Source organism: Apium graveolens, chromosome 1, assembly GCF_009905375.1.
Source record: "Apium graveolens cultivar Ventura chromosome 1, ASM990537v1, whole genome shotgun sequence".
Lineage (NCBI taxonomy): Eukaryota > Viridiplantae > Streptophyta > Magnoliopsida > Apiales > Apiaceae > Apium > Apium graveolens.
The window spans coordinates 191,692,826-191,835,521 of record NC_133647.1 but is presented as its reverse complement, the minus strand read 5'-3'; the positions used below and the strand labels follow the sequence as shown (position 1 = coordinate 191,835,521).

The 142,696-nt window shown below is 34.5% G+C and overlaps 17 protein-coding genes and 1 long non-coding RNA gene across 26 annotated transcripts; 8 read left to right on the top strand and 10 right to left on the bottom strand.

Moving 5' to 3' along the window:
- Window positions 1-2,041: 2,041 nt before the first annotated feature.
- On the bottom strand, window positions 2,042-5,294 carry LOC141674308 (uncharacterized). 2 transcript variants are annotated; one of them, XM_074481035.1, is made up of 4 exons: window positions 5,164-5,294; window positions 4,550-4,644; window positions 3,073-3,341; window positions 2,042-2,967 (listed from the first exon to the last, which is right to left on the bottom strand). In XM_074481035.1, the coding sequence occupies exons 1-4, from the start codon at window positions 5,191-5,193 to the stop codon at window positions 2,156-2,158; spliced, it is 1,206 nt and encodes a 401-aa protein (XP_074337136.1). In that variant the 5' UTR covers window positions 5,194-5,294; the 3' UTR covers window positions 2,042-2,155. The 2 variants fall into 2 exon arrangements, with proteins under 2 accessions (XP_074337136.1, XP_074337141.1); XM_074481040.1 differs by lacking the exons at window positions 4,550-4,644; window positions 5,164-5,294 and adding an exon at window positions 3,462-4,528.
- Window positions 5,295-8,353: 3,059 nt separating this feature from the next.
- Window positions 8,354-12,669, top strand: LOC141674303 (beta-glucuronosyltransferase GlcAT14A-like). Its single transcript, XM_074481029.1, has 4 exons — window positions 8,354-9,176; window positions 11,398-11,473; window positions 11,563-11,678; window positions 11,795-12,669. Exons 1-4 carry the CDS (start codon window positions 8,684-8,686, stop codon window positions 12,307-12,309), a joined length of 1,200 nt encoding a protein of 399 aa, XP_074337130.1. The 5' UTR covers window positions 8,354-8,683; the 3' UTR covers window positions 12,310-12,669.
- Window positions 12,670-22,216: 9,547 nt separating this feature from the next.
- Window positions 22,217-22,699, bottom strand: LOC141714129 (uncharacterized). The gene has a single exon (XM_074517669.1). The coding sequence runs from the start codon at window positions 22,697-22,699 to the stop codon at window positions 22,217-22,219; it is 483 nt and encodes a 160-aa protein (XP_074373770.1).
- An 8,939-nt stretch (window positions 22,700-31,638) lies between these two features.
- On the top strand, window positions 31,639-36,784 carry LOC141674269 (uncharacterized). Of its 3 annotated transcripts, XM_074480992.1 has the most exons (9): window positions 31,645-31,941; window positions 32,389-32,576; window positions 33,415-33,593; window positions 34,312-34,596; window positions 34,679-34,737; window positions 34,848-34,884; window positions 34,990-35,061; window positions 35,411-35,738; window positions 36,115-36,784. In XM_074480992.1, the coding sequence occupies exons 1-9, from the start codon at window positions 31,803-31,805 to the stop codon at window positions 36,544-36,546; spliced, it is 1,719 nt and encodes a 572-aa protein (XP_074337093.1). In that variant the 5' UTR covers window positions 31,645-31,802; the 3' UTR covers window positions 36,547-36,784. The 3 variants fall into 3 exon arrangements, with proteins under 3 accessions (XP_074337099.1, XP_074337093.1, XP_074337095.1); XM_074480998.1 differs by lacking the exon at window positions 35,411-35,738 and having other exon boundaries at window positions 31,639-31,941; window positions 36,115-36,325; XM_074480994.1 differs by lacking the exon at window positions 31,645-31,941 and having other exon boundaries at window positions 32,413-32,576; window positions 33,431-33,593.
- A 2,576-nt stretch (window positions 36,785-39,360) lies between these two features.
- On the top strand, window positions 39,361-47,336 carry LOC141674280 (sulfhydryl oxidase 2-like). Its single transcript, XM_074481002.1, has 12 exons — window positions 39,361-39,704; window positions 41,658-41,682; window positions 41,762-41,854; window positions 42,674-42,855; window positions 44,004-44,070; window positions 44,201-44,269; window positions 44,345-44,418; window positions 44,503-44,659; window positions 45,223-45,263; window positions 46,032-46,178; window positions 46,251-46,694; window positions 46,939-47,336. Exons 1-12 carry the CDS (start codon window positions 39,466-39,468, stop codon window positions 46,958-46,960), a joined length of 1,560 nt encoding a protein of 519 aa, XP_074337103.1. The 5' UTR covers window positions 39,361-39,465; the 3' UTR covers window positions 46,961-47,336.
- A 4-nt stretch (window positions 47,337-47,340) lies between these two features.
- On the bottom strand, window positions 47,341-50,115 carry LOC141674286 (uncharacterized). 4 transcript variants are annotated; one of them, XM_074481014.1, is made up of 8 exons: window positions 49,992-50,115; window positions 49,505-49,875; window positions 49,360-49,431; window positions 49,179-49,249; window positions 48,953-49,094; window positions 48,336-48,416; window positions 48,159-48,248; window positions 47,341-47,831 (listed from the first exon to the last, which is right to left on the bottom strand). In XM_074481014.1, exons 2-7 carry the CDS (start codon window positions 49,754-49,756, stop codon window positions 48,165-48,167), a joined length of 702 nt encoding a protein of 233 aa, XP_074337115.1. In that variant the 5' UTR covers window positions 49,757-49,875; window positions 49,992-50,115; the 3' UTR covers window positions 47,341-47,831; window positions 48,159-48,164. The 4 variants fall into 4 exon arrangements, with proteins under 4 accessions (XP_074337115.1, XP_074337109.1, XP_074337121.1 ...); XM_074481008.1 differs by having other exon boundaries at window positions 49,505-49,948; window positions 50,040-50,089; XM_074481020.1 differs by lacking the exon at window positions 49,992-50,115 and having other exon boundaries at window positions 47,341-47,743; window positions 49,505-49,981.
- Window positions 50,116-67,920: 17,805 nt separating this feature from the next.
- LOC141674257 (uncharacterized) lies at window positions 67,921-71,708 on the top strand. Of its 2 annotated transcripts, none has more exons than XM_074480979.1 (11): window positions 67,921-68,075; window positions 69,231-69,322; window positions 69,430-69,536; window positions 69,626-69,675; window positions 69,940-70,013; window positions 70,091-70,153; window positions 70,471-70,558; window positions 70,868-70,930; window positions 71,004-71,083; window positions 71,162-71,233; window positions 71,310-71,708. In XM_074480979.1, the coding sequence occupies exons 2-11, from the start codon at window positions 69,291-69,293 to the stop codon at window positions 71,392-71,394; spliced, it is 714 nt and encodes a 237-aa protein (XP_074337080.1). In that variant the 5' UTR covers window positions 67,921-68,075; window positions 69,231-69,290; the 3' UTR covers window positions 71,395-71,708. The 2 variants fall into 2 exon arrangements, with proteins under 2 accessions (XP_074337080.1, XP_074337086.1); XM_074480985.1 differs by having other exon boundaries at window positions 67,922-68,075; window positions 69,466-69,536.
- An 847-nt stretch (window positions 71,709-72,555) lies between these two features.
- On the bottom strand, window positions 72,556-73,131 carry LOC141714116 (uncharacterized). The gene has a single exon (XM_074517655.1). The coding sequence runs from the start codon at window positions 73,129-73,131 to the stop codon at window positions 72,556-72,558; it is 576 nt and encodes a 191-aa protein (XP_074373756.1).
- Window positions 73,132-76,283: 3,152 nt separating this feature from the next.
- LOC141714107 (uncharacterized) lies at window positions 76,284-76,889 on the top strand. The gene has a single exon (XM_074517647.1). The coding sequence runs from the start codon at window positions 76,284-76,286 to the stop codon at window positions 76,887-76,889; it is 606 nt and encodes a 201-aa protein (XP_074373748.1).
- A 7,084-nt stretch (window positions 76,890-83,973) lies between these two features.
- Window positions 83,974-85,377, top strand: LOC141714095 (malonyl-coenzyme A:anthocyanin 3-O-glucoside-6''-O-malonyltransferase-like). Its single transcript, XM_074517637.1, has one exon. It carries the CDS (start codon window positions 83,974-83,976, stop codon window positions 85,375-85,377), a length of 1,404 nt encoding a protein of 467 aa, XP_074373738.1.
- A 5,243-nt stretch (window positions 85,378-90,620) lies between these two features.
- On the bottom strand, window positions 90,621-91,265 carry LOC141714090 (uncharacterized). The gene is made up of 2 exons (XM_074517632.1): window positions 91,189-91,265; window positions 90,621-91,110 (listed from the first exon to the last, which is right to left on the bottom strand). Exons 1-2 carry the CDS (start codon window positions 91,263-91,265, stop codon window positions 90,621-90,623), a joined length of 567 nt encoding a protein of 188 aa, XP_074373733.1.
- Window positions 91,266-99,878: 8,613 nt separating this feature from the next.
- On the top strand, window positions 99,879-103,084 carry LOC141674244 (uncharacterized). 2 transcript variants are annotated; one of them, XM_074480972.1, is made up of 3 exons: window positions 99,879-100,033; window positions 100,338-100,405; window positions 101,924-103,084. In XM_074480972.1, exon 3 carries the CDS (start codon window positions 101,949-101,951, stop codon window positions 102,855-102,857), a length of 909 nt encoding a protein of 302 aa, XP_074337073.1. In that variant the 5' UTR covers window positions 99,879-100,033; window positions 100,338-100,405; window positions 101,924-101,948; the 3' UTR covers window positions 102,858-103,084. The 2 variants fall into 2 exon arrangements, with proteins under 2 accessions (XP_074337073.1, XP_074337066.1); XM_074480965.1 differs by having other exon boundaries at window positions 101,890-103,084.
- Window positions 103,085-103,969: 885 nt separating this feature from the next.
- On the bottom strand, window positions 103,970-110,158 carry LOC141674240 (fruit protein pKIWI502-like). Its single transcript, XM_074480959.1, has 5 exons — window positions 109,619-110,158; window positions 105,551-105,650; window positions 105,336-105,431; window positions 105,150-105,230; window positions 103,970-104,556 (listed from the first exon to the last, which is right to left on the bottom strand). Exons 1-5 carry the CDS (start codon window positions 110,041-110,043, stop codon window positions 104,494-104,496), a joined length of 765 nt encoding a protein of 254 aa, XP_074337060.1. The 5' UTR covers window positions 110,044-110,158; the 3' UTR covers window positions 103,970-104,493.
- A 3,213-nt stretch (window positions 110,159-113,371) lies between these two features.
- Window positions 113,372-117,359, bottom strand: LOC141674235 (ATP synthase subunit beta, mitochondrial). Its single transcript, XM_074480954.1, has 9 exons — window positions 116,764-117,359; window positions 116,013-116,088; window positions 115,836-115,924; window positions 115,436-115,553; window positions 115,249-115,352; window positions 114,994-115,152; window positions 114,674-114,898; window positions 114,264-114,575; window positions 113,372-113,769 (listed from the first exon to the last, which is right to left on the bottom strand). Exons 1-9 carry the CDS (start codon window positions 117,223-117,225, stop codon window positions 113,647-113,649), a joined length of 1,668 nt encoding a protein of 555 aa, XP_074337055.1. The 5' UTR covers window positions 117,226-117,359; the 3' UTR covers window positions 113,372-113,646.
- A 1,203-nt stretch (window positions 117,360-118,562) lies between these two features.
- LOC141674229 (sec-independent protein translocase protein TATC, chloroplastic-like) lies at window positions 118,563-124,153 on the bottom strand. The gene is made up of 4 exons (XM_074480949.1): window positions 123,851-124,153; window positions 120,695-120,993; window positions 119,152-119,442; window positions 118,563-118,916 (listed from the first exon to the last, which is right to left on the bottom strand). The coding sequence occupies exons 1-4, from the start codon at window positions 124,089-124,091 to the stop codon at window positions 118,707-118,709; spliced, it is 1,041 nt and encodes a 346-aa protein (XP_074337050.1). The 5' UTR covers window positions 124,092-124,153; the 3' UTR covers window positions 118,563-118,706.
- A 690-nt stretch (window positions 124,154-124,843) lies between these two features.
- Window positions 124,844-131,366, top strand: LOC141674224 (uncharacterized). Its single transcript, XR_012555838.1, has 3 exons — window positions 124,844-125,036; window positions 126,311-126,485; window positions 131,067-131,366. It is a non-coding gene; the product is annotated as an uncharacterized LOC141674224 (long non-coding RNA).
- A 267-nt stretch (window positions 131,367-131,633) lies between these two features.
- On the bottom strand, window positions 131,634-133,185 carry LOC141674216 (peptidyl-prolyl cis-trans isomerase 2-like). Its single transcript, XM_074480940.1, has one exon. It carries the CDS (start codon window positions 132,746-132,748, stop codon window positions 131,846-131,848), a length of 903 nt encoding a protein of 300 aa, XP_074337041.1. The 5' UTR covers window positions 132,749-133,185; the 3' UTR covers window positions 131,634-131,845.
- A 7,331-nt stretch (window positions 133,186-140,516) lies between these two features.
- Window positions 140,517-141,487, bottom strand: LOC141723401 (peptidyl-prolyl cis-trans isomerase-like). The gene has a single exon (XM_074525192.1). The coding sequence runs from the start codon at window positions 141,402-141,404 to the stop codon at window positions 140,589-140,591; it is 816 nt and encodes a 271-aa protein (XP_074381293.1). The 5' UTR covers window positions 141,405-141,487; the 3' UTR covers window positions 140,517-140,588.
- Window positions 141,488-142,696: the final 1,209 nt, after the last annotated feature.

The window sequence follows — 142,696 nt, the reverse complement described above, 5'->3', positions numbered from 1 at the left end:
GGATCATTACTAATCCTTAAAATTATGTTGGAGTCTTGGTCCATAAATTCCCTTGCATCTTCCTCTTGGCCCACTTGTATTTCTTTATCTATATTCCCCTCCGTATCTGCATTCGGCCCATATCCAGTCTTTCTTTTTTTGTTATTGTCAACAACTGTGATCCCTTCAATTTCGGTCTCTACTATATCTTCCCTGATTGATAGAGCGTTTGAATTTGAATAAACAAAATTAGCGCCCTTTTTACCAGCTTCCTGATTTTGATATAGGACCATCCCCTGATATACTCCTTTGTTTGGATATGCATTATCTTGTTTCATACTGCAATTTCCAACAACTTCTCCCTCCTTATCACCCATATTACGCTGCATATCCCTGTAATCATGGATCTTACCACCTGTCACGCCTGTCATTCTATCGTCTTCGTTTACCTCCGTCTTCTTCGCTAACAGATTCCCTCCATTAGCATTTCGAATCCATTGATTCTCCCTTGCAGCAACTTGGTTCTTCATTGGTGCTCTTAGAGATGCATCGTATTTCCTATCCCCAACCTTACCTTTATCATCAAAAAGGATTTCACAGAACTTTTCAGAATGGCCTATCAATCCACAGTAAAAACAGAAGGATGGAAGACGCTCGTATTTGAATTTTATCCTCATCCAATCTCCTCTTGGCTTCTTAATACACATTTGATTTTTTAATGGCTTATGAACATTAATAGCCACCTTGATACGTAAGAATTGTTTCCATATCCCTTGAAAGTTTTTTGGATCTGACTGTAAGAACTTCCCTACATAATTTCCTATGGACTTTAGGATGGACTCCGAATTGAACCCAACTGGTAAATCATAGACTTGAATCCACATGTACAGTTCCTGTAACTTAATATCAGATAATTGTTCTCCCACCTCCATTCTTTTGACTAACAGAGCTTGATTATTAAACGTCCATGGGCCATCATCTAATACTCTCTGCATATCCATTTCATGGAAAAACTTGAACAAAAAGATGTTGGGAATGATTGTCTCCTCCATGAACACTCCTTTCACAGGTCTCCAAACAGATGACAGAGTATCCTGCATAGCTACAAAATTGATCTTTCGATTCGTTAAGAAACTACCCACCAGACATAGAGCCAAATCTGATTTTGGACCCTCTTCTTCATCCTCTTCCAGAACCAGACCTTCCTCATCATTATCCTCAATTGATAGATTAGCATACCGCTCCTCAATATTTTGTTTAGATGAACTTGCCATTCGAAAGAAAAACTCAAGAGAAAAGCTGAATAAAAATGTCAATAAGAATGAAACATAACGACACGTCAAAAGACGAGACCTCAAAAACTCATCATAAGACGAGACTCACTATGTTTGATAAACAGCGACCTGGAACTTCCCATCAAATATTTATTGATTCATCACTCTCTCCCTCAATTTTCAATGGATATGCTGATGACCATCAATTAGTGTGGCCTGCTTATTTAAATTATTTTTATTTGCTTTAATGATGCTTTTGTTACTGTTTTAGTTCAATTCAGATTCACTTCTAGCATAAATTTATAAAAATATGTGTTATTTATAAAAAAAATCAATTTATAAATTTAAATCAAGACACGTGTCAGGATATGATTCAATAAAAATCTATACGAAAATCTAAAATTATTAACAATTTTATTAAGAAAATCTGATTATCCACAGTAAATTATTACTTTCAAGAATATTATTTACGAGACCATTACATAATAGATATTTAATCTATTTTATTAAATAAGATAGCTAATATTATGTATTTTTTATTTGAGAAATAGTAATTGGTGAATTGATGGAGTTTTATGGGTATATAAAATTTATGGAAAAAAGTTAATCTTGGATGAATAGTAACCAACGTCATCGATTCAATTCATCAATCTTGGATGAATAGTAACCAACGCCATCGATTCAATTGATGGAGTAAACGGGTGCATATGCTTTTAATCCCTAGGCGAGCTTTAGTGTGAGCTAAAGATTATGCGGGGGTGCAAAATTTGGTTGTAAATAGTACAGGGGGAACAAATAAATCTACAAATAGCATATGCTGAAATGTTCTACAGGTCCCTGAATTTTCTCAAACATGATCTTAAATGGTTGAAACATGGAGACTGTGCACCCTTAGGTTCAACTTAGCTCCATCTCCTCCGATCCTCTTCCTCGTCTACAGGAGTGTACCAGGACGGTCGCTTCTTTGCATTGCTTAGCCTGTAATTCAATAGCACTTCCTCATCACTAAGAGCCCGAGTAGCTACAAGAACAAGAGTCTTCAGAATAGAATAAGATGATGCATTGCTGCCAGAACTTCCGGTTTTGAACCAAAAACTGCCAATTTTTTTCATCTTTACATCTTCACCTTGCCCAATTACTATATTTGGAATGTACATCCTCATGTCTTTCTCAACCAGCGGAAAATCATAGGAACATACCATGACATTTGGGTCCATCCCCTTTGCCGGGTGGTTGGCAAAATGAGCAAGAGCTAGTGGGTTTCTTCGCTCTAGTACCTCTCCATAACCCCCCAGCTGTTTTCCTTCCAAAGGTTTACTGAGCATCTTCCAGACACGGTCTGAGCCCGTCTCAGAACCTTGTACAGCTTGTTTAATATCAGGAACACTTGATCCGTCCCATAGTTCAAGGGTTTCACCCCCAACACCCCAAGGCTGTGCATTTATAACAGTTCCATCATACCTTGTAATCAAGTAAGGATTTTGTGCATCAACCCTGGGATATCCAGGTATATAACGATAATATGCTGGAGAGTATATCACACCAGGATAAAATGCTATAATGGAACCAACATCTGCTTCACCGTCAATGAATAAACCTTGACCTGCCTCCTCGTGAGGAATTTGAGATGGTTTGAGCTTGAGGGTGTAGCCGCTCAGATCCTTAAACATTTGTGATACCTCGGAAAGCTTTAACGGCTTTGTCTCAGGTACACCTGTGCTGAAAATTCACAATCATCAGATTCGAAGTTCAATTGCCACAGAAGATCCTGTACCTCACTCAATAGCACATGAAAGAAGAAAAACTATCAGCAACTCACCAGGACTAGTCTTGGTTTGTGCACTCCTACCAATAGCAAGACTAAGGCCACTACGACGTGGACTAGCGTTTTGTTCAGTAGATATAGACTTGCTGGTGCTCCTGAAATCAGGACGGAGAATATCATCCATCGAAGTGCAGAATGCTTTAATTTGAGAGTAAATGTTCTCTTGGACCTGCTCCTGTTGATCGGCCAGTGGAGCCTTACTTCCCATGTCTATGATCTCCTCTATCTCTGCATCACTTGCATCTCTTCCCACACGATTGTAGCTGAAAATCAAATACCGTAGGAAGTAATTAAGGAGTGATATGACATGTAAAAGAAGCTGTTCATAATTTACATGATTCTATTTACTAAATTTTAGCATTATTTGTTTATCTATTACTTACTTATTTGTTCTGCGTTGAAAGGAATTTCAATCCTGTGTTTCAAACTTCAACCAGTAGCCCACTAGGTAACTCTGAATCACTTGAAAAGAACTAAATAGCACAAAAGCTACCATCGAGTATGCAAGTAAATGTATTACTATTACACAAGTATTTTTTTCCCAATAACTAAACTAGGCTCAGAGGCAAATAAAAGCTACCTGTTTTACAGTATACAGGCTGTTAGAATTGGAATGCAAACTATATTGATCTGATCAGTATTTAAAAGTGTGGATAGATGAGACCTACTGGTTAAGGTTCCCATTTCAGGAATAGCCATGTGGCGGCAAAAGACATTTTTTCTGTGACCGAACAGCTTAAAAAGTGTTATTAGATACTTTTGACTTGTATATGTAAACACCATAATTAATTTGTGATTTATCAAAAGCACAATAAAAGCTGCCAGTCAGGATTGCTCTGCGGCCTCATCGACACTGAAATAGTCACTTCTTTAAAAGACGGAGTACGTAACCAACTAATTAGACAAGGCATCAGCAATTCAGCGCTCTTTTACCAACAAATTAAAGGTTGGCCTGACTTGAAGATAATCCATACATATCGTTCAAATCCTTACTTCCCAGTTCCCGTTTCCCCGCACACTAAGACTCTTGCTCAATGAAGAATATACAACATACCAAAAAAGCCATCCAAAATGACAAAATTATATTCTTTTATAATTTCTTTAATTATCTTTCTCTAAATTTACATGGCTAGCAAATCATATTTCAAGTATCCTAATTTTTAATAATGACTGGAAATATTATAAACAGTGACAAAAGAAAAAGTTATCAGTAGACAGTTTCCATATAAATCTATTTCTAAAGTATGAACGATATAGTCAAAGGAACATAATAATTTCTTTGAATCTGTCTATCAAGACTTACACAGCTTAATTTATACATATTCCAAGATAGATCAATCTAAACCTAAAACTTTTAAACGTAGCTTGAGAACTAAACAAACAATATCCTGCTGGTATGTTACAAATCATGTGGAGATTTCTCCAAATAACAAGTGACGAAATCTACTTCAATGTTTCAAACAGCACTGACCTGGTATAGAGGAAGAGGCGATTTATATCCGCTTCAAATTGAAGGTGCCTTGGATCGTTAGCAAAGGTAGGGCTTCTAGCTAGTTTTCCTACAGCCTAAGAACAAAAAAGACACAAGTGTCACATAAACAAACACAATAGGTCATCACTCATTTGCAATGCACTGGAAACATTTTAACCCGGAAAATTAAACAGCAGAAACCGAATAGTAGACCAAAGAGTCCATTTACAAATTCAATTGCAAATCAATAATGTCGAATTATAGTGATAAGTAAACATCGAAACCTGTTAATTAACTGCTAAATTCCCTAAAAAAACACCAAAAAAGTCAAAATTTCACCTTTAAGCATATTAACATTCCATTATCCGTACCATACAAATCTATAGCAATATACCAAAACTTACAAGTCAATTATCAAGATTTTCAGATGGGCTTATGACTAAAGCTAAAGAAACAATTTTTATGATTCTAACACATACCCAAATCACAATAATAAATATTACATCATATAGTTTCATATTAATATCAAGAAATGACTAATTCAATAATTAAAAAAAAAGTAGTATAATTAAGCAATTGAATATGTAAAAGATAGATATGGGATTAAAGGGTACCTCTTGAAATTTCTGAAAGAGAGATGCCATTGAAGAAAAGCTATAGAATTTGATCAAGCTCAGTACCTAGGGTAGTGAAGATGAAAATTTGATATTTGGGTTTGGGCTCAAAGAGCTCGTATTGGGTGGTTTAAGATAAAAATCGGAATCGGCCAAGATAAAGATTTAATATTAAATTGAAACGATTAATGTGACAAAATATTGATTTATTGATTATTATACATTTACCATAATATATATTTCCTAATTATGTAATATTAATTGAAATTTTATTCTATAACTAATTATTTATTCATAATATGTGAATCAAGAGTAATTTATATCAATTAATTGAATTTAAAATATAATATTATTCATAAATCTAGTACAAAAAATAATCCGTAAAATCAGGAAATTTTAGAATCATACTGTTTACCTGGAGCGGACAATTTGGTATACGACACGTGAACACGACACGAAATAACACGAAAAATGCAGATATGAGTTTTAATTTTTGGTACACGAAACACGAATGTACACGAACGCGAAATTACACGATAGAATTAGTGTCGGATATGAGTTTCAATTTAGGTACACGAAATTACACGAGATAAATATATTTATAAAGTAATATATATAATACATGCATATATTTATGTATATGATATAAATATAATATAAATATTTATAAGTTTTTATAGAATACTATGTAAAAGTATATATATTTATATATGTACTCTCCATATTTCATTAAATTATACATTAAAATAAATTTTTTATATATTATATGTATATATATATTATATTAATTTTTTATTTAATATACACGAAAAATACACGGAAAATACACGACACGATTCGAATCGGATATGGATTCACATTTGGGTATATGAAATTATTTCGGATCGGATACGAGTTTCGTGTAAATTACACGAAACACGAAATTACACGACACGATCAGACGACCTTTACCTAAAACATTGCTATCGAAGTACTGACGAACCAAAATGTATAAAATGACGGTCGTTCTAGAAATCCTTGACACGGCTACTTTGTTCATAAATTAATGTTATTATTATGGTGGTCCCATTATCGATTATTGAGGTACATTTATATTTCTACTGCTGGTTGGCTGGGCCCTTGGCGAGGTGGCGGCTGATCAGCCTAATTTAACAACAGGATAATTAAGTTGATCAATAGTTTGTTAGTTATATTTGATGTCGGTTTGGAAAATATTAAAATAAATAATATTTTTAAAAATAAATAAATAATTTATAAATAATAAATGATTAAATATTTAAAAGTATATAAGTATTTAAATAAAATTCATAAATTGTTTAAAAGAGATCTGAAAATTTAAAATATTATAATCATTTATCACATATTATGCCTATAAATTAAACATGACATTACTTCTTAAATATCATTTATCTGTATTTAATAGTTATCAAAATTTTATTATTGGAAATTTTTGTACAAACAATTTCATAATGATTAATAAACTTTTCATTAATAAAATTTTGACAAGGTACTGCTAAATATTTAGCACATAAGATTGGACATAGTACGGAGAATAAAAAGCGTACTTCTTAATATATCGAGTACAGAAGTTTATAGTTTGTGATGATCATGATACTGAAACCCACCGCCACCGTTAGTCCGTGATAAATTGTCATATTTTAAGTTATTTCACATGTTCCTCACTGTTTTCACGTGAACCATGTTCACCCCCAAGCTTGCGCTGTTTTAGACCCAAACCCAGCAGCATTATATTTATACGGCCTGTTTGGCTGCTATATAAAATGTGTTTTATTCACTTATAAGTCCGTAATATTTATCCACAATTTATCCACAAGTGTTTGTCAACCCAACCTGTAAATTTAACTTATAAACTTACTTTTTCTCAATTTATTTTTAATTTTCATTTTTTTATCAACTTTAGTTTTAAAATATATATTTTTAAATGTTAATCTAATTTAAAATTACGGATTAAGATAATTATATTTATAAATTATTTATTTTTATTTATTTAAGAAAAAAAATTCTGACTTATAAGTAAAATTATCCAAATACTCATATAAATTATAAGTGTTCATCTACTTACCACTTATTAGTCAATTGTTTATTTTAAGTTATAAGTTACTTATTTTAAGATTTACTAAACGGGCATATAATCACACTCTCTTTGATAAAATGGGTCCAAAATTATTAATTTCCACGATTGTCATGAATATGTAATAAAAAAATCGTTAATATTAGGTGTTAAACCAACCTGTACCTCTAATTCTGCAATGTACTGTTATTTAATAACGTCTAGTCGAATTTTACATATTTTGGGATCATTTCAACCTGCTAACATTTTTGTCGGAAAGATTTAAAATTGATTGTATTTAATTTGACTCGGTTAATTTTAACTCTGAATAGAATTTTCACAAACTACAATATTTACAATTATTTTAAAAAATGCGTAAAATAATAATGTAGAATTGTAATTAATAAAATTTCAGGAAAAAATTCTGACCATCCACCAAAGTAATAATTTCGAAGTCTGAAGGGTTTTAAAAATAGGAGTCTTCCCTTTCGAAATTAATAGAATATGTTGACTTCGTTATCACTTATCACTGTCTTTTTTTTGAGTAAATCGATGTCTTTGCACATATAGACTTTAATTTAATGGTTTCACGTAACGAGTTACTTCGTGTCCGAATAGTGGCTTTTTGGAAATCTGGAAACCTTAAAATAAGTAATTTATGATTTGAAATGAATAAGTGTTAAATAAGTAATAAATTGATAAATACTTATAAATTATATAAGTGTTTGGATAAATTTATTTATAAGTCAAATTTTTTTATTTAAATAGATTAAAATAAATAATTATTAAATATAATTATCTTAATTCATGAATTTTAAATTAAAAAATATTTTAAAATTTTATTTTAAACTCAAAAATTTTTAAAAAAAATGAAAAAATACAAATGAGTTGAAAAAAAGTACGTAACCGCTAACATTCAACTTATCAGCTTATAAGTTATAAATTTAACTTATTATAAAAGTCAACAAACACCCGTTGATAAATTGTTACGGATTTATAAGTAAGTAAGTTGGTTTATTAGAATTGTTCGGGCCCTTAGTATACAGAAATGGGTCCTATTCTATCAGCACTCCACGTACACATACGTATTTATTTTTTGCTTTTAAAAAAACAATTCCGACAGGGAAAGAAAACTAAACTCCAAGTCATTCATCTCTCTCTCCCTCCCTCTCTCAGCTCTCTCCCTCTCTCTCCCTCTTCCTCATCCCTCTCTCTCTCCCCCCCTCATCTCTCTCTCTCTATCTCTCTTCCTCTCCCTCATCTCTCTCCCTCTTCCTCATCCCTTTCTCTCTCTCCCTCACCTCTCTCTCTCTCTCTACACTTATGACTTTCCAGACAACATACACACACAAAAAAACACATATTATCTAACATTGACTAACTGAATTGAACACTTCAAACTTCAAACCCAACCCCAATTCTCTTCTTCTCAGCTCCAACAACTCATCAATGGGAGGAGCTAAGAAGAAATGGCTCTTCACTCTCTTCTCTCTAGCCTTTCTCTCTCTCCTCATCTTTCTCTCCTCAATCTACAACTTCTCCTCCACTTCTCCCCACAAACCCTTCTCCTCAACTCCTCTCCACACCCTCACTTCCCCTCCCTCTTTCGCTTACTACATCTCGGGCTCTCAAGGAGATGTTGATCGCATTTTTCGATTACTTTTAGCTGTTTATCATCCCAGAAATTTCTACTTGTTGCACATTAATGCTGGTGGATCAGATGATGAGAGGAGAAAGTTGAGTAGTTTGGTTAGAAGTGTGAGTGTGATGAGGGCTTTTGGGAATGTTGAGGTTATAGGGAAAGCGGATGCGAATACGTATATGGGAGCTTCGAATATTGCTGCCATTTTGAGAGGAGGTGCTATTTTGTTGAAGATGGATAAAGGGTGGGATTGGTTTGTTACTTTGAGTGCTTTGGATTATCCTTTGATTACTCAAGATGGTATGATCATTGACCCTCTCCCTATTTTCTTGCTTTTCGGATTGCGTTTTATTTATATTTTTGTTTTAAATTGTTAAAATTTATTGTTTTGTCGAAATTAAGGGGTTTGTTGAATTGCCTAAATTGTTAGATTTGATTGAATCGGGAAGTTGATATATTAGGCGGTTTAAAGGTTAGTTCAATTAAGCGTTTGAGGTGGTGTTAAAGTCGAGATCTTTAAGAAACTTAGGAGGTAGATACAATGGAAATTGTTTGATTTGGGTTTTAATGATGTTGAGATTTCATTTTTAAGGATCTTGATTACCCTGTGATGAAGAATTTTGACTTGATTTTGGGGCTTAATAAGTTGTGAATGAAAATCTAGAGGGGTATGAATAGATCCAACATGGAAATGTAACGAACAAGCCGCGAATTATAGATTGCTTTGATGGTTATACTTCATTAAAGTTTTATTCTTGAGTGTTTGTTCGGTAAGTATCTTATATGAATTGTTATAACTACCTTGCATAAACTTCTCTTATTGTGTACTGAGACGAACAATATAACATGGGAATACATTTTTTAAGGGTAGGTCATCCAATTTTCTGATGAAACACTCTATGTTTATTAGTATATTTTAACCGCCTTATCATCTAGTTAAAAACTTTTTGCTACATGGTAGTGTTATGAGGCGTTGTGCTGCAACCAAAAAATGACAATGACTATGAATTCAGTTATATTCTTAAAAGGTTGATTTTAAAAAGAAACTATATTTATGCTTATATATTAAAAATTGGAGATAGAATGTTTCAGTGTGTTAAATTTGCCACAGAATAGGGCTATTTTACCGATACCTGAAGAGCGGTTAGTGTGTCGGAGAGTGAACTCTGTGTTTCTCCACTCTTGTTTCATTCACTCCTCTCCTCTTTTAGCATACAGGGCCTCTTATGATACACTCAAACCTTTTGTGAAATATTTTATATGAGACATGTTTTTTTACTATGCAGCATTCTAAACATCTGTTTCAATATGAAACAATTCGCACACTGTTTAGTATCATTACTAACTATTATTCTTATAGAAGTCCTTCACTTGCAATTTGGGAGGGGTTATGTGTTTTCTATATATGTTCACAGTTTAATTGTATAATTGTAATTGGAATAAAATTAACTGACCATATATATTTAAGTTCTTTCATACACGTAATTGTTATAAACATATAACAATAGAAATCTTTAACATAGATCTTTACCGAGTTAATAATATTCTAAAAGTCCACTTCAGTGCTCGTCAGAATGAAACGAAAAATGAATTTAGAAGGAACTATCTCTGTTTCTGTTTAGCTGAATTGCTCAGTAATGGCAGGAAGTAGATAAGCTTGTATAGTGAAAAAAGATAATATTGTAGTTTAAAAAACGGATACTATTGGACAGAAGGATCTTTCTACCTTGTTGGTCTGTTCATCCAGCACGTCCTACTTAGATCTTTTGGAAGAGAACAATGTTTTACTAATGTAAAATATAACAAAGGACATTCAAATCTTAATTGAAGCCATTTTCATAGAAAACCTACTTGTCTGCATTTCAAGGAAATTCAAGTGCTGGAGTCTGGACTAATGTCGGTCCAAATATTTGGCATATACTTATTTCCCTACTTTGACTCTAGAATTTTTTATTAATAGCTAAATATAACTCGACTATGAGACCGGATAATGCCTCCGTGATTTCATGCTTTGCTTAAGAAATAAAATTGACAGAATCATCTGAATTATAAAGCTGATACACAGCTGTACAAAGAAACTGTTGGGTAAATTTGGTTGAAATTACGAGATGTGTATGGGTTAGGGGCCTAATGGTTAATAGTGGTGCCCAGTGCCCACCTCCTTTCTTTGGCAGTTAACCTGATGCATTTGTGTTATTAAAATTATGGGGTCTTGATACTTTGTCATTGATTTGCTATTGTCTGTGTTCTTCCCTTCTATACTTCTGGCCTACGGCAATAGGACATGTGACTTGATTGTGCATGGCAATATTAGGGAATGGAAGGGGTATGTTTCAAACCATGTTTTTTTGTGGTAATTATTACCATGATATTTTAACTGTGTTGGTTAAAATTTAGGGGTTCTGTCACTTAAAATCTTAATGATGACACGTGGTTGAAAGGTCTTTAACTGTTTGCTGTTAACTCTGAGGCCTTAAGTTGAGCTGCTTCTTCACTTAACTGTTTTGCTCCCTGTTTTCAGACCTATCCCATGTGTTCTCCTCTGTCAGTAGAGATCTCAATTTTATTGATCATACCAGTGATCTTGGATGGAAAGAGTAAGAATACCATCCATTTATCTCTTTTTCTTGCTTTGTGTAAGCAATCCAGCTTATGCTGAATAATGATCTTTATGATATTGTTGTAGGGGGGCAAGGGTCCTTCCAGTTGTGGTTGATCCAGGCATTTACTTGGCCAGGAGAGCTCAAATCTTTCATGGCACAGAAAAGAGAAAACTACCAGACGCTTTCAAAGTTTTTACCGGCAAGATCCTTCCCATGTTTAATTTGTTGATTTTCATTAACTATTATGGTGTTTACATGATTGAATCATCACATATATTCTAAAATTTGCCTTGACTGTATATATTTTTTTCTCAGGTTCTCCGTGGGTCACCTTGAGCCGATCATTTCTTGAATTTTGTGTTCTTGGCTGGGATAACCTTCCACGAACTCTTTTAATGTACAGTACAAATGTAGTTTTAGCCCAAGAAGTGTACTTCCACTCGGTTATTTGCAATTCACCTCAATTTAAAAATAGAACTGTCAATAGTGATTTAAGATATATGGTGTGGGATGATCCCCCAAAAATGGAGCCCCGCTTCCTTAAAACCTCGGATTACGAAGTCATGGTTCAGAGTGGAGCTGCATTTGCAAGACTATTCCAAAAGGATGAGGCAGTACTAGACATGGTTGACGAGAGAATTCTCAAGCGTGGTAAGCATAAAGCTGTACCAGGAGCATGGTGCAATGGCCGAAAAAGCTGGTTTACGGATCCATGCTCACAATGGGGTGATGTTAATGTTTTGAAGCCAGGGCGCCATGCAAAGAAGATTGAAGAGACTATAAACAATCTACTTGTTGACTTAAAATTACAGTCCAACCAGTGCTTATGAGGACACAGCGTAATCAGGGAACACTCTAAGGTACCATGCCTGTTCTCTCCATCTTGTTACAAAGTAGGAGTATATGATTACAATGCATTCTTTGGTCTTCAGCCCCATTTTTGTTTGAGGTGCTATTTTTGTGACATAGCAATGTTAATATTGTCAGCTTGATACTAAGGGGGCAATGTAGAATGGTTAGGACATATTTTCCCTGTTTTATGACTCGGGGTTAAATATTTATGGATAAGACTTCGCCAAAAAGAAAATTACAATGTGGTATACGTATTTCCTCGGTCCTCTGCAATACATACTTTCTTCGGCTTGTAGCATGACCGGTTTTTTTTTCAGTTATACATTTCTGTTGGTTAACATGATTTTCCCCGGTCCAGTCCAAGTAAAAAAAGAGTTTTAGAAAACGGAATCAAGATAAAAATATGTGAAACGAGACTGAAACTAGGATATATGTAAATGTATATATGATCTGGTAAGAAAACAGATGCAATGAAGTTGACGACACACTGAAGCAATAGCAAGGATCTGATTGGAGCTTCTACTTTGATGTATAGTAGGATCTTTTGCCCGCTACATGGTGCGTGCGAGATTTTTTAAAAATAATCAAATATCTATGTTAGTGAAAGATAAAGTTACGAGACTATAGTTTTTTTCAGAATTCAATGTGGCAATAGTTTTAAAAATCGGTATGAAGCGTGTTTTTAATAATTAAGTAAAGTTCATAATTCTGCAAAATAAAATATTGTTTTTGTTTGTTTTAAAAAGAAAAATGTAATTTTAAATTATTGGTTCTACTATCGAATATTGGCGCATAAAGACATGTAAATTATCTGGATCATCATTTTTAGGTAGGGGAAGAAATATTCGCGAGGTTATGTCATGTGTCATAATCGCGTATAATAGTTCCTATTCTTTTTGGACAATGCCCTTTATGTTTTTTTTTTTTTTTACTAATTTGACTTGTATGCCTTACAATTGAATATATGTCGTGGGGGTGAGCGAGAATCGAACTCGTATCCTAGGACGACAAGAGATAAGCTTTTAATCATTTAAGATATCTCATCGTGCTCATGCCCTTTATGTTTTAAATCTTCATTGTTAATATAATCTTATCAAGGTAAAGTCAGGAACTTCAATAAAAAAACAAAATTATACGCAACTTTTAAAAAGATCTGATTTACAAAAAGTTGATTATCCTTATTTCCTTAGGTTATGAAATGAGTCCAAGCTGGGCAAGATCAGTAGACAAGAACCTGCGTACACGGAAAATGTTTATTTTATGGCCGACGTCAAGCCCATTTGCTTCTTTTAAGTTTACTTAAAAACTAAGCAAAATAACGGCAAAAATAGCCTAGGAAAAGGCCCCAAAACGGCATAGATCTATATTTTCACACATTTCCCAGTTTGTTCAATATGAAACACGTGTTGGATATATTTTGAGACTATTAAACAAATTGTGTCTCATTCGTTAATTAAAAATCAATGAAATTAATTTATGCTGCCCTTTGTTAATCGAATTTGACGGTTTCGGCAAAAGTGTGATAAGAAATGCATTTTCTATCTATTTGTAACATATAAAATAAAAAAATTATATGATAATTTATATTTATTTAATTATTTAAAGTTCCGGATAATTATTTATACATTTAATTTTTTTTTAAACAAATATGAGTTGTAATCCGTGTTTTCATACATTTTCACGATGAACGAGGATCAATAAATTAAATTTTTAATCACTTGAACTATCCAAGTAACGGGTAACAAGGCTGTAATTCGATTCTTTGAATAATTTAAGTGCTAAAATGCTAAAATACATACAATTATACGGAAAGAAACAGACCCCCAGGCCCCAAGTAAGCCCCCTTGAAAGCCTCAGGTGGCCACTTCGTAATTGCATCCCTGGTGCACCAAACATGCAAATATCCTATAGCCAAAGTCGACGCGGCTAATCCAACACGCTCTATTTCCCAATATACATCACTCGTACTTCTCTATAAATACATCTCCCATCTCCATTTTTGCTATCACGTTCCTCCTTACAAACTAAATCATACTGGTACTATTCTTACAATGCATTCATCTGCTCTTCGTCCCGTATCGTCTTTAGGTTCATTTTCGCGCAATCTGTCTAGTCGAAAAATAAATCTTAATCCGCGATCAAGGCATTCAAACTTGTTGATTACCTCTGCTTATGACAAGAACCAGAATGGGAGGGTGGTGAACGAGAACATGATTGTTCTTCGAATGCGAATTCGTGATATAAAGATGGCTGAGTCGAACGAAGATCAAGATGTCTCCGAAAATTGGATGGAGTGGGAGAAAACATATTATCGTCAGAAGTATAGTTCTGATATAACAAAAGGAGTTGGGATGTTGCAGGTAATGCTAATGGAGACTAGACCCAGCTTGGTTTTGGGAATGCTTGCACTTGTTTTATTTGGTCTCTCATATTCCATGGTTGTGGCTGTTTGCATGTTGATAGACATGGCTCAGTTTGTTATTCATATCATCCTGTGAGATACTTACTGAGATGCTTGATTTATTATATAAGATATGGTTTTTCCTAACATTTTATGTTTCTTTGATGACTAATTGCTAAGGTTATATTTGCGGCATGTTCCATTAACTTTTTCCGTAGATAAGAGAAAAAAATGTAGAACGTTAGAATTCTTCGACTTGTTCCTGCGTAATTGTTATAAAAGAAACAAAAGAAGAATTTCTTTATTTTTATGTCCAACATTTTCTAACTACTTTTGATACTACAAGAAAACAGGCTAAATACAATTGATCCAAAACTGATCACATTTAGCTAAATACGACCGCTAATGATTGTATTTAGCTAAATAATTTATTTGGTGGGAAACTTTTCTCCATTTTTTAGTGAGATCAAATTCAACCGTACAAAAAAATGGTCGCATTTATTACTAAATACAACTGCATAATTTTAACAAGATTTCAATTCGATCGCTGGCAGTTGTATTTAGCCGTGTCCAATTAAACAATTGAAATCGGTTGAATTTACTTCGGTTGAGTTTGTACGGTTGAATCTAGTCTTAATTTATTGTAGTGTGAAAAGATTAGAAAAGAAAAAGAATTAAGTCATTATATATATATATATATCTATATATATATATATTTTTCATTTTATCCCATATTCATGAACATAGTGTTAAGAATTTTCTTTACGTTGATAGAGTTATCATTTATGTATAAAAATTATTTATCCGACTTTGTGAAAATCATACATTTGGGATCTAATATGCTTTGACTTTGTGTATAGTTTCGTCCCGAGTTTATTGGCAAAAAAAAAATAAAATTGTCCCGCTTTGTACATTGAACCTTTCAAATAGCAACTGATGCTTATAATTTTGGCAACAAAGATTAGATCAAGTGACAACAAATAACTCCGTACACGAAAAATGTTTACAGCAGAAGTACTGCAAGAAAGACGGCCGTGTAAGTGCATCATATTCTAGGATTACTACTTAAAATAGTAATATAGTGCTCAAATGTTCTTTTGACAAACACATTTCTGTTACATGTGATTGGTTTCTTATTAAGCACGTGCTAAATTCGATTATTATAAAAACAGATTTAAAATGTAGTAAACGTAAAAGGCTATCGACCTATATTTACTGCTTCAAATAAATAAAAATACAACATGATGCGTCCTCATCATTTTCTTGCACTTTTTTTACACACATTTCCATGTTATTATAAACTATAATTTCATAATATTTTATAAAATTTCTTTTTATGCATAAAATATTTTAATATTATAATTTTATTTAAAAAAAAATTAAAAATAATAAAATATTTCTTTTTATAAAAGTATTAAAATGCAACCACGCCTCCAAGGAAAAGTAGTTAAGTACATATTTCAAGCCCGCAATGGTTGACTCAGTTACTTAGTTAAAAAGGGATAATTATCATCTTGTTCACAGGTTCGAATCCTGAAAATTTATAATTATGTCTTCTAAATCGAAGAATGTCATTTAAGTACGGTTTATTTTGATTCACGTGATTTGTAGGTTATTGCGTGAACTCGTAGGATTTATCTGGTATGCCCCGAAAATAGCGGTCGTGAGTGGCTTACAATCAAAAAAACATATTTTAATAGAAATGTAAATCATCGTCATTATTTTAGTTTATATAAAGCAACCCATTTTCACAGCAAAAACATGAAAATTTGTTGTAAAATGTTTAAAATGTAGTTTTGTTCAACTGAAACTGATCCTATCTTTATTTCTGTCTTTTTTCTCACAATTTGAGAATGGTTCAGAGTTAGTGTACGTGTTTTTAGTTATCCTTTAAATCTTTACAATAAGTTACGTTATTCAGTAATTTATATTATATTATAAATCTTCTTTTTTGTACTATTTTTTTTTTAATTTATAATTATAAATCTTGCTAAAGGAGAATCATCCCCTAAAAGTTTCAGGTGTCACGTACGTTCCGCATTTAACACTGCTTATTCAACAAATATCATTCACGTACTTTAATATATATGCATGGATTATTATAATGCAGAAATCTTTTTAGCGAAAAATATAATTTATCTGTACAAAAACCTGATTAAGACCCTAGTTTTCATACCACTGCAACAACGTTGTCAATCTGCCTTGATTCTCCAGTTCATACATTTTGAGAAAATATGTTTAGTCCAAAAACTAATTTTAAGCAGATTTCTAGCCAGCCCTTCAAACTGGTTTCTTACCTCTTCATCCAACAGAAATCAAAACGATAACGTTTAATGTCCTATTTTTTTTTAACCACTGTCCTTTTTTATTGTCCTAAAAAATTAATCTCATATTAAAAAAACTTGCTTAGCAAACGGAACGGAGAAATGTACGCTAGAAATATGTATTTGCTTCCTATTAGCGGTGACTATTAAATTTGCACTAATAAATAAAGGGATGTACCCTAAGTACGCCGCACAAAGGTCAAAAATCGGACCGGACCGTACCGGACCGAATACCGGATTTTTTCAAAATTGAGGACCGAGGACCGGATCGATTTGAACCAGTTTAATTATGGGTGGTGCTAAATGCAGTAAAAATTTGCTTCATGTAGTAATCAGTAATTACTAGTATGTCCCTCATCTCTAACCTTGCAAGCGTTAAATAGCGGTCAAACATTCAATAGCAGTCTTGTAATCTTACAAACATTAAATAGCATGATAATCATAACAAATCTTGTAATCTTGTGTCAATCAAAACTAATCAAATTGTATCAATTTGTTAATCAAAATGGTCTTATTAACTAATATTTTTTATAAAGTAATTATTAACATGTAATAACATTACTTGAAAAAAATAAGGAAATACTATTCTTGAATTAAAAAATATTTATACTTAATTTAAATAATAATAATTATTGTAAAACAAAAAGTAAACATATAAAATGTCAAAAAACTTAGTAAACTATGTTTGTAATCGGAATAAAATTATAGAATTTTTTTTTATAGAAACTAAAAATATATACTTACAAAAAAGAGAAAATATGTAAAAAACATTGAACTATCTTGGGTAGATAAAATTCTTTAATTCCAACTGAACATTTTTGTTTTTTATATGAAGTTTTGATTTTTGCATGTATTTAATATATTTTGATTAAATAATTAGAAATATTATTAGTAATTTTTTTTGTAAATCAAAATTTACTAATAAAAATATAAATGTGATAACTAAAAAGTGACGGACGGAGTACTACTTTAATGTATTTCGATTTATCTGCTTTCCTCGTACTTTTTGAAGTATACTTCCTCCGTCCTTTTTTATCCCTTTTACTTATCATATTTCTTTTCAATGGTAAACTTACCTATTTTTTTACCAATAATTAATCACTACTCTTATATTATTTACAAAAACCTAAAATTATTTATTGATGTATATTAAATATACTTTCCAATGATATATATTTTTAATTTGGTTCAATTATAAAATATTTATTTCATAGTAAACATTTAATTGTGTTTATTTTTTATTATTAAATGAGAACTCAAAACAAAAATAATTTCTAATTCATCACACTTTAACGCCTAAATAATATAAAATTTACATTATTGTTAAACTCAACTCGAATATAATCAGATTAAATTTTACGTAGACAAATTCTTGTATAGATCATTTTCGTAAAAATATAATTTTGAAATTGGATAAGAGATGATCTAATTATCAATAAATATGTATATATGTCATAATATTTTATAACAAAAATGGTATTATTCACTTAATGATCAACTAAAAAAATTGTAATTACAAAATTGTTTTTGGAACAATTGAAATTTTGTTCGGATTTTTTTTTTATCTATTTCACATGATTAACCATGAAACATTAAAAAGTACCGGAGAAATTTGAAGTTGTTTTGAATGGAAAAAAATTAAGGACTCTCAAAAATTAATACATACATGATCGCCACTTAAGAAGGACATACAAAGTAATTTAAGATAATACCGGTTAATTTATTAAGTATATTCATTTATGAGAAAAATAATTTTTTTGAATCACTTAATATGGTGTTAAATGCATTCATTTGCATGAAATACAAGGGAAGACATTCATTTACACAAAATACAAATGAAGGTTAAACTTGTAATATCGAGGAGTAAAAGTTGACTGCATTTAGAAATCATGTTAATTAATATTTATATAAAAAAAAATATTTATATAATTTTTTAATTTTTTTCCAAATTTATATACATTAAAAATTTTGTTATTTGTTACGTCAAAAAAAAATTAAAAGTAAGTACATATTTTATTATTTTAAAAGTAAATATAAAATCTTAAGAGTATGAATATCAATATTGTATTACATGAAGTGCGAAATTTAGTAATTTAAAGTGTAGTATCGATCTATTTTATTATATGAATTTATTATCTATTAACTTGAATCAATAAAATATAATATGGGTGAATATTTAATATTTATATATGATCTTATAAGACATAAACTAAAGGTAAAACAATTATATATATGAATTCAGATCCATTCAGGTCCGGACTGGATTTTTTTAGGTCCTGGACCGGATCAGACCGAAAACCGAATTTTTTCAATTATAATGACCGGGGACCGGACTGGGTATGTCCGGACCCAATCCGGTCCGTGTTACAGGTCCAACCGGAATTCTAGTATATCAGTATTCATTGTCCTGCTCCTCCAGCAAGAATATTAGTTTCCGCAATATTTTAATTAGGAGGTCCTTTCTAAATAAAATAATCTTTGAAAACCGACAAATTTATGTTGCCCCACTAGTCGCAGCCGCATCCATGTGGTTGCTTCTTTAACTTGCTTACTCCAAAGATTATCTTATTTAAAAACATTACACCTATTTTAATATAATATACATTTTATTGTACCGAATGTTGCAAGTCCAATGAATCTTGCACAATGATGCACCGTCCCTCGTAAAATTCTAAAAGTCAAGACAGTTAATTATTGCCACGTCTGCAACTTAGCATCTAGATTTGTGTTTGTGGCACCCACATGCTTTATCGATCATATATTCATATCTTATTAAATAATTCTAAAATCTTAGCATGATGTTTCTTAATTACATAATGTTATTTTAGATCTAATCACCTAATTAGGTTGGAAATATTATCTTATTTTCACATTTATGTTAAAGTTTTAATTTCATAAGATTCAAATTTATTAATGTACACAAGTGTAATTAAAAATAATTTAATTTAATAGTTTAGAAAATTAAAAAATACAAACCTTTTTAATTATTTTTACGATTATACTACTTTCTAAAAATATTTGTAAAAATAAGATTAAATTAAAATTAACTAGATATTATACTAGTTCCATGGAATTTTTTTGTTATGTTTTGAGGTTACATGGAGTATTAGTTTTGCCAAAACTCGTCAAGATTGCATTTATTTGTATTGAGTTACAAAAAATCATAATTTTACAAAAATAAATTGAAAAATGTATACTTATACAAACTTTTTTGAAGAGGGACAGTATTTTAAATAATTTTTTTAAAAAATTTGAATAATTTTTTAGAAGCCCCATAATTTAAAACACTTATTGACGCGCAAAAAAAGCCGTTAACACGGTTCACCCAAACTCCAAAACTAGTCGGTCAGCACATGATATGGACCCACAGTGGACCCACAACCCCCCAATGCTTATATAAACCAACTTAGCAACAATCAACTTAATCCCAATTTTATTACACAACTCTTCCCTCCGACTCACAAATCTCAAATAACAATGGCATTATCATCATCAACAACTTCAACATCCGTATTTCTTCAATATCCTACCCCTTCTTTATATCCTACAAAAATATCAAAAAAGCCTACACAAATTTGTTGCTTAAAACGATCGTCATCGGGAGCGTACGAGAATCGAAGTCACAAAAATCACCTAATGGTGGACGAGAATTTGATTGTGTTGCGAAAGCGAATACATGAAATGAAGATGATAGAGAGAAATTACGAGCCACCAGCTGAATGGATGGACTGGGAAAAGAAATATTATGCAAGTTATGATACGTATGTATGTGAAGCAATGGGGTTTTTGCAATCTTATTTGATGAATACAAGACCAAGTTTTGCTTTTGGGATGATGGCTTTGATTGCTCTTAGTGTGCCTACATCTAATGTTGTTATTTTGTCTCATTTTTTTGACATTATCAATGCTAGTGTAGCTGGAATTTCAAGTCATATGTGATGGATTATAAACATCATTCCTCCATTTATTTGATTTAATAGAAATTTAAATACTCGCGTATTCTTAAATTACTCAAACTCTAAAGGATATCTTAGCTTGCACGAATGCCTAAATACCTCCGTTTTAAATACATGCCTATTATAAATTTTGATCGGTCAAATTGACTTAATTTTGAATGAAATTTACGCATATCTTATAATTTGAAAAACTAATAAGAAAATATATCATTGAAAAATAATTTTAATATATTAAAAAATATAATTTTAGATTTTAAAAATTATTAATCAATTATTTTTAACGTTAAGTTAAAAAATGGTGAATTTAACTACTAAAAAATCAAATTGGCATGTAATCGGGGAGGGATGGAATATCTTGTTACTTCCTTATAGATTAATATGATCAAAGAAAAATATATAAAGGAGAAAAATCATGCTTCGAACGTTGAACTTGTTCCATAATATATGTACAGGACACAAAGATATCATGAAGGTGACAATATGAACTTTCATCATTTATCTCTATGCAAAAGATCAGCAAGATTGTGAAAGTCTAGAAATATGTTACAAAAGTATTTATGAATAATTTTTTTAAAAATAAATTAAATATTGGAGCAAACCTAAAAAATTTATAGGCAGGGGAAAGAAGTTCGAATGTCAGTGTAACGTTGAGCAACATAAATATTTTGAATGATTAACGTGATAATTTAAATGTAGTTATTGAAACATGTAGTTGTCTATATAGAGTATGGTGCCGAATATCTGTTTTCTATATGTATAAAATGATAATTTGAGACGGATAAGATCAACGTTGGAAAGCTAAAGAAATGAACATTAGTATAGATTTATGAATTTCAAATAGAAAAGACAATAATATCTCCTTTGGATAAATTTAGGCAATTTACTTATGAATAATTTCTTTTTATAATTAAGTGAAAAATAAAATTTTGAGTTTTTTTTATGAAAAGGATTTCATTAATTCAAAAAATCATCCGACACAAGGGTCTCCAACAATGACGATGGAGGAAACTAGAAAACAATAAAGCTATTGAGCTTCAAGGGATTCTAACTAAATAATGAGCTATCTTGTTTGCCTGCTTTTTAATATGGCTAAGAACTATTCTACCATTGCAATCTTAATATCTCACCACATTGGCACAACACATCACCAAGCTCCAAAATGTTGCTTTGAGATCGATTAATTGCGTTGACGCTAAGAAGAGAATCACTTTCTATCATGAGGAGCCTCTGACACTTCTCGAGCCCATGCCAATGCCTCCAAAATGCCAATTAACTCGGCCTCCATAACTGAAACACCACCTGCAATCTTCAACGTCTTCCCTGCAATGAATTGACCATGATGATCTCTTAAAGCCATGCCCACCGAGAAAAAATTCCGACCTTCGACAACAGCACCATCAACATTTACTTTGAGCTGGCCTTCCCTTAATTTTTTCCATTTCTTGTCGCTGTTATCCAACATATCATCATGAGCACGAGTGCTAACAGACCTCTTATTAGCTTGTTGCCATTCCTCCACTTGTTTCAAACACCAGGTCCTAACTACTGCAGGAGGCACGTTCTGATCATCAAAAATACGCTTATTACGTGTGTACCATATACCCCATAAAATTGCAGACATTGTAACAAGGTCCTTTAATGGCTCAGATGCAAGAAACGTGACCAACCAATCCGGCGCATACTCCATATTTTACAGCTCAAAATCCAGACCCACCAGTCGCCGACAATCTTTAGCAAACTTACATTCAAAGAACAGATGCCGTAAATGTTCTACTTCACCAGTACACATAGGACAACTTATTGTAACTGGAACCCCCTTGCCACGCAACCTAATACGAACCGAAATAGTGTTACGACACAGCCTCCACATGAACACTCTTATTTTGTGCGGAATTGGCAGCTGCCACAATCGTTTCCAACCCATTGAACTAGATCTCCCCACCTCCTGCTACGATTATTGGACCATTGAAAATACGCTGATTTCACTGTGTATTCTCCATCTTTAGTATAGACCCAGGCAATCCTGTCTTTAGTACACCCTTGTGGAACATGTGTATTCACTATAGCCATTGCATCCTCAACACTAAAGTGGAGATTTATTTTCTCTACATCCCACTCTTTTTTATTCTCCTTAAAGAAAGCAACACTTTCGACTGCTTCGCCATATCACTCGTAATAGTAGGATCCACACAAAAATTGTTCAAAGACCTCAACCATCTATCAGCCCCGATATTGATCGACTCACCATCCCCCAAAACCCACCTCGACCCCTTCTTCATCTCTTCGTTGGCCTCCCAAATACCTGACCATGTATAACTAACTCCCCCAGGTCTTTTAGCATCTAGCAAGTGACAAGATGGATAATATCTTGCCTTCAACACTCTCGACATTAGAGCATTAAGCCTCTTAATCAAGCTCCAACACTGCTTTCCAAGAAGGGCTAAATTAAACTCATAGATATCCCTAAATCCCAAGCCACCACTATTCTTCGCTATACACATTTTATCCCAAGCCAGCCAACGAATACTATTACTAGTCGTAGCATTAAATTACCACCAGAATGCATTCATAATTTTTTGAATTTCCTGACCCAGTGACTTAGGCAATAAAAAACATGACATAGCATAAGTCGGAATAGCTTGTACCACATTCTTCAAAAGAACTAACTTACCAGCACGGGACAATAACTTAGCACTCCAGCCTTTAATACGATGAATCACCTTGTCCTTCAAGTACTTAAAGACTAACTTTTTCGATCTGCCAACCAACGATGGCAAACCAAGATATTTGCTTTCCCCTATATCATTGTACACACCAAGCACCTGTTTAATATCTTGCTGCTTGTCCATTCTCACATTGGAACTGAAGAAAATGGTTGACTTTTGGTAGTTAACGGCTTGCCCTGACCAAATTTCGTATGTATCCAGCAAACATTTAACTACTTGGGCCTCATTCACAGTAGCTTTAAAGAACAAAAAGCTGTCATCAGCAAATAAAAGATGGGTCACTGAAGGAGCAGCTGTACATACTCGACATCCATTCATTTGACTTTGCTCAGCAGCTGTTTTAAGAGCATTTGATAACCCTTCAACACACAACAAGAATAAGTACGGGGAGAGAGGGTCTCCTTGACGGAGTCCTCGAGAAGGAGTTATAGGCCCAATTAACGATCCTTGGAACGAGATGGAGTACGACACCGTAGTGACACATAGCATAACCCACTTTATCCATTTCTCCGAAAAAACCATGTTAACCATTCTGCTTCTCAAATAGTTCCAATTTACTCGGTCGTATGCTTTACTGATGTCAAGCTTTAAAGCAACCTCACCTTCCGCCCCACTATTCTTTCGCTTCATATAATGCAAAATTTCAAATGCCACAAGCATATTCTCTGATATATTTCGCCCCGGAACGAATGCTGATTGTTCTTTAGAAATAATGTCAGGGAGGATTTGTTGAAGTTGATTAGCCAACACTTTCGCCATAATTTTGTAGAGGACATTGCACAACGCTATTGGCCTTAGGTCCCTGGGGTCATCGATATTACCTTTTTTCGGGATCAACACTAACGTTGTTTCATTAACCTCAGATGAAAAAACTCCCTCTACCAACCACTGCTTACAACAATTAAATACCTCAGTCCCGAGAAAGTTCCAAAAATGCTGAAAGAATGCAGGATTTAACCCATCTGGGCCGCTCGCTTTGTCTGGATGCATGCTCTTCACAACTTGCGTAAATTCTGCAAACATTAAGTCCTCTGTAAGACTCAAATTTTGTTCAGTCGTAATTCTTAACTCAGAGTCAGAACTAGTACTAACAGGACCACCTCCATCTTCTGAAAAGATCCTGATGAAATAATCTCTCAAAAGCTCATACATCGCATCATGATTAGAAGTTAGAATACCTTTTTCATTTTTGAGACCTGCCAAGTAATTAAGCTTCTTCCTACTTGAGGCTGCAGCATGAAAGTATTTAGAATTTGTATCCCCATCTTTGAGCCAAAAAGACTTGGCTCTTTGTTTCCAATATGATTCTTCATGGCTCAAAATTTCTCCAAACTTGTCTTTCTCATCAAAATATAATTACACACCATCGTCATCTTCTCTATTCTTCAATAAATCAATAACTTCTTTCTGTCGAATGATTTTCTCCCGGAATTTATGAAAAAAACCACACCCCATTTGGCCATATATTTCGAAACCTCTATTAACTTTGGCAGCAAATGCATCGACGGGAGATTGTGCCAGAAGTTCGAGACCTCTTCATGAAAGCTGCTCTCCTTCAACCAAGTGCTCTCAAATCTAAACCTAAATTGTTTCAGTGGAATTTTAGTGTTTACCAGCTCTAATTTAATAGGTTCGTGATCAGAAACTATGGCATGAAAAACCGTTAGAGTGCACAACGGAAATTTGCTCCACCAATCACTATTTGCAAACGATCTATCTAATCTTTCTTGCACCCAATTAGTAGTCCCCTTGCTCTTCTCCCAAGTAAAATCACCACCCTTGAGATCAACTTCAATCAGAGAACAATCCTCAATAGTGTGACGAAACCCATCCAGTAAATTTTGAGGGTGTTTATGTCTACCTTTCTTCTCTTCATTGTGCATCAAGTCGTTAAAATCTCCAAAAATGCACCATGGGAGAGTTGAAATTGAGGCCAGAGATCGAATAAAATTCCATGAATCATGTCTCCTTTCTCTCTCAGGGTATCCATAAAAACCCGTTAGCCGCCACTCACTACCATTTCTTTCTTTCACAATGAGGTCGATATGATTATTGGAGGAAGCAAACACACTGCACACAATATTATGCTTCCAGAACATAGCTAAACCACCCCCCCTTCCTTGTTTGTCCATCGAAAAAAAATTAGCAAATCCTAACTTCGAAGCGAGAGCTTCTATTTTATTACTAACAGCTAGAGTTTCAGATAAGAATAAAATGTCAGGCTTGTGAGACACTACCGTCTCCTTTAACACAGGACCTCAACAGTTTCATCCTATGGCATTCATTGATGAAGGCTGGTTTGCTTAGCAAGCTCAGCCGGACTAGTTTGTGTAGACACTGAGAAATCCACATTGGAAATATTAGCTTCTTTGTGTTTCTGAGTTGTCTGAACAACATTCGGGCTTTGGCCCATGTCAATCTCCATAATGCCCAGCCCATTATTTAAACCCCTCCTCCTTTTCGGTCCTCTAGTTGGATGTCATCACTCTCCTTCTCATTTAAACCACACAGGATATTTGACGTTGTTGAAAATCCCTTGAAATTTGCTTCCTTCATCTTTGTCATATTCCTGTCCTTATCATTTGATTCTGTTCCAACCACCTGCCTATAATTACTCTGCTCCCTTATCTCCTTTCCTTTTTTCAAAAAAAATTCCCCCGCAAAATTCTCCCTTCCAATCCTCGATTCCCACGTGTCGTCGTCCTCCTCCCTCAACCACTTACTTTGCATCTGTCCTGCCACCCTTATCGGCGGCGCACGGAGCCAACTCCCCCACTCATTACCTCCCCCCGCATCTCCAATGCCTGCATTATTTCTACAGAACCTGTCCGTATGATTCACCATGCCACACGTAAAGCAAAACTCCCCCAGACGCTCGTATTTGCACGTAACTGTAAACTCCTGTCCATCCTTCTTGATTATTATTTTTTCGCTTGATAGGCTTCCTGACATCGATTCTAATGCGAACCCTCATGCAATCTCGCCATAATGAGGTATTGTTCTTAGCATCGTACTCTAAAAACTCTCCAAAGCAGTTCCCAAGTTGCTTACCCACCGTCTCCAACATATACCCAACTGGGAGATTATGGAACTGAACCCAGATACTCGGAAAACATGGTTTTACATCCACTGGGTTTTGACCTGATTTCACCTCTTTTAATGCCAGCATTGTATTATCAAACGACCATGGACCACCATTTTGAACTCATTGTTTATCCACTTTCCTGTTGAACTGAAACAAGAATAGACTTTGCCCAATCTCCTTAGTCGTTAACCCCATTATAGGTCATTTTGAGTTAACATTTGATGGAGCAGTTGAATTATATGTCTACCAAAACAATTGTTTCTCTAGTGCCCCCAAACTTTATATTTCAATGGGCCAACTGCAATGGGCCAACTGCAATGGGCCAACATTCTCCGGCCAATGTTAAGGGCCTGAAATTGGACTCATGGGCCGTCTAATACTTTCTAGATGGGCATTTTTTTTCCTTTTTGACAGAATTCTTGGTGGATATTAAACTTCCGGTAATTGCAGTCTTATTCCCTTTTATTGACAATTAGAAATTATTGATAACTCAAGTGGTAAAGGGCTTATCCTCTGTCGTCCCAGATCCTGGGTTCGATCCTGGCTCACCCCGAGAATTGTTGAGAATAGATACTCATTTGTAAGCCTATAAGTCAAAATTAGTCAAAAAAAAAAAGAAATTATTAACTTCTCCCGACAAAAAAAAAAGAAAAAGAAATTATTAATTTCTTAAATTGACCGTGATAGTAGATGTATAGATGACCTACTGAATTTTGATAGTGCTATTTTGGTTGTTCCTTTACGAAAAGTTCAAAAGATAAACGAAGTTAAAGGCAACTACCACAATATGTTCTGGTAATGTTAGTACCTGCCTTAAACCAAAATTCATATTAGTCCATAATCCATTCCTACAGACTTGCAAAATTTAACCACTTTTAACTAATTAATTATACGCATATAAATCAGGTATTAATTATCTTTTGTTTTTTGTAAGGTCATTAACAGGTGGAAACCTAATACTTAACCATTAATCAAAACCACATGTAAAAAAATGCATCAATTTGGTGAGATGAAGAATTATATCATAACCGTAATTACAATGTGAAAGTATCCAAAATGGATCACATTTGTTTATTAGAAACGTCATTAAATATTTGCGGATGCAAAATTCAGGAAAATTTTTGAAATTATATTTTTTTTAATTACCGCTTTGCATAATTTCACACCTATGTGGAAAAAAATAAGGTACATAATATTTTTGTAATATTTTTCGCAAAAAGATTTGAGTAGTAAATTTATTTATTTTTAAAATGAAAATCATAAAAAAATAAGCGCCTAAAAAAGAGTGTTAAGTTATAGTGCTAGCAGCCTAGCCGCAATTCACTTATAAGACACTCATGTCTTACGTCAACCCAATTTATAAGCTGAATTTATAACTTATAAGCTGATAAGTTGAATATTAGTAACTACGTATTTTTTTCTCAACTTATTTTGATTTTTCGTTAATTTATTAACCTCAATTTTAAAATTTATACTTTTAATTGTTAATCTAACTTAAAATTCAAGAATTTAGATAATTATATTTAATAATTATATATTTTAGTTCATTTAAGAGAAAAAAATTCTAATTTATAAGTAAAATTATTTAAACACTTATTTAATTTATAAGTATTCTTTTACTTATTATTTATAATTCACTTATTCATTTTAAGTAATAAGTTACTTATTTTCGGATTTTCCAAACGAACACAAAGTACTTGGCTGTTACTTTTGTACCTTTTATTAGGGTTACTCGACTAATGGAAAACAGAGAATAATAGTACAGCAGTACTAAGCTCGTTTTTCAAATTAGATTAACTAAACCAGAGCACGCCATTAAAGGGAAAGATTGTGATCTTTCTTTATTCTTGATTTCGGTTTAGAAACGTTTGATTACAAACTGTTTGATTTTTTAAGTACTCTTAAGTGAACTACTTTTTAGTCCTAATTTGACTAAACGCCATTTTTATTCCCTAATCGCCACCTAAGTAATCGTTTAATTAAAACATGATGTTTCAACTAAACGTTGCATCAGCCATAAACAAACATTTTGCATTACAACATTACGAGTCCGAGTATTGCTACGTACATCAAAGTTGTTCTCAATATAAAAAATTTATCGAAGTTTATGTCACCGAAGAGGAGATCAGGCGCACAACAGACCAATAGCAGAGTAGAATTATAGATTTTTTTGTAATTTTTTCACTTTACACTAACAAGTTCGTGCGTGTTCCTTAAGAATTAGTGATTTGGCTGGGCTCAAATATACTAATAGGCTTGCCTAATATTTAATAGGGTGAGCTTATAAAAAAATGCCCAAAATTTATATAGCAATTCGGATATTACGGATTAAGGTGCAGGCTGAAGCCCCCTTTTACATCCGCCACTGTATATGTAATATTTTAATTTGTGTTTGTATATCTTCCACACAAGGATTTAAAAAACGGTTTTGAAAATCCTAATATTCCTCCGGGTTAGATATCAAGTAGGTAACTGATTGCGTCCAAAAAACTTAAACATATCACTCATCGTAAATTTGACTCAAAATAATTATCAACTAATTTAATTTGATCATTCCGTTAAAATCAAAAACTGAAATTACCGGAAATCGAAAAATATTAACATGGGAGAGTATGACTCAGTTTTGGGATTAGTATATTAAAACGTGTTATTAGACTCACTCAATCATGATAAAATCTCGTTTTTAAACTTCAAAATCTCAGAACTAACTCAAATAGGGAAAATCAAAACCAAATGCATTCAAAATTTCGTGAGCCAAATAGAAAGTTTTAATAATTATATTAAATTCCAAAACGAGCTCCACCATTCTATGTTATCATTTTTCAATTTTGGATTAATTCAAATTTTTACTTGATCAAAATGATCTAATTAAGTTAATCGGTGATCACTTTGAATCAAATTTGTAATAAGTGACTTATTTAAATTTTTTGGACGTACGCAATCACCAACGTGATATTAAACCCATATTCTTCCAATATTATTAGACAATGTAAATCGTAAAATATTTTGAAAAAAACTAGACATGTTCAATAATCGGAAATGTAGGTCCGTTGTGCCCCAGGGAGCATGTCATCATTTTTATGTTATTGTAGCAAGTGAGCAACTCCTTATACTTTGCATATGCGAGAGATTCCATTTCATGGCACAATATTTACTAAACTCCAAACAAACTCCTCTCAAAATCACAATCACAATCACCATTTAGCAATGCCATAACTAACGACATCTAATACTCGTCTGATCTGTAACGGGGTATAGTTTGTTTTGGATTTTCTTAAAAAACTCAACTTTTTTCATAATTCTTTCCGATATATATATTCGTTGGGTAAATTTTATAAAATAATGGACCCCTATATACTAATATATGTCAACAAATAAAAGACCTTCTAATGTCATATACAGGAAGATTTCTGAGATCCAAAATTTTTCTCAAAATAACATTCTACAACATTTTTCATTTTTTAATCTTTTTTCACAAAAGCTTTCCCCCTTCCTAATAAAACGATATTTCCTCATAAGAAAAATGTCAGATACAAAAAAAAAATCGTTTCAATATTTATCATGTCACATGTGTAATTAGTATTTTTTTTTCAACGGTAATATAGCTCCTCTTAATCACGGTCAAGTTCTTATAATTGTAATCTAAAATTTCGCTTTACTTTTGATCAAAATTATTTTTTATATAAAACTATAAATTTAACAAAATTAAAGAATAGGTACATTACACCTAGAGATGTACAAAAAATTCATCGGACCGGACTTTGTTCGGACTTTAAAAAACTCGGTTTTTTTTAAAACGGCTCGGGTGGGTCTTTTTTTAAAAATTGGGTCGGGCCGTGCCGGACCGCGTTTACTAATAAATATAAGGCTCGTTTTAGGTCCGCGGGCCGGGCCGGATCAGGCCGAATCGGGCATTATCCTGGCTTTTTTATTTATATATTAAAAAATATTTTAATATTTTATAATTCGAATTATGAGTAGTTTAAATACCGGAGAAAATAATATCTTGGTATATGAGATAGATTAGTTTAGACACCAAAATAAATAAATAATTTTTAATATAATATATAAATAATCATATATATCTTAATTAATTCTAATATTATAAAATATAATTTTTTAAAAAATCATAAAAATTATTGTATATTTTCAAATTTTATATAAAAAAATGATTTTTTAATCGGGTCCGAACCAGGCTTTTATCCGGGTTTTTTTAGATCCAGACTTTTATCCAGACCTTTTTAGATCCAGCCTTTTATCCAGGTTTTTCAGATTTCGGGCCGAATTTTCGAGAAGAAAGGAGGTCTATTTAAAGTCGGCAGATCAGGCCAAATCGGCTCACACTTTTTTCCTAATCGAACTTTTCAGTTTTTTCCCAAATCAGATAAGATCGAATTTCGGGTTTTGTATTTTTTGAACATCTACGGTTACTCTGTTCTTACATGCAAACCAAAAGTTAATTACCAAACATGATCAATTAATTAGTGGCTCTCCCAACAAATAGCAGTACAACATTAGCCACCAATGCCCCCCATTAAATTAATCAAATAGCCAATAAACTTTAGATAAATCACATCACTAATAACATCATTTTCCACTAAGATACCTACATTTTGTCCCATTCTTCACAAACTTCACCACCCCAAACTACCCCCATAACTTAACAAACCCTAATAAACTTTACGACCAAATCAAGGGCACTTTTGTCCAAAAAATTACACACCTCCTTTTGACTCACAAACTAAACTAAACTAGAAAGTACAATGACTCTTTATGTTACATACGGATTCTGTATGTATACATACATAACTGTTGAAGTCATTTCTACCCGCTCTTTCCCTTCACCCCATGTGACACACGACACCAGTATATATGTGTATGTATATATTGTATAGACAGGCTATCAGATCTTTCTATCTTTTATAAAGTAAAGTGAAAAGAAAAGCTCTTGTTGTAAGTAGACAATGATGTAGTGAGAAATGGTGGTGAAGATGAAGAAGATTAGGCCCTTCTTTATCAATCATTTGGTTCTGTTTTGGGTTCTTTTTTTAGCTTCACTAAGCTCCATTTCAGCAGTTTCTTCGCAAAATGATCAAGAATCAGGCAAGATTGTTACAGGTTTGTAATCTCTCTCTCTCTCTCTCTCTCTCCCTCTCCCTCCCTCTCCCTCCCTCTCTCTCGCGCTCTCTCTCCCTCTCTCTCTCTCCCTCTCTCTCTCACACACACACACATTTGGTTTTCTTGATTCAAGATTTAGCAAGTATGATCATTTGAGCAATGAATGTTTTTCTTGATTTATTTTACTATTTTAGCAGGTGGTATTCTTGATTTTTCTTGATTTGTTGAGAATGTAATTTGATTATCTTAATTTGTGTGTGAATTTGTTATAGACATAGTTACTGAAAAAGTATTAATGATTCTAAATTGTAAGTGTTATTTTATCTTGATTCTTGTATAATGGTAGTCAAAATTTGATCTTTTGGCAACACTGTATGGTTTCTTGTAATTGTTTAATCTTTATTTGAGTTTGTTGTTTTAATTGAATCGGTATTGGTATGGCTGTAGGAGATGCTAATTTTGGGAGGTGGAGGAATGGAATCTTAAGTGCAGGTGCAGAGGCCCCGGGGCCAGGGACTGAGGCAACCAAAAGCACTATTGTCTTGGCAGAAAAAAGGACCAATAGGCCCGACATACTTTCTAACTTTAGACATTATCGAGGTGGATGGGACATTGCGAACAAGCATTACTGGGCTGTAAGTTCTATATACCTGGGTATTTGAGTCTGTTCTGTTGTAGTAATTGTTAATGATCCATTTGTAACTTATTGGTATATATGCCATCTACTCACGGTGAGCTGTCCAAATTTTATCTAGCATTGATCTTATATTAGGTTGGGTTCGAATTGGATACTTGAAGTTGTAGGAATACTGTCTTTTTTTATACCAAATGTAATTCTTTATGGTTCAATTGTTTAAAACAAGCTTACACTGGACTACTACTATATTTGGACTACTACTATATGGCAATGGCGTGTATAACTTCTAGTTGGGTATCTGGTTTGTCTTGATGAAAAAATAATTACATGAAACAACAGAGTGATTATTTCATCAATCATTTATTTTGTGACTGTACATTTGTAAGTTGTAAACTTTTAAGTTGTATGATGTTGCAACTAAGTTGTATGATGTCGCAACTGTTGTTTGTTTGTTATGGACATTGGACTTGCCATTTCAAAGATTCATTTTCTAATGAATTATATGAAGCGGAAGGTAGAGAGTTTTAGTTGCTTTAGTTTGTAACATCGTCTACATTCATCCAAAACATCCATGGTCCAAGGAATAGAGATACAGAAAGATGAGTCTTATGGTCCAAGGAATAGAGATACAGAAAGATGAGTCTTTAACTCTTGTTCAAGACTTGAGTCGGTGTATAGAATGTCTATTTCCCTTGCATTATATGTATACAAACATTAGGTTGCTGCTGTTTTCTTTGATTTATTAATTGTTTAGCTAATGAATCGGAAGTTGCTCTATACTGGCTAAGAAAAGTCTTTTATATATGGTTTTAGAATTTTGACTAATATTTATGCAGTCTGTTGGATATACAGGTGCTGCTGGCTTCATTCTTGCTGTTATATGGTTTGCCTTCTTTAGTGTTGCACTAGTGGTACATCATTGCTCTGGGCTGTTTATAAAAATAACAAGCAATGATACATGGTGGTCACGAAGAATATGCTTGATAATGATCATTGTCTTCACAGTTGCTGCAATGTAATAATCTGAACTTTTAATCTCTGACCTTTTAGTAGCTTATCTTCTGTTTTTCCAGTTTTACAGCTGTTGATATGCGCCTCCTTATACCTAGTTTTTATGTGGACAACTCTTTAACTTGTTGATTATGTAAATTAAACCGAAATAGATTTTGTATAAAAAGTACGCAATAAAAAATGGTGAGTTTAGCTTTCAAATTTGTATCTTTCAAGTGGGAGTTGGAGTAATTGTTTGCAAAACTAATCTGTTTTAGTCTACAAGTGATAAGATCGAGAAATATTTAATTTCTATATGAAACCACTTTAAGTAATAGCTTTTCAGTTCACAACAATTTTAAACTTCCATCTTAGCTGGAATGACCTCTGACTTTTTAAAAGTTCTATTTACTGTTTACACCCGATCTTGATACATGTAAACTTTTGCCGCAAATTTTATGCTTATTGACACAGTTCCAAACTTCCATGAAGTTCCAATTACTTTCTGATTGTAAGATAGATTTTCAATATACCCAACAATATTCATTATAAGGCTGGTGAAGTTAAACTGACATAACAAATGTCTTAGGGGTCTTCTAAAATTGAGACAGTTTGGCTTGATTATTTAGAAATGAAATTTTCAGCTATCAGGTTTAATTTCCATGCAATTTGCTAAATTCCCCCCCCCCCCAAGTTAATTTCCAAAGTAGTTTTTAATCACAGCAGATTGTTTTGTCACTCAGAATCGGATGCATCCTCCTTTTGGTTGGACAGGATGAATTTCATGGTGAAGCACTAAGTACTTTGAATTATGTTGTGAGCCAGTCAGACTACACCGTGCAGATACTAAGAAATGTTACAGGGTTTCTATCACTTGCAAAGACAGTAAATGTAGCCCAGATAGTCCTTCCTTCAGATGTGAAAGATGACATCGATAAATTGAACACAGATCTAAATACAGCATCAGAAACACTCGGGGAGAAAACAAATGAAAATGCACGAAAAATAAAAAGAGTCTTTGATGGCGTGTACGACCTTGTTCGCCTTTGTACTAGCTTTCGTTAAATCAAAATGTGCATTAAAATCTCATCCTAATTGTGTATGTTGTAGGCGATCAGTGTTGATAACTGTTGCTGCTGTGATGCTTCTTGTATCTATTCTGGGTCTGCGTATGTATCATATAATCCATGAACTAATAATATTATTATTATTATTGTTGTTCCTCGCTTTTGCCATGTTCTTGCTTTCTTACTGATTTGGTTTGCTGTATAATTTGCAGTACTATCGCTTCTTGGTCGTCGACATGCAATTCACATGTAATTTCTTCATATGCTCGTTTAGTTACAGTTTTCCTTCACAAAGAAATCGACTGTATTGCTGTATGCTTTTAATAATCTTGCTGAGCTATGTTATTGTTGCAGATTTGTTGTGAGCGGATGGTTACTTGTCACAGTTACATTCATACTTTGCGGAATATTTGTGATAATTGACAAGTGAGTTACTAAGAAGTTTATACGATACATTTTTCTTTGCATCCATTCCAAACATAATGCCTGAGCATTTTTTTTCTTCTCCAGTTGACTGTTTATAATGCTGTTTAAGTCGTTTTTAATATATCACAGAAGAAATATGTAATGAAAATTCTAATCTTTACTTTGTGAGAACAATGTTTGTCCGCCTGTGCTAGTTTCTTCCATATCAAAAGCTATGTTCCCACCTATCATATTCTGTCACTCAACTCTGTGAATTGCTGAATATGCCTTGTTTAATTAGATCAGTAGACAGTTATAATAACTTATTGAAAGCTGCATACTGACAAAGAAATTAACAATTGCGCTCCAGTGCAATTTCTGATACCTGCCTGGCCATGGGAGATTGGGTTGATCATCCTCACGCAGAAAGTGCTCTTAGTAACATCCTTCCTTGTGTTGACCAGAGAACTACAAACAAGACACTGATCAAAAGCAAGCAAGTTGTCAATAATCTTGCTGATATTGTAAATGGATTTATAGACACCTTTGCTAATCCGGATCCACCTCGTCAAGACAACCCCTATTATTTTAACCAATCGGGGCCCCCGGTGCCACATTTGTGTTATCCATATGATTCCAATCAGCTTCAAGATCGCCGATGTGCACCTCAAGAGGTTTCAATGGCAAATGCTTCTTTGGTATGATCACTGAAAATTCTTGAACAGAAAGCTTCTCTTACAAAGTATGGAATGACAATTAAAATTTAAATGTGGGTTTTATTATCTGTGCTCAGCTTTTTGATATTCTGAAGTTCGAACACTGTAAATATCTTAATGGTGCAACTACAAAGTCATTGATACATTTTCAGTAAAAAGATCTCGTTTTGATACTGTAGTATCACCTGATAGTATACTTTTTTCTTAGTAGTTGCCATGTATTTTTCTTTTGGTCCTTCGGGTATTAAAATTGAACATGTACATCCATCAAAGAGATAGGAATAATGTCATAGGCTTGTAGTATGTGCGACTGTATTTGTATGTTCTGTTTACCCTTCTCTGCTTTGTGAATTTACAGGTTTGGCAGAATTACACCTGCGTGGTGTCAGGATCTGGACTCTGCAGCAGTGTTGGGAGGTTAACTCCTGATATGTATGCCCAATTGGTTGGAACAGTCAACATAAGCTATGGCCTTGCACACTATGCACCGTTAATGCTTAATCTACAAAACTGCGATTTTGTGCGAGCTACATTCCGATCCATCACCACAGATTATTGCTCTCCATTGGAGAACCATCTCCAAACTATAAATGCAGGTCTGGCCATGATCTCCACAGGCGTCTTGCTCAGTCTTGTGCTTTGGATAATATACTCAAATCGCCCCAGGAGGGAGGAAATATTCGGGAGCTTTTCTTTTGGAATTAGAGGTAGATGTGGTAATAAAAGCTGTAAAGACGTCAACAAAGATGATGTTGCATCAAGAACTAGCAACGGAAGGAATGAAGTATAGGAAAACCTAATAGTTAGGCTTAGAAATATGTCGGTAATAAATTGAAGTGTCATTCTTTTTTAGCCCATCTATATCTGGCGCGAAGCACCATTTTGGGATTGTGGTTAGGAGTTTTGCTTTGTATATTAGGTTACATGTGATGAGATTGTCCCGGTTAGGAGTTTTCCTTTGTACAAGTTCTTGCTATGTATTTGCCGGTCAATTGTCCTGGTTATCAATACAATTTTTCTTGGTGATATGTGTAATTGTAGTTTGGAGCTGAAGTTTAATGCCGCATTTGAATAGCAAGGTAATTAAATCAAGGCAGGGATGATATGCAAAATGTACAAGTTGAGAAGATGAACTGAAATGCATTAAAACGAGTTCAGAGCGATAGAACTTCCATTATCTTTTGTTTGTGCAACTGACTTTGCGATGTTTCGTTCGTCCAAAGGTCTTGCCTTTTCATAGACATTTTTTCAGTTTCGAAAGTGATTTCTGATAATTCAATAACAACTTATCCGATCTCCTTGGCATCCATTTGCCTACTTAACTTTCATTACCGCAAGTGAAGCGTGGTAACCGAATAATCACCCATTCATTTGTCATCTTTGGAACTTGACAATTAGCTAAGTGCAAAATTTGCTATTTGGTGCGAACCATGATTTATCCCCCATAAATTTCACGTTTGACAATCACCGAAGAACAATATTTGCTATGCAATATGATCCATGATGAAGCTCAATGAATCTAGGACTCCACTATATATAATGTTATTGTTGTACCGAGTTCATAACGAATAGTTAGTAAACAAGAGGCCATAACGAAACTATGCAAATTTATAAGGCAAGTACCTGGCTGCCCAAACAATATTTAAATAATTACTAGCTTACGGTCCGTGCGATGTACGGATTTTGGTTAAATATTTATATATTTTTATTTCCATTTTATGTAATTTTATTAAAATTCTATATAAATAATTAAATACTAAATAATGATTAAATAATTATACTTTGATTGTGTATAATTTCAAGTTAAATTCAAATGATATAAATAATATATGATTGATGAGATCTATGTAAATTTTTGTTGTTAGTGAAATTCAAACCTCAAAACTTATATGTATTTTTATAAATAATAATAAAATATTTTTTGTTAACGAGATTCGAACCTGAAAACTTATATGTATCTTTATAAATAATAATATAAATATTTGTTGTTGACGGGATTCGAATCTGAGAACTTTTATAATGCATTTTTTAGCTTTTTGATCTAACGGTTCTGATTATTTGATGAAAAAAATCCGACGGTCAAGATGAAAATGGATAACCAAAATGAGGGGTTAACCAAAATACAAATTATACTTCATTCCGGTTATTATAATATGGTATAGATTACCTTGCAAAATGTATGATTTTTAGAAAAGTGACTAATTAAATTATAATGTCCCCGGTGTATGCTTATGAAGGCGCATTAATAAATTAGGTGAGCATAAAAATCCGAAAACCGGATTATCCGAATTTTCGATTCGGTATGTGATTTAAAAAATTTGATAATTAGGATATTCGATTTGAATAATTCGGACCAAATATCCGATCATGTTTTCTTTATAAAGATTCGGACTCGGATCCGGATTACAATTTTTCATAAAATCGGATATCCGGATCCGATCCGGTTTTTACTTTTTTTTAATAACAAATAAATTATATGTATAAATACATGACAAATTATATTTATTTTAGATTTTCTTTTAAAAAATATTTAGTGACATTACGACTGTTTCTCCCCGGGACTTAAAAGTTTCGGGTTAATATCTATTGACTCATCATTCCTTCATTAGTATCATTAACAAATTTAATTTAAGTGTGTTAATATTAACAAATTTATATTAATCATACTTGCAAATTTGACAGAATTGATAGTAAGAATTAATAATTTATGTTTGACGAGTATTCTAAAAATTAGATTACAACAAATTCAATATAAGTGTGCATCAAGAAATATGTTTATATTGATCATGTTCGCTAATTTACAAACAATGTTTATATTAAATTAATTTACGTGTCACCATTTTTCCCAACTAATAATATGAATATATGATGACAAAAGTATAGTTTCATGCATTATTAGTTTCACAACTTAAATATGTATTACTTATCCCATAAATCGTAATTTTCTTCAAAAATGGTAGTTTTAAATGGATCCAGATAATTTGATTTCGGGTCTGGTTTAATCGGATATCAGAATATTTGGACATCCAGTTAAATCAGATTCAGATACATAATATAATTTTAGTAATCCGAAAAACCGAATATTCGGTTCGAATTATAAAACCGGACCGGATATCTGGTTTTGCTCACCCCTGCTCCCTCCGTCTTTTTTCTATTGTCACATTTTAATTTTTATTAGTCAAATGACTAATTTTTGACCGTAAATTATAAGTTACTCTTACATTATTTTAAAAAACTAAAAATTAGATAGTGAAGTAGAATAAAAGTTCTTTTCAATGACATATATTATTTATTTTATCAATTAATAAAATATTAATATATTTCGGTCAAATTTTAATAATTTGACAACTAAGAAAACGGAGGCACTAACATTTGATCTGCTCTCTGTCCTGCATTTCAATATAAGTAAGACTTTTTTTTTTCCAAACAAAAATCCAAAATGTCACGTGGACATTTATACAAACATTTAATCGCATTTAAGGTAAAGATTTTCTGACCAAGACTGTTAACTCCCTTAACTTACAAAAGTCAGAAACGTTACTTTTTATCCAAAAAAAACCCCACAAGTCTATAAATAAACAAATAAATTTTCATTTACTCACATTTTACCAAAATTAAAAACAAACACCAAAACGCGATCTTCTTTCTCCCCCAAACCCAAACAAACCCCAAAATCTCAATTTTATACATACAGAACAGAAGTGTCTGTATGTATATAAACCGATCTTATTCGATGTATAAGTTACTTATTCTTGTGATTCTGTTACTTATAAGTTGCTTAAAAGCTTCGTCTTCAACTTCACTTAGATCTCGATCACTTCTTCGAGCTATCAACACTCATAAATTACATCAAATTGATTACGCCGTTGATTTGAATTCATCTAATTTCGATTCTGTTTTGAAAGATACGCTTGCTACCTTCTCCGTTGTCGAATTCTTTGCTCACTGGTAAATTTAATTTGGGTGTTTTGTTGTATTGCTATGCTTGTTTGGTGTTTCGGTTAAATCTCGATAATTGAATATCGTTAAGATGTTTGTTGTTTTGGTTAAATCTCGATAAGTGAATATGGTCTGGACCGGAGAATTATGTTTATTTATCGAGTTTAAAAATATTATTTTGCTTGTTTTAGTTAAATCACGATAAATGAATATCATTGGGACCGAGGAATTATATTTAATTAGATTTTAAATGCATTGTGTTGAATATGTTAGGATCAGAGAGAATTTTTAATTTAATGAGGAAGTGTTGAATTGTGTTTAAGTTTAGTTAGGTTAGGTTTGTAGTGGTTGGAGTTGTTAGTTTGTTTTAATTTGTATGTGTGTATGTGTTTTTAGGATATGAATTGTGTGTATAGTAGTTTTTGTGGAGAATTGAGGAGAAGAGTTCTTGTTAGGTAAAGATGGAATTTTTTGCGGAAAATGTGAAGGTGTTTGTTAGAAAGAATAGTTTTTATGGATTATATAAGGATTGAGAGGAGATTTTTGATAGCAAATGTTGCGTGATGTAACGTAGAGAGTAGTGTGTGGATTGTAATAGTGTAGGCCGTAGATAGTGGTGTATTGGTGTGGTAAATAAAAGTTCTCAACTTTTGCCTATGTTAGTGTGTGGATATATTGACCAATTAAAAGTTTAATTTGTAAATTTGTGTGCATTTTGGATATGACTAATATAGGTGTTTGTTTGTTTAACTTGTGTTTAGGTTATATATGTTTATATAGGAGATGAATTATATATATACAGGAAGTTTTGTCAATAATTGGAGAGAAGAGTTGTTATGCTTAATCTAATTATGTGTTGGAAAAATGAAGGTGTTTGTTGGAAAGAATGCTTCTTTACAAGAAAATGTGATTGGGACGAAGACTTTTAATAGAAAATGTAGCAGGATGTAACATGGAGAGTGGTGAAGGTTGTTCATGGTTCTTTAATTAATATAGGTTCTCAAATTGTTTCTTAGATATGTGTGTGGATATATTAAATAACTAAATTAGTTCCCGGGCACATGCCCGGTTATATTATAATTCTTTTATAAAAATATATTTTAAAAAAGTTTAATTTCAATATGTATTATATTTATATCATGTTATGATGCTAAAAAATAGAATAAAATTAATAATATAAACACCTAAAAAGAGTATGACAAAAATTATATATTTTTATTAATTATAAAAATATATAATAAATTGATGAATATTTAAATTAATGGAAGAGAGAATTAGTGAAGACTTTAAAAATGAGGAGGGAGAAATGAGAAATGAGTAAAAGAGAGAATAAGTAGAGGTTATAATGAAAGTGAGTCATTGAAAGTATAAAGAATTATTATTAGGAAAAAATGTTAGTGGAAGATGACATCATCAAATTAATATGAGTTTGACACATAGAATTTGATGATGTCAGCTATTTAATAGAGCTTGACACATCAGCAATGATGACATGAGCTGTACTCTCTTTTAGTATATTGTAGAATTTTTATAGTTTAACTAAACTTTTATAATTTATATATGTGTGTCTATATATTGAATGATAGAAGGAAGGGGAATTCTAACTAGTATAATTTTGAATGGTGATGAAAGAGCATAGATCTTTGTGGGTTTTTTAATTTGAAAGAATTGAGTATATGATTTGAATTATAATTTAAAAATCTTGGTTTTCAAATTGTTTCAGAAAAAGTTGTTTCAGTAATTTGAGCTAATCTAAAGAATTTTTTCAGCTAATAGACATATTTTGTTGCTAATAGAGTAGTTGGCAGCGATTTAGGAAATTAATGAATCGAAACTATGCAATTTTTTTATTAAAATATTCATTTTGTTGTAACTGTAGGCTGTAGCTGACCTTCTTGGACGTGAAACTTCAAGAAGGTCCTTTCTATAATTTTTTTTCTCATGGTATTGTTGGTCTTGCAGGTGTCCAGCTTGCAGGAACTATAAAGTATGTGTTAGTGCATTTTTCAAACTGGTGCCTTGCAATTAAGTTTTTCTCATCTGATTGTCCTAATTAAATTTTGCAGCCCCAATATGAAAAAGTTGCCAAGCTTTTTAATGGAGCGAATGCAGTTCATCCGGGGCTAATTTTGATGGCCAGGGTTGATTGTGCAGAAACGGTATTGCTGCTATTCTTTATTAATCTTCTCTTCTTTAGTGAAATCCCGCGTGCCATTTTTAATATCACTATTGGATCTTACTGAAAACTGGTGGTCCTGTATGATTTTATTAAGTGGTGATCCTGGATGAATAATTAAACAACTAGCCACATTTCTTATTTCAGATCAAATGTTGTGTTTTATTCCATGATAGTACATTTTTATAATTTTGATGTAGTAAACAACATGCCGTATGCGGCGTATGCCATGTTTTTTAGTTATCTTCAGTTCTTTTTAGTTTTAGATCTTGCTGGATTTATTGAGATGCTCACCAAATTAGTAAATTACTGCTAATTGATGGAATACAATTTTTTATGTCTTTAAAATGAGAATATGATTGTATCTATTCTTTTTTTTTTATAATATGAAATGATTAATTCCTTAAAAAACTTGTGCACAACTTATCCTATTAGTAATTTTGACTGCAGTTGAACTGCTTATATTGTAATGAGTCTAATGACGTATCAGCCACGAGATTCCTTTATGAGTTTATTTGCTTCTTTAGGTGTCTGTACAGTCTGGAGTATTTTTCCACACTCATTTTAGTTTTAAGTATGTTCCCGCAATCATTCTCTTCCCTGACCTATAAACGTAACAACAATAATTCTCCCTTTTACACATCATACCTGATGTTCTAAACTTGCTCATTGTCATCGGACATCTATTAGTGTATCTTTTGATCTCTCACTTGTAATCTCTATGATCTTCAAGTTTTATTAATCCTCTTCATTATGTAGCTTAGTGATCAGTCCTCCCTTTTCCACATGTTTGGCAGCACAGATAAATAATAATCTTTGCGATAAATTCTCTGTTGATCATTACCCTCTGCTTCTATGGGGACCACCTTCTCAATTTGTCTCTGGCAGTTGGGGACCAAAGCAGGAGAATAGTAAAATAATTTCCATTGATGATGGAAGGACGGCTGATAGATTGCTGAAATGGATCAATAACCAAATGGGCAGGTCAGAAAATATTTTTATAACCTTCAGCTAAGGTTTTTGCATGTTTTTTCATCATGTGAGTTGGATCAAAATATGAGATTCTTGATTATGCAGGGAAGAGATTAATTAGGACTTGTGTTATTGTATATCACGAGTCCTAGAAGCAAACAATTTATGGTTTGGGTTGCAGGAATATAAAAAGCAAGTTTTGTTTTACTACGATTTAAATGCATAACAAATGAGGAATTAATAGAAAATCAAAATATAGAGTTTATGCCTTGATCTATCTGCTTCAAAGAGGGAGAGGGAGAGGGGTGGGGGTGGGATTTGGGAAATTATGGTGAATGTGTTATAATTAGTGTTCTAAAAGTCGCCTGACTCGGGGTCGGACTCATTTCCTATTCAGATTTGTGTTACTCTTCTAACTACTCTGGCTTCACGTAAATCGAGTATAACTCTGTAAAAGTATGCCTACATATTTTTTATGAGATTTTGACTGGAAACTTATGGAATTTAATTATTTTATATGATCAAAGTCATGTACGACATATTATTATCACATAATATAATAATATAATTTTATTAGGTGAAAAATATATTTAATTAATATATATAATGTACGCTAAACTTAATAGTTTTATACCTCAAACTTCTGAATTAGTAGTCCTCGATTAATCTGAGTACTCGTTATTCGGTGGTTGAACCTATCTCCAATTTTTTAGAACACTGGTTATTTTCTAGAAGGAAATGCAAGTTAAACTTTATGTCTCTTTGCAAGTCAGGGTTGTAAATTTTGAATCATTAGAAAAATCAGATATTACACTACTGGAATTGTGTTAATAGTATAAGGATGGAACTGACACTATCAGACTTTCGTAACGGTGAAGTTTTTTATAAATTCATTTTCCCTGTTCTGGGTCTCTGGTAGGTGTCAATGTAACTGGTACATATTTTAGTAGTATAATAATTGGTTCTTAAAATACTGAAAAGAGAAGGTAGTTCATATAATTTCTTTACTTGCGAGGGTCTCCAGAATCCAGATTTATGTATATTGTGTATTGTGTAGTTTTTTAATAAAACTGTGTACTTTTATCATTTTATGTATTGTGATACACATTAGCTTAGTTTATGTGCTCTAAAGTGAGTAATCGTTTGTATCTTACTGACAGCTCATACAGCTTAGATGATGAGAGATATGAAAATGAGCTTGTTCAATCAAACTCAGATCCTGCACAGGTCCTTGACATTTTTATAGACTTACTTCATATTGTTAGCACATTAACCTTTTTTAACTGTTTTAGCACATTAACCCTTTATAATCTGGTTGGAAATATTAACCTTTTTTTTAACACTTGTCTTGGAAAAGATTGCACGTGCTGTATACGATATTGAGGAAGCAACATCAATGGCATTTGACTTGATCTTAAAACATAAGGTGCGCATCTGTTGCTGCTTCCTTGTCTTAGTGTTTGGGATCTAATGACTAACTATACATATGCACTTGGTACAGATGATAAAATCTGAGACACGCGCGTCTTTTATAGAATTTTTCCAACTTATTGTGGCGCATCACCCTTCTAGGAGGTTAGTACAACCCTCTTCGGGTCCATAATGGTGTACAACATATTGCAATTTCTTTCACTGTTTACCTCTGAATTATTTTATCAGGTGCCGGAAAGGAAGCGCGGATATACTAGTAAACTTCGATGATGTGTGCCCGTCAGATATCTTGTCAGGCAAAAAACAAGAATGTATGACTACTAATGGAACGAGTACCTTGAGTAATTTTCATATTTGTGGCAACGAAGTTCCTCGTGGATATTATGTAAGTCTACACCAAGTTCTCTGAAATAAGTATGCAATTTGTGTTTTAAGACAGCTTTGTGCAATATTTCTGAAAATGATTAAATGTTTTTTTTCGGCATATATTCTGGGATTTTTCTTGAAGAATTGTTAAACTGTGTAAATTGTAATTCCATTTTGTTATTGTAACTTATCAAATCTGGTTTTGCAATCATGCGATTAATATTAATCATTTGGGTTAACCGCTCTAAATATGAATACCATAATTATATTATAACAAATTAACAGTATCACCTTCATCTGAAAATTCAAGTAGCGAGTATTTAAGTTAGCGGCCACAACCCGTTTAAGTTTTAAGGCTTTAGTGAGTTTACAACTTAAGAAAGCAACCGTGTTTAATGTACACTACTTCTATACCACCCCATCACCAAACCAGTAAACTCCAATGGTTAATACAGTAGACTATACTTTCATTTTTGCTATTGATTTGCAAATTGCCACAGGATATCTGCTGAAAATAATACGCTTACTTTGAAAGTGATTGTTATGAAATTAACTGAGATTTGCTCTGGATTTCTATTGCAGATGTTTTGTCGTGGTAGCAATAACGAAACGAGAGGCTTTAGGTAAAACCTAAGATAATTTTTTTGTGCTTCATAAAGTTTTGCTTTCTTGATTTATGTTATTGAGTTTTTTTAATTCCCAAGAATTTCTTTAAGCACACCTGTCAATTTTGTACACAAGAAGTTGCATATTGTTCATTGCCATAACAACTGATTGAAATGACGAGAAACAGTTCAACTGTTCATCTTCAAGGAAACTATCATACTGTTAGTTGATGAAGCCAAAATTAATTTGTATCCATCATAGTTTAGTGGCATTGTTAGCACTTGGCAGGTACATGATGTGTGGGTAATCGTGGGAAGATATGTACGGGAGCACGTGCCTCATAATAATAAATAGAAGCAATAAAAATATTATTCTTTTGAATTAGACTGTGTTCCCACATTTAGTTAGAGATGCTGTAAATTATTTCGAAAATTTATAATCTATTTTCCCTATTTATTTGTACCATCTCAAATTTAGAATTTAGTAATTATTTAAACCAAAAAGGAATTAGGTATGTTTTCTATTTTCTTGTGCCTTTTCTTTTCTTGCTAATTGAATCAACTTTTATGATTATTTTTATTAAATTGACAATATGTGAGTTCTTGTATATTCACTATCCTGTAAGTTGGTCATGGCCAACGGCCCAATGTCGATTGTTTTATAATTCTAGTGTACAGAACCTATCGACCAGTATTGATGGTTAAATGTCTGCACTATTTACATGTTAAACGTTGTCTAGGAAATTTGCATCTTCTGATAATCCCAATGACTTTTTCTTTCTGTAGTTGCGGATTGTGGGTTCTACTACATTCACTTTCTGTGAGAATTGAAGATGGAGAGAGCCAGATGGCATTTACAGCTACATGCAAGTTTATTCACAATTTCTTCATCTGCGAGGAGTGTCGCCAACATTTCTATGAAATGTGCTCAAGGTAGTTTTGTAAGTTCAACATATTTAGTAAATTCTGAAGTTCAAACAGTCTAACTGTTAACATCAATTGCAGTGTCTCTAGTCCTTTCAACAGAACCCGAGATTATGCCCTCTGGTTGTGGACTGCGCATAACAATGTTAACAGTAGGCTATTGAAAGAAGAAGCCTCTCAAGGAACCGGTGATCCTAAATTCCCAAAGATGATTTGGCCTCCAAAACAACTTTGCCCTTCTTGCTATCTTGCTCAGAGCCACAAGAGTGATGTAAACAATCAAAATGATTGGGACCAGAATGAGGTTTTTAAATTTTTGGCTAGCTATTACGGGAATACACTCGTGACTCTGTACAAAGACAAGGAGCTTCTTGGTGATGCTGGAAGCAAAAAGGAAGTTATTGATGATACAGCAACTTCAGCGCATGCACTTGTTCCTTTGGGTGCCGCGCTTGCGATTGCTTTAGCAAGTTGTGCATTTGGAGCACTAGCCTGCTTCTGGCGTTCAAAACAGAAGAATCGGAAGTACTTACACCTTCACTCTTTAAAGAGCATATAACTGTTAAAAGTCATAATGTCTTTCAGAATAGAGTGATAGTGTAGAATACAGAAACAATTTTTTAAACATTTTATTAAAAGAGAAAAAAATATGAAAAACATGGTGGGAGTGAAGCTTTTGAAGAGAGAATTTTTAGAGAAAGGGGTTGGAGTTTTGCTAGAAGGTGGTACAATAGCATTCTTATATGTTTTTCTTCCACCAACATTTCAGGCAAAGGAGAAGCTGGAGTTGAGATTTTTAAAAGGAAACACCTTATATATGGCAACGAATTAAGGTGGAAAAGCAAGTGAAACCTGGTCCCTATATTCAACCATATGGCTGCATTTTACGCGTGACCAGTTTGAGGTCCCTTCTGTACCATTTACAGGCTTAACGTTATTATACAAAATGGAGTGTACAGGTTTATATACTGATGTCAAGTTTGGTATATGATTTTACGCTTCTTTATACATGTTCTCTTAATATTGTGTGCTGCCTTGTCTCTCACATTTCTTACTGCAAATAGGACGAAATTTATATTTGGTGGAGTAAAATTGGTCACGAGCTACTTTTAACTAACAAGTAGTTTTATTCACTGTGCTTGAATGCTTGATACTTGTTGCAAATCAGATATGCTATGTTGATTATTTTTTGGCACTTGGTTTGCAGATCACGAGGTATGACACAAGATTATTGTTAGGGTAGCATCCTTGTACATAGAGGTTAGGGATTAGGGTGAGCCCACAATTGATTACTACTAATTACGTTTAGTGCTATACTGCTATCTTTTATCCGACTACTAATAGCTCTTTTAGTATATTTGTAATAGTTTACAAATAAAGATAGATGTATACATCTGTACATGCAAACAGTTTTTGAAGAAGAGATAAGAGCTGCAAGGACACAAGTAGATTTTAAGAGCAAGCAGGAGAGATGTTTAATTGTCCGATTGTTATAAGAATGTCTATGTAGGAGACGGCAGGCCATTCGATCAGACATCCCCTTTACTTTAAGTTGTAGCACCACTTTCACAAACCTATCCAATTGTAAGCCATAATTCACCATTAACTGGCAAGTCCATCAATGAAGGTTAATGGATTATTTTCTGCCTGTTGGAATATCACCTTCACCATTTAAAGAAAGAGATGCTTTTTATTACTTGCCAATAATCGACGAAAAGTGACCAAGATAACCACTAAAGGAGAATACATAGCTTATTGTCTTATAATTTTTTTTCTAGAATAGGTATAAGAAAAAAGGCGACAATAGCTGCCAATTGTATGGGCTAGTAACTTTTACAAAATAGTATTAGTATTTATCTTTTAGAATATGTAAATTTGAGGGGGGAAATAAATTATGGCAAAAGGTCGTTTCCCAATCTCAACTGTTAAAGTCAAGGTGCTTTGCTGTTATGAAGGTACATGTTTGAAATGGAACAATCCGAATGTTACCTGTCATTAGCAGCGATGGCGTATGGCGCCAACTGTTTTAAGTATAATATAGGCCGGGAGAATGATTCCTGAAGTGCGTAGCAGAAAAAACTGAAATCACGAAATTGAGAAACTGTAAAATTCTTAAAGTGTAGCACTCTTGTTCGTACAACTCAATTGTAGGCTGGTTAATCTCACCAGGAGCAACGGGAAAGAATAATTATCCGATCCACTAATAAGGAGGGGAAGAGTATGCCTTAACATCAGTAGAACCATGAACTGCACAGCCAGCACAAAAAAACACGTAAACTGATAAACATAGAGTGTCTATATCTCGAAAGCTAGCTATGGATGTTGCGTCTGTTGTTTTAGTTATAGACTGTAGGGGATTGACACTGTGTTCCGGAATACCAGAACAAAAAAGAAGCGAGTATTTCTCCGTTTCTCTTAATCTTTAAATGCGTGGGATGAAATTTCGGAGACAAATATAAAAAGAATTTATTTCCCGACTATTCTAAGTCTTTAACTTTATTTCTTTTCTTACAGAAAAATCATTCTGGAACAAGTTGTAGAAATAAAGAGTTTTTCTTCCTCTTTCCTTTCCTTCCAAAAAAGAGTCTGGAACATGAACACAGCGCGAGGGTTACTAATGGTGAATTTTTTTTTTTCTTAAAAGCACAGATATAAAAAACAAACTATTTTTCTAGTAGACTAGGATAAGGTCTGTGTGCATCTCACCCTCTCAATACCACATGTTTGGTTTGGGTAGTTTGTCAAACATGAATATTTTGAGGCTTTCTTGACTGAAAACTTACAATTGCAGCTACTGAAAGATAGCGCATTAAGCTTCTTGAAGCAGAACCTGCGTATTCATCATCCATAGGATCCAGAAAATTACGATCAGCCGGAACCATTGCTATCGAGTGAGAGTCAAGTAGGTTAAGTCTGCCGATTGCCCTGACATGAGACTTAAGTTAATGCATGCGTTACAAAGAATCACACTTCATAGGCAGGTGCTCAAACGGAGAAAGAAAACACTACCACCTCAAGTTCATTGGTATACGCCCAAATTGAAACACAGGCGGAGGAGCTGTATAATTCGGCCTAAATTGCTGTATAGTATCCATTCAGAGTTAACTAAAAAATTAATTTATAAACATAAAACCATAATTACTAGGGAACATAAGCTAGAAAATGTAACAGCAACAGAAAGAACAAGAACCTGGTTGCATATCTCACACGTAGTGTTACCCTTCACTCTGCACCACCTCTGTACACATCTGCGATGAGCGTACTGCCCCCACAAAAGAAAGAATTATAGAAATGAGCACAGGCAAGTCATGAGACAATATAGATAGTTAACCAACCTTTAAACTGCCGCGGCATAAGCAAGGTGCCTCCAACAGCGATTCCAAATCTTCGTCCTGACATATCCTACATTCAGCCATTTTCCTACGAGACAAATCAGTTTCAGAGTTCAGGTGGGATGCGCAGTTAACGACCGTGTCATTGTTTTCTGCGGCCACCAACTGTTTCGTTACTTTGCTGCTTTCAACGGCAGCCTCCAAGGTGGATTCAGTAAGCAACCGATTAACTATCAACACAAAGTGATCTCCCATGTTAAGATAATACCACCTCTTAGAGACAAGTAATGATGGAACTTCAAAGAGCCTGCAGCTGTGAATTTCGCAATTTCCCGCTTCTATCTCCAAGAATTTTTCAGAAACTCGTAGAAATTCTTCCGTAGAGTGAAAAATAGGAACAAGAACTCGAACGTTAAGTGTGGAGTTTTTATCAACCTGCAGAATATTCTTAAAGTATCGATGCAGAAAAGAGAGAATTTAACATAGATACCTGACTTAAGAAAACAGGAGATGAAGAAAGTAACTAAGAAAGTCTTACAGAAAGGAGAATCAATAATGTTCAAGCCAAGAAAAGCTCCTCTCTCTATGCAGTTAAAGTAATTTTGATTTATGTGTTATGAATGAAGCAAGAGTTTATAGTGTTGTTATTGTCAGCACGCAATTTTGATTGCTTGCAAACCCTTTTAAAGTAAACAAAACGTACCTACAACAACTAAAACTGGGGTATGTAACTATATAATGTGCTGATATACCCAAAATTTAATCAACACCCAAGTTTTCTATCTGCTCCTGATAACAACATTTTATTACAAAGGTTGTAAGAACAAAGATGTTCATACACAAAGGTCGTAATTAGTAAGAGTGTTGTCTAGTTTAGTTTCAACCTCTCTCAATGATCCTCTTATTATCAAATTGGATTATTATGTGATCAATTTTTTTTATACAATTCATAGGAGTAGCAATTATCAATATTAAGGTGTTGGTTGGATCGTCCCCGGATATCGGATACTATAAGCAGAGTTCTTGAACTTCGATTAAATAGTATTCAATAAAATAATAATTTTATTAAAATAATATTATTTTTCGATCTCAAAAGTAATTAATACAGTGTGTTTTAAGTTACGATAAAATAATAAACTCAATAAAATAAACTCAAAATAGAAAAATTACATCACCGGAAAGTAGATTTAATCTACTTTAATATATAATTTTTACTTTTTTGAAATAATATAAGAGTAATGTTTACTCTTTGATCAAAAATTAGTCGATTTCATAAAAGGAAATGTGACAAGTAAAATGGGATGGATGGAGTAATAAAATAAAATCAAGAATTCAAATCAAAATAAAGTTGATCCAAATTAAGTCCAATCCCATCATTAGGCCCATAAATCCAAATAGATCCTGAAAGGCCCAAAATAAAAAACAAACCCAATCCAATAAAACAATGCAAAATATATCCTATCTTCGATAGGAACTCAGCAGTACATACTACGTATTACAAAAACAGGGAAATATAGATGAGAAGAAGTGAAGAAGATATACACAAACATTAGATACATAACAAAAATTAGTGAGTTTTTATTAATATTTTGTGGTATGAATTTATTTTATCAAGTGCTCTATTAAAAAAATTTGAGTACCTCTGTGATGTTATTAAATTTATCATAATTTTAGTCATGTTTTATTTTATTTAAACTTATATCATCTTACTTGACAAAAAAAAGTTAGATGATCGTAAGTGTGAAATACTAATTATTCAGCGCTTAAAATATTAAAACTTTCGAAAAAGTCTACCGATGATCAAAATTTTGAATTTGAAGTATCGACTAAGAGCATACTAATTTAGATAAATAGCGCCCCCGGTTTCGGGAGAACGAAGGCTCTGGTCAGCCATTGTTTAAATCTATTTCTAAGTATGTAACCTATGTTTTCAGTTTATGTAAACATTCAAGACATACTAGATAGTACTATTTCTGAATTGTCAAATTATGCTGCTGGTATACCATCGAGTTTTCATTTAAATGTTGTACATTATTTGTTTCTTTGTTGCTTTTAAAAGCTATGTTCATTATTTTACTGAGTTCCTATTTCTTTTTGTGTATTTTCCTGTTGTTCCTTGCCCTTTACTCTAGTAATTTGCGTTAAATTATCAATGTGATTCTCCCATAAATTACACGTGTGTTGAAATTGCTCGATTCAATCTGGATAGACAGTCTTCTGTAGATGTAAATCTTTCCGTGTTCACTTGTTAATATGTCTTTGCATAAACTGTTATAACAACAGAAATTTGTATGGGCTCACAGATACACCATACAAACAATCAGCTTCACCAGATGCTTTTGATCATTTTATGATTGACCAAGATACGAAACACAGTATAATTAATTCTATGCAAAGGTGGCTACACAAACAAAAAATTAAAAGTTAAAAAGATAAGTGCTACTTCTTCCAGAGATTTTGAACCAAAGGTTCTTTCGAGGCGTCTTATGGCTGGATTCTCCCTGATGGCTTTCCTCGGACTCTAAGACAGGTACTGTCAGGATTTACTTTGTTCTATACTTTTCTGGTCAGTGTCTTGCTCAAGTGAATAGAACAAGCATTGGTCTACGTATTGGCTAAGTTGTACACCCTGTTTAACAAAGATTATGCTGACAAGAAACTCGTTTCATGTCTCCTTCAACATATATCTTCTATAATATATGTACCCTGCACCCTCAGACCTCAGGCCTCATCTGTGTGACCTAGAACAAACTCAGCACATCAGAAAAAATACTACAGTGTAGTAGTTTATTACCATATGCACTTATAGGACACACCGAATTATAATGGTCATTTCTTTGGCTAACTTTCTTCGGTCTTCCCAATTGTATCGAGTCAGGGTGGTGTAAGTTGAACAACATTGTTTGTCTGTGATTGCATCAGCTTAGCAGGCACCCTGACACAGTAGATTTACTGATTTAGTTCCTAATACTGTTTGAAATGTTGTTCCAGACATTGTTTGCTGGGGTTTTCTTTCAAAAACTGTTGCAACTTTCATGCTAAGCTTCGTTTCTATACTCGAAATAGGGAGATTTAAGATTTTCTTAAACTATCTCGCTCTATGACTAAGGTGTCTATTAATCTTGTGGTTCATCTGAACACTTTCTACCTATAGATGGAACCAATTTTATCCACCTATAGATGGAACCAATTTTATCCAGGATTTCAATAACAGATTTACAGAAACGTTAAATTCTTTGACAGAACCCCCAAGTGGCTGAATTTTCACTGCAAACTTACAACTCAAACATCATCAATTGCGTCCAAAACAAAATATAGAACTCAAACCTCAATTATTTTTTTTGCCAAGTACTCAATCCACAATTCATCTCTACAATTTTATTCTAACTGACTCAATTTCAAAAAAAAAAAAGAGTAATCAAAGTGAAATTTATTTTGCATGTGTAATTTGGTACATCCAAGAGTTCAAAAAAAACACCTTTCAAAGGAGTCACTGAAAAATAATTGATAAAATAACGATTCTTCTTAAATTCTTTCTCATCTTGACACCGACTCGCCGCCAACACGATAGGGTTTCAATCTTTCAATCTTGCTTTCCCAACTAAAATGCAAAACGGAGAAACCAGTTAGAAATTAGATTTCAAACAACAATTGTAAAAAAACACTCACACAAACTCATCCAATTTATTAAGCGGAGTTTTTGTGAATACAGGGGGCCATCACTATTATAAAAGGACTAAAATCAGAAAAACCGATAATATAAAAGTGGATGAATTTAGATAGAAGAAAATTACCTGTCTTCGTCAAGAACATTATTCCTGTGTCTGCGTGGGAGTAGCAGTAATGTGGGGATATAAACAATCCACGCGGCAACGAGCAATCTCTGGCTTGGAATAATAATGGATTGGGGATGCGTTTTAACGACCTAAAATTAAACAAAACAAAAAACTTAGTTTAACTGAAAAACTTTGAAGAGGACAAGGTCCACACCAACAATAAAATATTACATAAACGAAAGAAACATATAAGAATAACTTAGTACCTGAATAACATGGCCCGCCGAGTATCTCCAGAAACTCATCTTCTTCTTTTTGTTGCTGTTATTACGCTTTTCAAACACTTGACAGTACTTGTCGTTTGTTTCTGTAGATCGTAGTCCAGTTTATATAGAAAACATGTGGGCTATAAAATTACCCAGTTAGGCTCATAAATTTTTTGAAAAGATATGGACTCGTTCCAAAAAAGCTATCATAATATTCTACATTTATCCAATTAAAAAAATAGTTAATAATTTATAAAGCTAAAAAGAAAAAACAAATTAAACATAATAGAGGAAAATAAATATAAAGGTCATGTACAAGAATATAATAACATATAATGACGGCCATGATACATATTTGACTACGTTTTACAATTTTACCCGGTCCGTCGATTTAATTTATCGCAACTCTTATATTTGATAGCAATGTTAACAAGAAATATAGAGAAAAAAATATTTAAATAGATAAAAGGGAAAATATTATACAAATATAATATTGTTTCACCTCATATTATACATCCAACTACATAACTTTGTAAATATAAAAAATGCAAATATTAATTCCATTCCTCCAAAATTAAAAAATTTAGAGAAATATTACTTTCGAAGATTTTACTTCTAGAGAATAAAGAGTGAAAAAATAAAATTGTTCATGAATACGTAATCATTAGCTCCGGAAAGAAAACTAATATAAGTATAATTTAATTTTTTCGCATTGTTTTTCTTGAAAATGTTATTTCTAGAGTCATATTTTTTATTTTCAGAGCAAGTGATTGGTGAAATGACATAACCAACCCCGTGAAGACTGAATACACATAAATAACTCTTGAAACAAATCAATGCCAGAGTAATTTGATATTCTCACTTGTTAGATATATTTGATAATGTCATGGCTAATATGTTTTATGTTTAGCTTTCAGATCTTACTTGAACAGGATAAATCAGTACTTAACTGTTGATCAGTACTTATACTGGAAGTCAGGACTTAAGGATATCAGTACATATGTTATCAGGAGATAATCGTCAGAAGATAGATATCAGAACTTAAGTGCTGAAGGACAATCAGATAAGGACAGTAGCTGATTAAAGGAAAGAAGATCAAGATAAACATAAGAAGAGATATGCATGAAGAAGGAATTTTGTAAAGAATGGAATACTTGGAAGAAAAGATATCTGATTGATATATTTTAGGAAGCAAAATTATATTCCATATCAATTAGCGATTATCTTGTAACTGTGTAGTATATAAACACAGATATAGGGTTTACACTATAAGTGTTATCATTATTAGAGAAGATTATTCATTGTAACCCTAGCAGTTCTCGTGATATTTGTTCATCACTGAGAGGTAACAGTTCCATACTGTAACAGAGTTTATTGTTTCAATAAAGTTTGTTTTCTGTTACTTAAGTTCTTAAAGTTCGATTTGAGTGTACTATACACTGTATTCACCCCCTCTACAGTGTGTGTGACCTAACAATTGGTATCAGAGCCTATCTGTTAACATACATACAGTTAAAGATCCAAACACAATCATGTCGGACACAGAAACTCCAACTAAGCCTACCAAAACTGAGGAACCACCAAAGACACAAATTCAGAGTCGGTATGAGACCATCAGAGTTCCCATACTGAGACCATCTGAATATCCCATATGGAAGGTAAGGATGACCATGTTACTGAAAGCAACAGATCCAGAATACCTTGATAGAATGAAAGAAGGCCCTCACAAACCAACCAAACTCGCTGTTGCAGTTGCAGGTGAAGCAGCAAAGATCGTACCAAAGGAGAAGAGTAATTATACTGCTGAAGACATAGCATCAATTGCTAAGGATGCTAAGGTACGACACTTACTGCATAGTGCCATTGATAATGTAATGTCAAACATGGTAATCAACTGCAAGACTGCTAAGGAGATATGGGATGCTCTGGAAACAAGGTGTCAGGGAACTGACACAATTAAGAAGAACAGGAAGACAATACTCACTCAAGAGTATGAACACTTTGACTCAAAGACTAATGAGTCATTGAATAATTTATATGATAGATTTGTCAAACTTTTGAATGATTTGTCATTGGTTGATAAAGAGTATGATCTTGAAGATTCAAACCTTAAGTTCCTGTTAGCTCTTCCTGAATGCTGGGATTTGAAGGCAACGACAATAAGAGACAACTACAATCTTGATGAAACAACTCTTGACGAAATCTATGGATGCTCAAGACTCATGAGCTGGAGATGGAACAAAGAAGCAAGAAGAAAGGAGGAAAGTCAAGGACAATTGCTCTTAAGGCTGAAGAAGAATTCCCCAAAGCAGCTTCCTCAAAGAAAGACAAGGGAAAAACTCTTTTCATAAAGTCTGATACCGAGTCATCAAGTTCTGAGAGTGATGATGACTCAGATTCTGAAAGCTTGCCTGAGACTGATGCTGATGAGGAGATGATGAAGCTGTGTGCTCTTATGGTGAAAGGAATCACAAAGATTGCATACAGGAAGTTCAGGAAGGGAAAAAAGTTTTCCAGGAAAGGCATAAGTTCTGATAAGAAGAATTTCAGAAGATCTGAAGGCAGAGGAGAAAAGTCTGACAGAGGAGATTACACCAATGTTAAATGCTATAACTGTGGTGAGAAAGGCCACATATCTCCTGACTGCAAGAAGGTAAAGGGTGACAAAGGCAAGGCTCTTGTCACAAAGCAGAAAAGCTGGACAGACACCTCAGACTCTGAAAGTGAGGAAAACTATGCATTGATGGCAAATGCTGATAAAGAAAGTGCTGAGAGCAGTTCTGAAGCTGCTGAAACAAAGGTACCTCAGACTACTTATGCTTTTCATACTGATGATATTAATGAGTTGAGAAGATATCTTAAAACCATGTTTGTTAGCGATAGAGATCAAACTTTAACATGTGAAAGGTTAACTTCTGAAAATCTTGCATTTAAGAAAAGAAATGATTTCTTAGAAAAAGAGTTAGTCATGTTCCATCAAACTCAGAAGGATAGAGATGATGCTTTTTATGTTAGGAATAAAGTGCTAAAATTAAATGAATCTCTAAAAACTGAGTTAGAAAAGGAAAGAGAGATTATCAGGACTTGGACTAACTCTGGCAAAACAACTCAAAATTTGCTAAGTAGTGGAAACTGGAAAGAGGGCTTAGGTTATGGAGAAGATAAGAAAGATAAAGGAACTGAAGAAATTAAGTCTGTTGATAAACAAAAGCCAAAGTTAAAACCTGTTAAGTTTGTAACTGTAAAGTCTGAAAATGAAAAATCAGAAGTTACAAAGAAATTAACTTCTGATAAACTAAAACAGGAAAAGACAGCTGAAGTGAACATAGGCTTAATGACAAAGAAACAGCTTAAACATAAGCTGAAAGATGTCAAGAATGCAAACAAGGTAAAATCACCTAGGAAAAATAGGAATGGAAAGGAAGGTGTGAATAAAAGCAATGATTATAAACCTGTTCTTGATGCTCCTAGGAAAACATGTCATAACTGTGGAAGTTCTAACCATCTGGCTTCTTTTTGCAGGAAGAATAAGAATATTAACTCCTTACCTTCAAAATCAGGAGTTAAGAGTCAGTCTGTTAGATACAAACCACAAAATCCTTGTTTTCATTGTGGTAGTTTATGACATTCCATTTATACTTGTAAGGAATATCATAGTTTGTACTATGATTATTATCAAATAAAACCTTCTTTGAAGAAAGTTTCCATTGTTCCTTCTAGTGTAAATTCTGATTCAAAGTCTGATAGTGTAAGTTCTGATAAGAAAAATGTTAACATAAACTCTGATGCTAAATCTGCTGCAAATGTTAACAAACTTAATAAGGCCAAAGGATCCAAGCAAGTCTGGGTCCTTAAAATTAATAATTAGTGGTATTTGTGATTGCAGGGCAACAGGAAAAATATTCTAGTTCTGGACAGTGGATGTTCAGGACATATGACTGGAAATAAGGCCCTGCTATCAGACTTTGTGGAGAAAGCTGGCCCAAGTGTTTCTTATGGAGATGGCAACATTGGAAAAACATTGGGATATGGCAATATCAATCTTGGAAATGTCATAATTAAACAAGTAGCTCTAGTCTCAGGACTTAAACACAACCTACTGAGTATAAGTCAAATCTGTGACAGAGGTTATCATGTTGATTTCTTTGAAGAACACTGTGAAATTGTGAGTAAATCTAAAGGCAAAGTTGTTCTGAAAGGATACAGGTGTGGTAACATTTATGAAGCTAAGCTTTCAACAAGTACTGATGGTTCTGCAATCTGTCTAATGAGTAGAGCATCAATTGAAGAAAGCTGGAATTGGCATAAGAAACTCTCTCATTTAAATTTCAACAATATAAATGAACTGGTCAAGAAAGATCTTGTGAGAGGATTGCCAAACACAGTATTTGCTCCTGATGGTCTTTGTGATTCATGTCAGAAAGCCAAACAAAGAAAATCTTCATTCAAGAGCAAGACTGAATCATCAATTCTTGAGCCTTATCATCTAATACATGTTGATCTATTTGGTCCAGTAAATGTCATGTCTATTGCAAAGAAGAAGTATGCGTTGGTCATAGTGGATGAGTTCACCAGATACACATGGGTGTATTTCTTGCATACAAAAAGTGAAACTGCATCAACCTTGATTGATCATATCAAACATCTGGATAAAATGGTCAAAGATTCTGTGAAAGTTTTAAGGAGTGATAATGGCACTGAGTTCAAGAATTTGATAATGGAAGAGTTCTACAAAAGCCATGGAATAAAGCAGGAATTTTCTGCTCCTGGAACTCCACAGCAAAATGGAGTTGTTGAAAGGAAGAATAGAACTCTCATTGAAGCTGCACATACAATGCTTGAAGAAGCAAAGCTTCCAACCTATTTCTGGGCTGAAGCAGTGCAGACTGCTTGTTTTACTCAAAATGCAACACTCATTAACAAGCATGGAAAAACACCATATGAGATGGTGAAGAAAAAGAAGCCAAATCTGAAATATTTTCATGTATTTGGATGCAAGTATTTTGTTCTCAAGACTCATCCTGAACAACTATCAAAGTTTGATCTAAAAGCTGATGAAGGAATCTTTGTTGGATATCCACTTTCCACAAAAGCCTTCAGAGTCTATAATTTGAGAACAAAAGTGGTCATGGAATCTATCAATGTCTCTTTTGATGACAAAAATATTACTGGTCTTGAAGATTTCATTGACCATGATCAGCTGAGATTTGAAAATGAAGACTCAAATTCTGATACAGAAAATCCTGATAGTCTAAGTCCTGATACTGTAAACTCTGATGGATTAAACTCTGATGTTATTGAAACTGTAGAGACTACGTCAAAGGAAGATGCACCTATGCAGGGGGAGCATACTCAAGATCCTACCACATCTCAAGAAATATCAGAACATACATCTGGCTCTTCAAGTTCTGATAAGCCAAGTTCTGATAGTGCTGAAAATCTAAATACTGAAGAATCCAACTCATAGAGCATAGTTTCAGGGGGAGCATCAGAAAATGAAAATGAAAATAGCATGGATCTTGGGGGAGCATCCAGTTCTAGAGAAAACCTTCCATCTGCAAGGAAGTGGACAAAATCACATACACCTGATTTGATAATTGGAAATCCTGATGCAGGTGTCAGAACTAGAACAGGTACTTCAAATGAATGTCTTTACAATTCTTTTCTCTCTCAGACTGAGCCAAAGAAAGTGGAAGAAGCTCTTCAAGATGTTGATTGGGTGCAAGCAATGCAGGAAGAGTTGAATGAATTTGAAAGAAACAAAGTCTGGACCCTAGTGCCAAGACCAAAGAATAGATCTGTTGTTGGAACAAAGTGGGTATTCAGAAAAAAAACTGACAGTGATGGTATAATTACAAGGAATAAGGCAAGCCTGGTTGCAAAAGGATATTCTCAACAAGAGGGAATTGATTATGATGAAACATTTGCACCAGTTGCTAGGTTAGAAGCCATAAGGATATTCTTGGCTTATGCTGCTCACAAAAAGTTTACTGTCTTTCAAATGGATGTGAAAAGTGCTTTTCTCAATGGAGAATTGGAGGAGGTATATGTTGAACAACCTCCAGGTTTTGTAGATACCAAACATCCAGATTATGTCTACAGGCTTGACAAAGCACTTTATGGACTTAAGCAAGCTCCTAGAGCATGATATGAGACTTTAGCTCAGTTTCTTCTGGAAAGTGGATTCAACCGAGGGACAATAGACAAAACACTGTTCTACCTCAACCATGGAAAGGACTTACTTCTGGTCCAGATATATGTTGATGATATCATTTTTGGATCTATAAATGACAAACTTTGCAAAAAGTTTGCCAAACTAATGCAGTCAAGATATCAGATGAGTATGATGGGGGAACTTAGCTATTTTCTGGGCCTTCAAGTCAAGCAGAATGAGGAAGGCGCTTTTATTTGTCCAACCAAGTACACCAGAAACTTGCTGAAAAAATTTGGAATGCAAGATTGTTCAAGTGCATCCACTCCAATGGCCACTGCGACAAAACTGGATAAGGATACCGGTAAATCAGTAGATATTACTGACTACAGAGGTATGATTGTCTCTCTACTCTATCTAACTTCTAGTAGACCTGATATCATGTATGCTACCTGTCTTTGTGCAAGATTTCAAACAGATCCAAGAGAACCTCACTTAACAGCTGTAAAAAGAATCTTTAAGTATCTTAAAGGAACAGCTGCTCTGGGATTATGGTATCCTAGAGAATCAGATTTTAAACTAATAGGTTACTCAGATGCAGATTTTGCAGGTTGTAAAATTGACAGGAAAAGCACAAGTGGAAGCTGCCAATTTCTTGGAGGTAGATTGGTTTCTTGGTACAGCAAGAAACAAAAGTCAATTTCCACATCAACTGCAGAAGCAGAGTATATTGCTGCAGGAAGCTGTTGTGCACAGATTCTTTGGATGAAGAATCAGTTACTGGATTATGGGTTAACATATTTCAAAATCCCTATTTACTGTGATAATCAAAGTGCTATTGTTATGACAGGTAATCCAGTTCAACACTCAATGACAAAGCACATCAGCATCAGGTACCACTTCATCAGGGAACATGTGGATGAAGGTACAGTGGAATTGCATTTTGTTCCCACAGATCAACAACTAGCAGATATCTTCACAAAACCACTGTGTGAAGCTACTTTTACAAGATTGGTAAATGAACTTGGAATGGTTTCAGGTTCTTTCTCTAAATCTGCTTAGTCTTGTTCTGTGTTATCACTTTATGCTTAGTATTTACAGAATTAATCTCATTGTGTATTATGTGCTTAATTGATAAATGTCTTTAAGTACTGACTGTTGTCTGATATATGTTTCTAAACTCTGATAAGTGATATGTCTGTTCAAGTACCTATTCAATCCTATGAGGATAACTGTGCTAGATACTGACCTAGTAGTCTTCAATAAACAAATGATTCCATGTAAGAAGTAATTATTTCAGTGGAAACCCTATGACACTAGCAAATTCTGATAATTGAGCTTAGTTAAGTTTACTTTTTATATCTTATTACTAAGTCACAAATTAGAATAATGCTACTCATCTGTTAAGTTCTGATACTAGTAAAACTGCTGAATGTACTAAGTGCTGATAAACCTCACTTATCAAAAGAAAAAACAAAAAGATCAAAGAATAAAATCAGGTACTCCTTTGAGATCTAGAGTAAAAATGTGGAAGGGACGACCCAAATGCATTGCTGGTATTAAGTAGATATGCATTAGAAAAGCAAAATATTTTCTTGGTGACTTTTCACACTCTATGATTACTGGAGAAATACTCTGATAATAGCATAAATTCTGATAAACAGTCGTGACTCACTTACACTGAGAAGCCACTGTAAAATAGAATTTCAAAAGATGCATAAAATTAGCACAAAACAGTTGAGGTGGACTCAAGCATGAACTCATTCATCAGTAGGTTTCAGGACAATGACAGCTCTTTAGCAAAATTTTAGTTATGCCTTATTTCTAAGATGTACTGAAGTGAATCAGACTTTACTCTTTGTCTGTTATTTAGCTTAATGCACACACTAATCACTCCATCTGAATGATGAAAATTTCTGTGGTGGTCTATGTTATTTTAGATAAACAGTCATTGTGTCATTATTGCACAAATTCTGAGGACAAGTTCTAGTTACACGTTCTGATGATTAAGTTCTGAAGTCTATAACTCAGAACTTGTATGAGGATTTACTAAGATGGGCATTCCTTTTTCGAGTTAAGAAATTATGTTCTGATGACTGTTAAGTTCTGGTATAGGTCTAAGTTATGATTTCTCAGTCTAATCCTTTACTTGGCTTATCTGTGAATAAAATTTGATAACAGTCTCAGTTCGAACTAGAATATGTTGAAGTGGAAGATTAATAGTCACTATGATTAGGATTAATGGTATTCGTACTTGAACAGTCCACTGTTTCTTGTTTCTTGTGCGGTTTAAACCATGATTCCTTTTTCCAATGAATGTTATTCTTTTTCAAAATCTAGGGAGAAGAGGTAGAATTAATTCTACCTGTCAGCATTCAATTTCTTTGCGTCTCCTGGCATTCTCTTGCCTATATAAGCAGCCACTTCACATCAGTCTTTCCATCAAATTATTCTCACACACTTATCTTCATACTTCTTCTTTCAAAAACATAATGGTCAGATACAACATATTTTTGAACTACCAAAACTTCAATATGGAGCTAAGTTGTGCCGAGTGGCAGCAGGAATGGCATGTCACAGCCATTCCTGAGGAGATATGGGACTCTGTCCCACAGGAGGTACTGACGCACCTTCTGTTCTTCCATATGGACTACCATCGCCATCTGGAGCGATTGGATGAGGAAAGGCTGGAAGCTCTCCGCCAGCAAGAGCGAATCATCCGACTCGCCATTCTGTTTGTCGAGAGTAGGAAGAAGAAGATGACTTAATCTCGTCTTCTTCCTGTTTTTCTTCATCATCAGCTTTGTCAGGCTTCTTAGCTAGGACTAAGGCTGTGGATGTTAGGATTAGAAGTTTAGGGAAAATCTTGTATAAGTATTGATGTAATTTCCATTTCATAAATGTATTATCTTGATATATTAATGAAAGTTGTTTTTCCTTCAAGATTTTGTCTCTGAGTTATTTTATCTTGTGTTGATAAATCCTGATTGATATTCTGATGACCATATAAAATTTTTTTTATATTAAGTTCTGATTCATTTTCAGCACTTACTTATCTAATTTATCTTGGTCATTTTCATGTGATGTATTTTCAGAATATCAATGATGCAGTGAAAAATAATTCAATCAGTGCTAACGGTTTAAATTTTGAATTAAAACTGTTTCTCTTGATAAATGGAACGGTTTTTCCTTGAAACTAGGCAACTGGGTAAGTAATGATTCCTATTTTCTCGAGCCCAGTAACTGTCCGTTATTACTGCATGTCTGACAGGTGTCCAACGATAATATTTTTGTTCAGAGTATAAGTACAACAGAGAGAAGATTTCTTTAATCTTTTATTTTCTTTATATTTTATCTCTCTCCTTACTTTTACTCTCCTTCTATTTCTTTCTTACGTTGTTTTTTCATACAGACATTATCTCAAACACCTAACAGGCATACTTGAATCTCATTTTTTTTCACATGGCACCAAAGGATTTAATCATTGATGGAGCTAAGTTTGTCCCCAACAACTATGCTGCATTTCTTGATCACACTGAAGCTCCATCTGAATTGCACTTTGTGCAAGATCTTCTTGCACATAGTGAGGTTGGGTATGCATTAACACAGCCTGAATTCTTTTCAAGCCAACAAGTTCTGAGGTTTTGGAGGACTGGACTTTTTGATGATGGTGGTCAACGTGGAACTCCCAGTATTATCTTCCAAGTGGGTGATTCATCCTTTGTAGTCACTCCTGGTACAGTACGCAGGGCTTTACATCTTCCAGAAGATTGTACTTTCTCAATTCCAGAGGACTCAGCCCTTCGGGAGTTAACGGCTGAATTGGGATATGAAAAGAGTCTGACGAAACTTGGACAGTTGAAACGGGCTAATATCAGAAGAGAATGGAGTTTCTTCTTTGATTGCATCACCAAAGCTTTTGGGAACAAATGTTCAAATTTTGATGCTATCACAATTCTGAGTCAGCACATAGGGTATGCTATTATTCATCAAACTCATTTTGATTTTGCAACTGGAATAATTGGTTTTATTGGGGATAGGATGACAGAGGATCGAGATGTTGTTTATTTTGCTAGATTCTGTCAACTTATTTACACTTACTGTACTGATGAACCTCATTTAGTCAGCACTCAAACCCCACCTTTTAAGGTTACAAAACGATACTTTAATGACCTGGTAAATGCTGATACTAAGAAAAAAGTGGTTAGACCATTACAGATTCCTAAGTCTGTAAAATAGATCCTGGTAAATGCTGATCCTGATACTTATAGATCTGTTTACTCTGATGTCCAACCAACTCCAAACACCCAAAATCCATCAACCTCAGTACCTACCTCTCATTCTACTCAACCTACCCTCAGAACATATCTCAAATCCTATCTCTCAACTTCACAGACTGCTCGACCTTCATCTTCAGCACCTACTGTGAAATCTTCATCTTCCAAGCCAAAGAGGACAAAGAATATTCCTCAAACATCTCAAAAGAGAAGGAGGATTGCATTGAGCGATGAATCTGATTCTGAGGAACCGGTTCCTGCTAGAGAACCTGCTGTTACTGAAGCTGAGAAAGAGGTTTCTCAGAAGGATTCTGAAATTGGGGGTTCTAGGCTTCTCAAGAGGCTTAGACGAATGATAGTTCCTGAAACTCCCAAGGAATCCAAATCAACAAGGAAGTACAAGAAACAGAGGGCACAAAGGCCAGTTTCAGATGATGAAGAGGAAGTAGATAAGGAAGGGGATCAGGAATCTCTGATCTCACAAGACAAGGAATTTGCTCCAGTCACTTCTTCTCCATCAACTCCATCTCAGGAAGCTGTATCTGACAAGGCTAACTCACCATCTGTGTCTCTTGTTGATCCATGCACAAGTGCTGATATTGATGTTCAACACTTGGTTGTGTCTGAAGTATTTCTCTTAGAAGCTCCAACATCAAATAATCCTTCCACAACACCTGTTACTGATGCTGTTCAAACTCCAGAGTTATCATCAACACCTTCTCTGCATCAAGATGCTGATGATCAGACTTTAGGTGAGCATCAGGATATGGCTGTTGATCATAACTTAGTATCAGATCAGCAATTAGAGGATACTGAAGCCTCTATTGCTACTCACACTGTTGTCTTATCAGAAGATATTGATTCTTTAAGTTCTGATGCTACAAATGCTGGAGATACTGGTGATGCTGCTCCAACTGTAGATGCTGATGAAGCAGGTCCTTCAGGACATACTCCTCAACAGACTCTTCCTAAGTCTGAACTGGTAAAGAAGTTTGTTACCGGGGCCGCACCAGTACCTTGGAGTGAAACTCCTGCCGGTCAGGAGTGGACTAAGGAATGAAACTCAGTTTCATGTGTTCCAACTGCAATACATCTTGCTGAGCACTTGACTAAAGCTGATGAAATGTTAAATTCTGATGATTTAAAAACCCAGCTTAGAGTCACTGCATTGAGTATTAAACATCTACATGGTCTTCATTCAACTACTCATGCAGAGCTACACAAGATTCAGGAGAACTTTATCAAACAAGAACAAGTTTGGAAAATTGATAAGAAAAAGTTCTTTCAACCTACCATTGACAGGATTGCTTATATTGAGAAAACTCAAGAGAAACAACAAGCTCAGATTGATGACATTCTGACAAATCAAGCTTCTCAGCAATCGCAACTTACTGAAATCCAATCCTCAGTGGAATTACTTATCTCTCTTTTACTACCTGCTGATGCCAAAAAGGGGGAGAAGGTAATTAAGTCCAAATGCAACACTAACAAGACACTGCAAGGAAAGGATGATGGAAATGATGATCAAGGATACTCTGGAATGGGTAGCGGTCATAGTCAAGGTAGAAGGTTTACATCAAGACAAGCTAGTCACAAGACAAGTTCTGATACTGGGAAAAGAATAAGTTCTGCTGCTGGTAAAAGGATAAGTTTTGATGAACTTCTAGATCTTGATGAGGAAATGTCAAGACAGTTATTTCTTCAAGAAAATCCAGGAATGGACTTGGAAAGTTTAAAGGAAGAAGAAGCCAGACTTAAATCAGAGAAAGTCACATCTAAATCTGAAGCTTCTGGTAAAAAGTCACTTCCAAAACTCAAAGGCATTGTGATCAAAGAAAGGACACATACTGAAGCAACGTTGGCTAGATCACAACCACAGATAGATCCAAGATCCAAGGGTAAAGAAAAAGTTGGTGAACCTATCAAGGTTTATGTACCTCCTGAGGAAGAAGAAATTACTGATGAAAAAGATGATCTTGCTCTGACTTCAAGAAAAGTTCTTAAAATAACCTCTGACATGGCTCAAGTTGTTCAGAGTCAAGAAATTGTAAGTTCTGATATTCAGAAGAAGCAAGTAACCTCTGACAGAGCTCAAGTTAACTTGATATCAGAAAATAGATCAAAGACACTCCTACCGGGATTCACTAAAGCAAAACAGACTCAATCTTTGAAGACTACTGCAAGTGGTTTTGAAGCAAGAGTAGTTACTGGAAAGGAAGCTAGAGATAAAACTGGATTGGGAAGTGCTGAAGAAAGAAGAGTACACAACACTACCAATGATCCAACTTCCTTGAGTGAACCAGGTATTGGAGCAACTCCTGAGAGATTGAATCAACTGGAATCTGTACAGATGGTTTACCATACCTACTTGAAAGAATACATCATGTTGTATTTCATGACAGATGGTAGGGTTTATCATATAAGACAAAATGCCATTCCATTGAAGTATTTTGAAGAATTAGAGCATGTACTTTTCTTACTTCAAGTGGATGACAGAATAACAGAGACTGCTGCAAACTACTTAAAAGAATAGATTCAGAGACAGAAAAGGCTTTATTCTGTTAAGTCTGACAACATATATGTTCCAAAGTACAGAGATCACAATGGTGATATTGTTGATATGAAGCCTAATACTGCACAGATCAGAACATATCTTGGTATTAAGGGACTTGAATTCAATCTAGAGTTTGACAAAGCTTATGTCATAAGACTAGATCAGGAGTTGAGAAAAGCAAAGATCAATGATCTCAGAGCTGCAATCTTTCAAACTGGTGAAGATACTGCAGAGCTTAAAGATGTCAAAAGGAGAATGATTGATGAACTCAGATATGCTGAGAAATGTTTGTTGAAAAACTATCTCAGAACAACTCCTGACATCAGAGAGATCAGAAAATGATGAAGCCAAGTCGAAGATCTACAACTGCTTAAATTCTGATATTTATACAGACTGAAGTTGTTATCAGAAGTTGAAATTGGTAAAAGTTTTAAGGACTGTAAGTTGTAGTTATCTAGTCTAATTCTCATGCATTTGTACTTAATGTTTTTGACATCATCAAATATCTGTTAAACTTGTATATTATGTTAATTTACAAGTTGGGGGAGATTGTTAGATATATTTGATAATGTCATGGCTAATATGTTTTATGTTTAGCTTTCAGATCTTACTTGAACAGAATAAATCAGTACTTAACTGTTGATCAGTACTTATACTGGAAGTCAGGACTTAAGGATATCAGTACATATGTTATCAGGAGATAATTGTCAGAAGATAGATATCAGAACTTAAGTGCTGAAGGACAATCAGATAAGGACAGTAGCTGATTAAAGGAAAGAAGATCAAGATAAACATAAGAAGAGATATGCATGAAGAAGGAATTCTGTAAAGAATGGAATACTTGGAAGAAAAGATATCTGATTGATATATTTTAGGAAGCAAAATTATATTCCATATCAATTAGCGATTATCTTATAACTGTGTAGTATATAAACACAAATATAGGGTTTACACTATAAGTGTTATCATTATTAGAGAAGATTATTCATTATAACCCTAACAGCTCTTGTGATATTTGTTCATCACTGAGAGGTAACAGTTCCATACTGTAACATAATTTATTGTTTCAATAAAGTTTGTTTTCTGTTACTTAAGTTCTTAAAGTTCGATTTGAGTGTACTATACACTGTATTCACCCCTTCTACAGTGTGTGACCTAACATCACTATCTTTACTCTGAAAATAAAAAAAATGCTCTTAAAATAACATTTCCTATTTTTCTATTCTAAAAGCCAAAAATGGGTTCCTAAAATTCCCAAATTATTACAAGTATAATTGAACAAAAGAAGAACAAAAAACTCGGAGAAGAATTAAACCCAATCCCAAAGAAACGTGGTCTGGTCTAATAGTACGTGATATCGGATAAGAACAAGCAAAACTTGACAGCTGTCCTCTTTATCAATTTAAATTGAAATAAAAATAAATGATAAAACAGTTTAAACAGATAGAAAGATAATATCAACACGACTCAACTACAACTATACTTGCACAATTTTGTATCAACACAAAACAAGAACAACACCGTCTCTTTTAATTCTCCTCTTTTTACAGGTATTTTTTGTATTTTTTAATTTTTTGTTTTACAAGTTGTGTTTATATGTTGTGTGTGTATGTGTTGTGTAGATCTGAGATTATTTTGCTTTTTCGTTGATGTTTGTAGTGGAATTGTGAAATTATAGTTGTTCGACTTCGTAATTACTTGTTTAAGATGTTTTCTATGATACGAGAGAGAGAGAGAGGGAGAGAGATGAGATGCCACAGAGGGAGAGAGAAGAGAGAGAGATTTGTGTTGAAGTGTTTGTGTGGTTTTAAACTATGTTATGAGCGAGATCTTGCGAAGATTGTTTGTTATGCGTAATTAATTTCGTTTCAGAATGTTAGGGTATCAGGAATTAATTTTTGAGTTAATTATGTGTAATTAATTAATATCACTTTATTTTAAATACTCCTATTATTAGGAACTTAATTGAACTGCTGTTAATAGGGTAATAGAATTTAATTTGTACAAGTATCAGGAATTAATTATTGGCTCGATAATGTGTATTTAATTAACATTGCTCCATTATACTATTAGTAGGACTTAATTGAACTGCTATTAATTGTGTAATGGAATTCAATTTATACAAGATTTTGTGTTGTTGAAACTCATGATTACGAGAACTTGGTGCACTTGCTGTATGTATATGTGTGATGTGTGTGTATATTAACTTCACAATTTAAGGATTAGAGTTACATTTTTTAGGTGCCTAATGTGAACTGTTAGGTTTTCTTTTTGAAGTGGATAGAATGTTTGAGGTGTTTTAGATTGGATATGTTGTCGAACGTTGATCTATGGTATTGTGTTGCAGTAGTGCACTTGATGACTTGATTCATTTTGTAGTGGCATCATAAGTTTTAGCGTGATTAATATCAGTTGTTATGTCCATTTACGTATTAATTAATATATAATAAAATTAATTTGGTATAAGATCTTGTATTCTGTTTGACATGTTATGGTCCGAAGTACAAGAACTCATTGCACATGTTCCGTCATGTTCCTGAGTTTTTTAAGTAAAAACATATCTATTGCATTGTTTGATATTTATAATAAGCCTAAGTGATGGCTGTGTTTTACAAACTACCCGTCTAGTACGGTGGATGTAGTGCCAATCTTACGCCATATTTTATGTGACTTTGGATGATAATTGAGCCTTTGTTTTGCTGCAGGAACTCGGAATTTGTGCAGGCAGGTGCAAGATAAATTAAAGCATTTTTTTGTTGTCTACAATGAAGTACCTGGAATACACTCCTCTTGATCGGTAATCTTAACACTTTTGCTCTATTACATATATTTAAAAAAAATCCCCTTAACCATGCACATTCTTAACTATGATTTACAGTAATTTATTTACTCAAAATTCTGTAGACATGTTTGGGCATTAATATGGTTTGTGTATTCTAGTATCAATGACTTTTTGAGTCGAGTAAACCTTGGAGAGCGTACCATCAAGGGCTGTCTTGAAGCTTACTCTTGTGAGTGAATCATATGCCTTTTTGTGACAAGAATTTATGCTATTAATCTGGATTGAAGGAGATAAAAATGAAGTTTATTCTTTTCATAGGCAAGCATACTGGATCAGATAAGAAGCTATCCTTCAGTTTGGAGAACGAGGTAAATAGATCTCTTGAAGTCATGCATATTTTCTTTCTCTTCTATACCTTTCAACCAATATTTTTGTCTTATTAAACTTGTATTATATTATGTATCAAGACAGTTCTTCCTTTATGAGCCAGCGTTGTTGAATGCTGATTATAATGTGTGTGTGTGTATTGTTATCACTTGTGTCTTCAGAGTTGCATAATATTTTATTTGCAGTTTTCCATATATTTAAGGTTCCTAAACTAGCTATTCCTCGTGTATTTGTTAATGTTGTAGATTCTAGATTACCTTGGGCAATCTTCTGATACTGACTCTTCCTCTCCGGTCGAATATTTGACTTGTAGATCCAGGTGATAACCATACTAATGCGTCTTTGAACTGCATTCACTTTTCTTTGTTTTGTAACTCTCTTTACTATTTTGTCCAGCCGGAAGATGTTGATTTACCTTATTCTTACACTCTATCACATGTATCCGGATTACGACTTCAGGTAACTGTACTTTACAAATGTTAAGGGGGGGATTATGGGTAATGCCACTGTCAGCTTCGTGGCGACATGGCAACCTGCTATATAATCCACCCCTAATTATGTTGGGAGTGTTGTCAAATGGTTTGACAGACAGTTTTTTGAACTGTTGCTCTTATAAGAGCTGAGAGTTCAAGTCTCTCCATTTCCCGAACTATCCAAAGTTGGTGCATGTATACTTATGTTTAATACTACCAAATGGTATGCTATTATAAGAGAATGGGTCATGAATTTTTTTGCTCTTTTTCACAACATCGTGGACATATTTTGCGGTTTGCCAGTGCAGTGAAAGCTCACCAGTTCTTCACAGAGGAAACTTGGGACAATTTTAAGCAGGTCTTTGAGGTCTACATGCTTGATGCAGCCAAGGTACTGCTATCTCTCTCCCTCCCCTTCTCTCTCTCTGTTCCTCTCCCTACCCCCCTGCTCTAGTATACACTTTAAAATTCCTTTCCCGATTCTCGAATTTATATTATCTGTTTTCCTATACAATTCGGAAAAGTTATGGTTCAGCACCAATTTTCATTATGAAGTAGTAGTCTATAACCTCTTAGGCTGTTTGGTACTCGGTTTTCGCCAACATAATACACTGAAGAGAGAAGAAAAATATCAAAAGATTATTAGGCGACTGCTTACAATGTTTAAAGTTTTGCTTATACTCTTTTTTTGTGGTTACAGGACTGGGCTGAGGAAAATGAGGGCAGTTCTTTGCTGGCTACCTTGTACAAGGCTTTAGATGAGGTGAGGTTACCTAACAGAAAGTTAGAACTTACAAACATTTGAGACATCTGTTCATTGACATGAATTCTTACAGGTGGTGAAACTAGAAGAATGCGAAATCTACAGTTTCAATCCAGATTCTGATGCCGATTCATTTCTAGAAAGCGGGGCCATGTATGAATCGTATCATTAATACCTCATCTACCAGTAACCTGACCACCATTGTAACTGTTTTATGTTTAACTTTTTCAGATGGGCATTCACATTCTTCTTTTATAATAGAAAACTTAAGCGTGTTGTTAGCTTCCGATTTAGCTGTATAAGGTAATTTCAATATTTCCTTTACTAATTGAACAAATAGGGTTTGATATATGATCCTTGTGCCCTTTAATTTTGACAGCAACTTGGTTGATGAGGGTTTTCTGATGGACGATATGTGCGGCTTTGAGGAAGATGGGGAAATATTTGATGACATGGACATGTGAGAGTTCAAATACTGACTAATGTTAATACTGTAGAGAGCCATGTAGACTTAGTTGCCCTACCAGTCTACGTGTAACTGGAACAGCTGGGTTGCAAACACTTGTTTGCTTCTGATGGAACTTGTACATGTTAATGATAATGCTTTCAGTTGGGATTTAGACCATTAACAAACTGCGGTACCATTCTATGCTTCTGTACTGTCCTTGTAGTTGTTTAGTGTTCCAGTTGTATATTTTCTAGAATCTTCTCTAAAAATCCAGTGTTACAGGTTCCTTTTTATCTTATACTTTGCTATATAGTTCACTATTCAGCTTTATTGTTATCTACATATTTGCACTAATTGTGACTAAAATGAGACATCGGGCTGGAGGGAACCTGAATCTGTCAAAGAAATATTCACATATGACATTAAGGAGGTTTTGGATGAGTGCCATGAATTGATAGTATCATGAGGAAATGACATGTCTATCCTTTGTATATCGACATATATGTTTGTAATAATAAATCTTTGGTATTTGAAGGATGTCTCTGAAGTGTTATGTCGTTAATGATTAGATGGCAGTTAAATTAGATGGGGTCTAAACAGGGGTGTGCAGTTCTCTTCTATAAGTTACAGACTGTGACGGTGTTTTTGAAGAAAAATTCAGAAGCACAAGGCTTGTGCTGGTAATGCATATGTAAAGTAGTATTCAGTAATTCTTTTCTACACCACGGCTCTCTTCAATCACCTAGAGCAACTATAGCGTGTACACCATTGGTGATGAGTTGCAACCTGTCGTTTCAAAGGTTGTAACTGTACAAAATTCAGGTGCTTATGAAGGGTTTTAGTAGATTAAATGATTTATTGTGGGGAATATCATCTACTTTTAAAAATGTTATTTGTTACCTCTGTGTATCCTGATGTTATAGAACTAATGTGGAGAGACCTCTCCTGGTGTATGCATCTTGAAAGAATATCGCAATTGTGGGCACCTATGTACTAGATTATATACAAGTTGTGTTTTCTGTTGTAGGATCATAAACATACACGCTTTTGTACTAAAATGAAAATACAAAATCTCTTTCCACTGAAATCTTTTTATGCATAAACGAGAAAGTATGAATGTAACTGTCGCAGTTAGTTATCTGTGAGATCGACAGTCGCCTGGAATTTGAGCTTTGTGTTATATAGTGCTGTTTATGATTGTATTAGGGTACAGACCAAAGTTTTGCCTGGCAGCCCTTGGAAAACATTTTGAATTTTTGCTCTGCTCCTCTGTAATAGTATCCAACATGGGCTTTCTAGACCTTGACACTGATAACCTATGCTTAAACTCCCCCGAGTAGAACCCCTCGTTTTCTTCAAAGCTAATTTTCAATCCTTCAACTTCACTTTTTTGCAATGCAGCTTGTGTAGAATCTGGCAAAACCCTCACCTTGTTGGTAGTAGCTGTAGGGTTAGCAACCATAAAAAGCACATCCAAATCATCTCCTTTGACAACCGACTTCAGCCTCTTCATCGGAAAGACAATATAGATGTTACCAAACTCCAAATCTTCATCGGCTGAGAGAGCTGTAAATCTTCTACCAACATTCAATGCCTTTGTGTTGGCAAGAAACGAGCCAGGGGACTCGAGCATGAGCTCAGCTGCCTTCACTGGACGGCGAAACTGACGCACTTCACCGCCAGGAAATATGACCTTGGAAGCTTTGGATGTAGCTGAGATTCGTGAACTGCACAAGGAAGCATGGTTTCCCATAGTATCCTTGATTGATTGAAATGAAAAATATTGCTCTAGTTTTAATAGAGGTGGAATGGTGTTCATGATATATTATAAACACCACATATATAGTGACTAGATTGTCATTTTCAATATTATTATTATTATTAATTTATGGTAGGATGAAGAACAAAGTTGGGAGTGTTGAGTATATAATTACAGTAAGGTGTGGGAGAAGGCGACGAATGTTTTAATTTAATAGTCGTATCTCTTGTAGGTGATATTTAGGAGTCAATTAAAAACTAGTATGGCATGAATATGACATGCGCTTACGTATAAAGGTGAGAATATTAACGTGTTTCCAGTATTGATTAATCTTCGAGCAAGAAAACGTAAAAGTAGATTAATTATTATTACTTTCGCATTCAAAGTGCAGTATTGGTAATCTTTCTTGATGTTGAGGTTCGGCTTGCAACTTGCCAGATTGATCACCAAAAAGAAGACAGATTTAGGGTCTTTTTGGGTTATATAGTCTACCAAGGATGCATTGGTTGATAAATTTTGTAAGGGCCCTTTTTTTAATCCGTAAGGTAACTCGTAACAGCTACCGGGTGTGTATTAGATAAGTTTTACGGGCCCACGTAATAGCCTGCAAATTACGTGAAGTAAGGTAAATTACATTTAAGTGACAACCTCTGACTCAGGAGACATCCATAATCATAAATTCTTTTCCCGTGAGATTCGAACCTGTTACCCAGAAAATAGTTATCCCCTCTTTAATCAACTTAGTCAACCCTTGCGGGCCTAAGAGCGCATTTGATAACCACTAAACGAGACAAAAAGAACGGGACGAGACTGATTTAAACGATTAAGACTGTTTGTTTGATGTTTTTAGTATATGGACCTAGGCCTGTCAATGGATCGGATTTGGATCGGATCGGCCTAAATCCATATCCATATCCATTTATTTTTTCGGATTCAGATTCGGATCGGATCGGCTCCGGATTTTTTATAGGCCGATCCATATCTGGATCCGTTCGGGTCACGGATTTCGGATCGGATATCCGCTCTATTTATGTATATTTTATTTAACTTAAATTATTACAATATTTATCTTAAATTGACAATTCTGAAAAATATTAATAAACAAGTAGAATGCAACGAAGTCCAAAGATAAATTACGAACTACAATTCGCTTTTTGAAACATACTATTGGGTTGTACAGTATTTTAATTTTAACAATGAAAAAAATTGACATTGAGAAATAAAAGTGTTATATGAATTGAGATTTGGGTTATGCGGCTATAAAAGGTAAAAGAATTAGGGTTATAGAAATGGACTGAACTATAAACACCGAACCAAACGAAATATAAATAATGGAACTTGACTCGAGGATAAAAATGTTTAAAATTAAAATTATTAAAAATTATTTTTAGTGTATATGTATATATATATAAACCGGATCGGGTTATTAATGGATCGGATCGGCCTATATCCATATCCGCTCCATTTATAATCGGATTTTTCTTATCGGATCGGATCTCAGATCGGATTTTTAATAGGCCGATCCATATCCGCTAAAATGACCTCGGATCGGGTCGGATCGGATTTTCGCTCCATTGACAGGCCTATATGGACCAACCAAATTCCCTTTGGACGAGTGACGACTGAAATAAAAAATTTGGTTAAACCGTTCATGAAAACAAGGTGTCCTTATTTACTAATATACTATTCTTTTGTATTTTTTTTATTTAATATTAATACAAACAGATTTCATTTTATTTTTTTATAGTTAGTTATCTTGTGAGTAATAGTTTAACTTTTTTGATTGACTAATATATTTTTTAATAATGGTAAATCCTCTTGCAACAAAACTACACCAATTAAAATGAGCTAAATTTATAAAATTCAAAGTTTAACATGCGGACATGAGCACTCCCTAAAAAAGCCATCATGAATAATTGATATGAACTATGTAGAAATTTAATAAAAGTAAATGTTAATTATTATTTTCTCAGCTGCTTTTTCCTAGGAACTAAGTTTAGATTTCATCTCTATTTGGAGAATTTTTGAAATTTTTTACTCGTTTTCCTTTCAAATACAACATTATAAAAAGATTGCATTCACTCTTCTCTTCTAATTTTCTTTTTGTTTCTCATTTCATCTACGAAAACTAAAAAATTCTTATTTTGTCTTGTGCTCTTGAACATTTTTCTCCCTTGACTGGAAATTTAATAAAACCCTCGAATATTAATTCTGAAATGCAGTTCCAAATTCGTTATGTAGATGGCGACTCCGTTTCAGTCACATTTGCTGAATGCACGGATGATTTTGATGATATCTCGTGCAACATTTGTTCTGAAAAAGGCAAATAGTGAAGCATTAAAAATCTTGGTGATTAGAAAAAAAACCTGAATTACCATACGTGTTTTCTTGCACGGTGGTGTGTGCTTATATCTGGACTTGTATGAAAAAAACAAGAGCAGCTGTGGTTGAAGGCTCGGAACACGAACCTCTCAACTTTACAGTTGCTGATCATTGTCGTGCTCGTCTTGATCTACCCTTACCTGCCTCTTACTTTGGTAATTGCATACTCCCTTTTGTGTCCATGGAGAAGAGGGAAATTTTAGCTGAAGTAGGTCTGTTTGTTGCAGCTGAAGTGATTGGAAAGAGCTTTACGCGAAGCTCAACAGAAAGGAAGGACTCTTGAACAATGCAGAAACCTTGCTCACAACCGATTTTGCAGAAATAGTGAGGGGGTGGTGTTTAGGTGTTACTGGTTCGCGAAAAATGGATTATTACTCTGGAAATATAATATATTCATTTTTACATATTGTACATATTAGATAAATAGTTTTATTTAGCAATGCTGAGCTGTCAGGTTAGTTACAAAGTTAGGTAGATAGCTTTGTATATAAGTGAGTTTCATTTCATTTTTGTAAGTAACAAACAGATTTATCTTCTTCTGATTTTAATGGAATTACTTTTTCCAACTTGATCTCTCTTTCATCTTTCTTGATTGTTTCTCATAGTTCTTCGTAAAATCATCAATGATGATGATTTTATCATGGTATCAGAGCTTCAGTGTGTAATTTATGTGTTTGATTGAAGTTCGTGTTTGATTGAAGTTCGGAACAAAAGTTCTGTATTTTTTTTTATTTTTCATCTGAATCTTCTTGATCTTCATCGAAATGGTGAGAAATGGTGAAGAATCGTCTCAATCGCAATCTCAGTTTCAGCCACAATCTCAATTGGTTAATTCTGCGATCAACTACAATGATCCGTATTTTCTATCTCAAGGAGATAACTCTAATTCTCAATTAGGTCAGATTGTTTTCAATGAAAGCAATTATGTGAACTGGAGCAGAAGCGTGAAATTAGCACTCGGAGCAAAGAACAAGATTGGTTTTATTGATGGAACTTTATCTAGACCTGCTGATGATTCTATTGATTTACAAAAGTGGATCAGGAATGACTATATGGTCACATGTTGGATTTTGTACTCGATTGAGAACAATATTGCAGAAAGCTTCATTTTTACACCTTCCGCAAGATATCTATGGCTTGAAATCAAGGAAAGGTATGGTCATTCTAATACGCCTCAATTGTATGAACTTCATAAGAAATTGATATATCTAGAACAACATGATGAATCTATTGCTGAATATTATGGAAAACTTAAGAAAATTTGGGATCAGTTACAGATCTTAGAAGCTTTTCCTGATTGTTCTTGTGGCGCAATGACAAAATGTACTTGCAATATGTTGAACAAGTTTGTTGAGGCTGATCAGCTTTAAAAATTGATTCAGTTTATTGTAGGATTAAACAAATCATATGATCAGGTTAAAATCAGTTTGTTAAGTATGGATCCTCTTCCAACTGTAAACAAAGCTTATCATATGTTGAATTAAATTGAGAGACAGAATAACCTGAATCTTCAGATTAATCCTATCAACATGAGTGCTTTATCTATTCAGTCGAATTCTGGTGGTAATTCTGGTTATAAATTTTCTCATACTGCTAATGTGAAGAAGGATTATAAGAAAGCAAAATTGGAGAAATTTTGTGATTACTGTAAGCAAAGGGGACATGTTAAGGATCAGTGTTTTAAACTCATTGGATATCCTGAGTGGTTTAAAGGAAAAGGAGTTCAATCTGGACCTCATTCTGCTCAGAGGTTTGCTGGAAATGTTAATGATACTTCATCTGGAATTCTTGGATCTTCTCCTTTAGATACTGATTCTTATTCAGTTGATGTGTCTCAATCCTCCTCTATTGGTAATGATGTCAATAATATGGATCCACAACTCATGTCTGCTCTTTATAAGGAGTTTCTTAAGATGATGCAGGGTGGACAACAGATTACTGGAGCTAATCCTTCTGGAGCAACTTCTTCTGGATCTGCTGCAATCAATTTTGCAGGTACCTTATCAGCTTATAGTATTTTATCATTACATCATAAGTCTAGTGGTCAAATATGGATTATAGATACAGGTGTTAGTGATCACATGGCCATTCACTTGTCTATGTTTCTCGAGATTCAAACATTAGATACACCTTTTCAGATAGTTTTGCCTGATGCTTCTCTTAAATCTGTTCATATTATTGGATCTATACAATTAACTCCTGAAATTCTTTTAAAAGGAGTGTTCTATGTACCAGATTTTAATCACAATTTACTATCAGTTGGTAAATTGCTTCTTGATCATCATTTGTCTGCAAATTTGGAAGCAACTTCTTGTTGTTTCCAGGACCTTACAACTAAGGTTGTCAAAGTTGTTGGATTGAAGGAAGTCAATTTATATAAACTCATTTAGCAGCCTTCCTCAACTTCTTCACTCCCTTCTTGTATTCCTCTTACAAATGATTTTCAAGCAAATATCCATGTACCTTCTTTACAAACAATTCATGCTAGACTTGGTCATATTTCTATGACTAAGTTACAACATTTACCTTTTGTATCTCAGAAACAAGAATGTAATAATTTTCATTGTGAAGCTTGTGTTATGGCTAAACATCACATGTTACCTTATCCTATGTCTACATCACTAGCTTCTGCATGTTTTGATTTAATACATATAGATCTGTGGGGTCCTTATCAGACTCCAACTATAACTGGTTGTGTCTATTTTCTGACTATCCTAGATGATTGCTCTAGGACTACTTGGACACATCTTGTTCATAACAAAACTCAAGTTCCTCATGTCATTTCTGCATTCTTATCTTATGTCACTACTCAATTCAATAAAGATGTTAAAGTCATAAGAAGTGATAATGGTATAGAGATTGTTCAACAGTTCTGTTCTGATTTGTTCTTATTAAAAGGGATAGTTCATCAAAGAACTATTCCTGGTAATCCTCAACAAAATGGCCGAGTGGAACGCAAACATAGACACTTATTAGATACCGCCAGGGCTTTAAGAATTCATGCTGGGTTGCCTGTTAAATTTTGGGGAGAATGTTTACTTACAGCAACTCATATTATCAATCTTATGCCTTCTTCTGTTTTAAACTGGAAATCTCCTTATTCCATTTTAATGAATCAATCTCCTGATTATGATATCTTGAGGGTTGTAGGCTGTTTGTGTTATGCAGCTAAGAAAACTAATGACAAATTAGCACCAAGGGCTACAAAATGTATTTTTCTAGGTTATCCATATGCTCAAAAGGGATACAAATTATATGACTTAGAAAATAATACCATTATTCTTAGTAGAGATGTGGTGTTTCAAGAGGATGTATTTCCTTTTAAAGATTCATGTCCTTCTTCTAGTTCTCCGTCTCTGCCCCTAGTTCAATTAGGGTGTGATGCTGATGATTGTATTATTGTTCCTCCCAACCTAGATACTTCTATCTCTAATGAGTCTTCCACTTTTTTGGTTCCACACAATACTGTTACTTCAGAGATTCCAAGTTCAGATTCAAGTTCTTCTCCTAGTCCTGTTCTAATAAGATCTTATAGGACTATTCAGATTCCTTCTAAATACAAAGATTTTCAGCTAGCAAACCTTGCTACTTCTCAGGCTTTCAATGTTATAGTTGATTCATCTGATTCTTTATATGATAATCATCATTTAGCTTCTTTGGCTAATGTTTTGTCTGTTCATGAACCAAACTCATATTCTCAAGCTAAACTAGATCCAAAATGGGTTGAGGCCATGGATAAGGAATTAGCTGCTTTAGAAGCAAATCAAACCTGGGATTTGACTATTTTACCACCTGATAAAAAGGCAATAGGCTGTAAATGGGTTTATAAATCAAAATTTAACCCTGATGGTAGTTTGGAGAGATGTAAGGCCAGATTAGTGGCAAGAGGAGATAAGCAGATTAAAGGAAAAGATTACAAACATACATTCAGTCCTGTGGCAAAGTTTACAACTGTTAGAGTAGTGATTGCTTTAGCAGCTGCACAAAATTGGGAATTACATCAATTAGACATAAATAATGCTTTTCTTCATGGTTATATTGAAGAAGAATTATATATGTTACCTCCTTCTGGCTTGAATGTTCCTCCTGGTTTAGTTTGTAAATTGAAGAGAAGCATTTATGGTCTTAGGCAAGCTGCTAGACACTGGAATGCTGAGCTTTCTGCTCATCTTATTGGACTAGGATTTATACAGTCTAAACAGGATCCTTCTTTGTTCACAAGGAATGATGTTACTGGTGTTTTTACAGCAGTTGTTGCTTATGTTGATGATCTTCTGGTTACTGGTAGTTCTCTTTCCTCTATTCAAGTTGTTAAAGATTCTCTTCATGAGGCTTTTACCATAAAAGATTTAGGCCAGTTGAAATATTTTTTGGGAATAGAAGTTTCTCGAAATTCTTTTGGCATTCTGCTTAATCAGAGGAAATACATTCTTGATTTGTTAAGGGATAATGGTTTGGAGAATTGTAAACCAACTTCTTTTCCTTTACCAAGGAATTTGCATCTCAGTTATTGATGCTCCTCTGTTATCTGATCCTGAGATTTATCGAAGACTTATTGGAAAATTACTTTATTTGAATATGACCAGACCTGATATTTCTTTTGCTGTGCAACATCTCAGTCAATTTCTTCAAACTCCTGCCCAAACTCATCTTAATGCTGCTATGCATGTTTTGCATTATCTCAAGGGCACTATTAATACTGGTTTGTTCTATCCTTCAAACAATGATATGGTTTTAAAGGCTTACTGTGATTCAGATTGGGGTAATTGTGTTTTTTCTGCAAAATCTGTTTCTGGCTATGCTGTTTTTCTTGGCAATTCTTTGATTTCTTGGAAAACAAAGAAACAGAAAACCACATCTAAAAGTTCCTGTGAAGCTGAATATAGGAGCATGAGTTATACTACTAGTGAAATTATTTGGCTTCATGGCTTGTTGGCTGATTTGCACATCGCTATTCCAACTCCTGTTGACCTGTTCTGTGATAACTTAGCTGCTCAATATATTGTTGAAAATCATGTATATCAAGAACGGACTAAACATCTCAGGGTTGATTGTCATTTAATTCGGGATTATGTTGTCAACAATTTCATATATATTTTACATGTTAAATCTGCTTTACAACTTGCTGATCTTATGACAAAAGCTCTGGGGGCCGATCAACATCGTTTTCTCTGTCTCAAGCTTGGCCTGGTTACTCACTCCATTCCCAGTCCAGCTTAAGGGAGGGCCGTGGAAATATAATATATTCATTTTTACATATTGTACATATTAGATAAATAGTTTTATTTAGCAATGCCGAGCTGGCAGGTTAGTTACAAAGTTAGTTAGATAGCTTTGTATATAAGTGAGTTTCATTTCATTTTTGTAAGTAACAAACAGATTTATCTTCTTCTGATTTTAATGGAATTACTTTTTCCAACTTGATCTCTCTTTCATCTTTCTTGATTGTTTCTCATAGTTCTTCGTAAAATCATCAATGATGATGATTTTATCAATTACAGAACTATAGATTTTGATTTGGGCAGGCCTAGAAAAATTTAATTTCATTCAGAGCCGTTTTCTATTTCAAGGTGCAAAGATTCAAAAGTGGACTTGGAACTTGGGTTCATCATGCCTAAGAACGAGGTGGATGTTTCCTCTTTCACTTCTCAGGGATTGCCCGGGGTCTCAACTTGATACTTCCCTGAATTGTATGCTAGCAAGTTACCCGAGACCATATCTGAAACAACATTACTAGCAGTTGCTTGAATGATGGATTAGCAACCTTTTTAAATGATTATTTGAGACACCATCTTTTTGGTTTAAACTACTTTTATGTCTAAACATCAAGAAGATTTCCTTTCATTACTATGCGCGATTCATTACATGCTGTTAGAAATTTGTACTAAAATATCTGCTTGCCTGATTCTTTACATTGTTATTTTGCACATTAATGATTCAAAAATTGATGACGAATACAGACTACAGTGTTTAAGATTCGACAGTTGCCTAATCCCAGTTCTTCACTGCAACAGAATGGCTTCATAAATCATACCTTCCCAGAAAAATGACTTGATAAACTTAATGTTTCGTTTATATTCATTTGCCTGCAGTAATGAATTATTGGCACACATAACGATTAGGAAATTAAGAACAATAACTCAGCCAATTTATGAAGTTCTGGGATCTAATTTTAGGAGGTTAAAAGCAAATTATAGATTATTTATGGATTACTAAGAAATGAGTTAATATTTCTAGGCGGAGAGAACTAAATTACTGTCCCTCTATCCTTTCTAAATGCTGGAAAAATTTGTCACTATGATTTCTCCTGGTTCTCGCTCAAGAGAGTAGCAACATTGTGCCAGGCGCTGGCCTTAATTTTCATAGTCTTTCGGTTAGTAAGTAGAAATAACTGTACATGGCACGCTAAATTGAAAGAGCAGCTGTTGCCAAGGCAATGCCTAGGGTGCATTTGATATCTGGTATTCTGGTTGAGGGGTTTATTTGCTTGAACTCAGTATGCATTCTTATTAACCAAGTAACGGGTACCTTGCTAGATCCCAGAATTCAATTTCATTCTTAGGTTCACTCTCGTCATTCCCATACGCTTCATTCTCATTCTGTCAAGTGGCGTCAACAATTTAAACACACAGAATGACAATTTGATTGTTCACGAGATATCTTTATCACTCAACACTTCACAAAAAACTAACTTTAGCACTTCACTTCATTGTTTGATAATTTCTGAAATATCTCTGAGTTACAGCGTACAAACAAATTATAGAAATTACAAGTGCAGAAGTCCCGGACAGGAGATTGTGTCACTCCCTGCTTAAGATTCTAAACTGGTAAAGTCCAGGGATCCTTGGTAGGGAAATCAGCGAACTATCCTGTACAAATCGCAAACAAGACGAGCTGGTACGAGCTAAATGAAGCTCACAGAAGGGCAACACAATCCATTTCACTTGCATTTTATTGTTGAAAATGAAAATTGGATCATTCACCTCTTGTAAGAAAGGGAAGCAAAAACCATTAGGCCAAAAATCAATATTGATTTGTTTTAGCTGGATATTTACTGTACATTATTTGGACTGGTAGAGAGTTAGCAAAGAAAAAACTACAACAGCCAACAACTTGATGTCATGATAATCATCTTTATTTGCCGTTTTCTAAAATCTTGGTTTAAGGACTGATCTAAATTATCGGGGCCAAGCATTGGATAATTTCTTGGATGCTCAGTAGGCCCTAACACTTTTTTACGTGTTATAACTTGAAACTATAATACAAGAAGTGCAGTTTCGGTTCAATGTTCCTCATTTACCCGTTGCTTCCGAATTTCAAAAATAAAGGAAAATAAGTATAAGATAAGTTAAGTATTTTTTTTCTCTCATAAGTGTACTTCCCAATTTTTGAAAAAAACGAAAACAAGTTATAATGAATGAAAATTTGACACACTTTCGCTCATAAACTTTCACTTCAAAAATATAATGAAAATATTTTATTTTCTAATCACTTGCTTCATCCCCTTTTAAAAACTCACAAGCCTTTAGTCTTTCAAATGCAACAATATATAGAGTATTTAGCCAAAAAAAACAATATAAAGAGAGATGTTAGGGCAAGCTGATTTTCCAATAATTCAGGTATAAATATGTTTTTGGAAAAGAGTTTGAAGGTGCAAACTACATTTAACTCGTAAATAGATTATATTTGTTCTTATCTTTGTTTCCCTTGGGTCTCTTATTTCACTCGTGAAAAGTTAAAAATTTTCATTTTATCTAAGACAATGCCTGCGAGTTTTTAAAAGAGAAAGAAATAATTGATAAATAGTTAAAGTCCTTTCATCTCATGGAATAAAATTTTTGGGTGAAAATGTGTCAAAATATACATTTATCATCTCTTGTTTTCGTTCATTTGAAGAACTTAAGAGCACGAAAAAAAGTAAAAGTATTCTATTTATCCTCCACTTAACTTTATTTTTAAAACTCAGGAGGAAGAGGGCAAATAAAATGATATAGACACGGAGTACACATGATAGGAGGGATTGTACATGATTTAAATATCGTCAATAATTTAGGATCTCGTTCACACTCAATAGTCAATATAAACAAAAATGGTTGACAGGAATGATTGATCTTGTTATTTCAATGGTATATAACAGTCCACGTTATAATCAATTATAATCCTGATATATTAATGATACAGATGAGAATGAACAATGTGAGGGGCGCTCAACCACAGAATTTATTAGTAATAACTTTAGCAAAAGAATTTATATCTTTTCAAAGCAAAAAGATAAATAAAAGTAGGTACATCCAAAGGCCTAAAACGATTGTAGGTCCAAAGAAAATAAAGTTGGATTGTACACCGTAGATGAGAATGAAAACAACAATGAAAGTCTTGGTATAAAGAACACACCAACAAATTATTTGGTAAAAACTAGCGTTTTTACTCCTACATTTTGTTTCATCGAAAGAAATGGTGACCGTGTTAGAGAAATGCAGAGTCTCTCCACCACCAGGCACCACTGCTGGAGAGATATCTCTCCCACTCACTTTCCTCGACTTCACATGGCTTCCTTTTCCTCCTATTAGTCGTGTCATCTTTTTCGACATTTCTTGCTCTACGGATCACTTTACTCGCAACATTATTCCCGATCTCAAAACTTCCTTGTCTTCTGTTCTTCAACATTTTTCTCCCTTGGCAGGAAATTTTATAAAACCTGCGAATAGTAATTCGGAGATAGAGTTTCAAATTCGGTACGTCGACAGCGACTCCGTTTCAGTCACATTTGCAGAATGCAACGATGATTTTAATCATATCTCTGGAAGCCAAGTTCGGGATGCTGATATATTAAAACCACTTGCTCCTCAACTTCCACGAGTTACTCGTCTTAAGTTGTCTGGAGAAGAATGTTCTGCGTATCCAGTTTTAGCTATTCAAGTTACGATATTTCCAAATAATGGTGTTTGTTTTGGAATCACAAGCTCACATGTTGTTGCGGATGGGAGTGCTATGTTTAATTTTGTTGAGGCCTGGGCTTCCCTTGCTAGACAAGTTATCTCGAAAGCTGATGCTGCAGATTGTGATTTCCAGAGGCCTTATTATGATCGGAGTTCACTGAAAAACCCTCTCGGTCTAACTACTATGTTTAAAAGCCATTATGGAGATGCAAATATCTTCGAACAAATGGAGAAAAGCATTCTGGAACACTCAGCAGGTGACATTAAAGCTCGTGCGACATTTGTTCTGAACAAGGCCAATATTGAAGCATTAAAAAAATTGGTGATTCAGAAAAAACCTGGAGTACCACACGTGTCTTCTTTCACGGTGGCGTGTGCTTATATCTGGACTTGTATGGCAAAAACAAGAGCAGCTTTTGGTCAAGGCTTGGAACAAGAACCTCTCAACTTTGCAATTACTTATAATTGTCGCGCTCGTCTTGATCCTCCCTTGCCTGCCTCTTACTTTGGTAATTGCATAATGGCTTTCGTGTCGGGGGAGAGAAGAGATAATTTAGCTGGAGAAGAAGGTTTTGTTAATGCTGCTGAAGTGATTGGAAAAAGACTTAACACGAAACTCAACAATAAGGAAGGAATCTTGCATAATGCAGAAGCCTTTCTTAAAACTGAGTTCGAAGGAGTAAAGAGAGGGGAATGGTTTATAGGCATTGCTGGTTCACCAAATTTGGATTATTACAATACTGTAGATTTTGGTTGGGGCAAGCCTAGGAAATTTGAATTTGTTTCTGAACCGCTTTCTATTTCAAGGGCCAAAGGTTCAAAAGTGGATCTGGAACTTGGGATCATCATGCCTAAGAATGAGGTGGATGTTTTTTCTTCTATATTTGCTCAGGGATTGCCCGGGGTACTCTCAACTTGACACTTCCCTGAATTGTATGCTTGCAAGTTACCCGAGACGATATCTGAAACAACATTACTAGCAGTGGCTTAAATGATGGATTATTAGCAACCTGTTTAAATGGTTATTTGAGGTAACTTGTTTGTGGTTTAGATTACGTTTATGTCCAAACATCAAGAAGATTTCTGTTCATCACTGTACTAGGTGAGCAATAGCTCCCCCCCTTGTGGGTTTTTTAAGTATTTTAAGATGAGATAGATGCAAGTCCAACTTTGTTCAAGTGTTTGTTTTTAGTGCTCAGGGTAGCATGATGTTAGACATTTCTAGTCAAATTTCTGCTTGCCTGATATTTTACATTGTTTCTTTTTGCATATTAGTAATTAAATGATCGAAGTTTGGACAAATGTTTAACATTATCAAAGATGAATAAAATGTTCAAATTCAAAAATTGTCTAATTCCAGTTGAGAAATGGGTAAAATTCTGAGTTTACATCATTTGTCGTACAGTTCAAAGTTCTTAGCACGGTCTGCAACTAACAAATCTTTCACTTCTCAAAGTAACGGTGTAGAGCTAGGACGTTGGTTAACTCGTTTCTGACATATGATTATCAGGGACCTGACCCCATCAAAGGTCGATAAACAATAGCTCTAAAGCTAAATTCAACAATAGAAAGTAAGTTCATCAGAATTCATCCTAAAGCAGTAATGTGAGGCCTTCTAGGCAGACAATTGGATCTGGATTGAAAATGTCTCCTAGTTGAACGAATGATAATGGATGAACTCTTTAATTAAGTAGATATTCTTGTGTCTTGTCCTCTTGAAACATTATTAAGAGCCCGGGAGTTTATAGCATTCTTGGAAGTTGGAGGCCTGCTATTGACTTCTATGAAAAATAAAATAAAATTTGCAGATGAATTAAATATTGTTCCCATTTAAGTTGTTACTATGCCGTATTGTGCTTTGGACATTAATTCTGAGTGCAACTAATGCGATATTTATTATATTTTTAGAGTTTATTTTCAATCCATATTATTTGTCCCTAACTTTCAGGAAAATTACTCGGATTTTCATGAAAGTTATAATGGTATACTCGTAATTTGGGGTACTTTCGGTCCTTCATGTGTATTGGCCCTTCATGATTATCATCGTATTATTTGTAAAGTGTGGACCGACCAACACATTTACAACGACTTACATACATTTCGTGCGATTATACATATTTTGGGACTTTGCGCAGGCTAATTGAATAGTGTTTAGACACTAAACCATCCTAATCGAGACTAGAAAGCGAGCGTTGATCACCTTTTAACATTTGTCAAGGTTAATTATGGGGTTAAAGTTGCCAACATGCCCTAATCAGGGCTAATCAGCCCTAAACGGAGCTAAATTCCATGTACGAGCTGATAATTAGGTTTAATATAGCCTAATTTAAAGCTAAAGTACGCTAATTGACCTTAATTGAGGTTAATCAACCCTAAACGGGACTAGGTTAAAAATCTGAAAAGTTTCAATTTTTTACCCAATTTTTTTTGTAAAAAGTCACGAAAAATCCATCCTGGAACGTTTTGGACCGACCAAGACATCCACCCGTGGGAGTCCTAGTCGGCCAGAACCCTTCAATGTGGAGGAGTCGGCCATTTGTCTTGGTCAGCCTGAAGATCAATTCCCTGGGGCCCTGGTCGGCCGAGATAGTCCTGTCGTGGGACACCTCGACTTTTTTTTTTTGAGTGTATTCTAGTCGGCCGGGAGCTTCATTCCCACGGGGTTCTAGTCGGCCTAGACCCTCCATGTGGGGAGGTCGGCCCCTCCGTGTCCTGGTCAGCCTGAATACTAGGTTCTTGAGGTCATGGTCGGTAAGGACATCTATGTCCTAAGGCTCCTGGTCGGCCTCAACCCGTGAAAACGGGGAGGTCGGTCGGGAGTGTCTTGATCGACCAGGGGACTTCGTCTTGGAGCCCTTGGTTGGCCTAAACATATTGTCCTGATCTTTACGAAACCCCTTTTCGTGGAGGTTCTAGCTTTGACAAAACCTATTTTCGTGGAGGTTCTAGTCTTGACAAAACATCTTTCTGTGGTGGTTCTAGTCTTGACGAAACCTCTTTCCATGGAGGTTCTGGTCTTCATTGGGAGTATCCATGTTTGTTCCTGACATCTTTGGACTTCCTTTCGAGACATCCTAGTCAGCTCCCACTCCTCAAGAAGGAAGTTCGGCTCTATTTAGTATGCCAGGAGCTTTCTTTCGTGAAGTCGCTGGTCTTCGAGGGTAGGGTTTCGTGGAAGTTCTCGGACTTTGACCTTTTCATGATTCAATCGTGGCTATAGTCGACCATAATCAGTAGTTTAAGAGTTAAATTTTACTCTTTTCATAATCTTTTCACTAATCATTATGATAAACGTAATTAGCCTTATATTAAGACAAATACCCTGGCTTTAGCTTTTCTTGGAGGACTGATACGATATCTAATTTCCGTGCTCGATGGTTTTTTGCTGTTTTATGGGTCTATTCTCGAGTGCTACCTGTAAACACGAACCAACCAGTGTTGTGACCTGCTGTGGCAGGTGCCCCTTTTTCTATAAAAGAATATGAGAAATGTTCATTTTCTTTCACTTTCATTTCTCAACTTCTCTCAAATTTTATTTACTTCAAGATCTCTCAATCTCTCAAGTTTCATCCTTCCAAGATGTCTGAGAACCACTTCAACAAACCTTCTATCTTTGCTCATGAGGCAATGGACAAGCGTGCTACGATACAGTTGATGAAAGGTATAGCTCTAGTCTTTTCCTTTTCTCTTAACCGTTGTTCGAACAGCTTGAATAGTATAATAGATGAGCTAGTTGATGAGTACCCTAGTATTGTTAGTCTTGATGCCTATCAACACAAGAGTATGATTATTCGAGAGGACGTTGACAAGATCAGGTCGAGCTACTGCTTCCCCGAGTGGATCAGAGTTTGTAAAGCTAAGTCTAATGAGAGGACTTGCAACTGGAGTCGTACGAGGCTATATGTATTTAAGGCGGCTCTGGAGGTTGGGTTGAGGTTTTCTTTACACCCCTTCATACCTCGACTACTTGCTGAGTTGAAGGTTCACCCCTTCCAGTTTTATCCCAGTGCATGGGCCTTCATCAGTATGTTTATCATGAGATGCCACGACCTTAGAATCCCTTTAAGTGTTACGATGTTCAGAAGCTTATTCATGTTAAAAAAATTCTCTTCTTCTAGACCTGGCTGGGTTCAAATCCAACATAGGCCTCGGGTTCAGCACATTGTGAACACCTACTCCTTTCTGAACTCAATTCACCAATGAAGCCATAAATTCGTGGTCTTGGAGTGGGAAGAAGATGACCGGGGAGAGTACTTCAGACGTGACTTCATTTGTCCTATTAATAGTGGTCATTATATTTTAGATCTCAACACTGAAGAGCTTTATGCTCGTGACCTCCTTATTTAAGATAACAGCCAAACTTCTTACTGGCGATTTGTCACAGAGACGAAAATCGTAAAGGCCGACATTAGTAGCCTCTCTAAAGAAGGTATTTATTTTCATTCTACCATTGACTTGGTCAATTTTATTCTTATACCAATTCTTTCTTTATTTTGTTTCAGTTGCAGGAGCTTTGGATGCACAAAATGACAATGACGACTTGGTTACCGGGAGGATGGCAAGGAAAGCTGACGAGCAAGCGAACCACATTCCCAAAATCCCCGCATTCCTTGAACCATTAGGTTTCGGGAAGAAAAGAGCCAAGGGATCATATGGAAGCTCCAAGATCCCCTTTGAGACGTCATGGGGTATCTACACCCGGAACTCGGTGTTTAGGAACCTATCTCTTGCCTTGGATTGGTCTAAGTGTTACATTACTTCTCCAAATCTCCTCCATGTCTACTCCGGTGAGAAACTTCTTGAAGCAGAGATGATTGGGGCTCAAGCCTTGTACCACGTACTCTTAACTTTACTGAAACTTTGTTCGAGAGCACTCTAGTCGGCCGGGAGGCCGTTATTTTGGGAGGTCGGCCCCCTTAAGTCGGCCAGGAACCCCTTTCGAGTGAGGCTTGATCGGCTTAAGACCTTCATTTTAGGAGGTCGGCTCCCTTAGATCGGTCGGGGCTTCCTGTCATGGGTCGCCTTGGTCGGCCTGCATATTTTATGGAGTTAATTTTGTAACATATCCTTTCTTTTCTTTCCTGTTAGGTCAATGCCTACTTCATTGCATCCTCTACCCAGAGTATCAAGATGCATAGCAATTATGCAGCCTTGCAAGCCTCGACGGAGAAGCTGAAGGTGTCGTCTAAGGACTGAGAGTACAGGGCTCACAAGGTGGAGGAAAAAACTACTCACTTCGAGAAGAAGCACGTCAAGGTGGTCAAGAGGAAAAAAATGAAATAGAGGAAGCTTGTAGATCAGTACCATGACGTTGAGGAGTTCCTCCAACTGATGGACTCTCATGATGACCAGATGCGTCCTTTAACTTATCAATTAGGTGGAACAGGGGTGTCAAGGATGTCCACAGCCTGTATCCGGGTGTAGTTAATCTGAACCTTTTTTTTTGTCCTGATGCGGTTTCTACGATCGCCCCCTTTGGTCAAGCATCCGGCTGCGCACCCGAGGTCGCTCGTCAGCACTCCGGGTCTAGCTCGAGCCATAGGGACTCTGGCTCTAAGGGCAAAGCTTCTTCAGCAAGCCCCAACTCCAAGGGAACTCCTTATGGAAAGACCGAAAACCAATGTCAGGGAGCAGTGACTCTTCTTCAACATCTAGCTCAGATGAGGAGGATGAAGATGAGGAGCATGAGGTTACTCAGAGGGGAGGCAATGAGGAGGAGGACTCCTTAGACGAGTGATTATGATGGCCTTGCATGGCTATAGACGTCCATACTTGTCTTTTTTTTGACATTTGGTCCTTCGGGACTTGCAATCATTAGATGCTCGTACTTAAATAAATTGGTAGACAATATGATAGAAATGAACTTGCATAAATAGATAATATCTTTGGAAAGTGGGTTCAACCCTTACATATAATATTTCCATCGACCTTATTTCTTTATCTACTGCTAAGTACTAAGAACATGTTATGAATGTCATAAACATGATAAGCCTTCAGGTTTGAAGCATGCCAAGTGCGAAGCACTTCATCACCGTTCAGGGTCTCTAAATTGTAGGATCTTTGTCTTAATGTCTTCTTGAGCTTATAAGGTCCTTCCCAGAGGGGCTAGCTTTCCTCTCTCTCCAACTCATGATGCTTCATTCTCAAGACCAAGTCTCCTTGCTAAAAGAACATTTCTTTAATCCTTCTATTATAATAGAGGGACACTCTCCGTTGATACTCTGCATTGCGGGAATTGGCTTCATTCCTAACCTCGTTAATGAGATCAAGAGCGAGCCTCATGCCTTCTTCGTTGGTCTCCGGTTCATAAACTTCGACCCTAGAAGATCCATGGGTGATCTCTACGGGTAACACTGCTTCAGCTCCGTAAGCCAGCATGAATGGGGTAGCTTCAGTTGTCACTTTGCAGGTGGTACGATATGCCCATAGTATAGGCAGGAGCTTATCCACCCAAGTGTTCCTCGAGCGCTCGACCCTCTTCTTAAGTCTATCAAGGATAATCCGATTAGCGACTTCCGCCTGCCCATTTTCCTGTGGATGGGAAACCGAGGTGAAGCGGAGCTCTATACTATTATCATTACAATACTCCTTGAACTCTGCATTATCAAATTGTCGCCCATTATTCGTAACAAGGATGTGTGGGATTCCAAACCTACATATCACATTCTCCCAAAAAAATTGAGAAATCTGTTGGGTAGTTATCTTGGCTAGTGGCTTAGTCTCAATTTACTTCGTGAAGTAGTCCGTAGCTACCATGATGAACTTCCTATGTCCTAATGCTATAGGAAACAGACCAAGTATATCCATTCCTCACATCGCAAAAGGGATGGGTGTATTGATAAATGTAAGCCTCTCTGGGGGCTATCGTACTATAGGAGCATGCATCTGGTATATGTCACATTTCTTCACATAATCGAGTTATCTTGTGAGAGAGGGCCCTTCCCCCTAGGTGCTGACCACAAATCCCTTCAAGGCTTTAAGGGCTTTCTTAAGCGCCTCCTCTGTTTCAAGAGGTCACAAGCACTTCAAGTATTAAATAATAAAAGATCTTTGATCTTCAAGATTAAAGAATATCTCAAAGCCTTCATCGACAACTTGCGTGCCTCCTGGGTATCATCAGGGAGCCATCCTGTCTCAAGGTGACTCTTAATTGGATCAATCCAACAACTCGCCACACTGATTGGTGCTATCAAGTTTATGACATACTTCTCAGATAGTTCTCGAGGCAAACTTAGATAGGGCATCAACCGAGGTATTATTCTCTATCGAAATATGTTATGCGTACCATTCATCAAACTGAATCAGTATTCGTTTCACGACTCTCATGTACTTGGCCACTGTGTCATATTTGGCCTCAAAATCTCAAATAACTTGTGCAACAACAAGCCTTGAGTCTCCACATATTTTAATATCATTAGCCCTCATGGCTCTAGCCAAGCCTATGCCGGCTATCAAAGCTTCAAATTTTGATTCATTATTCGTGGTTGAGAAGTCCAACTTCAAAGCATATTCGACCATGAACCCAATACTCCTTTAGAGTCAAATCTTCACCTTTTTCTTTCTCTTCTCCTTTCGGGGATACTATCTCTTGCCCCCGACTTCTTGGTCGCTAATGGTGTATACGACCACGAAGTCTGTTAGTGCCTGAGCCTCGATGGTTGTCCGAGACTTGTACTTGATGTCAAATTCTCCTAACTTAATTTCCTACTTGATGAGCCTTCCACTGGCTTTTGGGATGTGAAGTATGTTCCTCAAAGATTGGTCCATCAGGACTTCGATATCGTGGGCCTAAAGTATGGTCATAACTTTCTCGAGGATAATATCAAGATAAGTGCAAACTTCTCAGTGACGGAGTAGTTCAGATTAGCTCCGTAGACCACCTTGCTCATATAGTAGATAGGCTTTTTAAAATCCCGTTCTTCCTTTACTAGGAAGACACTCACTGTTTGCTCAGAAACTGCGAGGTACAAGTAAAGGATGTCCTATGGACTTGGTTTAGCCAACAACAGGGCTTCAGTCATGTATTTCTTTAACTGTTAAAAGGCCTATTGGCTCTCGGCTGTCCACTCAAAAATTTTCACCTTCTTTAGGATTTTGAGAAAGTGTAGACATTTGTCTCCTGACTTGGAGATGAACCTCCCCAAAGTCGCAATTCTTCCAATCAGCTTTTGAAAATCCGATATGGAGTGTGGTGGCTCCATATCTAGGATGACTTTGATCTTGTCGGGGTTGGCCTTGTTTCCTCTTTTTAAGACCACCGTGACCCAAAAAATTTCCATACCCCACGCCGAAGGCCCACTTGGCAGGATTTAGCATCATCTTGTGGTGAGTCAGCACTTCGAATGCCCTTCTTAGGAAGTCAATATGGCCGGCCATGGCTAGGATTTTGACTAACATGTCATCAACATAGACCTCCATGGTCTTTACAAATAGATGGGTGAATATCTTATTCACTTATCTTTGGTAAGTGGCTCCTGCATTCTTATGTTCAAAAGCCATAACAAGATAGCCAAATACACCAAAGTCGGTTATGAACGATACCCTGTGAGTGTCGTTTTTATGCATTTTAACTTGATTATAACCGCTAAAGTCATCCATGAAATTCAGCATCTCGTGTCCAATAGTGGCATCGGTCAGGTTTTCAATCCTTGGTAGGGGGTAGCAATTCTTAGGACATGCATCATTTAGATCAGTGAAATCGATGCACATCCTCCACTTCCCATTAGCTTTCTTGACCATCACGAGGTTAACCAACAACTCGGGGAATTGCACTTCCTCAATAAATCTAGCTTCCAGGAGCTTCTCGACCTCCTATTAATGGCTTTCAGTCTATTAGGGCATAAGATATTTTCTTCTGCTTGACATTATTTCAAGTTGGATCGACATTAAACTTTTGAGTTATAAGGTCAGGGTCAATCTCATGCATGTTAGCTATTGTCCAAGAAAGTACATTATTGTTCTCCTGTAAGGACTTAGCTAGTCAGTCGGCCCTTCAGGGGCTTGGCCAAAGATGCTCTAATGTATGTGATCTTTTCCGGGTCTAAAGGGTATAAGGGGATCGGGACCAAGTCCTCAACTGGCTTCCCCGAAGTTCTTCATTCTCTCGAACATCCATGTCTTCTATGGGGAGGACCTTCCCCCAGTTATGTCGGCCCTAAATGCTGCGACATAGCAATTTTGGGTAATTTTTTATCTCTTCTTTTCTCTCTAACACTGTTTCTAGTTGGGAACTTGAGCACCATGTGGTAGGTTGAAGGCACGATCTTGAATGCATCAATTCATGTCCTTCCAAGGATAACGTTATAAGTAGAGGTTGTCTTCACAACCTGAAAGTTTAACATCTTTGTGGTCTCTCTTGGCTCTTATCCAATAGTCATGGGAATTTATATTGATCCTTTGACTTGGCACTCCATTCTATTAAACACGTAGATAGGTGCGTCAGAATGGGTAAGTTGGGAGTCATCGTACCCCATCCTCAGAAATATGTTATGGAACATAATATCCACGGAGGCTCCATTCTCGACTAGGGCTCTCTTGACAGGAAAATTCTCAATTATCGATGTGATAACCAGAGGATGATCCTGAGGAAATTTCAAACCTTCAAGGTCAAGGTCGCCGAATTCAAATGTCATTTCAGTTTTAGCAAGCTTGGGTGCATCTCTAACTATACTAATTACCTCTCTTGCATAGGCCATTCGAGAGTTCCTTGTTACCTCATCAGTTGTTGGCCCTCCTATAATCATGTTGATTACTGGCCCTCAAGGTTGTGGGTTACGGTCTCGTTCGTTGCCTCTTCGATCATTGTCCCTTCGATCATTATTTTTTTCTGGCCTCCAGCCTCTTCACCCTTGATGAAACACCCGAACTTTCCTCTTCAGATTAGATACTCGATCTCATCCTTGAGTTGTCTACAATCGTCGGTGTCGTGACCAACATCTATATGAAACATACAGTATTGACCCTCGTCTCTTTTCTTGGGGTCTCCCCTTAACTGTTTTGCCATTTAAACCCTTTATCCTTCTTAATTTCCAAAAGGATTTGGCTCGCATACTCAGTGAATCTTGGCAGTTGATTCTTCTTAGAAGTGGAGTCAGAGTTCTTTCCAATTGGAGGATATTTATTCTTTGCATCGTACTCTTGATCTGTCTTCCGCTTCTTGTTGCCCGTGGGTTCATTGTTTATCACTGCCTTCTTCATGCTTTCCTCCACCTTGATGTACTTTTCGGTCCTATCCTGGAGCTGCTGGCATGCTTTCAGAGGGGCGTTTGGATAGGGACATCTTGAAAAATTCATCCCTGATCCATTGCTGTAAGGCTATCATAGATACTTTATCATCAAGAATCGGGACCTTCAGGGCCTCATTTGTGAACCATTTCAGGTAGTCTCTAAGGAACTCCTTTGCTCCTTGTACATACCCATGAGGGAAGTCGAGCTCTTCTCGTGCACTCTGCCATTAATAAATTGCTTGATGAAGGCCTGACTCAGATCTCTAGGGCTGAGCATTCGGTCGGTTCGGTCAGAAACCGAACCGAACCGAATTAACCGAAAACCGAACTGATAATTTTTTCCTAACCGAACCGAACCAAACTTATGCACAAACCGAACCGAAAACCGAACCGAATTATTTCGGTTAATTCGGTTCGGTTTCTGAAAATTGAAATATTTGAAATTTTCTCAAAATGATTTAAAATGAAAACAGAAAATAATTTGAAATGTTAAAAGAATACATATTATATTATATTATATATGTAAAAAATTGAAGATACATACATTCACCAATTGAAGATACATACCGTATGTTTTTTTATTTATATATACTATATTGTATTATATATATAAAAATAAAATATATTTCAAAAAATATATATTTAAATTTCGGTTATTTCGGTTAAACCGAATTAATTTTTAGATTAACCGAACCAATATTATTTCGGTTAAAACCGAAAAACCGAATTAACCGAAATTTTTGAAAAAATTCAAACCGAACCGAACCGAAATTATACGGTTCGGTTCGGTTTTTCGGTTTCGGTTCGGTTTTGCTCACCCCTACAGATCTCTGAAGGATTCAATCGAATTAGGGGTAGATGGTTATATCATCTTTCAGCCATACCCGACAGGGTTTGAGGGAAGGCCCGATATTTGATAGCGTCGTTCACGGGCTGTATCAATAGTGCATTAGAGAATGTCCTGACATGATTCGCCGGGTCATTAGTGGTGGGCATCTTAAATTTCTTAAGATATGGGCATTCATAATCTTTTCAGTGAATGGAGAGTTTGTATTATCAGGATCTCTTAGGGGCATCAAGTCATTCAGATCAGCCTTTGGGGTCGCAAGCCTTTGCCTTGGTGTTGGACCTTCTAGGTCTATGACAGGAGAAAATCCCTTGGTCTCATTATCTGTTGAGGTTTCGGTGTCTGGTGCATCTCCGTATCACGCCTCAACCTTTGGATCTCGGCTTCATGAACACTAATCCTCTCTTGTATATCTTTAAAAATTGTCCCTTGAGTGCTCTGGGGATGATGATACCCTCTATGTTGGGGCTCCTTGCCAGCATGCCTCCTCCTTAGAGCAGTCTCCTCCTCTGACGAATCGGAATCTCAAGCAGAGTAAGGTCCAGAGTATTCTCGATCTTCAGGGATGGGGCAAAGCCACGAATGTATTGGAGCATCCGTATTTGTCCCTCTCCTTGATTTGGGAGGCCATTTCCCCCAATCTCAGGGTATAGAGGCATTCCGTATGGTGGGTTGGTAGTTCCCAGAATCACGACCGTTGAGAACTCATACCCGACGGGGTGAGAATTTACCGACGCATGTTGCTGATGAAGCGGAGGATTCGTCCCTTGGAGAGTTGGGGGATTCATCCATAGAGGTGGATCTTGGATTGAGGGATTCGTCCCTCGACTCTGGGCGTCAGTTGTTGTTGCAGGGACTCCTCCATCGAGTGTGGCGTAAGTTGAGTGCTCTGGGATCTCAATAGAGGATGAGGGTGTCCTTGTAGGGATTGGATCTCTAGTTCCACTATTACTTTTGCTCCGTGTGCTTACCATGATTGTTATTTTCTTCCCACAGACGTCGCCAAATGGTGTGTAATAAAAAATAGGTTTTCGTTAGTATTTAATGCTATGATTTGTGAGTTTCGAGGTTTAATGGTTGTTCTCGCGTCGTGGATTGCCTATCCTTGCGAGATGCCTACGTATCTCTGTGTTGTAAAGAATCAAGCCTAAAACGTAGTTCTAGGTTGAGGGGTATAACCATTTATACAGAGGATGAGTCTAGGATTAGACTAGGATTGGGAGACTTGGTGGACAAGTCTCCAACTTAAATGAAAATTATGACTCATGTAAGGCAGTAGATTCTAGATCCTTCCTTGTAGGAGTTAGTGTCCATGTTGGACGTCAGCTCTCTAGTCTTTTAGCCGTATTGGGCCTCATCTACGAACAACTTTTGTTTGCGGACCTTGAGGACCTGAGCCATTTTCGGTCCGTGACAAGCCTTGACCAGCCTATGTTTGTATTGGGTTTTGGACATGTATTATAAGTGTAATGCGATATTTATTATATTTTTTAAGTTTATTTTCAACCCATTTTAGGTACTTTGTTTAAATAATATAACTGAAACTCAACACATCTATTAAAGTAATGAGTCTTATTAATTTAAAATATATTAAGTATCCAAGATTTCCATTTGGTTAGATTTTCATTTCCTTGCATTAATTTATGTATGTAATTCTATTTTCGTACTAAAATTTATACATTTGGTTATATTTTCATTTTTCTTGCATTAATTTTATAGTTTATTTTTGAAACTTGAATTTTTATGAAGTTGGTTAAAATTCTAGTAGTAACTTTTCAAAATTAGTAACAATATACATAAATCGTTAAGGGAATTTGAAGACTAAGAAACAACCACAGCAGACAGAGGAGAAGAGTGGATCTGGTGTATGGGATTTTCCTCCTCGATTATTAAATTTTATTGTTTTAACGTCCTACAACATTTTTATATGTATTTCGGTTATATGATAAACTTTTTTTAAAAAAATATCTGTGGAAGGGTTACTGTATAGCTATACAATTCATCGACATGAATGTACATCCTCACAAAAAATATATATATCAAATTATTATAATATTAAAAAATATCTTATTTCCTTGAATGTGCTATATTGAGTTCGGAAAATAACAATATAAAAATGTGTAAATAACATTTTTTATGTTTAAATAAGAATATATCATAATAAATTTTTTAATAATATAAATAAAATGTACATATTTTTATAATATACTAATTATCAAATTAGTTAGATCTAAAATAAAAACATAACATTCATATAATCCCAACAATATAAATACAAATGTGCCAATTTTACGGTCCAGCGATCCTGAGATTTTTTTAAAATAGATATAATTCTGTATACCTTTGAATCACTAAATCATTATAAAATCAATAAAAATTATTAACACTATTTTTTTTGCCAAATTAACACTTTTATTAATACTTGTAATATAAAATTGATAAACTTTGACTAAGATGACTTACATAACTGTCAATGAAATGTTGGTACAGTGGTTGAGTTTTTATATCACTTGCGGGAGATCAGGCGTATGTAATCAATTAACAAAAAATAACATAACTTACATAGCCATCTACAACCTTTGACTAACATGACTTATAGTCGTTGAAGTAGAAATTATAGAATTGAGTTAGAGCCTGAAACTAACACTTGAGGTAGATAAAGATAAATTCCCAGAGACTCATGACTCATGCTCAAATATAAATATGTACGTAAATATAGATATGGACTTATTTTTTAACTCAAGTATATAATCCCTGTGAAAAAAAACTTAAATGCATAATTAAAGAGTCAGATGACCTACCTTCGTCTCATCCTAGCCGTCCTACCTTCTTTTTCACCCTTTCTACCCATCTCTATCTCCATATTCATCTTCATGTCCTCCTTTTATTTACTTTTTCTTCAATAAAATCGAGATTTGTTTCACAAAACTCGAAAAATTCATTACAGTTATTCACTTTAGTTTTCAGATGTACTAAGATAAGATATTGGATTTTATAATAAAATTCACTTTTTGGATTCAAAATCTCTGGTCTAACAACATATTTTAATTTGATGTTATTCCGAGATTTTTGAAATATGGATTTTTTTCGTATTGTTCTGTTTAAGTTATTATATGTGTGTTTGATTGTCTACCTTCATGCAGTATGTCTCGCTTTGTGCGATTTGGTATTGTATTGAAAATGAATTTGACAGTGTATTGGGAGATCTAGATATCTCGCATCAACAACAATTTCGGCAGGTCTATAGCTGGTGTCCGGCAGGTACATAGCTGGGGTGCGCTTGGAACGGTGGTGAAAATCAAATGTGCTCACCTCTCACAAAAAAATATTTCTTAACATGAGACATCTAAACTCAGTTGTTGCAACTAGGGGTAAACAAAAAACCGACCAAACTGTAAAACCGACCCAACTCACCCCTTATTTCGGGCGACGGAGCCGAACTATCCAAAACTTGAAGTTTAATTGGTCTAATTTTTTGTCAACCCGAATATAATGAGTTGGGTCAAATTTCAAAAAATTTAAACCCTTACTAACCCAACCCAGCCTGATTTTATAATTATAGTATTATTATTTAAAATTTTAATTTATGTATTTATTGTAATAAATAATATATTTGAAATAAAATTATTATTTTACGGATAACACGCCATAAATTGACTTTAAACTAGAAGAGTACACGATACGTATAATATCCAATAATATTTATCTTGTTTTAAATTATGGGGTACACTTCAACTTTTGATTAATTTTATTTGTAATTTTGACTCCCAAAAATATTTAAGTAATGTTATTCGAGTTTTAACTCAAACCTGCCCGAACCAATGTATAAGGGTAGACTTTGGTTGAAAATAATTTTTTTGGTTAATGGGTTCATTTTTTTAAAAATCGAACTAACTGGGTTGGTTTAAATTATTATCTCTAACCCGTCCAACCCGACCCGCGTTCACCCCTAGTTGCAACTGAGTCCTCTGAACATTGCACTATCAATGTAATTAATGTGAGGGTTGTGAAAATACTGTTTTCGGGAGATATGCATGGATTGTCCGAGAAACCATTACCTTCATTTTTAATTTCAGAATATTTGTATTCGGTTTGTTAAGAAATCCGGAAACAAAATGACTAATTATTTAACTATATTTGTTTTTCAACATGATTGCATGATCAGTGGGGGTTTGTACCGATCGAGTATTTTAGAAGTTATTAATGAAATCTGCTTTAAATTTTAAAAAAAAACAATATTTTTTTTTAAATAAATAATTCAAATGCCGCGTTAGCAGCACCGGCCTAATCGAATCGTAATAAAAAATGGATACGCGTATATCCAACGCTTGGCCAATGGGCCTTGTTTGTTATTTAACCCCTCACGTTCGAAGTTTCCAGACTAGTCAAACCCGACGACGCCGTCTCTCATTTGAACTCTCTATCTCGATCTCTCTCTCGATCTCTCTAAACCGCTTACAGCTCTATTTTCTCTAATCAAAATCTCTGTTTTGAATATCGAGGTAGATCTCTCTCTCTCTCTCGCCCCTTGCGTACATATTTCTAGGATTTCATTATACAGACAGTTCTCGTTTATTAAATTGAATATATCAAATTTGTTTATGTGCTGATGAATCTTCTTTATGTGTATATTCTTTGAAAATCATTAGATTTCTATATAAAATGCACAATTTTTCTAGCTTTATGTTTATGTTTTCTTTAATCTTGTGTTTTAATGATTAAAATAAAAAAATTATAAAAAGAATTATTTATTTAATTGGACTATAAATTGATATTCAATTAGTTCTGACTGGTTATATGCTGTAGGTTTGGGAATTAGGGTTCTTGGAAGTTTCCCCCTTTTCAGATCGCGGTGATTCGTTGCTTTATATAAGGTAAGAAATGCGGGCCAAATCTGTGTAATTGCATTCTTTGTTGCTATGTCTTGTTTGGATAGTCTGCTGGGTGAAGTTTGCAATTGGATTTAGTTCAATCTTGGAATTCTCGATAAATTAGGGGAACAATGTTTTCGAATACAGTATATTTGTTTGGTTTTTAATGTTTTATCAATTATGTTTTAAATGAATAATCTTGGTAACTAAGAAAAATAGATTTATTTTAAAGTAAGACATTAGTTACTCTTTTGGAATAGATGTTGAAGTTTACCCATAAATATTGTTTGTATGAGTTGCCTTGTTGGTTCTGACATTATGTAACACTGTTAACAGGCTTGATTCTAGTTATTTTACATTAGTATAATGAGGAGTGAGAAGTGAGAACAGGTGTATAGAATTGAGAAAGTTATAAGAATTATTAATGACTGGTGTATTCACGCGCGTTTTAATACTTATTATTAGATAGTTATATCAATGTTATGTTTGCTTGTTTGAGTGTTTTAACTTTCATCCTTTTACATAGTTAGAATGGAATGGCTTTACATGTGTAGTAATAACCTCATGCCCTAGGTGTAATTTAAAGCAAAAAAGAAGGGTGCGTCTATTTATAGTTACAGTATCATCAATCATTAAAATTGAAAAGTAGTATGGATAGTTATGAATGGAACTAATATCGCAAAGGTTGAAGGATTTTTACCAGTGATACTTGCAGGTCTGAAGTTGCTCATGACATTTACTAATGAAGTGTTGGTAATGGTCAATTGCATAAATTTAAATAAGCATGCATTTGCCTTTACTGAGCCTCCGACCCTCATCCTCTTGTATATACCCTGATTGTGGACCAGATTAAGAGTTTTATTTGAAGGGGAGGAGAGACATGGGAAGTGAGGATAGTTATAAGAATTCTTAATGAAAGATTGGGGTATTTATAAACATTCTAAAACTTGTAATTACATAGCTATGTTAGTATTAATGTTTTCTTGTTCGAGTGTTATAAATGTGTAGTAATAACCTTATGCCCTAGCTACAATTTAAATCAAGGAAGAAAGGTGCGTCTATATATAGTTACAGTTTCATCAATAACATGAAAAAGTAGTATGGATAATTGTGAATAGAACTAATATCCCCAAAACCTTCATTTGGTTGAAGGTTTTTTACTAGTGATACTTACAGCACTGAAGTTGTGACATTTTAAATTATAGTGTTGGTAATGGTCAATTGCATAATTGAAATGCGCATGCACATGCCTTTATTGAGCCTCCAACCCTGGTCCTCTTGTATACAAAATGCCTGATTGGACACTACCAGGAGTTGGTTTTAATTAATATTACCTCATTAAGTCTGAGTTAAGAATATTAAATCATTACTCATATTTAAATAAACTAGGTACCTCATTTACTGATATTGCGTACATAAATTCATATCCTTGTTGGTGGGACATCCTCTGATAGAAGAACTAACATTGTTTCTTTCTCTTATTTGAGATGCACTTTTGGTCATCACCATACAAAAATGCAGATATTCAGTTGTTTTTCTCGTTTCAATGGACTGCAAAAAGTTTATCCAGCTGGTTGAAGAGAAGAAGAAGAGAATTCTAGAAAAGAAAGAAGCTCCCTTGAAGTGGGAACAGAAACTTGAAGCTGCTAGATTGAAAGCTGAGGCCGAAGCTGAAGCCAAAGCGAGGAAGAAGAAGGCTAGAAAGCATAAGAGAAGATCTGTATCAGAGTCTGACAGCGGAACTGATAATGAAAGCACAGACGAGGGCAGAAGAAGTCATGTGAAGCGTCATAAACGTCATAGACGATCTCATTCAAGAAGTTCTGATTTTTCAAGTGACGAGGATGGAGAGGCCAGGAAAAGAAAGCATCGCAAGCATGAGAATCATCGTCACCGGAGATCTCATTTAAGCAGTTCAGATTCTTCAAGTGACGAGGAAGGGGAGGTAAGAAAAAGCCGCAGTCGAAAGCACAAGAATCACCACCACAAACGGAGGTCTCAATCAAGCAATTCAGATTCATCAAGCGATGAGGATGGGGAAAATAGAAAAAGAAGCCATCGAAAGCATAACAATCGCCATCACCATAGACGGTCAGAATCTATTGATTCAGATTCTTCAAGTGGTGAAAAGACAGTTAGAAGAAGGAATTATGAGAAAAGCCACAAACATCATAGAAAATCTCACAGTCATGACTTGAAGTCCTCAGATGTTGCTGATGGCAGATATGGTGGTAGCTGGTCTCGAGGAAACTCATCCGGTGACATAAAAAATGGGTCAGCGGAATGGCAGAAGAAGGATCATAACCATGCTCATGACTCTGGACATCATGAACTGGAGGAACCACAGCAGCTTAGTGATCATGCCAATCAAGAAGCACAGCCTAGTGGAAAGTTTAATGAGAAACCTTGTGCTGAGGCAGCTGAAAGACGTGTAGTTGACAAGAAATCATCATGAAAAGATTGATCAGCTTCACCCAACAGTGATGAATCTTAATTCCAGGAATGCTCTGTTGGTTACTGAGCTTGTGTTTCTTCTTAAACTTGAGACAGTCACAGGATTATACTCTGTCCATTTCAATTTCAACCTTTCGCTTTACCTGGATTTATGATGCTTTTCCCATGGTGTAAAATGTTGAGTGTTTAACTCTATTATATTTTTATTTGATTTTTATTACACCTTAAAAGTAACTAGTCATAAAGATTTGTTATGGTGCATGGGAAAATATGGTTTATTGATAGATGAACAAGGCAATGGCACTAGATGGGCAGTACAGTTAGTTCTTACATGCGGGCATGCCTTGTTTGTATATTTTTCTCAAATGTTATTTCCTTTTAGTGTGCGCATATGTGTGAGCAAGACTGCAAGCACATGAACATAACACTGTATTTATGAGTTTACCACCAAAATGCGAGGCAAGATGAACTGTAAAGGCACATGAAACTGCTGTCAAATTATAATGCTGGAAAGGATTGTTTTTGAACCAGCGTCCCTTGGTTATTGGCAATAACTTATTGAACCCATCATTTGGGAGTATTAAACCTCGATGAAGTAATAACTTCGCTAAAATAATATTTTTCTCCTGTCTCAACATAATTGACATAATATATTTTTACTCCCGGTAAAGTAATAAACTTGTTAAAGTAATATTTTTTCTTAGTCCCGACCCTATTACTTTAAAGAGGTTTAAGTGTATCACTACGTTTTTTTTTTATTTCTTTATGGGCAGGGTAATCTAGGAAATGAGCGTTTGTGGTGTTACTAATCTGGACAAGGATGTTTTTTTTAAAGTATTGTAATAAGAGAAAAAAGATCAGGCCAAGTTATACCTGTGACTTGGTAATAAACAATACTACTACTCTAGACAGTTGAACCTTTTAAAGCAATAGGATTGATATCAAGAAAAAATATTATTTTAACGAATTTATTACTTTACCGGAAATAAAAATACATTGTGTTCATTTTGTTGGGACCGGAGAAAAATATTATTTTAACGAAGTTATTACTTTATCGAGATTTAACTCTGGGTAATGAGTACCAAAACAAATATTAATCAAATATCCATGAAGTAAACTACAAGTCTATAATGAAATATTTATTAAAACATGATCAAAACATGATCATACAGTTACATAGTTGACATGATCAAGGACCTTTCTAGTATAACGTGAGAGTATTGAGTATATGAACGTCTATGAACGCCGTTCTTTTGTTCTGGTATGGTGCTAGTCTGCTCCAGCTTTATTTTGTTTATAGGAGTGAAAAATCCCAAGGAAGATGTCCATCATGGTTTCGTCAGCTAAGGTGCAACACGTGGTTTGATCCCGTTGGAGTCTTCACCATAGCATATATTGTCTCACTTTCTAATCCAAACTACTAATTTCCCGCACTTAAAATCTAACTGTAACAAATCATTGACCACTTGGAAGGAGCCTTGATAGGGGGAAAAACCCTTCCAGTGGCTGTGATATTTCCCAGAAGTCTAACATTAATCTGCAATTGTAAGCTAATAAATACAACACCTAGCACGGCAGAATTATAGAATAATTTATCTGTTCATCAGCAATGATATGACAAACTCAGCTGACTATCATCAAATGTTCTTCAAAATTTTCCTACTAGAGACTCCATTAGATACAAGAGCCGAAGTGATCTCCTGCAAAATATATTCACAATAACAATCATCATTACTATATACTTGGTACAGAAGATAAAAAAAAAGGTTCATCGTCTTCAATCACCTATTACCATACCTCTAAATTTGATTATTCGAGTGGTTTTTTATAAATTTAATTGGAAATGTCTGCAAAGAATAAGCATTAGTATTTTGCTCACTGAATTTCTAGAATTAAAACTGATTGATGTAAGGTATAAAAATTCCTTTAATATTCAAATCCCAAATATGTTGCCGATCACTGTTTTCCATCAAAGAACATGTTATATCCAAATTTTGTTTGCTTATAGATTTCAAAGATCAAAGTACTATGATAATATTATATTCTTGGGCAACACCATTCTTCTATAAAATCTAATCTGAAAATAAAGACAAAAAGATCTAGATCTTCATGCTTGAGACGATGTAGAGGCTAACAAGGTCTGTATTTAAGGGTTAGACATTTAGAATGCTTGATCAACAAGCACCATCAGGCTGAACTTGCCAGAAATAAAAAGATTGATTGCAAAACAAAATCAGCAATAAATTAACCAGACTCGAAACAACAGAACATATTGATAGCAGCGATAACAAACCTCAGCCATCTGTCTATGACCGCAGAGCACTGCACCAGTAGAATGAGGGTTGTAAATTTTTTTGGCTCTTGAAAAAGCATCCTGTAATTGCAATAATATCCGAAGTCAGAACACTTTAATATTGATTATCAGCGTGCAACACATATCAAACAGCTTAGGGACATGTAAAGTAAATACACTACTTACCTGGACAAAGCCACGTTCACCAGTCCAGCTATCATGTGGTTGAGATAATACTGGTACAATTCTAACTCCGGACGATTCCCAAACTTTGAACCTATCCTAGCATAATAAAAAACAGCACACTTAAAGTCGATTTGTCAAAGGTAATGCTGGACTAATTAATTTGGTACACGCCAGATTACTAAAACATTCACATGATCTGCAACATACTAACCAACCTGATAAGCCATCCTGTTCAGGTTTTTTGCACCAAAGTAGAGTCTCACATCAGGCTTCTCATCAGCGTTGAACCCTGTCTCAATCAGAGATCGTATTGGACTGCATGACACAAAGTGTAGGATCACTAGTTTATCAGAAAAAAACAAAAATGATCGTAGTTTTGGGACAAAGTGATCCAGGAGAGTACAGAAGGAGGGATCTCTATCCGTTACAAATTCACATAAGAAAGACTTTTACACTGATTAGTTTATATATACATAGAAGGATACATGATATTATTTCTTGGAATACAAGGATTAAAGTCAGGAAAACAAACTCATACACATTACTTTACTGCTCAAAGTACCAAAAGAACAAGAATCTAGAATTTCAAATACAAGGAGTTCACACGAGCTAAGTATCTACTATCTACTCTAAGAACACATGCATAGTGTACTAGCATCTTTCAATATCTTGGATTTACTCATCTCTTTTATTAAGATTTGGCACAAATTCTGCAACTTGGCAAGTCTTTATTTTTTCCTTTCCCTATTTCAATATAAAAAGTTAAATGATTTTGACATATATGCAAATAAATGGTACAGAGATAGGCCAATAGAGATACTGTTATATTTATCTATTGTTTATAACCATTTAATTTTTAGAGCTAATTTACATTACATAGTAGACAATTGGTATGAACAAAGATATTGTCTGAGAAATAAACCCATCACCAAATCCGACATAATATGCTAAAATATTGTGCATATTATGTGAAGTGATTATAAGTAGATCAGTGATCTGTACAAACAACCCCCACTTTCCTTTGGCTCGGGACTCTAAAGAGTAATTATGCAGTACGAGCTAAGGCTCCACCATAACTGAAGATTCTTGATATATTTGAGATGCAGTCAGTCTGACACAAGGAACTCTGTCCACTTCTAAAAATACTAAGAATAGTTCTGGTAATTTCTATCAGTATTGCCAGATATGTTAAATATGGCATATGCCAAATGACCCTTCAGCAATACATTCATGGGGATTGAAATTGGTTTCTGGGTATATATCCCCTAAAAATATAGCTTTTAGTTTCAAGAAAGTTAATCAGTCACTGACAAACCAGCTAATGAAAGCGTATGTGCGTAACATTCGGGGTACACAAAACTATAGTTCCAGATACAGCATTATGAAACAATTGAATAATTTATAAACACTAGGAGTAGGACTACAGTGAGTCACCGAACCAGTCAGTGACTACTTAGTAGGGGTGATCGCGGTCCGGTTTGGTTTAGTTTATATGTTAAACAAGAACCAAACCGCATAATTGCGGTTTTGAAAAAATTTAAATCAACCCGAAACTCGTAACCCAATAAAAGCAAACCACTAGGTTCGGTTTTATTCGGTTCGATTTAGCGGATTTTGACGGTTTACGACATTTCTTATTAGTGAACTCAAAAAAAAGTAACATTTCTTTTTTTTTTTGCTAAGCAACATTTCTTCTATTTAAAATTCCTTCTTACAATTTACATAATTAATAATATAATAATGTATTCTTTCATAGTAAAGTATATCACTCGTATTAATTGCAAATGACTAACGTCTAATAACATGTTGATCAATTAGTTGCAATAATAAATGTTCAATGTAAAAGAAATAAAAAAGTCTTCAACATTATTATTAAAGGAAAACAATACACAATCTATTGAAATGTATGATAAGTTCGTGATTATCTGATGAGATTTAACACAAATTTAGTTATGGATTATAGGATATAATTGTTTTACGTTATATAATCATAAATGTAAAACCGTGTGTGTGTATATATATATATATTGATGCGGTTCGTATCGGAAGCGGGTTGGGTTAAGGTCAAACAAAACCAACCCATAACCTGCGGATTTTTAAAGTAGTTGAACCGTAACAGCAAACCATATTTTGGTTTCGGTTTGGGTCGATTTAATATCGGTTCGATTTACGCGGATTATGCGGTTTAAACTGAACCATGATCACCCCTACTACTTAGCATCAAGAAAATCATAGGATACACCGTGAAGCACTTAGGATACACCGTCTTATTTTTTCAAATGCACCCTTTCCTTATCCTACCGGATTTGCAAATTTAGATATCATGTACATGATCTTAATCAGTTCAAACCAATATCCAATAAACAAATGAATAAGGTTGTGTGCACCAGGAAGAAATTGACTGACGTGAGAATGGAATAAACTTTAAACTATATTTTAGAAAAAAGGCGTATTATTTGCATTTCTTTCTCCACACCTTCATAAATTTAAACTAGAACTAAAATCTTTCACCAATTTAGAATAAGAATACATTCCTACTACCTCCTACTAATGTCTTTCGCAAACCTCATCATAAAAAAATGTACTTTTCATTTACCCATCTGGTCTTCCTTGTTACACACTTCTTCAACTTTTTATCCCCACAATTTCTCATTCCTTTTGTACCTCATTCTATTCCTTCCTAACAAAAACCGAGTCTCCAAAGAGCACAAATAAAAATTATATAAAGTATAAACCACAAAAGCGCCTAGGAATTTATTTGAACAAAATAGAATAAATATTTCACCTTTAATTCTTTATGGCCTGTTTGGATAGAGGTAATTCATTTGAAATGACGAATTTAGATCAAATATCATGTTTGGATTGATTAGAAATTTGGATTTGTCTCAAATCCTGACTATTTAAATCAAAGTTTACATCTGAGAATTTGAAATACCAATTTTTTTGATATCATTTGAAATTACAAATATCCCAAATGCCATAACAGTTTATCGATCTACTCCATCATTCTCACCGCTCTTAAATTTTCGATCACTCGACGGGTGAAACGCCGCCATGAACTCCGGAAATAAACTCTGACGAGTGTAACAATATCGAGCGTCTGTATGTATAATATATATATATAAGAATGTATGTGTTTTGGGCACATGTTTATAAAATATATATGGGAGCATGATTCTGTTTGTGAGAGAGATAGGCTTGGGTAGAGAGATTGAGAGAGAGAGAGAAAGGGGGAGGGAGGTGGATTTTTCATGAAGATGGATGTGACTGTGCGTCTGGAGGCTGGAGGCTGTGACAGAGAGTGTCCCGGAGTGTGTTACTTTCATCTTAGTTTTGTTTTGTTTTGTTTTGTTTTGTTTTATTTTGTTTGATTTTTGAATAATTTTGTTAAAATTTAAAAATATAATAACCTGATTCTATTAAAATAAATGGGACCTGTCTAAGTAAATCTTGAAAGCTGGATTTTAAGTTTCAAAAATGGCGATAAGAACTGATAATTAGTAAATAGATAATTTAGAAAATAATTAAAATGTATTTTATAAAAAATTATATAATAATTAAATGAAATTCTGTTTGATAGCAAACAATGTTGGATTTCAAAATTCAGTATTTGAAATTCTATTAATTACCAAACAATGTCATGAAATTTAAAATCCTGGATTTCAATTCTAGGAATTGAATTCCTGAATTTAAAATGAATTATGCTATCCAAATGCTACGTTATACATTTTACATTTCATTTCTATCTCACCTACCTTTTTATATATGTCACGTCTATATATATAGTACAAAAACCGCAACAAAAAGCACATCAGTAGCTATGAATTTGAACAATTCCTCATTTCATTCCTACCTCATTTATATTCACTCTACCTATAAATAATTATAAAAAATGCAACACGAAGCACAATTTCTCAATTCTTCCTATCTCACCGAGTCAATGTGTCATTATTCCTACCTGGTTACATTCATTCTGCAGGTACAAATCATAAAAACCACAATATAAGGCTCAAAACTAGCTACAACTTCAAATAAATTTTTAAATAATTTATGTCACTCCTAGTTCCTACTCCATTTTACGTACATATGCTAAAAACTCAAGCTAAAGCGCAAGACTAGCTATAGCTTCAAACAAAATTTTAATTTATTTCTGTCCTCCCTACTTCATTTTACGAAATATCCTATAAAACGCACACAAAAATATTAAACTAGCTACTAATTCAACAAAATAATCGAAAACTAACTCGTAAACAAACATAATTTCATCCGGTAAAAACAATTACCTAATTCCAGATCCAGTAGCAAAAATTAAAACAGTCTGACACGTTCGAATCTCTTCAATCTCAAAGCCGTTCCCAATCGCATGACTCAATTCAACAACATCACCTTCCTTCAACTCACACAACATCTCCGCCGTGGATCCGCTCACACTCTTCACCAGAAACTCAAACACGCCGTGCGAATCGGCGAGCGACGGCGGCGATGCGATCGCTAACAACGTCGATCGGTTAATATGAGGGAGACAAAGCTGGAGGTACTGGCCGGGACGATTGTAGGAAGAGATAAGAGAGGGAGAGGCGGAGACGTCGAGAGAGATTTGGAAGAGCGAGTCGGCGGCGGGAGAGATTGAGGAGAGAGAGACGCGGTGGAGAGAGAAAGTGGAACGGAGAGCGGCGGCCGTCGTGATGAAGCGACGGAGGAGAGTCATGAGAGAGATTTGAGAGAAAGGGAGGGGAGAGAGATGGTCAAGGCCGGCGCCCGCGAAAATGGAACCTCCTGTTTGTGTGTAATATGAAGCTTGGCAACTTTGTGAACTTCTCAAATCTCAATTATCATAAAATAAAAAAATAAAACTTTGTAAACTTCTCCTAAAAAAATTTGTCTTTGTTAAAATGCCATTCAGTACGAATTTAGGGAGTTTACCAATAATAATACTGGTGCATTCACAATAAAAACTTCTAATTTTCGCTTAAATTGCGTCGGTATGTATTCAAGATCATCGAGCTCTTTCTTTTGAGTTTATTGAAAAAAATTAGATAAAAAATGTGGTTAGTTTATGGAATGGTGATGAGCACAACAAAAAATGTACTAAAATTTCATTTTCTTGTTAACCATTTCAAAATTTGATGATCAAACGTGCATGTATGTGATATAGTTTGAAAATATAAAATTAAGTAATTAAAATATATATTTAATTTATTTTACGATACATTGTTTGTAATTTTTAAAATTATAAAAAAGTAATATGTGTATTTGCTCCCCCAAAATATATTTGAATGTTGATTTTGTAAAAAAAAATTGTCGGAGAAATATAAAATCTCGAAACATAGATGAACCGAGATACAAAATAAAGAAATGAGTTTCCTTCATATAATAAAGTTTATCATTTTTCCGAAAGTTATGCATGATGGCCTCAGAAATTTAGATAATAAAGTCTTGAGATCTAAAGAGAGAACACCCGAATAAATAAAAGAAAAATATGATCACTTATCTGAAATATATGTTCAAGCAGATTACGGTAGATTAATCCAATTTTTCGACTTTGGAATGTAGTCCAGCTAACATCATGTTCAAAGACCATAGCTGAATAATATAACCAAAAAATTTAGTCACTTAAATAATTTTGGTCAGACATGTAGATTCAATGAATACACAAATTCAATTTGATAACATAATTATAAGATGGGTAAAAGTATTAATATTATGTAAAAAAGTTAGATACATGAAAATATTATAATATGTTTCAAATATTGATATATTTTAAATTTCGTGACCTTCGGACATTATTAAATACTGACATATGTTTAACCTATAAAATGATTATTATAAAATAAAACATTTTTAAATTATAAGTTTGATATGCCCACTATCATAATATATAATGGTATATGCCATCATCAATCCAATTTGGTACAGTATACTCTTTGAAAGGCACCCGACAATGGTATACACTAGTAAATCCAATTGGTACAATAATACCTCTATTTGGTACAATATACTCTTCGAAAGGCATCCCACAATAGTATACACTAGTAAACCCAATTTGGTACAATAATATCTCTTAAAAGATACAAGACAGTGATATACATCATCAAACCCAATTTGACACGATTTTACCTCTTAAAAAGTAAAAGTCAATAAATTAAATATGTATATATGACTTAAAACACAAATAGAATGAATTAACACAAAAATACAAAAAACTAGCAAAAGTTTTAATGTTGATTTTGTAGTTATGTGAATTTAAAAAGGTACTTTTTCATATTTTTTAAGCAAAACAGGTACTTTCTAATTATAAAGAAGTGTGCTAGTCATTATAATTTATTTACTTTGTATTTTTTTGACCGGTTACTTTTTTTTTTTGACAGAAAGTATGAAATTCTATAAATTTAATAATGAGATATATAATGTTTTCTTTTTGAGAAATATGATATATAATGTTGTTTAGATTACTAAGAACTGGCGAGGATCTAGTGGTCATAACTCCATCTTAAGTTTACTCCAAAAATCTATCAAAATTGTAGTAACAGGTAAATTGGTGTTTTTTTGTTGATGTAGAGCCCTCAATCATAACAGTCTCCTTTCATCAATCATCAGCATCGAATATAGTTACTAGTCATGTATATATTTGAAATTACTTCACTAAGATTGAGCCAGGCGGCGAATTTATAGTTTTACATGAAGCTGAAAATATTAATGGTTTAGCTTATTGCTGTCCACTTTGCTCATGCAAACTGTGGAGTCACTTGATTGCTACTATCAATTGCAATGTCGCCATAGCCAAACTATATTAGGTGGTCTGAGTTCCAGCACACATGATGGCTGCAAGTAAACATCTTGTGTTTGGAGTTTTTGCATGCCATAGCCAAACTATATTAGGTTAGGTGGTCTCAGTCAGCACACAGGATGGCTGCAAGTAAACATCTCGTGGATTATGAGTTATATTCTTTTGCATCCTTTAAGTTTCGGTTTAATGCAAATTTGGTTAAGAACTTTAATTATATGCAATATGCATTGCTTAAGTTTCTATACTCTTATAATAACCACCCATTAACCAATTTTCTGTCGACTGTTAATTTTCAGTTGACTAGGGGTAAAACGGAGATAACATATATAAAATATTTAAATAAAGCATTAATAAATTTAAGATATTGGAAAAAATAGTAAAAAATATAATGATTAAAAAAAAAAAATTGAATTAGGTGTTAAATCGATTTAAGCCTTTTTTTAAAATAATCATAATATTTTTTTAGTTTTTCTATTTAATTATTTCATCTTTAAAATATTCAAGTTAAATAATATTTTTTGATATATTTATACTTATTACGCACATTATAAAATTTTTATATAGATACTCGCACTATAAAAAAATTAACTATATTTTTTACATATTATTTTGTAGTTTTTTCGAATTTTTAATATATTTTTTAAATATTTTATACTTAATATCTCCATTTTACCCCTAGTCAACCGTTATTTAACGGCCAAAATTAACAAAAGTCGGCCGAAGGGTGGTCATTATAAGAGTATTAAAATCTAAGGAATACATATTGCATATAATTAAAGTTCTTGACCCAAATCAAAGGGATGCAAAGTGAAATTAACTCTTGGATTATTTGTATCTGCTCCGTTTCTGAACAAATAAATCATAAGTTATTTTCAACAAAATTCAATAAAATTTGAAGTCGGAAGATTTATATACAAATAATCAAGTTAAAAAAACACGAACAAAATGTTGTTGCATCGATTGAGTTCTCATTAATTCAACTTGTGATGTACACATGTGTATTCAAATAGCAAAAAAAAACTGCAGCCATCAAATTGTTTACTTTTTTTCTTTAAATTACGTTTTTTTACCACAACAGAAAGTCAGCATATACAAGTTACAGCTGCACTTTTTTAAACTAGTTTCAAATTCCATCTTCCGGTAAATTATTGTGCATAAATTTTTTAACATCCTGATAACCAAACCAAAACGGTGTAAAACTAAACTAAGCTTCTGAAGTAATAGCAATCACGCAACTTGGGAGAAGATATCATGAATAAAGCATTCAATATTCTCACAGTAATGAACTAAATAAAAATATGATTGTCCACCTTCATCCCCCTTATTATGTGATGTATTAAAACAGAAGGGGGGGCTTTCTACGGGTGGCATTTAACTCTGTTTCTCTATCACAATCTTGTAACACAAAGAAGTAGCAAAAATCCAACACAATTTGGTTCAGGAAATGAAACTCGTGGCGCTTGTATCGCCAACATTAAGCAAAATTATTAAATTTCGTTCTTGTCAAGAAAGGGGGAAGTTAGATTAATTCGCTGAAGCGGCATTCTCCTTGGCCATCTTCTCTGCCTTGGCCATGACCTCTTCAATTCCTCCAACCATGTAAAATGACTGTTCTGAAAGGTCATCAAACTTCCCATCCAAAACACCCTGTTGAAAACAGGAAGGAAGAAAGAAAAGAAAAGGATAAATGCATCAGCATCATTACTCAAATAAAAGCACACTCATAATGCCTTGCTAGTAATAGGAAAACTACATTCAAACAATTAAGATTTTGAAATTACTAGAAGATTTTCAACAACACATCCTCCCATTATTCACTTTAAATATTTTAGAAACATAAGCAGCTGGACGGAATGCAAACTTGAATATAAATAGTCATATCACTGCACCAACTTGAGTGCAGTCAATCCATTACAATTTTTTATGCCTTAGATGCCAATTTGCCATGATTACCATATACCAATATTCAGAGATTAGCCACTCTAAGTACTGTTAATTATATATAAGCCGATAACATTTTATATACTTTGCATATTATACCAGCAGTGGCATTCTGATTACTCAGACAAACGAAAATATCTACTTAGCACCATTCAAGGGAAACAAAGTGCACACGCCAAACATTTTACAAACCAACTCACCTGGAAGCTAGTGATGCTCTCCTTCAACTCCACATACTTTCCGGGAGCACCAGTGAAGACTTCTGCAACATGGAAAGGCTGACTCAAGAACCTTTGAATTTTGCGAGCACGAGCAACTGTCAATTTGTCGTCTTCACTTAGCTCATCCATCCCCAAAATAGCAATAATATCCTGCAGATTCTTGTAATTTTGAAGAACCTTTTGTACTCCACGAGCAGTATTGTAATGTTCCTCCCCCAAGATATGAGGAGAAAGCATACGAGATGTAGAGTCAAGAGGATCAACAGCTGGATAGATACCCAGCTCAGAGATCTGCAAATTAGAGAAGGAAAAAAATTAAGAATGATATATTACAACATAAAAATTAAATTGTGCAATCCCAAAATAATGGCAGATGGGAGGGTGCAGACCTGACGGGACAACACAGTTGTGGCATCCAAGTGAGCAAATGTTGTTGCGGGAGCTGGATCAGTCAAGTCATCAGCAGGCACATAAATAGCTTGAACAGAAGTAATAGATCCTTTCTTTGTGGTTGTAATACGTTCTTGAAGGCCTCCAAGATCAGTGGCCAAAGTTGGTTGATAACCGACAGCAGATGGAATACGACCCAGCAAAGCAGACACCTCTGAGTTAGCCTGTACGATGTACATATATAGAAACAAGAAATATAATGATGATTGCATACTAATGACGATATTAAATTAAAATCTTCCTGAAGAGGCATCTGCACCTGTGTAAACCGGAAAATGTTGTCAATGAAAAGAAGCACATCTTGACCTTCAGCATCTCTGAAATGTTCGGCAACAGTCAGTCCGGTAAGGCCGACACGAGCACGTGCACCAGGGGGTTCGTTCATCTGACCGTACACAAGAGCACATTTGCTTTCGCTCTACAAAATGGAAAAGGATCACTAGAATGTTTACTAAATTGTGGAAACGAACAAGAAAAAATTTAGCAGAAACTAGTGATCGATATGGTACATTACCTGCTTCTCTCCCAGCTTGATGACACCACTTTCAATCATTTCTCTGTACAAATCATTACCTTCTCGTGTACGCTCCCCAACACCAGCAAAGACAGAGAAACCACCTGCACACAAGTAATGCCAAATCAATAAGGAACCTGATTAATAAACTAGAAAAATTTAAGATGGCACCTGAACAAAAACCAACCATGGGCTTTCGCAACATTGTTAATAAGTTCCATAATAAGCACAGTTTTTCCGACACCGGCACCACCAAAAAGACCAATCTTTCCACCTCTTTGGTAAGGTGCAAGGAGATCAACAACCTACAGTAATACCTTATTAAATGATACTCGATAAATTAATAACCCGCGATTAATTAAAATTTAACCTCGACTGATTAATAATCTCGATAAATTAATAGAATTTACTAGTTCCAATGATATTAATTTTATAGAGGTTTTGTTTACTTATAAAACAACATGATGGTCAAATGATAAATCAATTCACGATTGGTACAGTGGAAGTAAAGATAATGTTTGTGATTCAGTGCCAGATTTAATAGAAAGAATTAGTGAGTCAAAGCAGGAGATTAACTGATATGTTACCTTAATTCCAGTAACAAGAATCTGCTGTTCAGTTGCCTGCTCAACAAACGCAGGAGCTTCTCTATGAATTGGCAAGGAATGATCGGTCTCTGTCACAGTTTTTAAGTAGAAAAATAAGAACTGTGTTCCTAATTTAACAACTGACTTATTAATCACAACAGACAAGGGTAAACTTACTGATGTCGCCTCTATGGTCAATAGGCTCTCCAATCACATTCATAATACGACCAAGTGTAGCTCTACCGACAGGAACCTACCATATTCAAAAACGTTCAAACAGAAACTAATCTCAAGAACTGACAATGAACACACCAAATGTACCATAAGGACATCCCAGACAAACAAAAAGCATTTTACACTCATTCAGCTCATTTCTACTACATAACTCATGTAAAGACAGGAAATAAACATGACCAGATATTTAAAAAAACTTAATCAGATCAAATCCATATAGGCTAAACAAACCCTACTGTTCTAAAATGAAAAGACCTTAATTCCGAGGGACAAGTAACATAAGTCAAATCACATTTAACCTGTCTACCAGAAAAACATTAATTTCCACACTCACTCCAGAAACACAGTCCCTTGCATTTAAATTCAAGTAGTAATCTATATATTAGTTGCTCCACCATTCCAAAGATTAAACTTAACATTTCAATTTTGTCAAATATATTAAAACCTAGTTTTACATAATACTATATGTTTACCACATTCGAGAATACTCAATGTGACATCACAAACACACAAATCCTATAAAATTAAATATTATCAGAATAAACACATTCATTAAATGAAAGAGAATTTTAAAGATCTTCTCTAGAAATGAAAACATACATACATTCACACGTAACACTAACCTTCAATGTATCTATTAATTATCGAAATGAAATAAACTAATCGATAATCAAATACGAAGAAATGAGCTTACAGTGATCGGAGAACCGGTATTGAGAACACGTTGACCTCTCACGAGCCCTTCCGTACCATCCATAGCAATAGTCCTAACCATATTCTCCCCCAAATGTTGGGCAACTTCTAAAACCAATCGAATCGAATTATCCATAACTTCTAAAGCCGTCAATATCGGCGGCAATCCATCATCGAATCTAACATCAACCACAGCTCCAATCACCTGACACACCTGTCCAATTGCTCCAGCTCCGGTGAACTCATCGGTGATCTTCCCAGCGGCTACGGTCGGCGACGCCGACACAGTAGTCTCCGTCGCGGCGGAGGTAGAGTAGGTAGCATACCGGTTGAGTAGAAAACCGGCCGGCGAGGGACGGCTGGAGCGGGGAGAGAGACGAGAGACGAGAGGTTTGGGAGAGGTGAATGTAGATCGGCGAGTGGAGTGGCGGAGGAGAGTTGTTAAGAGCCGCCGTGAAGACATGGCGGAGAGAGACGAGAGAGAGAGAGAGAGATTTTAGGGTTTGGAGAGATGAAATGTGATCTGAAAATATAGACACAACAAAAGGGGAGTGTGTAGAGATTGGTCGTCTCTCCCTGTTTTTACGACTGGTGGTAAGACTGGGGTTTTTATCCTTTTACTCCTGGCGACTGGTGAGGAAAGTTGTCTCGGTGAAATATTTTGAACGTTGTCGTTTTGAAAAGTGAAATATATTTGGTAATAGGCTTATGGGCTTGTGATTTATAGATTGGGCTTTGTTGTTTTTCAGGATTTTTGTTTTGTGTCTTGTTTAGGGTGATACTGTATTGGGCTGAAAATTTGACAAGTAGATAGTAAATAAAAAAAAATGCATTTTCAAACTAATGAAGGTCTTATACCCAAGAATGAGTGATTTACTAATTTGAATAGATAAAATAATTTTGATAAATAAAAATATTTGTTTATCGAGATATGAATATGGTGAAAATATTGAAATTATTTATTTGTCATCTTTGAATAAATTAATTCAGGAATAAATAGATGCCTATAAGACCCATGTAAAAAAATCATTTAGAATATTTCTTATAAATTTACCAGTGATGTTAAAATTGAAAAATGCTTTACATGTTAAAATTATTTATTAATTGAAATTCTATTTTAATTATGAACATGGTAAACTAATAAATAATTAACTAAAATTCAATTTTTAAGTTTCAGCCCTTAATTAATCTTAACTAATAAATTTTGTTAGTACTTCCTCTGCTCTTGTTCTAACTTGTTTTCATATATGAAAAAGTTTGCTCCAACATGTAAGACTTGCAAGGATAGCTATAAGCTGCAGAAAGTGTACATGACTACATGTAAAGTCTTCGTTCATACCAAATGTTAATATGAATGCTCATCTATATTTGATACTGCATGAAATATCAATCAGGCTAACACCATGCACTTCTTACATGAAGCTAAAATACTTAAAATGTGGCTTATTAATCCTGCCCCTTTGTTCATCTGTAACTCTAAATCACTTCCACTGTACTTTAAAATGCAAAGTTACTTTTTTTAAAAATAGTATCAACCTGTTTGGCTACACACAGAAGTTGCCGGTAAAACTCGGAATTGTATAATTTGTATGTTACCACAGCCTATGGCTTCATGTTCTAGCCTTTTCTTCACAAGTAGATATGAGCTGAATTGGGTACATAAAAGTATAACACTTTACTAGGGAATATGATGCATTTTATGTTAGATGTATAGTACTTGTTCATCTCTTTGCCAATCTCTTTGCCAATGTGACACAATCGATTCTGATGCCTTCATTCTTTTTTGTTATATCGACGGAATGAAATCGAATGCTATGACATTATAGTGATATGCTGTATACTGGTACAAAATAGCATTGATTCTATCTTATCAATTTATACACCTATTTTTATCAAAATAGATCCCCTCTAATTGCTATCAATCAAAGTATAAACTATAATCAATTACTTTCCGATAAGCTTCACTGTCCATGCCCCGCCAAAGTAGAGACCCACAAGTGGTCCAGCAAGAAGCAACTGAGTAAGAGGATCAGTTGATGGTGTGACTATGGCAGCTGCAACTACGGCTCCAACAACAACGTATCTCCAAATCGAAAGCATTTGATCTCCAGACACTAGGCCAACTTGTCCGAGTAGAAGCTGTATTACTGGAACCTGGACAAGAAAATGTGTTTAAAACTCCTTAATCTAGAATATGTCAATATTATGAGTTTTGAACTTGTGAGACACAATGGCTGTAGCATATAAAGAATTGAAGTCAGCTCTCCTCTTTATAGTGCTAAAACCAGTATCCGTGTTGAGAAGTGAAGGTAGAGCAGTTAATGAGTAAGAATAATACCCATAGGCCCCATATCTAGAGAAATTATACTGAAGAAAGAATGACGGGTACCTGGAACGACAAACCTGTGCTAAACATGAGAACAAGCACAAACTCAAAGTACTGATCAATAGACCACAATGATTCCACAACCCCTTCAGCATAGTTAACAAAAAAGTTCAAAGCTGCTGGTGTGAGTACCAAGTACGAGAAGACAATGCCTGTGTAAAAGAGCACGGATGATCCTATAACAATTGGCCCCAGGAATCTTCGCTCTGACCTCGTCAAACCAGGCAGAACAAAAGCTATGATCTCGTAGAGAATCACGGGGCTCCCTAAAAGAAGGCCACAATATCCTGATACCTGCAGTAAATTTTTAAATATCTCATATATAACTAAGAGTAATGTTATCAGAGATTGCTTACTCAGAAAGTAATGTTACCGGCTTTTAACCAGGAAATCAGAGCAATGCAGAACTTAGAACATATCTTTGTACACTTTAATGAACTTTTTAAACCATTCCAGGGTATAAGCTTAATTCACAAAGTGAAGCGTGCACTTCATCAATTTGCATCAAAATAAAACACACAATACATAAATTCAGTGCGTGCAGACACATTTTTATATGTAGATGCCCAAACATGATAAATTTATTAAAAAGAGAGTTCTGAAAAATTAAGACACAAGTCACATTAAAGTTAATGTAATCAACAAGAGTAGATGTAAAACTTGTGTTCGTAAGAAGAGAAGATATGGGCTAGCAACTAAAGCATGTTTCATTCTTTCAGATTTACTAATTGTTTTCTTCATCAAGGTTAATATTATGATGCTCAACATCCTCAGATTCTCTTTCTTATTCCTCATGGCGCATGCTTCTCTTGGTTGGTGACATTTAAGGGTCCATGTGATTTGATTTGAAATAATATAACATTACTCTTAATCTTTTATTCTTGTTTTTATCATATGTGATTATGACCAAGAATAATATAATAAATATATTCATCATAATCTTTTAATTCTTTTATAATCTTAGGGTTACTCTAAGAGTCTTACACTAATGTTTTAGAGTTCACTTTTAAAATCTTATTGCAATATCTATAGAATATAAAACATCGAATTAGGATCTTCAGAGTTCACACTTGGAGACTGGAACAGTTTACAATAGGCAAAAAGTCATCAAAATAAACTGTACATGGTGTGCACATTATTTTATTAACCGGCTAGTTGCAGAGTAAACTTAATCAGAAACTTGATAGCTAACTTTCCTCGACAATAGAATTGAGTATGTGAATAGGCAAAGGTGATATATTTATAACCATGACATCATTTATGTTCTTATATGATATTTAAAAAAATTAAACTTCATCTCTGTAATTTATGCACATATCAAATACTAAATTGCAGTAGCCTTGACAGCCGGACATGTCTAAATGACTGTATGATGAAAGAAATAACAGAGCAATGCTAGGCTAAATGAAGAACAAAGAAAAATAACCTAAAAGTGGTGACGTGTTACAAGTATGTGCCATATCGGAAACTGATTAGGACAGCTAAAAAAATATAGAATGCATGATTAATTTCAAGCTATCATATATTGTACAAAAATGATTCGAACCTTTAGAGTTGTGAAGAAGAACTCGCCGGGAGCTAATTGAAGAAACCTAACACCTTGTGTTCTGACAGGAGCTTCAAGAATCATAATGAGGTCTTTTGAATAGGCAAAACATCCCAATATTGCAGCTCCAACACCCAAAACTGACACAAAAAGTCTCTCGCGCAACTCCTCTAAGTGATCATATATGGTCATTTCTTCATCTTCTGGAAGGAGCTCTTTACTGGGATAAAAGAAATTATAAATGGCACTCTCATTTCTGGAATCGTCATTTTGTACTAAATCGCTGCTTGTATTCACCTCTGAACCAGAAATAGATAGTTGATGTTAGAATCTGCATAAACCAGACACACAACTATATCGCAATTATTTCTACCCTGGTTCTGAATATACATGGAACTTTTTTTTTCCCTCTGTAACAGAGGAACTATGGAAGTTGAACGAAAACAATGCATAAACTATACAATTTGTCGAACTCTTATAAACCTACATCATTAAGGAAAATCACATGCTTTGTAGAATCTGCTTCTTTTTTTAGCTAATTGATAAAACCTCCTATTTCCTATATGTTTTGATGAATACCGTCCTATTTACGAAAAATAAGTAGGTTTCATCAACACTGACACAACCTCCTGATATAGGGGGATTACTTCAACAGAAGAACAAATGTGGGAACTTCATCTCAAATGATTTGTGGCCCATGTTATAAAACTTGAAAATGAAAGAGTGATTAGCTCAGAAGTGAGCAGTTTAATTGGCAAAACTGGGACTTGTGAAGAATTGTGAGGTGGTACTTAATCATTAATCACCACCAAGTGCCAAAGTATGGTGGCATCTGCTTGGGGCATACCAAGCAACATAGTATTTCCTAACTTTTTTAGTTTAACTCTACAATCATAAAAAAACCAAGTTTAAATTGACGACCGCCTTTCTGCAAAAATTTGAAATAATGTAACATATATATATATATATCACATGGCTAAAGTGTGAGTCCTCAGTACACTAGTGTTTTCTCCATTTATAAATAGAGAAAACCAGAAATTTTAGACATAAATTAGAAGGAAGAGAATTAAAAATTTCTAAATGAAACCTGACCTATTTTACTGGTATATATGTCCTCATTTGCATATGCATATATTTTCCTATTCTAAGTATCTAGTCCACATATTTTAACAAAAAATTTCTATAACCAGCTGTTAAGACATAACTGAGTATAGATATAGTTAGGGAAGAGAATAATTTAACTCCCACCCCCCACACCCAACTACATTCTAACTAGACCTAACATGACACTACTCTATGGACTTCTATCTTCTAACATAACAGAATTATTAGCAGGTGGCTTGATCTTTTTGGTTAATATAAATGGAATATCGAGTGAAAGAAATGAAATATAAAGTTATTTTGTCAACATTTATGCACCATTTTTTCTGTTCTCCCATTTCATTCCTCAAGTTTAAACTAGAGCTCATACATTCTAATGTAACTATATAAGAAAGGATACTCTTCTTCCGTTCTCCCAAAATAGTAGTAATATCCTTTACCAATCGTATGACATAAAAAAATTACAATCTTATTTTCTCGGCTCTCACCTCTCTCTTGTTCTTTTCCGTCTCTGAAATATTTCATTACATTCTAACCTTCATTCAATTCCTTCAGCCCAAACAAATATTTAGAATTTTAGGGCCTCCGTAACACTGAAATAAATCAAATAGCAAACTAACAACTCTACTAGACCTTTCCCAACCTAGAACCAACCTAGACCCCATTCTCAACTAACAACTCTTCTAGACCTTTCCCAGCTCCAATAAGGCTTAGTTCAACTAATTATAATTCAGAAAATAATGTTTAAATCCCCAAATAAGGTTCTAAATGTAAGATGATAAGTTTATATTAACACAATATCAATGTATTTTCGTCATTAAGAGAGAGTTGATTTTATATATGTAGATGAGCAGCACAACTTTGGAATGTTCAAATTTATGTGACTGACATTGGCGCCATCGTTATACAAGTAGTGGTTTTTGGCCCAGCTTCAATTGTGTTTTTGCACTGTGCAGACATGGAGAAGATGGCAGACTTGCATCATCCGTTGCTTTCGCATGAGTATAGTGTTGGGTTGGCCATAGAAAGTGGATGGATTAGAAGTTAGAACTAGTTATCACAGCTATCAGGCTGTGGTGTCTGAGGTGATGGAGTTTGTGATAAGACTTAAAGGTTGTAATTATGATGTGATAAAGAGGAATCATGAGAAAGTTGTGGATATGGGAAAAATCTTGGTGAATGCATGTACGTTTTGAGTTGCCCTCATAGATGTGTCCGATAATGGTCACGGTCACACTGTAATTTCATTAGGGATTTCGAGTGATGCAATTATTTAAAATTGAGGACACACTTAAAAGAAAGTTCGTAAGTTGAATTGCCTATTTATTATAAAGCTCCAGAAGAAGAATGTTAGATTGGTCTAATAACAGGATATGCTAGAGTTCTTTATCACGTATATAACACGGTAGACGTTTATTTGAGGTCAGGGGATGCATATACTAAAATATCTGCTGATGGGTTATACTGCCTTAAGAACACCAGACCTCAGACCTTCAAAAACAAGTGGTAATGGATCCAAGTTCCTCATGACTCTTTGTGGCTACAACTCTAACCGTTAATTTTAAAAGTAATATTCATTTCTCCTTCTTCCTCATTTCCCCTACAGTCTTCATCATAAATTTTTTTACTTCCTCACGTTTAATCACTTTTCTCCCCTACATCCTTTCTTCCTCCATAAATTTTGTTCCTAATTTTTCATTCATATATCTTCCCTCCTCCATTCTCTCTAAGTGAACATAACCTTACAACACAATACGGCACTATGAGAACTTATAATGTACATTTTGCTTATTGTAAGAGTGAATAGTTCAAAAACACCATTTATTGATTAAAATGTTGATCCGAAGCTAAATCAAGCTACTATCCCTAAAACAACTGCAATTTAGATTCGCTGAAATAACATTAGCACGACATAAACAAAAGCCCTTAATTAAACCAGTAGCAGCACATACAAGACAAATCAAGTCCACCCCATCTCAATTATCCAAAAAATAAAACACCCCATTTCAGAAAAACAATAAAATCAAGAAAATTATCAAAGACATATATTTATACCTTCTAGTGGTGGTACAGGTTTGGTCTCTACAGCATCTTCAACAGCAAAGCAAACAAGACTATTCGACTTTCTATAGCTATTTCTTTGAATTGAGATACTCAACTTGTGATTTTTTGAGCTGAAACTGAGCTGAGAAGATGGTGTGTAAGTTGTGTTTGAGTTATTAAGACAACGTTGGTGGTGGTCTGAATGATTTTGGAGGTAGTTTAAGTTGAAGCCCAGAGCACTTGTTGTTACCATTTCTATGTTCTTACAACCAACTAAATCTTGGACTTTTGTTTTAAAGGAAAGACGAGTGATTCAGTACAACACGTCAAATTTTAGGTAATGACTGATGATATAAGGATATAAAAACTGTTAATATGATATATTATTTAATATATTTTACAAATGCTGGTTATCTAATTTAAATTTTGGTTAAAAACAAAAATGTTGATATGTTAAAAACAAAATAAATAAAACATGAACAAAGTCAAATTCATCATAAATCAATTATTCACTTTGATATCTTATTGGTGATTATTAGCTTGTAGTCTAGACTGTCTTTTAAGTCATTTTTTTACTAATTCATTTTCTTCTTTCCCTTTTTTTGAAAAAAATAAGATTTACTTTTTGTACTAAGCAATTTTATTTGAATGTTTTACAATTAAAGTTATCCGTTGACATTTAGCTGTTATTGATACTTTTCATATTAATAAATTCTAACACTGAAAGTATATTAATGTTAGTATTTATTATATTGACCATATTAAATACACATTATTTATGATATAGGATTAATTTTACAAATAAAAATTATCATTTCAATAATTCCTAAACTTAATCTTGAAAATATAAATTAAAATTTATAATTAGAATAATGATATTAAAAATATAAGTGGATAATTATTTTAAAATAATTTTTTAAAGTGAAAAATTATTTTAAAATATATGGAGTAATAAATAACAAATTATGGATAGCAAAATATTGTCACTATTGATTATCTCAACCCTATCAAATCTTCAAATATACAATTCAATAGGCCTCCTCCTCGTCTTCAACAGGATAAGCTTTTCCATTGATGAGCTACCCACTTATGATGATAGGTATGCCATTGTATGGACTCGTAGAGAGATATAGCATTCAACACATTCAAGCCCCTGACAACTTGTCCAACAAAATTATCCTAATAATCTTTTAGACAGGTTAGTACTGTCCTCCTTGGTATACTCCGTCAAGCATGTTCCTGGCTTTAGATACACTCCCCTCTTCTGTTGTCGATAATAGCACCCAATGACATTTAAAAGTTGCTGTATTGTTTACATTTAGATAGAAGTTTTCTTGATCAAACACGGGTTTGCTATTCTTATCTTCTCTTTTTGGCGTTTTACATTTATTTTAATACTAAATGTTAGATAGAATTTTTTTAATTTTTTTTTGGTAGTTGTATACGTTTTCACTTTGTTATTGACATCATTGTAAGTTTTCTGGTTCACATAAATTCATGCTTCTTGTAGTCTAGACATATGCTAATCTAGACATATGCTAATCGATATTAGCTAACGCCCCAAACTTGCAAACTTGCTTCAGCAAACAAGGGATGTGATGTAGGATTAATATTACTGTAATACGACGGATTAAATTAAAAAAATGGATTATGAATTGAATTTTAAAATACATTTTAAGGAAGTGTAATAGTAAGAGATTGGTTGTAGTTCGTTAGCCAAACTCCATCGCCGTGACTGCATTCTTATGTTGTAATGTTTCTTTATTTTTTTCTCTCTTCGACAAGACAGAAAATGTAGCACTTTTCAAAAAATTTATTGTCAGCAGTATCTGGTGTTCTAGCCCCTCAAAAGTAGAGAATACAAGAGAAAGATAAATCTGGATCCTGTCAAAAACAATGCCACCACTAGCATATCAATTAATAGTACTAAATTTGGGGTTACAACTTCTTCAGCTGTGAACGAAGTTAATCACTACCTTAACGATAAATGCACTTGCCTTAAAGTTATAAATTCCCAACAAAGCAACTATGTGATCCTTACCCTCAGGAAAAAAAAGGATGTTGGTTTCATACAAAGGGTTGTTCAGTCCATCATGTGAAGTCGACCCTGACAAAACTGCAATAACTGAAAGAATACTTAAACATGCAGGAAACATTGTTGGAAACGTAGATGGGCCTAGAAACAAATATTAATACTTTGTATAAACATAAACACACACCTGTATAACACAACACTTATATTTATTTCACTCACAATAAAAATAACAACTTTTCTTTCACACAAAAAGTTTCAGCCTTTTCTTTTCTCTCTCAAGAGCTACAGCTCTATTCTTTTCCTCTCTACAATATTTACTTCTTTTCCACTCGGTGTATATTTGAATACAAGAGAGCTGTTACTATTTATAGTCTTAATCTCATGCATTCATGTCATGCCTTACATCACCATTATTAACTTCCGTGTTTTCTTGCCAGCCTTGTATCTGTAGAATTCAAAGGATAGCCTACCTTTATTCCAGGAGCTCTTCTGGTTAGCCTACCTTATTTTCCGGATGATATAGCTGGTGTCTTGACTTCATGCAGGTGTCTTAGACACGTATTCTTCTTATCTGGCCACAGGGTTACTCACCAAGCACCGACTATCCAGAAGGTGTAAATACTAGATAACATGTTTGACTTCTTCATGTACGGCTGCTACTATCCATACTACAAACTAGTATAGTTTAATAACTATAATTATTTATTATACATATATTTTAAGAGAGTTTGAAATTCTAACACTCCCCCTCAAACTCGACTTTTCATTCCGAGCTTATTCTTCATTCTTTGAAATGTATCCGGCTTCAATGGCTTTGTAAAAATATCCGCTAAATTTTCTTCCGTCCTGCAGTGTATCAATTCCACAATTTTGTCGTTCACCTGTTCTCGAAGAAAATGATATTTAATATTGATGTGTTTGCTTCGACTGTGGGACACTGGATTTTTCGCGAGTGAGATAGCAGATTTATTATCCACATAGATTTTAACCGAATCATCTTTTACGAGATTTAACTCGCCCAATATGTAGCCTAGCCACATAGTTTGACATGCGCATGCTGCTGCTGCCATATACTCCGCCTCACATGTTGAGAGAGCAACTGTTTGTTGCTTCTTCGATGACCACGAAAATATTCCCGAACCAATATGAAAAGCATAACCAGAAGTGCTTTTCCCGTCATCCAAGTCACCACCATAATCACTGTCTGAGTAGCCAACTAATTTTGAATCCTGAGAGTGTGTGTAAAATAGACCATGATCAAGTGTACCTTTTATGTACCTCAAAATTCTTTTAGCTGCCATGAAGTGATCTTGCTTTGGCTTCTCCATGTACCTACTAACCAGTCCCACTGCATACATTATATCTGGACGAGTGAAAGTTAGGTACCTCAGACTTCCAACCAAACTTTTGAACAATGTCGGATTTACCGACTCCCTTGTTGAATCAATTCTGAGCTTTATGCTAGCTTCAGCTGGTGTGCTCACCGGCTTGCATTCTTCCATTCTGAATTTCTTTAAAATCTCCTCGGCATATTTTTTCTGCGACATAAAAATTCCATCTTTGCTTTGCTTCACCTCGATTCCAAGAAAGTAAGACATTTGACCAATATCTGTCATCTCAAATTCGTTAGTCATAACTTTCTTAAAATCATCGAACATACCAGGGTTGTTTCCAGTGAAGATCATGTCATCTACGTATAAGCAAACGATCATAATATCTTCCCCTGAATTTGTTTTTGTGTAGAGAGCATGCTCGTATGGACTCTTCACAAAACCATTTTTCTGAAAGTATTCATCAACCCTTGTGTTCCATGCTCGTGGGGCTTGTTTCAATCCGTACAATGCTTTCTTCAGTCTGTAGACTTTATTTTCTTGGCTTTTTCGAACATATCCTGGAGGCTGCTCAATATAGACTTCTTCTTCGAGGTAACCATTCAAGAATGCTGACTTGACATCCATCTGAAAAATCTTCCACTGATTCTGAGCTGCAATTGCTGTAAGAAGTCTTATAGTATCAACTCTTGCAACTGGAGCGAACACCTCATCATAGTCAATGCCATATCTCTGTTTGTAGCCTTTAGCCACCAACCTTGCCTTGTACTTTTCAACTTCACCATCTTGATTGGTCTTTGTCTTGTAGACCCATTTGACACCAATGGCTTTGTGTCCTTCTGGAAGATCTGTGAGCTCCCAGGTATCATTCTTCTTGATTGCACCAATTTCGTCATCCATGGCTTTGTTCCATTTGCTTTCTTCAGAAGCTTCCTCAAATGTAACTGGATCACATTCAGCCATTAAACAAAATAAAGAATAATCAAATGTTGTTTGTACCGGACTTGTTGCTTCATAGATATTATCCAGACTCCGCATCTTCCTTGGTGCTCCCCCTGAACTGTTGCTTCCTCCTGTTGATGGTGTTGATGCGGGAGTTTGTTGATTTGGACTTTGTGGAGGTGTTGGATCATCATTTCCGTCATCTTCAATATTGGGGTCATCATCGTCATCATCATCATTATTAAAGAACAAACCTCTAACTTTTCTTTCTTCATCACTCCATCTCCAGTAATCTGATTCATCAAATTCAACATCTCGAGAAATGATTAAATTCTTCGTTAGTGGATTATATAGTCTGTATGCCTTGCTTCTTTTGTCATATCCGGTAAAGATGCATTTCTCGCCTTTATCATCCAGTTTCTTCCTTTTCTGATCTGGAACATGTGCATATGCAATGCACCCAAAGATTTTTAGATGTCCAACTGATGGTTTGCTTCCACTCCATGCTTCATTTGGAGTTTTGTTTCTAACACTTTTTGTTGGACAACGATTCAACAGATAAACAGCACATAACACGGCTTCAGCCCAAAAAATTCTTGGCATATGCTTTGCTTTCACCATGCTCCTTGCCATGTCAAGAATAGTGCGATTTTTTCTTTCTGCAACGCCATTTTGTTGAGGAGTATACGCCGTTGTCAACTGATGATTGATGCCATGTGCTCTACAGAAACTTCTGAATAAGTTTGAAGTATACTCGCCTCCTCTGTCTGATCTGAGTGTCTTCAAATAATGTCCACTTTGTTTTTCAGCCAGTGCTTTGAACTCTTTGAATTTATCAAGAGCCTCTGCTTTTTCTTTAATGATATATACCCAACTTTTCCTGCTAAAATCATCAATAAATGTTAGGTAATATCTGTTACCTCCGAGTGATGGGATATCAAACGGACCAGCAATATCAGTGTGGACAATCTCCAATGGCCTTCTGGCTCTCCATGATTTTCCAACAGGAAAACTTTGTCTGTGTTGCTTTCCTTTGCTACATGCTTCACACAAATTTTCTGGTTCATTAATTTCTGGCAAGCCATCCACCATCTTTGTCTTTGACAATAATTTTAAGCCAGAAAATCCAAGATGACCATATCTTAAATGCCATAACCATGAGTCATTTTTAATGACCGACTTCAAGCACTTCTGCATTTTCGTTTGTATATCAAGTGTAAACAAACGATTCTTTGACATCTCCACATCTGCAATTAATTCTTGATCCCGATTCCTGATGACGAGAGAATTATCCTGCATCTGTATATAATGTCCTTTCTCCACAAGTTGGCCAAGACTGATGATGTTACTTTTCAAAGCAGGTATATGGTAAACATCATTAATAAACTTTTTCTCACCATTCTTCAATACAATCGTAATTGTACCTTTACCTTTGACTGGAATCTTCGATGAATCACCAAACGTAACTTCTCCGCTGATGGTCTCGTCTATCTCCGTAAATAAATCCTTGTGGCCCGTCATGTGGTTGCTCGCACCAGAGTCAAGATACCAAACATTTTTCTTGCTCTCCTCGTCGCCTTTATAAGTGAGGAACATAGCAGTGCCAATATCTTTGTCTTCTTTTGCTGCTGCAAAATGACTTCTTTCTTCCACTTTCGGTGATCTACATTCATAACTGAAATGGCCAAATTTATTGCAATTATAGCACTGAAATTGAGACTTGTCACCTCGTTGAAATCCTCCTCGTCCTCGTCCTCTAAAATTCTGACCATGGCCAGATGGACGATAACCTTCAGTGTTCTGGCTTCTGTTGAAGGACTGTCTTCCACGTCCTCTTCCACCACGGTAGCTACCTCTAAAGCCACCTCTTCCACGACCAGAACTGCTACTGCTTGAACTTTCACCAATGGACACCTTACTTTGCAACGCCTTTTCTAAATGGCTTGTATCATCATACTGGTTCATCCGCTGCTCATGCGCTTGAAGTGAACCAACTAGCTCATCAATGGAAATTGTGGACAAATCTTTTGACTCCTCGATAGAAGTAACCACGTAATCAAATTTTCTCATCAACGAACGGAGTAATTTTTCCATGACCCGAACATCATCGAGGCTTTCTCCATTTCTCTTCATCTCATTTGTCACTGTTTTTAAACGAGTAACATATTCACCAATATTTTCTGAGGCCTTCATTTTAATATTTTCGAATTCGCCACGAAGAACTTGGAGCCGCACCTTTTTTACTTTCTCCACGCCTTGGAATGATTTCTGCAAAATCTCCCACGCATCTTTTGCTGTTTTTGCTTCTGAAATTTTTTCAAAGGTAGATTCATCAACACCTTGAAAAATTGTGTACAACGCCTTTTTGTCCTTTTTACGGGACTCCTTTAACGCCGTCTTCTCGGCATTTGGAAGTGCTGCTTCAGCGGTTGCATCTGCGGGCTCATTAAACCCACTTTCGACAATATCCCAATTGTCGTAGGAACCGAGTAACACCTTTATTTGGATACTCCAATTCCCGTAATTTGTCGCCGTCAACTTCGGAATGTTGGGCTGCACCATATTCGCCATTTTCTTGAACGGAACGCTGGCTCGGATACCACTTGTTGGAAACGTAGATGGGCCTAGAAACAAATATTAATACTTTGTATAAACATAAACACACACCTGTATAACACAACACTTATATTTATTTCACTCACAATAAAAATAACAACTTTTCTTTCACACAAAAAGCTTCAGCCTTTTCTTTTCTCTCTCAAGAGCTACAGCTCTATTCTTTTCCTCTCTACAATATTTACTTCTTTTCCACTCGGTGTATATTTGAATACAAGAGAGCTGTTACTATTTATAGTCTTAATCTCATGCATTCATGTCATGCCTTACATCACCATTATTAACTTCCGTGTTTTCTTGCCAGCCTTGTATCTGTAGAATTCAAAGGATAGCCTACCTTTATTCCAGGAGCTCTTCTGGTTAGCCTACCTTATTTTCCGGATGATATAGCTGGTGTCTTGACTTCATGCAGGTGTCTTAGACACGTATTCTTCTTATCTGGCCACAGGGTTACTCACCAAGCACCGACTATCCAGAAGGTGTAAATACTAGATAACATGTTTGACTTCTTCATGTACGGCTGCTACTATCCATACTACAAACTAGTATAGTTTAATAACTATAATTATTTATTATACATATATTTTAAGAGAGTTTGAAATTCTAACAAACATCACTTGAACATGTATGGATGTCAGGACTTCTTGGAGGTGGATTTGGTGCTGCATGTGGAATGACAAGAAATGACCTCGTACGGAGTATTTCAAGAATACATCTTCAGGTAAGATTATCATCCAATGTGGTGAGAAACTAATTTTTTGAGAATCATAAATAAAATATATATAATTATTTATGACGTGTTGAACATGCTAGACGGAACTATGGAGTGTGTTACTCGAGATGCTCTAATGGTCTTGACTCTTAACTCATTTTCTTCCTTCTCGTATGCAAATTAATCAGTTCCACTTGATAAGTTGCAACTTGTTCAGTTGGCAGCACACATCCCCTTTCTTTAATTAAAATTGCAAATCATATATTCAGGTGATACAATTAATTTAATTAAAGAAATAATTTGAAAACCATGTTCTGAGTCTTCAAATACAATTTCTCCTGCATAAACCATATTCAGGTGATACAATTAATTTAATAAGGCTCCTCCTCGTGTTCAACAGGATAATTAAAATTGATCTCATCACAATCAACAATTGTTACCGGCGTAGTAGTTGATCCATCTGGCAATCCAACATCCTCCATCGCCTTGACAATGTCCATACCTTGTACTACTTCTCCAAACGCAACTTGTTTTCCATCCAACCAATCGGTCTTTGTTGTGCAAATGAAGAACTGGGATCCATCTGCCCCCTTATCAGTATTCACCATAGACAAAATTCCAGGACCAGTGTGTTTTTTCACGAAATTCTCAGAAAGAAACTTGTCAGAACCATGAACGGATTCTCCTCCACTTCCATCGTAAAGAGTGAAATCCCGTCCATGGCACATGACTCCTGGAATAATTCGGTGAAAACTGGATCCCTTGTAGTGTAAAGGTTTTCCGGATGTCTTGCTGATTCCCTTCATTCCCGTGCAAAGTGCGCGGAAGTTTTGAGCAGTGATTGGAGTGGTATCATAAAAAAGTTTTATTATGATACGACCAGATAATGTGCCACCTATTTCAATATCAAAGAAAACCTCTGGAGTCATGTTCTGCCCATAATAAGCCTTTCCATCGATGATCTGCCCGCAGTCTGCCACAATCACAGGTTTGGTAGGCCTCCAAGAGGGTGAAGGAGTGGTAGAGATAGCATTCAGCACATCCAAGCCGCTGACAACTTGTCCAAAAACATTTGGATAATATTGTTTTAGGTCAGGACTGTCCTGGGTGGTAATCATATAATGCGATGTGTTCGCTTGACGTGATGCTCCAGTATACATTGTCATAGTTCCTGTTTTGTCATGCTTCCTTACCGACTTTTCAATATCGAAGTTGTCACCATAGATAGACTCCCCTGCCCTGAAATCCCCTTTATTGATAATATCACCTCCCATGACATAGCCATGTGGAACCCGGGGGGCACTTGATAAAAACTGGAACCCTTGTAATGCAAGGGCTTACCTTGTCGACCAATACCCCTCTCCCCGGTGCAAAGTGCACGCAAGTTCTCAGCAGTCATGGGACATTCATCTGCATATAGCTCCATTTCCATGCGACCCACAGGTTCTCCACCGATTGTGATGTCGAAAAAAACTATTGGGTTTGTCATTTATAAATGTGTTTCCGAATAATTGAAATATGAAGAAGAAGTGCAGTAGATAAGTACTTGCATACTAAAGAACTTTGCGTATATATAGCCATCAAATCGGTCAGACAGCCATAGAATCAATATTACTGATGTAATTAAAAGTTACTTACTGTATTGTTAGGTAGAAGTTTTCTTAATCAAACCCGTTCGCTTGGTGGGCGTTGCATCATTAATAAGTCTTGTATAATTTAATGTATCTATATTCTTTATATTATTTATTAGGGGTGAGTTCTATGGAGTCCACCTTTTTATCGGAATCCTCGGAGTCCATCTACGTTCTGCAAATAAAATATATTGTAAAACGTGTTATTTTGCAAAACATGTTACACAAATAGCATAACTTCAACAAAATCATGCAAATCTCATATATTTACGGTACAATATGTATGTTCTGCAATATGTTCTGCAACATGAACATTTATGTTCTGCAAACTAAACATGTTTTGTAGAATATATATTTTTGCAATGTTCTGCTTGTAAAATGTATGCAATCTACAAGATTTTTGATAGAATAGTGATGTTTGTCGAAAAATAATATGTTTTGCAATATTTTAAGCTATATTTTACTTGCAGAACATATATGGACTCCGAGGACTCCAATTAAAGGTGGACTCCATAGAACTTTACTCTTCTTTATTAATAAGTTAATGAATGTATAATTTAATGTTAAAAGTATCAAAAAACCAAAATACCAAATTTGGCACTTATATAATATAAGTTAACTTCTATTCTCAATAAATTTTGTTTTTAACACAAATCGACTTATATTTTTTGTAAATTTTATTTTCATAGATTGAAAAGTCTAATTATAAGATAATTATCAAATTATATTAATTAATATTAAATTATCTAAAAAACAGATACTTGGTTCATAAGATAGAGATACAATTTGTTTCACAAAAATAAAACTAATATGTTAGAATTCTATATTAAGTAAAACAATGCAAAACTAGAATTATACTGAACAATTTCTGAACAATTTCATAACTGATTCGATTCTTTTTAACCACATATTTATTTTTTGCAAGTACCAATTTAATATTGATAATAATATATTAATTTTAATTCGTGTTTTGCACGGATTATGAATAATTTTCTACAAATATTAATTCGATGTTTTTAGTTTGAGGCCGTGTGTCGCACGGGTTATCAATTATTTATACATTTTATTAATAAGCGAAATTATGTATAATTTGGTGCTAAAAGTTTCAAAGTACCAAAATACCAAATTTTGGTATTACCTGACATAAGTTGACTTCTATTCTTAATAAACCTTTTTTTAACATAAATCGACTTCTATTTTTTGTAAATTTTATTTTCTTTTTAGTTAATGTGCATCCAACTGTCTATTTACTTTATAAAATAAAAATATTTTTTAAACGATTTGTAAATTATATTAAAAATTTATTAAGTTACGTTAAATTAAGTAAAATAACTTAAATTTAATTTTATTTTTAGAAAAACTACAAACTACTAAATAAACAACTAACACGAATTGACCTATATTATTTGTAAACTTTATCTATTTATAAATTATATTAAAAATTTATTAAATTACGTTAAATTAAGTAAAATAACATATATTTACTTTTAGTTTGAAAAACTACGAACTATAAAGTAACTATTAACACGAATTGACTTACATTCTCAGTTTTATTTTATATAGTATAATTTTAAAAATAATTAAGTAATAACAAATGACTTTAATAACATTTACTAACTTTTAAACTGAAAATTATTGATTTCACGATTGTATTTGTTACTGTCCATCACAACGTTTATTTACTTTAAATTAAAAAACATATTTTAACGGTAACAATTTTATGGATTGTATTTAGATTATATTAAGTAATATTAAATTAAGTTTAATGACATCTATTTTTTTAATTTGTAAATTAATTTTATCGATAATTAATTAATGTTAAATAAACTATATTGAAAAGGCTAATTATAAAATAATTATCAAATTATATTAATTAATATTAAATTATCTAAATAACATATATTTGGTTCATAAGATAGAGATATAATTCGTTTCACAAAATAAAACTTATATGCTAGATTTTTATATCAAGTAAAATAATGCAAAACTAGAATTACAGCGAAAAATTTCATAATTGATTCGATTCTTTTTAAACACATAACTATTTTTTGTAAGTACCAATTTAACATTGATATTAACATATTAATTTTAATTCGTGTTTCGCACGGATTATGAATAATTCTATAAAAATATTAATTCGATATTTTTAATCTCGGGCCCGTGTTTAGCACGGGTTATCAACTATCTATACTAATAAGGAAATCATGTTTAAGTCCTAAATCTTGGTACTCATTAAAAAATTGTACAACTATTTTAAAATCTTATGTAATAAAATCTCAACCGACAAAAAATAACTTCTACTCTCTGTAAATTTTATTTCCCTTCAATTTTTATAAGCGTTGGTTGACTTTAAAATAACCGTATTAATAAGTTAAAATGTCAGATGTATATAAGTAAATAATTAGGTGCATGCATAAACAGAAATATAGTGAAATTTTAGAGTTACACTTAACTTCGATATTTTTAACTACATATTTTAACAGTATTTTATATATTATATTTAAATATGTATTTTGCACGGATTATGAATTTTAGTTCTATGCAAATAATAATGTGATACTATTATTTTTAGTTTTGGTACGGATTATGAGTTTTAGTTTTATGCAAATAATAATGTGATATTATTATTTTTAGTTTTGGACCGTGCTTTGGACAGAGTTACCGACCAGTATATTTTAATTGTATATGTTTGGTAGAAATTTGTCGTCAATGGATAGTACAAAATTGGTGTCAAACAAGCTTCCGCAAACAGGGATGGGAAGTATGAATATAAAAAAAATATAAAAAAATATAAATTTGTTGTAAATTGTAATTACATAAATTGGTGTGATGCATGGAGTTATTACAATAATCTGAATAATAGTACTCAGTGACCTGGGAAACTGACGTTGGTACCATATAAAAATGGATTACATCTCAAAAATGACTATGAATTGAATTTTAAAAGACATTTTTGTCTTTTAGCTAGGATTACAATGATTAACATGAACATGAATTGAACTATAACCATTATTATACAGATTGGTTGTAGTTCGTTAGCAATGATCGAACCTAAACAATTTTAAGAACCGTAACAATTTTAAGAACCGTGACAACAGAGCTGTTTTGTTTCTTCGTAACAAACGGAGAAAAGTATGTTATACATTACATGTATAATGTTGATTTGCATGTGTAGCTTTATATGAATAGTGTATGCGTTTATACTAATCGTGGAGTTTTCAAAGCTCATTTTCAAACTTTTATTTACAAGTACTCCGTGAAACGAAGGTAATAAAAATCAACTTTTATTTTGACTTGAATTAATAGAGAAGTAGCGTGTCGTACTTAACAACTTATATTCAGTCTACGTGGAACGATTAACAACTTAGATTTAGTCTACGTGCAAAGAATTTAGTTACTACTTGTGACGAACTTGCATTAAAGTTGTAAAATTGCTAACATTATCCCAACAAATCAACTCGGTGATCCTTACCCCAAGGATGTTGGCTACAGACCAAGGGTTGTCAGTCGATCATGTGAAGTCGACCTTGACAAAAATGCAATAATTGAAAGCCTACTTAATAACCTTCTCCTGGTGAAATTTGTTTACGTTAAGTGTGTAACAGTTCCATAGATGCATTTATTGAATGAAAAAGTGTAATTAAACACAGCACTTAATCATGTATGAATGTCATGACTTCTTGGAGAAAGATTTGGTGCTGCATATGAAATGACGAGAAATGAGCTCATATGGGTTGTCTCAGTAATGCATCTGCAGGTAAATTATCATCCAATATATGGTGAGAAACTGATTTAATTTACTATCATTTAACAAAAATTATAATTAGCAAATATTGTTTCAATAAAAGCTTCTGACGTTCTGCTCTGCAGGGGGGAGGCCTCTGAAATTGATAACTGAGTTGCACCAGTGAATCTACATCAGTTATACATTGTAGGTGGACCAAGCAATTTGACATGAATGATGAATAATACAACACCAAATAACACAAAATTTAGTATTTGTGTAATTGTGTTGATAGTTTGAGTCCAATAACTTGAAAGTCCCACCAAAATACAAAAAGATAGCACAGGTTGAGAGTTTGAATATCAATGTTAAATAATGTTGTTATAGAGATTAAGAGGTCATTTGTTAAATCTGAATAAATTTTTATGAATAATTAATATTTCTGAACAATTAAGAATCTGAATACGAAATGAATAAGATTATTTGGTAAGTAATTTTATGAACAATCTGAATGAAAGTATTTAAAACTTTTATTGTATAAATTGAAAGTTGACACTTTAAACATAATTTAAAAAATAATTGTAATACATTTTTTGAGAATGTTTGTGATCGTATTGCTTATATTATATTTAATGACCTTTTACAAAAGTTCTAAAATCGCAACAAAGCAACTCTATGATCCTTCCTTACGCTCAGGATAAAAAGGATGTCGGTTACAGACAAAGGGGTGTCAGTTGATCATGTAAAGTCGACCTTGACAAACCTGCAATAAAAAGAATACTTAACCTTTTCTAGGTGAAATTTGATGCCTGCTTTAAGTATGTAACCCTTCCGGAATGAAAAAGTGTAATTAAATATGAAGGAAACAACAGTTGATCATGTATAGATGTTAGGACTTCCTGGAGTTGGATTTGGTGCTGCATATGGAATGACGAGAAATGACCTCATACATGATATCATACAGGGGTGTCTCAAGAATGCTTCTGCAGATAGATTATCGGCAAATCCAATCACCCATCACCGGTTTCATGTATGCACATGCAAGAAAGTATGCCATGGAATCTGATTTCATATGAAGCTACTATGCAGCATCCAGCAGGTTATCTTCTTCATTACGCCACAATACTAATGATTTAGAGATATTACAGTACATGAGTAAAAACCACATAAAGTGAGAGCTGGAATAAGTCCCGGTTCATTGTGAAACGAATATTAGAAGATTCCCCAGAAAAAATTAAAAATTTGGATGACAATGTCAGTAACGTGAACTCAAACTTGAAGGTAATCTGTATTCACCTCATCTAGGTACAGAACTTACAAATGATCAACTTGCTGTCCATGGTCCAAATAATACAATTAAATGAAGATCATGTTCTGAATCTTCAAATACCAGGTGATACAATTCAATAGGGCTCCTCGTCTTCAACAGGATAATTAAATTTGATCTCACCACAATCAACAATTGTTACCGGCGTAGTAGTTGATCCATCTGGCAATCCAACATCCTCCATCGCCTTGACAATGTCCATACCTTGTACAACTTCTCCAACACAACATGTTTCCTGTCCAACCAATTTGTCTTTGTTGTACAAATGAAGAACTGGAATGCATCAGCTCCCTTTTTAGTATCCACCTAACAATGCCGATCTTCGAGTTTTAGAACACTGGTAAGAACCAAAGCATTTGACTCAAGTTTACAACTCCTAGCCAACACTTGGATATCCATACTATTCGGTTGATAAATGATAACAAAGTTCTTTTGCAAGAAGGCCTTCATCTTCTAGCTCTATATGAATAATGAATACTTTTTATAAGAACAGTTGAGTTTTCGAGCTAATTTCCGAACTTTCTCTCTTACACAAAGACGGAAAATACAGCAGCTTTTCAAATTTATCTATTAAATTTTGAGAAAACCTCTCTTATTTGTACCTTTTTATATTTTCAAAACTTTTAAAGATAAAATCATAAAATTTTGTTTTAGGAGGAACATGTCCGCACTTCCCCTTTCTTTTATTAAAAGTTGCAAGATGATATATTATGGATGTTGGGGTTAAACCAAATAGGTAGTATGGTCTTGGTGATAAAAAATATAATTGAATTGGGTAATAATTGTATGGGTAGACAATTATTATCATAATTGAGTTGAGTAATAATTGTATGTGTTAATAATTATTATTATAATGTGAATGGGTAATAATTGTATGGGTAGCCAATTATTATTGTAATCAGATTAGGTATGTCTTGTTGGCTAAGTTTGTGATGGCTATATATACATAGTCATGTTATTGTTTTGATGTATGCTTGAGTATTGTTTGACTTAAGTATCGCTTGAGTGAATACCGTTTGGTGAAATTGATTGTATTATTGATAATTGTTTTGATTAATAACACAAGTTGGGACGTGAGTTTTTCTGCGTCATATATTGAGTGTGTGTTTTGCATTGTTTGTTTGGTTGTATACTTGTGTGTGTTCCCCCTAACAATTGGGTTATATACAATTTATCAGGTTTTTATATTGTGAGGAATTGGGTCATATACAATTTATGTGTCCAAAGGCAAGAGAAGACTTGAGAGAGTTGAAGAAAAATCGAGGGGGTAGTGTTTCGCTTGTAGAAGCTGATGAATATGTTCTTTTGGTTCAAGAAGAGAAGGGATCAAAAGAAGAATGAGTGCTTGACTCGGGATGTTCTCATCACATATGTGGTAGGAGGGAGTGGTTCTCGTCCTATAAAAAAGTGTGAGGGAAAGATTGTAACTTTACCGAACGGTAAAACGGTAAAGGTTCCTGGCATTGGTGAGGTAACAATGAAACGTCACAACGGTCGTGTTCAGAAGTTAACTCAAGTAAGATACATACCGGAGTTAAATCGAAATCTGATTTCGTTGGGTAAATTAGTTGATTTGGGATATACTGTTATGATGAAGAACAGTATGTTAAAAGTCACTAAAGGAGATTTAGAGATACTCAAAGGTCAAAAATATAAGAGAAATCTTTTTATACTAGAAGGAGGGGTTATTGTTCGAGGGGAGGTATTGGGCGATCGACGTCGATGGCTTGATGGTGACCGTTAATTCGGTTGTGCATGATCGACGTCGATGGCTTGATGGTGACCGTTAATTCGGTTGTGCATGAAATCATATTGGGTTGAAGGGGAGGATTGTTGGGGTTAAACCCAATAGGTAGTATGGTCTTGGTTATAGAAAACATAATTGAATTGGGTAATAATTGTATGGGTTGACAATTATTATCATAATTGAGTTGGGTAATAATTGTATGTGTTGACAATTATTATTATAATGTGAATGTGTAATAATTGTATGGGTAGACAATTATTATTGTAATCAGATTAAGTATGTCTTGTTGGCTAAGTTTGTGATGACTATATATACATAGTCATGTTATTATTTTGATGTATGCTTGAGTATTATTTGACTTAAGTATCGCTTGAGTGAATACCGTTTGGTGATATTGATTGTATTATTGATAATTGTTTTGATTAATAATACAAGTTGAGACGTGGGTTTTTCCGCGTCATATATTGAGTGTGTATTTTGCATTGCTTGTTTGGTTCTATACTTGTGTGTGTTCCCCTTAACAATGGATATCAAGATATTGCATTTATTGATTAATTTGGGAACCAAAGTATTTTCATAAGGAACTCAAGAACTATTACAAGAACATCATATACTCAAAAATACATAACACAAACATGTAGAAATAAACTGAAGTCTTCGTATAATATATATCAGGTGATACAATTTAGTAAGGCTCCTCTTCTTCAACAGGATAAACAAAATTGATCTCACCGCAATCAACAATTGTTACGGGCATAGAGGTCAATCCATCCGGCAATCCAACACCTTCCATGGCTTTAATAACATCCATACCTTGTACTACTTCTCCAAACGCAACTTGTTTTCCATCCAACCAATCGGTCTTTGTTGTGCAAATGAAGAACTGGGATCCATCTGCCCCCTTATCAGTATTCACCATAGACAAAATTTCAGGACCAGTGTGTTTTTTCACGAAATTCTCAGAAAGAAACTTGTCAGAACCATGAACGGATTCTCCTCCACTTCCATCGTAAAGAGTGAAATCCCCACCATGGCACACGACTCCTGGAATAATTCGGTGAAAACTGGATCCCTTGTAGTGTAAAGGTTTTCCGGATGTCTTGCTGATTCCCTTCATTCCCGTGCAAAGTGCGCGGAAGTTTTGAGCAGTGATTGGAGTGGTATCATAAAAAAGTTTTATTATGATACGACCAGATAATGTGCCACCTATTTCAATATCAAAGAAAACCTCTGGAGTCATGTTCTGCCCATAATAAGCCTTTCCATCGATAATCTGCCCGCACTCTGCTACAATCACAGGTTTGGTAGGCCTCCAAGAGGGTGAAGGAGTGGTAGAGATAGCATTCAGCACATCCAAGCCGCTGACAACTTGTCCAAAAACATTTGGATAATATTGTTTTAGGTCAGGACTGTCCTGGGTGGTAATCATATAATGCGATGCGTTCGCTTGACGTGATGCTCCAGTATACATTGTCATAGTTCCTGCCTCCTGGTTTGTCATGCTTCCTTATCGACTTTTCAATATCGAAGTTGTCACCATAGACAGACTCCCCTGCCCTAAAATCCCCTGCCCGACTTTATGTGTTTGGGAATAATTGAAATATGAAGAAGAAGTGCAGTAGATAAGTACTTGCATACTAAAGAACTTTGCATATATATATATATATATATATAGCCATCAAATTGGTCAGACAGCCATAGAATCAATATTACTGATGTAATTAAAAGTTACTGTATTGTTAGGTAGAAGTTTTTAGACAGCCATATAAATATCACGTTGTAAATTGTAATTACATAAATTGGTGTGGTGCATGGAGTTATTACAATAATCTGAATAATAGTACTCAGTGACATGAGAAGCTGACGTTGGTACCATATAAAGATGGATTACATCTCAAAAAAGACATTTATAATTTTTAGCTAAGATTACAATGATTAACATGAACAGGAATTCAATTATAACCATTATTATACAGATTGGTTGTAGTTATTTAGCAATGAACCTAAACAATTTTAAGAACGGTGACAACAGAGATGTTTTGTTTCTTCGTAGCAAACAGAGAAAAGTATGTTACACATTACACGATTAGTATTAATTTGCATGTGCAGCTTTATATGACTTAGATTCGGTCTACGTGAAACGATTAACAACTTAGATTTAGTCTAAGTTAGATTTAGTCTACGTGGAAATAATTTAGTTACTGCTTGTGACGAACTTGCATTAAATTTGTAAAATTGCTAACATTATCCCAACAAATCAACTCTGTGATCCTTACCCCGAGAATGTTGGTTATAGACTAAGGGTTGTCAGTCGATCATGTGAAGTCGACCGTGACAAAAACTGCAATAATTGACAACCTACTTAATAACCTTCTCCCGGTGAAATTTGTTTACGTTAAGTGTGTAGCAGTTCCATAGATGCATTTTTTGAATGAAAAAGTGTAATTAAACTTGCAGGAAACAGCACTTAATCATGTATGGATGTCATCACTTCTTGGAGAAATGAGCTCAATGGGTTGTCTTAATAATGCATCTGCAGGTAGATTATCATCCAATACATGGTGAGAAACTAATTTAATCCACTATCATTTAACAAAAATTATAATTAGCAAAATTTAGCTTCTGACGTTCTGCTTTGCAGGGGGAGGCCTCTGAAATTGATAACTGAGTTGCACCAGTGAATCTACATCAGTTATACATTGTATTTGTAGGTGGACCAAGCAATTTGACATGAATGATGAATAATACATCACGAAATAACACAAAATTTAGTATTTGCTTAATTGTGTTGAT

Coding starts and splice junctions, on each gene's coding strand:
- LOC141674235 (XM_074480954.1), bottom strand. CDS start 117,225: ATGTCTTCACGGCGGCTCTTAACAACTCTCCTCCGCCACTCCACTCGC. Junction 115,925..116,012: donor TGACCATAGAGGCGACATCA/GTAAGTTTACCC, acceptor AAACTGTGACAG/AGACCGATCATTCCTTGCCA. Junction 114,899..114,993: donor ACATTTTCCGGTTTACACAG/GTGCAGATGCCT, acceptor TACATCGTACAG/GCTAACTCAGAGGTGTCTGC.
- LOC141674303 (XM_074481029.1), top strand. CDS start 8,684: ATGGGAGGAGCTAAGAAGAAATGGCTCTTCACTCTCTTCTCTCTAGCC. Junction 9,177..11,397: donor TCCTTTGATTACTCAAGATG/GTATGATCATTG, acceptor CCCTGTTTTCAG/ACCTATCCCATGTGTTCTCC. Junction 11,474..11,562: donor AGTGATCTTGGATGGAAAGA/GTAAGAATACCA, acceptor ATATTGTTGTAG/GGGGGCAAGGGTCCTTCCAG.
- LOC141723401 (XM_074525192.1), bottom strand. CDS start 141,404: ATGACAAACCAGGAGGCAGGAACTATGACAATGTATACTGGAGCATCA.
- LOC141674216 (XM_074480940.1), bottom strand. CDS start 132,748: ATGGGAGGTGATATTATCAATAAAGGGGATTTCAGGGCAGGGGAGTCT.
- LOC141714095 (XM_074517637.1), top strand. CDS start 83,974: ATGGTGACCGTGTTAGAGAAATGCAGAGTCTCTCCACCACCAGGCACC.
- LOC141714116 (XM_074517655.1), bottom strand. CDS start 73,131: ATGGGAAACCATGCTTCCTTGTGCAGTTCACGAATCTCAGCTACATCC.
- LOC141674257 (XM_074480979.1), top strand. CDS start 69,291: ATGAAGTACCTGGAATACACTCCTCTTGATCG. Junction 70,014..70,090: donor TATTTGACTTGTAGATCCAG/GTGATAACCATA, acceptor TATTTTGTCCAG/CCGGAAGATGTTGATTTACC. Junction 71,084..71,161: donor TTTCTAGAAAGCGGGGCCAT/GTATGAATCGTA, acceptor TAACTTTTTCAG/ATGGGCATTCACATTCTTCT.
- LOC141674240 (XM_074480959.1), bottom strand. CDS start 110,043: ATGACTCTCCTCCGTCGCTTCATCACGACGGCCGCCGCTCTCCGTTCC. Junction 105,231..105,335: donor GTGAACGTGGCTTTGTCCAG/GTAAGTAGTGTA, acceptor TTGCAATTACAG/GATGCTTTTTCAAGAGCCAA. Junction 104,557..105,149: donor GTCATAGACAGATGGCTGAG/GTTTGTTATCGC, acceptor TATATTTTGCAG/GAGATCACTTCGGCTCTTGT.
- LOC141714090 (XM_074517632.1), bottom strand. CDS start 91,265: ATGGATATACTTGGTCTGTTTCCTATAGCATTAGGACATAGGAAGTTC. Junction 91,111..91,188: donor GCTACGGACTACTTCACGAA/GTAAATTGAGAC, acceptor TGTGATATGTAG/GTTTGGAATCCCACACATCC.
- LOC141674229 (XM_074480949.1), bottom strand. CDS start 124,091: ATGGTAACAACAAGTGCTCTGGGCTTCAACTTAAACTACCTCCAAAAT. Junction 120,994..123,850: donor ACCTGTACCACCACTAGAAG/GTATAAATATAT, acceptor TTTCTGGTTCAG/AGGTGAATACAAGCAGCGAT. Junction 119,443..120,694: donor TCTTCTTCACAACTCTAAAG/GTTCGAATCATT, acceptor AATTTACTGCAG/GTATCAGGATATTGTGGCCT.
- LOC141674269 (XM_074480992.1), top strand. CDS start 31,803: ATGGTGGTGAAGATGAAGAAGATTAGGCCCTTCTTTATCAATCATTTG. Junction 32,577..33,414: donor CGAACAAGCATTACTGGGCT/GTAAGTTCTATA, acceptor ATATTTATGCAG/TCTGTTGGATATACAGGTGC. Junction 34,885..34,989: donor CGTCGACATGCAATTCACAT/GTAATTTCTTCA, acceptor TTATTGTTGCAG/ATTTGTTGTGAGCGGATGGT.
- LOC141674244 (XM_074480972.1), top strand. CDS start 101,949: ATGGACTGCAAAAAGTTTATCCAGCTGGTTGAAGAGAAGAAGAAGAGA.
- LOC141674286 (XM_074481014.1), bottom strand. CDS start 49,756: ATGGGAGATCACTTTGTGTTGATAGTTAATCGGTTGCTTACTGAATCC. Junction 49,250..49,359: donor CGTGTGAGATATGCAACCAG/GTTCTTGTTCTT, acceptor GATACTATACAG/CAATTTAGGCCGAATTATAC. Junction 48,417..48,952: donor ATCTTTCAGTAGCTGCAATT/GTAAGTTTTCAG, acceptor CTGGCTGTGCAG/TTCATGGTTCTACTGATGTT.
- LOC141714129 (XM_074517669.1), bottom strand. CDS start 22,699: ATGGAGTATGCGCCGGATTGGTTGGTCACGTTTCTTGCATCTGAGCCA.
- LOC141714107 (XM_074517647.1), top strand. CDS start 76,284: ATGGTGAGAAATGGTGAAGAATCGTCTCAATCGCAATCTCAGTTTCAG.
- LOC141674308 (XM_074481035.1), bottom strand. CDS start 5,193: ATGGCATCTCTCTTTCAGAAATTTCAAGAG. Junction 4,645..5,163: donor TCTTTCAGAAATTTCAAGAG/GTACCCTTTAAT, acceptor TTTTGTTCTTAG/GCTGTAGGAAAACTAGCTAG. Junction 2,968..3,072: donor ACAAACCAAGACTAGTCCTG/GTGAGTTGCTGA, acceptor TTTTCAGCACAG/GTGTACCTGAGACAAAGCCG.
- LOC141674280 (XM_074481002.1), top strand. CDS start 39,466: ATGTATATAAACCGATCTTATTCGATGTATAAGTTACTTATTCTTGTG. Junction 41,683..41,761: donor CAGCTTGCAGGAACTATAAA/GTATGTGTTAGT, acceptor TAAATTTTGCAG/CCCCAATATGAAAAAGTTGC. Junction 46,695..46,938: donor TCAAAACAGAAGAATCGGAA/GTACTTACACCT, acceptor CCAACATTTCAG/GCAAAGGAGAAGCTGGAGTT.